Raw genomic sequence first — 144179 nt, 5'->3', positions numbered from 1 at the left:
TGGCATATAAACAGTTCCACCATTGGTGAAAGAAGGTACCCTTGGCCGAGCAACATTTCCAGCATCTATCAGAAGATCCTGGAAACATTTTAGCGATTCTAACAGGGGGGGAGATACCAACGGTAGATCATTTTATAGAAATTTTCCTTAAAGGAGGAGGATAGAGTCAGCTTCATAGTCTTATTCCATAAGTTCTGCCACATATCAAGCTGTATTGTCCTCCCGATATTTCTCCCCCAGGCAATCATTGTGTCTTTTACAATCTCTTCTGCCATAAAGCTGGACAGCAGAAGATTGTATGCATTAGAGATAAATTTCCTTTGACTACCCAAAAGGAGTTTATCGATGGTTTGTAGCTGAAGAGTGATACCATGCTCTTGTTTGTCTCTGGCAGTTCTAGTTTGTATTTGGGCATAGGACCACCAATCTATATTGCATCCTCTAATTTGAAGATCAGCTCTGGATCTAAGTCTCCCACCTTCATCCAACAAGTCACCATAAGTCCAATTTCTCTCTATGCTGTGTACAGTCGGGAGGGTCACCGCTTCTAACGGAGATACCCATTTGGGGATCTGGATATACACTTGTTTTTTAACCACCTCCCAAACCCTTTGCAAATTTCCTCTAATGTAATGAGTGGTAAAATACTTAGAATGCTTATGCTTCTGTGGCCATAAAAAAGAATGCCAACCTCGCTGCAAATCATACCCTTCAAGTATCAAAATACGTTTCCTTGAAAGGGTCACCCAATCTTTTATCCAAACCAAGGAAGAGGCTTGGTAATAAAGCTCCCACATAGGGAGCCCCAAGCCACCTTTGGATTTATGCTCCTGCAACATTTTCCTTTTTATATGAGTTTTTTCCCCTCACCAAATAAATTTACCCAAAATTTGATCTAATTTCCTAAAAAAAAATTTCCCCAATCTTGCAGGAGCCATTTGGAATAAAAAGACCCATTTCGGTAGGATATGAGCTTTTATCGCAGCAATTCTACCCAAGAGCGAAATCTGTATATGCCGCCATCTATCCAGGTCATTCACTGTATCTACTAACAGTTTTGAATAATTAAGCTCTTTGATGGTGGAGCACTTGTTTGTCAACCAAACACCCAAATATTTAAATTTTTTAACACAATTAATCCCCATAATATTTTGGATCTGTTCCCTTTGAATATACGACAATTTTTTGTTAGCATTTTAGTTTTATCCTTATTAATTTTTAATCCCGCTACCTCTCCATAGTTATCCAGTTTTACAAGTAATTTTGGCCCTGTAGTCAGAGGGTCTTCTAATATAAAAACCAAATCGTCAGCGAACGCTTGAAGTTTATATTCCTCCCCTTTTACTTTTAAGCCCTTAATTTCCGAATCCTGTCTAATCGTCTGAAGAAATGGTTCCAGAGTTAAAATAAAAAGCAGCGGTGAAAGAGGGCATCCTTGTCTGGTACCCTTACAAATCTGTATCTCCTCCGTTGAGCAGCAACCTTGCCGACTGTTTAGCATAAATAGCTTGAACTGCCTTTGTAAATTGAGAACCGAAGCCCATCACTTCCAATTGTTGTATTATAAAGTTCCAGTTGACTCTATCAAAAGCCTTTTGAGCGTCCATAAAAATCATTACCATAGATTTGTCTGGATGGGTCTCATAGTATTCTAAGGCATTCAATACTACTCTTAAGTTATCCCTCAGGTGCCTATGGGGTAAAAAACCATTCTGGTCTTGGTGGATAAAACGGGACAGAAACACCTGAAGCCTCTCAGCTAAAATTGTTGCAAAAATCTTATAGTCCACATTCAGGAGCGAGATTGGTCTATAGTTCTGGATCAAAGGTATCAGGTTTCAGGATTAGGGAAATATAGGCCTCTGTCCAGGACCGGGGTATCTTTGATTCTATTAGGACCTCATTGAATAGGTCTTTCATTTGTAAATTAATTGAATAAAAAATCTCTTTATAAAATTCACCAGGGATTCCATCTGGTCCTGGGGTCTTACCACCTGCCTGTTTCTTAACAGCTACTGCAATTTCCCCGCTAGTAATTTCTGCATTTAGAATTTCTTTACAAGAATCAGGGATTGCTTCAATCTGCAAATTCTGGAGATAGCTCCTGACCTTATCTCCCTGGTAAGTTTCCTGGCTATAGAGGGAAGAGTAAAACTCTTGCGCCACCTTTGCTTTTTGTTCTGTCGTACCGACCAAGTTGCCTGTGGAATCTCGAAGCATTTCAATCTTTCTAGATTCTGTTTCTTTTCTTAATCTGTAAGATAACCACCGGCCAGGTTTATTGGCGTACTCAAATTGCATTTGTCTACACTTCCGAATTTTGTTCATCAAATCTTTTTGATCCAAAATAGATAAGTCATATCTAATCAAATCTATTTTTTCTTTAGTCAGATTATTTTTATTTAGCTCTTCCAAAAACTTTGATGTTGACTCTTGATTCTTGATCAGTGTCTCTTGTATAGCTTGGAGCATATCTTGTGTATTCTGTGACGAAGTCACAGGTTTACCAGGAGTAGTCATATCCTCTGACAATCGTCGTAGTGCCGTGGAAGTAGTAGCTGGAGGTGGAACTAAGGAAGTCGTGAGTGCCTTCTTTTTCAAAGTAGTGGTCGTAGTAGCCATTTTGGATATTCCTAAAAAGTCCTTCCAGGCAATCATACAACACCAAATAATTTTAAACAGTCTTACCACCTTCTAGCAAAAATCACTCTCTCTACAGAGTAACTAATTTAGAAGTTATTACTACTCATTAACTCCTATTGAGTATCTAAATCCGAATAAATAATTCTTTGGCTAATTAATTAATTAATTAATTAATCGATTAATTCACAATTAAGTATTCACTCATCAATTAACTTGTAACCTTAATCGCTAAACAATAATAAATAATCAAGCAAGTAATCATTTCATTTGCCTTAAATTAATCTGAAGAATCAAGTATTTAGCAATTCAGGTAGCAATTGGTGGAGCAGTGGGCTAATGCCTCCTTAAGTAACACCAGCTGCCTGCAATTAGTGCAGGTTCGCATCCCACCAGGCTCAAGGTTGACTCAGCCTTCCATCCTTCCGAGGTATGTAAAATGAGGACCCAGATTGTTGGGGGCAATAAGCTGACTTTGTAAAAATGCCACTTGGGGGGAGGGCCGAAAGCCCTAATACGCGGGCATATACATAGAATGAAGGCTATTGCTAAACACATTGATTTGTGCTTAGATTGTATGCCGCCCTGAGTCTTCGGAGAAGGGCGGGATATAAATGGGATTTAAAAAAAATTACAATTAATTCTAGATAATAATATAAACAATAATTGAAAGGGGTATAAAAACCCAAAAAGGAGAAGAGTATAATGAAAAGTAATAAACACAGTAAAAAAGAAAGGTTAAAATAAAAAGAAAGGAGAAAAAAAATTGTAACTATAATATACTAGGCGAAGTCGCTAGATGGCAGCAGACACCAGCTCCTCCAATTCCTCTTACACACAAAGCGAACTCAAGGATGACAGCTCATGCAGTGGCGTCCTATGGGACAGGAAACATTAAAGTCAAATCAAAAAGGAAGAGAGGCACATAAAGTCTGTGGAGAATCACTTTCCCAAACAGCAGTAGTTCCAGATCATCAAAGTCACCAATCTTAAGGTAGGATTGAAATCCGATCGCAAAAAACCCTCTTAGTCCAAAGATGGTATTATTCTTAAACTGCCACACAGTCTCTCTGCCAATTCACTCTGTGTGGGCTTCGGGGATGGAAGGTAGTTATAAACTCCACTACCTTGACGATTTGGCTTGAGTCAGGACACCAAATCTCAGCACAATTTTACCTTTAAGCTGGGATGAATAAGGCTTCCTCACACAGTATAGCAGCAGCCTCGGGAGGCCATAGCAGGCATCCACTCACCACACCGGCACCGGGGAGGTTCTTCAGCGTCTTCATGCAGATTGCACTTTCGGCACGGAGCTGGAAAGCTACCCTCCTTTCCGCCGAGTTTTTTTACTCGGCGGCGGCTTCAAAGAGGCTTCAAAGAAGCCGCCAGGCGCAGCGACTATGTTGAGGTAGCTACTACTCCATTCTCTCTTCTTCTTTCCCTGAGGCAGCCATCTTCGATCTGCATCACATGACGTGGACAGTTGTGGTTCCATACTTGGTTGAGCTTGTTGTGAAACAGTAGGCATTGGAAATTCTGCAAACAGCTGAACACTCTCCCGTTCTGAAGGTACATAAACAAATAGTTGTTAGAATTCTTACTTATTATAGTACAAAGAACATATTGCACTGGGAGATCATTCGCTTTGTGGTGGTTCCTAAGATGAAAGAGACTGTTATTCTAGGCTTGGCTTGGCTTGACAAGTGGCGTCCCAATATTTGGTGGGAAAACAGTGTGTGAACTCTGAGATTAACCACGGGACCTCTCTCACCAACTGACCTCAGTGAGATAAAGGGGGCTGCTGCCATCGAAGCTCAGGGGGACCCTATCGAGACATTAAAGGTTGCCGTGGAATGATTGCCAGGGATCCAACTTATCCCCAGCGAGTATCGTGATTTGGCAGAAGTTTTTAGTGAAAAGGAATGTGACACCCTTCCCCCTCATTGGGCTACCAACTGCACAATTGAAATACTGCCAGGAGCCAAGCTCCCAAAGCCAAAAATGTGCTCTATGATGCCTAGGGAGATGGAGGAACTGCAGGACTATATTGACAAAAATCTGGCAAGAGGTTTCATCCAGACAGCAATATCGTGTGTGGCTGCCCCAGTGTTGTTTAAAGAGAAGAAAGATGGGTCTTTGAGGCTCTGCATGGATTTTAAGGGGTTAAACTCTGTCAGTGTAGAAAATATGTACCCCCTCCCCCTGATGAAAGACACGTTAGCCCACCTGGCCAAAGGCAAAATTTTCAGGAAAGTGGACTTGAGGGAAGCCTATTACCGAGTGTGAATTAGGGAGGGGGATGAATGGGAGACAGCTTTCAATTGCTCCTTAGGGAGTTTCCAATTCAAAGTGATGCCTTTCAGACTCCAAGGGGCTCCTGCTGTGTTTATGCAACTGATAAATCAAGTGCTGCATGATCAGCTATACAACGGGGTTTTGGTTTACCTTGACAATATCCTCATGGAGGAACACATCAAGTTAGTTCGGGAGGTGCTCAGGAAACTGTTGAAAGCTAGTCTCTATGCCAAACTTTCTAAATGTGAGTTTTATCAAATGTACCTCGACTACTTGGACTACCAAATCTCTAGTGAGGGAGTGGAAATGGACCCTGCCAAAGTCAAAGCTGTGCTGGAATGGCAGCTTCCAAGGACCCACAAGCAACTTCAAAGCTTTTGGGGGTTTGCGAATTTCTATTGGCAATTCATCTCCTCCTTTGCGAAAATCGCCATGCTTATTACTGAATTATTAACAACTGGAAAAGGTGCGGGAAAGCTTTCAGTGTGTAAGATTTATGAACTGGAATAGCCATAGCAACGAACCAGCCAATAGGAACTGTTTTTTAACTGAGACACAGGATTTGCTGAGAGAGGCATGTGAGCCAGCCTAGGTCTGTGCGTGGTTTAGTCTCTCTCTCTCTGTTCTGATCTCCATTGTTAGTTGTTGTTGTTGTTTTTCTACCATGTTGCCAAGAACTGCATGGAAACTGTATGTATCATATTTAAATACAGTAGTGGCCAAAATTGTGGAAACCTTTTGGGAAAAGTGTACAGTAGAAACGCCACTGTCATGGTTCCGATAAATGTTTGCAGCATTGACAGCCACCTTTGGTTAAGTTTCCACCAATTTTTCTTCTAATTTCTTTATAACTGTAGCCTTGTTCACTTAATAATACTATTTTACATCGCTTTCTTGGCAACCAGTCAAGTCTTTACACTATTACTTTAATTTGATTATGTTTTACAAGCTCACTAAATGAAAGAAAAAAAAACCCAACCAACTTGAGAGCAATCACATAACACACTGACAAATGTCCTCCTCTCAGCTTCAATACATGACATCAATAACTGAATCCTACTGTGATCTGATTGGCTCATTGCCAAAACAAGATGACACCTGATTGGCTCTCTAAACACTCATGCTCATTGGCTGCAATCAGATGAAGGAAAGCTACCTGATATCAACCTAAGCAAATTGTGCTTCCTTTTTCTGGTTATTTGGCTATAACTTTTCATAGAATACAGTATAGATAATTGAACAAACTTTGTTGCATTACATTCTTGATTAAATTATCTTTCCATTGATATACAATTTTATGGTACTACTCCAAAAAAAGTGGTGTTATTAGCCATCAAACCTCAAAAATACACTTTTCCCTAAAGTTTCCACAATTTTGGCCACTACTGTATTGTGAAGATAAAAAAGTTTTTCTATACTATGCCTCCTGGTCAGTTTTTTGTATGTGTGCTTAATTTGGGGGCTTATTTTGCGCTGGGTGAGCTGTAAACTCTAACAAAAGCCCTGACCTTGTCAGCCTTTACAATGGACTATAGAATGCCAGGCAGCATTTGAGCAGTTAAAGAGACTATTTGCAGCAGAACCAGTTCTTAAACACCCTGACCCTGAGGAACCTTTCATCATCCAAGCCGATGCCAGTGATGCTGCTGTGGGTGTGGTCCTCCTACAGAAAAACCTTAGGGGGGATCAACCCTGCACCTACACTTCACGAAACGTTTCAGAAACAGAGAGGTGATGGACTGCTTGGGAGAAGGAGGCTTTTGCGGTGAGATGGGCTTTACTAACGGCACCATTTCTTGGAAGGGAGCAAAGTGCCTTTTGAAGTATGGACTGATCATAAAAATTTAGAGGCACTGAAAACCCCTCGAAAGTTATCTCCTGAGTTAGGTGGGCACAGTACTTCAACCTTTTAATTTCACTCTGAAATACCTCCCTCAGGGGAAGAACTTTCTGGCAGATGCTCTGTCCCCAATATAAGAGCCATCAAGAGGACGTCATTAATTCCATCATTCCTCTGCCCCAGTCAGCCTCTCAGGTAAACACAAGAGGTTAAATGCACCCATCCTGGGTGCTCAGCTCCCAACTCTCTGGTTGCTTGGTGCCATGGTGCACTGACCCTGCTTCATTCTGGATGCTCTGGAGTGGTAACTGCCCGACTCTGCGCTGCTGCTCTGGGTGTTTACCCAACAAAGCAATGCCAATGCTCGTGAGGTCTTTCACCTTCCCATTGCTCGTTGGGCACTCAGTCTGTCAGCTTCCTGCCACGGTCTCTCATTTCTTGCCCTTTTTTCCTCCTTTTCTCTTCTCCTGTCTTCTTTCTCCCTCTCCTTTTGCTCTTGTCTTCCTTTCTTCCCCTCCTTCTACAGTATACTTATTTGGATATCTTTTTCTCCCTGTGATGTAGCTCTGCCTTCACCATTAGTGCCATCTTGGAGGACCTGACATTGCCAAATGTGAATGCTGCCTCTGTATTTTCTCCACAACAATAATTACCCCCCTTCCCTGCCTTTCCTTCCTCTAAGGTGCTGCTGCACATCAGGAAAAATTAGTGTTAATGAGAAGACAAGGTTGGAAATGGATTCTTGGGATTGGATTCATCTTCTCTCTCTGACCCCCTATCAATGACGTGTCACTCCTGTGCTCCTTGTCTTCCATTAATTAATTAATTACTTTATTGATTAGCCTATGGGCCATATCAAGGTGCAGAGTTCCAAACACACATTATACTAAAATGCAGTAAAAACAACTTAAAATGGAATTGGTTAAAATACAATTTAAAATAAAATAGAAATAAAATACAATTTAAAATGAAATTCGGATAAAATACATTTTTAAAGTGAAATTAGAATCAAATACAGCAATTCAATATGTAGATAGATAAAATGTGATAAAATTATATTTCACTATCACCCCTGCAATCTACCCCAATCAGTCTCACATATGCCAATCTCAGCCGAACCATTTTGCTCAGTTACTGTGCTGTGTCAAATGTAATTTTCAAATTCTGGCCGCACGTAAGTTATTTCGATATGGGGATCCCAATGGGTCATTTGTTTAGTGTATAGGCCAAGGTACCTGTCTCTCACCTTCTTATACAGGCAGCAGTCAAATAGGATGTCAGCCAGGTCCTCAACCTCTGCCACTCCGCAGATGCAGAGGCGACCATTATAGGGTATAGAGTGGAATCTCCCATATCTGACCATTGTGTCAAGCTGTTCAAATCTTGCTCACGTGAATATTTCCCTACGATGTTTTGGCAGTTGTAACTTCAAATAGCTGTCTGCTTGAAAAGTGTGTTTGTATTTGCTCAGCCATTTCATGTTACCCACCTTACTAAGGATAGCTATGTCATTTTGTGCTTCAATATCCTTAATTCTTTGGGCAACTCTTTTTTTAGATCATTCCCCTGTTACACAAGAGACAGGAAGGCCACAGCTTCTTACAAAATTTGTCAATTTAGTGAACCAGGAAGTTTGTGATTGTAATTTAATCTGCTCTAGTAGGCATAACGTGGGGAGTCTATCACTCTCCATTTCATTAATTTTATGCCAGTAATTATATATTCTGATTTTGGATAGAGCATGAATTCCCAGTTTAGCTCTAACTGCTGCAGTTCTTAGATCTACGCCCAAAATACATCTTAGGTGCTAGGACTGCATTTGTTCTAGTGTTGTAATTGAGTACAGTATATACACCAAACGTCTGCTCCATACAAGAGCAGAGGAGTAACCTTAGCTTTATATACTCTGATTAATGGCACAAGGGACCCTGGATAACTATGATTCTTTAATTTAAGCAGTAGATTCAAATGAGCATTTGCTCTGAGTGTGCTCCGTTGATGATGGCAAGCCTAAGATCCAGTCTTGGAAAACATTATGCCTAAGTATACAAAGGTGTTAACCTGTTCCACAGGTCAGCAACCCGTGGCTCCGGAACCGCATGCGGCTCTTTCAGCCTTCTCCTGCAGCTCCCAGTCCTCCTCCGCCACAAAAAAAGTGGGACTAAAAAAGTGCAACCAATCAATTCAAACTTCTCACGGGGATAAAAAACTTGCAAAGTTTGAATTGATTGGTTGAACTTCTTTGGTTTGTGGGACTGCCCACAAACCTCTTTCCTTCTTCGGACTGCATGTGGCGGCAGCGTAGGAAGAGACGGGAGGACTGCTGGAAAGGTGAGTGGGTCGGTCAGATGGGGCGTGTGGGGGTGTGTTTCTGACCAGCATATGGAGTCTTGGGTGCTGCCAGACCCCCTCCTTTTTTCCCCTTTTCTCTCTCTCTCTCTCTCTCTCTGTGTGTGTGTGTGTGTGTGAGAGAGAGAGAGAGAGAGAGGCACTTGCGCTTCTCTCTCTCTCTCTCTCGCTCTCTCTCTGATCTGCTCACCTGGCCAGCTCTTCTCTGACAAGCTGACTCACCACAGACATTTTTATTGGGCAGGCTATCCACCAGTGCTTGTTTCCTGTAGAGAAAAGTGATCCAGAGCAGCTGCCAGGATGATTCCTCATCCTCGGTCCTCTTCTTCTATTGTCTAGCTTTGTGGTAGGGTAGAGGGAAGAAGGCTTGGTAAGTGAAAGGCGCGCAACTCCAGGGAAGCCAAAAGGGCGCATGGGGCCGGGTAGTGCCTGCGTGGTCCTGCTGCTCCTGTGCAGTGATTTTTTTCATGGTGTGACTTACAGAACAAGTGAGCGAGGCAGAGAAGTGACTATCAAGCAAAGAGGAGAAGCTACATATACTTGGCTTCACTCTTCTGCCGCTCAGAAAACAGCACTGAGCCTGAACTTCTGGTGAACATGGGCGCTGTGGCACAGAAAGTGTCCCACAAAGCTGCGGCACCTCCAGGTCCATGGGTTTACCGGCGAGCCACCACCTCCTCCTCGTCTCCTGCCCTTGCTGCATCTCCTGTGGAGATGCATTTGTCTCTCTCTGTCTTTTTCTCTGCCACTCAAAGCCATCCTGCAGCTCGATCCTTGAAGCGGTTTCAATCAGTCTCTTCATTGCCAAGTGTCCCCATGGAAGTCAATGGAGGTCCGCAGCGACTCAAAAGGCCAGGGGACCCACCTGGCTGAGTTTGGACAAAAGATCAGGCAAGGTCCCGTTCCAACCATCACTACTTTGGCCAGGAGAAACCCGCACTCTGATTAGCCAATCCTCCTCCTCAGTGGTCTGTGTTGACGCCAAAGCCAAGGAGGAGGAGGAGGAGGAGGCGGTGGCTCACCAGTAAAACCAATGGACTTGGAGGCGCCACAGCTTTCTGGGACACTTTCCGTGCCACAGCACCACAGTTCGTCAGAAGTTCAGGCTCAGTGCTGTTTTGCGAGCAGCAGAAGAGTGAAGCCCAGTTTATATAGCTTCTCCTCTTTGCTTGATCGTCACTTCTCTGCCTTGCTCACGAGCCACCGCCTCCTCCTCCTCCTCCTCAGCTTTGGTATCAACACAGACCACTGAGCAGGAGGATTGGCTAATAAGAGTGTGGGTCTCTCCTGGCCAAAGTAGGGATGGTTGGAATGGGACCTTGCCTGATCTTTTGTCCAAACTCAGCCAGGTGGGTCCCCTGGCCTTTCGAGTCGCCGTGGACCTCCATTGACTTCCATGGCAATGAAGGGGCTGAATGAAACCACTTCAAGGATAGAGCTGCAGGATGGTTTTGAGTGGCAGAGAGAGAGGTAGAGAGACACAAACGCGTCTCCACAGGAGTTGCAGCAAGGGCAGGAGATGAGGAGGAGTCAGCCTATGTCTGTGCACACACACAAACTTAAATGAAGGCTTCCAAACCTGACACACATACACATGTGGATGTCTGCAACCAGTCATTGCAAAAAATAGGGGGGAAAAGTGGGCATGACTATTTAAAGACCCCCACTTTTCCTTTCCTTCCTCCTCTTTGGCAGTGTTGACTTCTGCTCCTCCAATCCTGGCTGCTCCTTGTGGTCCCTGTCTGCCAGCCACTGCATTCGACTTTTCTTTCATTTGCTTGACAAACTGGGGAGAGAGGCGCTCCCCCGCTTCTTTCCATTCCCACCACGGCGATTTATGAGAGCGGGGAGCAGCTGCCTGCTGGGCAAGCCCTGAAAGCTTTCTTCCTCTCCCCGATCTTGCCTTTTTTGCTTGCCCTCTGATATAGGCGTCTGCTGGGTTTCTTCAACCTCCCCCCCATTTTATTTTAATCCCACCACCGCCTCCCTCTTTTGCAAAGTTGACATTCTGCGGACTCAGACCTCACTTTGCTCCCGGAGTCACTTGGAGAAGCTTGAAGGGTAGGCTGCCTGCTCCCACCTCCCACGGAGCAGAACTGCTGCTTCCTTTCCCTCCAAGCGAAAGAACCCCAGAGAGCTGGAAACCGTCCTTTCTCCCACTTTCTGCTTCTCATCCTCTCTTTTCCAAGCATCCCTTCCAGAAACCAGTCGGTTGAGATTGCAAAATCCTCTCCATCTTCTCCCTTTCCTGCCGCTGGTTCTGGGTCTGTGGATTCCGGCTGGGTTTTCCTGCATCCATCAGCCAAAGAGGAGGAACACAGCATCCCTCCCAGAGTGAGCCAGAAGCCTCAACTCCGGCCTCCTGCAGCAAGCTAAGATAGGCAAGTGGCCGTCTGCTGCCGCCTCAGAAGATTTGCCGCAGCAGCTCCTTCTCCCCGTCAGCCTCCTCCTCCGCTCCCTCGGAACCTTCGCGCCAAAAGGCAGAAAGAAGAAAGTCCCAGAGAGGGAGAGCACGGGGTGGGGGGAAAGCAGTCTTTTCCGAGGGGAGGAGAAGCCAGGACGGTGGAGCCGTCCATACCAGAGATGGATGGGGGCAGGGCCTCTGCATGTCTCGCCTTAGGCTCCACTCTTCAATCAAGCTCCCTGTTCCATGCGCGCATTTTGCAGCTCCCAGTTTTTTCTTTTGTGAGGGAAACGGGTCCAAGTGGCTCTTTCAGTGTTTCAGGTTGCCAACCCCTGACCTGTTCAATTGGTTCACCATCTAATTGCCATCATGTCTCTCATGATGTTTTCCAAACACCATGATTTTTTATTTAGATTTACTGATGGTTAGGGAGTTGTCCTGGCAATAGAAGCTAAACCTTCTTAATGGCCTGTGTAATCCTACTTGTGAATACGATAATAGGATAATATCATTGGCATAGAGCAAGCTGTTACAGGATGTATTTAGGATCATCGGTATATGTACCATGGGATTCTTCATTAACCCTGGCAGGTCATTAATGCATAGATTAAATAATAATGGGGCCAGGATACACCCTTGTCTTACCCCTTTATTTATGTGAATCCTGTTAGGGCCCCATTAACCCCATACGGCACCCTCAAACAGGTACTTGTGTAAAGGGCTTTAATCAAAGCCAGGAGTCTGGGTTCTATTTTAAGGGATGCCAATTTACTCCATACTGTAGTACTTCTCTATTTACCATATCAAATGCTGCTGTAAGGTCTATGAAAGCAGAAAACAGGGGTCTCCTCTTATAGGCATATTTGGCAATTAGATGGTTCAAGACAAAGCAGTTATCAATAGTAGACCTGTTTTGTCTAAAACCTGCTTGTTCTTCTGTGAGGATGTTGTTTTCCTCTACCCAGATTTCTATTCTATTCAAAAGGTACCTAGCATATATTTTTGCTATAATGTCAATCAGGCTGAGGGGCCTGAAGTTACTAGGATCCTTTTTATTCCCTTTTTTATATATGGGGACAACTATTGCCATCTTCCACCCATCTGGTATATGGCAGGTGTTATTTATGTGTGTAAAAAGACCTGCTAATACAGGGTCCCACCAATTGGGAAATTTCTTAAATAATTCTGCTGGTAAAAAATCCTCACCTGGGACTTTATTGCTCTTTAAGCTTTTAATGATGGACTGTATCTCCTTTTCTGAGACTGGTGGACAAGGGGGGGAGTTCTAGGGTTTACTAAATCACTGTTTAAAGATAAGTTTCTTTACCGGTTCAGTGGGAGCAAACAAGCACTGATAATAATTCTTCCAGTCCACAGCAGAGACTGGCATGTCGAATGCAAATCTCCGTTCCTTCAGGATACCTGCTACAGAGTGCCAAAATAATACTGAGTTATGACTTCTGGCAGCCAACTCGAGTTCTGACCAGATTGAAATGGCAAAACCTTTTTTCTTTGAAGTTATAGTTTTTTTATATTCCCTTCTTGTGAGCAGCATCTTAGCTTGTATATGGGCAGTAGGATTCCTCTGGGCAAGCCTCATGGCTACGTTCAATTTCTTTTTCAGTCGCTGGCAATCAGGATCAAACCAGCGAGGTCTACCCACTCGGGCTCTTTTTGTAACAGGTTTAGCTGTTAGGTGTTTTTTCAGTATATTAAAGAGATTGGAGAATGCATTGAAGGCTGACATCTAGTCAGTAGTAGATGACTGGATTGTTCTAGCCCACTTAGTAGCATTCTCTGTTTTAAGGCATTCTAATATTGCCTTAGTATCAACTTTGGCCCAAATTAACCTTTTATTTTGGGTCACCTCTACATTTTGGTGAGCCATCTGTCAGCCATGTTATATGGTCTTAAATCTGAGCGGCCTCGCAATGTCACGCTTACAGGCTGATGGTCGCTATTGTCGCTAAGGTGTACTGTGACCTCCGAAAAGAGGTCAGCCTCATCTCTAGACATGCAAAAGAGATCCAGTACACTACTTGAATTGGCCGAGTGGTATGTATAAAGGTATGTGTAATTCTTATCCTTACCCCCCAAAATTTGGAGGTTACCCTTAAAAATTAAGGAGACTAGGAGCAGGCCAGCAGCATTACTTTTACAGTCTCTCGAGAGCCACTGAGGATGGTTATCAAAGAACTCCCCTGGGATTCCCTTCTTCTGGGCAAGCTCATACTGAGAGGGACCCAGCCTAGTGTTCAGATCTCCTAGTAATACCACTATGGACTGAGGATACAGTACAGATATATCTTCTAGGATAACTTCCAAGCCCATCCAGTATTCTGAATTATAGTGCTGGGATGTGCTTGGAGGAATATACACATTTACCAATATTAACTCAAACTGGTCATATTCAAATTTGACAGCTAGGAACTACGGATACTTATCTTCGTTATATAATTTCTCCCCCTGCCATTGCAACTCTTGCTTTAGAAGAATGCATAGCCCACCAGAGGGTCTCCCTTTGTTATTTGTTTTTTTTTTGGGCTGGGGAGGCCCATCCCTGAAAGCCTGGCAGTTGTACTTGTTCATCCACTTCAGTTAACCAGGTTTCTTGAAAGGCTATTACGTCATATCTAGAGAGGAAGCTCATTAGTCCACTATCAACCATCCCTTTCCAGCGAGCTATGTTCTAGGTCATCAACTGTATGGGGTTCTCGGAGGCAAGGTGGTCTGGCTTGGTTGATTGGCTAGATGGTAAAAATGCCAGATGTCAACTTGACATTGGAGCCAGGTCGATATCATCTATGCTTCCCATATAAACACAGTTGTTGTGAGGTTCGATATTTCTCCTTGTGGGTTGCAGGACTTGTTGTTGCTCCTCTATATCTCGATTGCCAGTGTGCCTCTGCTCTTGCTCCAAGAATGACTTTTTTTTCCAATGGGCAGGTACTCCGGCTTAAGTCTATAAATGTAGATTTATGTCCATTTTTTGGAGGGGGGTAGCTGAGGATTCAGCTTGTGAAAAGATGTTGTGGGAACTTGTAAATCAAATGAGGATGGAAGCTGGATTACATCCTTAGTGTTTGTCAGTTTAGGGGGCACTGTGTGGTGAAGCCCTTTGTCTTTCAGTTGTTTCTCAGAGGCTGGGTCAGTCAGTGCAGTTACCCCAATGTCAGCCTGTGTGACAGTACCTTTTTTACTATTGAGTTAAAGGCAGATTGTTGATTAAATATATTGTCACAAGGGTGTGTGGTTAGTGGAGCCAAATTAAATAGAGGCTTTGCTGTAGATTGAGTTGTTGTCAGTGCCTCTTTTAGGTCAGCCAATCTATGAATGATATTAACTTGCTCAGGTTCCGGCAATGCACTGAATAGGTCAATCAGCATTTCCTCTGGCACATCCTCAGCAGTTCCTGCAGCTGTGGGTAACACAGTTTGTATATTGCTCCTTTGCCTTCTCAGGGTCAGTTCAGTTGCAGCAGCCTCAGGCTTAGTAGTGTGAGAGCTGTTGCAGCCTGGATTTAAAGTGACAGATCTCTCTTGGTGACGCTGTTTCAGGAGTGGGCACACTTTGTCTGAGCAAAAGACCCTTATTGGAAATATTGAAAAGGTGCTCAGAAAGGGCTTCATTCTGAAGAGCATGGAGGGAATTGTGGGCTGCTTGAATGATAGGAGAATTCTCATACATTGCGTTCTTGCTGGCAGCCACTCTGCATGCAGTAGATCTATCAGAGTGAATTCACAGCGAAGCAGCTGGCTCAGAGAAAGCCTAACAGCTTCTCTATTACTCCAATGCCCTCTATTTACTCTCGTCATAAATTTGCAAAGTAACCTGGTTAGTTTGCAGACTGTAGTTATATTGGTCATCTCTTAGGCCTTTGCCTGATTGAGTGTTTTCTCTATGGGTGTTCAAATTTTTGGAAGGAAGACAAGGTCCTTCTCTACTTTCATTTTCTGAATTAGCCATCCCATGTCTATCCATGGTTGTCTTCCCAAGTCCTTCTACAGTATTTGGGTGGCTCCTAACAAACTTTGCAAAAGATTCTTTCAGGCAGTCGACCTTATTTATGACAATTGACAAAAGATCATATATTGAGTTTACAGTTTGAGCTGTAAGCAAACATTGTCTAGAGAGGAAGTCTGTCACATTTTCCCCCTTTAAATTTGTTACATCTCCCTCCTGTGCAAAAAAGGCTGTTGCTGGGTTCCAAGGAGGGGAGCCATTCTCCCAGAGGGAGGAGGACAGCTGTACACGCTGTTTGCTCTCCAGTTCGGTTTGTAAGTCCCATTCCAATGAGTCACATAAATTAAATTTATCTGATAAAGTGCCTGCGAATGAGTTACTTACTGGAACAGACTGTCTGTTTGCAATATAATCTTCCATTTTCTGCTGCTTCAATGGCTTGGATAAACTCTCTGCTGCAGAGTGCTGTCTCTTCCTCCTTTTCCCCTTTCAAGTTTGTTAAAACAGGTTTAAAAATGTTTAAAACTAGGTTTAAAAAGGTTAGAATGGGTTAAAAATGGGTTTAAAAGGTTTAAAAAGGTTAAAATAGATTAAAAAGGGGTAGGTTAAAAATACAATATTAAAAGAGGTTAAAAAGTTAAAATAAAAATAAAGTAAAATAAAATAATCATAAAATACCTGCATTGGCCGAATACAGTATTTCCTTAGAAAGCTTTCACGCCTAAGCAACACTGATGGAAGAAAAATCTGCCCAAAGGTTAACAATATTCTTTTATAACCATGTCTGCTGGGGAGCCATGAAATCTCTGTTAGTTCATTAGAATATACCCTGCAGTGTAAAAGTTGGAAAAGAGAATTCAGTATTACTTGTCTGTTATGCCACCTGCCCCTGTTCAGGGGAAGATCTGCAATCTGGAGTAGTATCCTATGTCTCTGTAGAACCAGCCTCTCCTCCATGTCTTCTCCATCTTGAGGCCCCCGGTCCTTGTAAGCTGTCCATGAATTCAAAGTAGGTTTTGGAGCATGGGCTTTGCTATTTACTTCCTTATCCAATTTAGAGGTATAATTTCCCATTAGAGACTTTAATTATTCAATATTTTTATTTGCTTCCAAGAGTTAATCAAATATAGCAATAACTGTTTGTGCTGTCAAGAGGCAATTCTTGGCAACCAAGTCCAAGTCTCCCTTAAAGTTGCTTTTGATATTATCCTTATTCTCCCCTCTGTCTCCTAATGGAACCTCTATTTCCACAGACAGACAGTCATCCTCCTCCCAATCCAGTAAGGAGCAGGGCTTATTTAAAGTGGTTACAAGGGGTGAAGAGAAAAAAGGAGACTTACTTGCAGTATCCATTATCTGAAATAGGTCCTTTGGTTGTTTGGGTGTTGTTGCTGCCATGTTGTGATTAGGGTTTCCTCCCGACTGTATATTCAATTTATGCCTCCTTTTAGACTTTCTTTTAGAGACCCTTTTTTTGCTTTTACTGTCACCTTTTGTTTTGGCATCCTTGGTGATTTAAAGGATTTTAAAGCATACTTTCACTTCATTGAAAAATGCTTGAAGCTGATAAATTCCAGAACTCATAGTCTAAAACCTAATCCTATCTAATCCTAAATTTAAAATCATAAAAATACAACTCCTAGTAAAAAAAATCTAACTTTCCAAATTAATAGTTAATTGTCGTGGTTCTGATAGATGAGACCCTTCAAAAGAACTTTGAGGCATTGTTTTCCTTAAAGAATCTTTTTATTCAGGATACAAAGTATCGGCACTACATAGTTGAACCCAAAAACTAAATTCCCCTCTCCTGGATACAAAGTAACAAAGTACAATTCCCACCCCCAATAAACAGTCATAAAGGACATTCCCCAATTAGCTTAAAGCACAGGCTTTCTCCCCAGCTCTCCAGCCCGCCAAAACGTTATCAGCTCTGGACCCAGTTTGTTCTTGGGTTTCCATGGCAGCGTTATTATTATGGCTGAGCTTGCATCCCAATCCCCCCACCCTGCACCAACTAATTCTAAGAGTACGAAAAAGGGAATAGAGAAAATGGCTGCATTTTCATCTGTTGTCAAAGCAAGAACATCCGTTGTTAGCAGCATTGACATCCGCCTCCCCCTTACAAAAAAAGGACAAATCCTGTAATGCAAACAAAATCATAAGTTTGGGGTTACCTCTCAGTTTAGTAGAATTTACTAATGAGTCTGTCAGCTTTTACTTTGCTAGATTTAACCCAGGTGGCCTCAGACAACAGATATCCTTTCCATTGCACTAAATACTGTAACTTTCCTTTAAAAAGTCTAGAATCAAGAATACACGTCACTTCATAGTGAGTCTGTCCTGCTACTACGAGAGGTCCAGGTGCCTTCTCAGGGGGAGGTCGTAAGGTGGAATCTCAAAAAGGTTTCAGCAGGCTACAATGGAACACAGGGTGAATTTTCCCTAAGAGTCTGAGAAGCCTTAATTCTACCGTGACCGGGTTAATGATTCTTACAATGAGGAAGGGTCCTAAGTATTTTGGTCCTAACTTCTTACTAGGTAACTTAAGCCATAAATACTTTGTGGACAAATAAACCTTTTCCCCAACTTGGAATGATCTTTGAGGAGCCCTCTTTTTATCTGCTTGCTTTTTATATGTCTCTGAAGCCTTTTTCAAAGCAGTTTTTGTGGTTCTCCAGACCTCTTCCCACCCCTCCACCCACTGGTCAAGCGTTTGGGAAGTGGAGGGTCCCTGTGGATATTCAGGTATTGGGCTGAACCCTTTTCCTGTGGCCACTTTAAAAGGTGTGAAACCGGTTATTGTAAGCCACCTCTGCCAAAGGGAGAAGGTCAGTCCAGTTTGTCTGCTTTCTCCACAGCTCTTCAGCCCGCCAAAATGGTATCAGCTCTAGACCCAGTTTGTCCTTGGGTTCCCATGGCACAGTTATTATGGCTAACTGAGCTCACATTCCAATCCCCCCTCCCTGCACCAACTAATTTTAAGAGCACAAAAAAGGGAATAGAAAAAATGGCTGCATTTTCATCTGTTGTCAAAGCAAGAACATCTGATGTTAGCAGCATTGACATCAGTATTAGATAAAAATTAAATGAAAACAAACTGTTTTACAACCATATAAAAGTAACTAAAATAAAAGGATGAGGACCTCACTAAAAGAGCTGTCACATGGTAACCATCTTCATTATTCCCTTGTATCCCATTGAAACATATTATCCTGGAGAGATGAGAGATGCAGTATAAAGAGAGATGTTCCCCCACTTTGCCCCACTGATTCAACCCTCTACAGTGCCTGTGTTTCTCAAGAGAGGAAAGGAAGGGCATTGTGCTTAGAGAAAACTGAGGCTAGTACATTAATGACGGGCCCCAGATATACAGTCATGCTCGAAATTGTTGGCACCCCAGAAATTTTTCCAGAAAATCAAGTATTTCTTACAGAAAAGTATTGCAGGAACACATGTTTTGCTATTCACAGGTTTATTCCCTTTGTGTGTATTGGAACCCAACAAAAAAGGGAGGAAAAAAAGCAAATTGGACATAATGTCAAACAAAACTCCAAAAATGGGCCGGACAAAATTATTGGCACCCTTTCAAAAATGTGGGTAAATAAAATTGTTTCAAGCATGTGATGCTCCTTTAAACTCACCTTGGGCAAGTAACAGGTGTGGGCAATATAAAAATCACACCTGAAAGCAGATAAAAAGGAGAGAAGTTCACTTAGTCTTTGCATTGTGTGTCTGTGTGTGGCACACTAAGCATGGACAACAGAAAGAGGAGAAGAGAACTGTCTGATGACTTGAGAACCAAAATTGTGGACAAATATCAACAATCTCAAGGTTACAAGTCCATCTCCAGAGATCTAGATTTGCCTTTGTCCACAGTGCGCAACATTATCAAGAAGTTTGCAACCCATGGCACTGTAGCGAATCTCCCTGGTCATGGACAGAAGAGAAAAATTGATGAAAGCTTGCAACGCAGGATAGTCTGGATGGTGGATAAGCAGCCCCAAACAAGTTCCAAAGGAATGCAAGCTGTCCTGCAGGCTCAGGGAGCACCAGTGTCAGCGCAAACTATCCGTCAACATTTAAATGAAATTAAACGCTATGGCAGGAGACCCAGGAGGACCCCACTGCTGACACAGAGACATAAAAAGCAAGATTAGAGTTTGCTAAAATGTACTTGAGTAAGCCAAAATCCTTCTGGGAAAACGTCTTGTGGACAGATGAGACCAAGATAGAGCTTTTCGGTAAAGCACATCATTCTACTGTTTACCGAAAATGAAATGAGGCCTACAAAGAAAAGAACACAGTACCTACAGTGAAATGTGGTGGAGGTTCAATGATGTTTTGGGGTTGTTTTGCTGCCTCTGGCACTGGGTGCCTTGAATGTGTGCAAAGGATCATGAAATCCGAGGATTACCAAAGGATTTTGGGTCGCACTGTAGAGCCCAGTGTCAGAAAGCTGGGTTTGCGTCCGAGATCTTGAGTCTATGACCCCAAACATACGTCAAAAAGCACCCAGAAATGGATGGCAAGAAAGCACTGGAGAGTTCTGAAGTGGCCAGCAATGAGTCCAGATCTGAATCCCATTGAACACCTGTGGAGAGATCTTAAAATTGCTGTTGGGAAAAGGCGCCCTTCCAATAAGAGAGACCTGGAGCAGTTTGCAAAGGAAGAGTGGTCCAAAATTCCGGGTGAGAGGTGTAAGAAGCTTATTGATGGTTATAGGAACCGACTGATTTCAGTTATTTTTTCCAAAGGGTGTGCAACCAAATATTAAGTTAAGGGTGCCAATAATTTTGTCCGGCCCATTTTTGGAGTTTTGTTTGACATTATGTCCAATTTGCTTTTTTTCCTCCCTTTTTTTGTTGTGTTCCAATACATACAAAGGGAATAAACCTGTGTATAGCAAAACATGTGTTCCTGCAATACTTTTCTGTGAGAAATACTTGATTTTCTGGAAAAATTTCTGGGGTGCCAACAATTTCGAGCATGACTGTATACCCCCTTACTATAAGTGGTATTGACAGAGCTGGGGGCCCTGGACAAAATGTCCTTTGTCCCCCTCCTACTCTCACAATATTTCTGGGTGTTTCCTTGATTTTTCTCCTTCACACTTTTTTTAAGCTCCCTCCATACCTTTGTGTCAGAGCATGCACAGTCTTATTGTGCAAGATAACCCAGGAGTAAACACAGTAAACAGTGGTCTATATTAAATGGTGGTTTATCTTACTATATCTACAATATCATACACCAGGAACAATATACATACATGTGCTAATACAGCAGGATCGAACACACCAGAGTTATAGCAGGAAACAGAAGAGAGAGAACACATCAGCGGAACCTTCCCTTTTATACAGAGGCTGTTAAAGAGACACAGACCCTGCTGGCTCTTAAAGAGACACAGAGCCTGCTGAGTCATTCCCATCATTACATCTTACATTACATAATCTGGTTAGCTGTTAAATCATTACCTTGACACTCCTCCCATTTAAAGCTAAACAGCTGTTAACCCAAATGCTGTTACACATTCTTGATGCTTGCCTGCATTTAAAGGCTTAGTCAACATATCGGCTATATTGTTGTCAGTGGAACAATGATGTAACTTTATCAGTTTATCCTTTACAGCCTCCCTAACGTTACAATATTTTATGTCTACATGTTTGCTTCTGCTTCCGATACATTCTCCCACTGCCATCATTATACATGTAACATTTTTTCTCTGTGTAAATCCTTGCACAACTAACCATGCCTTTTGTCTTTCTATTAATCTCATAAGGGTAAACACCTGATGTACATTCATAGACTCCATTTTTCTGTCCATAGCCACCTTCCATTTATCCTGTTCTACTTTAGGCAATGATAACATCTTTTGGTAATTACAGGGTTCATACCTTACACTATAAACTCTAACCCACTTGCTGAGAACCGATCAGGAGGTACACCTTTATTGCTATGTTCAGACCTCGGTATTATCTGTTCCTGTGTTTCTGTTACTTCTCTCTTTACCTCAGGTCTATCCTCTTCTATTCCTACTATTTCTGACCTGCTATTCTGTTCTTCCTTCATTGGGCTTTGTGTAGTCTCTCCTTCCTGAGAACTAGCACTACGTGTTGGCATGAACACCTCAGTGTCAGCATGCACCCTGTCCCAATTTTTTTGTTCTGCAAAACTAGTAGACCTTGAAATCACAACCTTCTTTGTTCCATCTGTGAATCTATATTCTTTGGAATCTGGCTCATATCCAACAAACCTAAGTTTCCTGGCCTTTTCCTGTCCTTTCCTTCTGGTTCTTTTGGGAATATGCACACAGGCATAACTGCCACATGTCCTTAGGTGAGCCAATGAAGGTTTCCTTCCATATAACAGGCAATATGGAGTTTCATTGATAGCAACACTCCATGTCCTGTTTACTAGATAGTTGGCTGTTTTCATGGCTTCCCCCAGTATGTTTTACTCATTCCTGCATCTACCAGCAGTAAGTCTTTCATGGTTTGCAATATGCCATTCTTCTGTTCAGCCACACCATTTTCTGCTGGCGAGTATGGATTCATATGTCTATGCCTTATGCCTAAGTTCCTCAGCCACTTTTGGAAGTTGTCAGACATGAACTCTGTTCCCCTGTCTGTTTGCAGCTGGCATACTTTATGGCCATATCTTCGCTCTACAAAGTTCACCCATTGCCTGAACTGTTGAAGAACTTCTGTTTTGCTCTTTAATAAATAGCAAAACGCATATCTGGTGTAGTCATCTACTAAGACTAGTATGTACCTAGCCCCTCCTAGAGACAGCACCATAGGACCAATTAAATCAACATGTACTAACTGCAAAACTCTGTTTGTCTTGAGCTTTTTTTACTTACAGGATACACTCTGGACTTTGTCTCCTTACAAATAGCGCAATCTAAATATGTTTTGCATTGCTTAATGTGTAGTCCTTTAGCTAGGTCTGGCATCCTTTGCAGTACTCTAAAACTTGCATGACCTAACCTCCTGTGTAATAAATGTACACAATCATTGTGTGTGTGTGTGTGTGTTTGTAAGTGTTTGTGCACAACCAGCCTGCTTCCTTCCTAACACATATAAATTATCCAGCTTAACACCTTGTACACAAATCCTCCCACCTTTCCTGATGGTGTATTGACCCTTTGCAAACATTATTTCATACCCCATATTATCCAAGCTCAAAATACTGAGTAAATTATGGTCTAACTCTGGTACATATAATACATTATCCAATGTTTCTCCAATACCAGTTAAATAAACTTTACCTTCCCCTTTAACAGCAGACTGTTGTCCATTAGCCAAGATAACAAATGTTTGTTTAGCTAGTCTTAGGTTTGAAAACATTTGTGGGTCATTTGCAATACGCTGACTCACCCCACTGTCTAACAGCCAAGTGTTCTTTTCAGTTAATGTTGCTGCCAGAAAAAATGTTGGTTGTGTAGCTCTATGACCTTGTTTTGCTGCTCCTCTGTTTCTCCTCTCAGGGCAGCATCTCTGGAGATGCTCTGTAGAACCACACGTGAAGCAGCATTTCACCATGCAAACATTCTCGGCTACTCTACTGGCATCTTTGGATGTTGCAGATTTAGGCCTGATCTGTGCGTTGTCACCCCCTCTCTGCTGCCTTTCCAGCTGTTTCTGTTCCTCCCCCAGCAACTGGCCAGTCAAACAACTCATGGTTAAGTCCCTCTCTTGCATGGACTCTAAACTGGTCACTAGGGTGTCCCATGAAGTGTCCAATGAACTGAGCACCACATACACCTTGTGTGCCTCAGTAAAAGTCATTCCTCTTTCTTCTAACTCTAGGAATATCTTTCTCACAGACTGCAAATGAGTATACATGCTCTCTCCTGGTTTCAGCTGAGCCTTATATAGCTTTCTTGTCAGCAGTCTCTCTCACGTACAAAGCTTCCCAGCGCTCTTTATCAGACTGGAGAACCCTCACATGTATCAGCTGGCTATCCTCCAAACTCAGGATTATGCTGGCCAATGCTTTCTCAATCTTTCTCTGGTCCCCATCATACAGGGCTGCAGGTGGATCAGCAACTATCATCCACAACTCCTCCCTTCACAGGTACATATCCATTTTCAGACACCAGGAGAGGTAGTTTGTCTCATTCAGATGAGATACTATGGAACCTCCTCCCATTATGCTGACGGAGTCCATGTTGCCTGCTACCACCACAAACCACAAGCCTTAACACCTCTGGCTCTGGGTCAAGCTCTCACTTGCTCAAGATAACCCAGGAGTAAACACAGTAAACAGTGGTCTATATTAAATGGTGGTTTATCTTACACTATCTACAATATCATACACCAGGAACAATATACATACATGTGTTAATACAGCAGGATCCAACACACCAGAGTTACAGCAGGAAACAGAAGAGAGAGAACACATCAGCAGAACCTTCCCTTTTATACAGAGGCTCTTAAAGAGACACAGACCCTGCTGAGTCATTCCCATCATTACATCTTACATTACATAAGCTGGTTAGCTGTTAAATCATTACCTTGACATTGACATGTTCTAAAGCAGTGCAGACAGGATCTCTGTTGAAAGTTTTTTTAAAAAAAGGTTTGTGCAGTGTGGAATACTCCTAGTCTAATGGTGCTGTAAAGTAACTTTATGACAAATCCTTGCATTTATGTCCACCTTTGCAGGTCTGTAAAGCAAAAGAAAGCTGAAGTAAGATCATAAGCAAGTTGCAGTTTTATTTAGTGACCAGTTTGCTTAATGACTCAGTTGCTGCTCACCATTGTGGTCACTAAATGAGGGCTACATGTACTAGGCTTCCCTGCCTGTCTGGATGCAAGCCCCTAATTCTTCTCTACCATACATTTGCAATGGATAAAGCCATTCAATATTTTTCTGGGGTGCTGGTAGCACCCCTTATGTCAGTTCCATTTTGAGTTTTTGTTTTTTTTTACAACAAGAAGAGAGCAAACAGGCTGAAATACATAACCTTCAGTTTATATTTATAGGACTAATGAATCAGTGCTGATGAACCATCTGGTTGCCCCTTGGCTTAGCCTTGCAAATGGAGTCCCCCCAAAAGTTATGATTATGATTATGATGCTATCCATTCAGCTGTGTCTGGATCTTGGTGATTCTATGGCCTAGGTCTCTCCACGTCTTCCAATCTTGCACTACTTTTTTAGTTGTTCTATCCTCTGGCTGGTGTCAGCTTTGATGGTGTCCTGCTACTGTGTTCTTTTGTGGTCTGATTTCCTTTTACCGCTAACTCTTCCAAGCATAATTGCTTTCTCCCAAAAAAGTATTAGCCCACAAATCGGATCTCTAAGAAAAGTAAGCCTGGAACATCCCCATCTGAAATTTGTGTCTCCCAGGTCCTCCTGGAATGACTTTAAATGAAGTGTGCATGTTAAAGCCTCTTAGCTCCTTTATTTGCAAATTAGGAATACTATTGCTGAATTACCTGAGATTGTTCTTTAACTTGTAATAAGATACTGTATGGGGATTTGTAAATTCAGGATTGTTGCTTGATGGCTTAGAGATAATTGTTACAGGCAACAGTGATCTCTTCATCTCGAAGAACTTTTAACTTTGGTTATCTCAACTATGGGTTGGAAAAGAAATCTGCCTGTCTTGAGGGGGTGGTATTTTGGTCTGGTGTTTTTTCTTTAATGAAATCTTCCTGTAATTGGGATTGTAATGTATTGGCCTTATCTGTTTTAATTCACTTGCTTAATGTCTGACTGCTTGCTTAATGTCTGACCTACTATCTGTGTGTTATGTAATGGTTACTGTTACTGAGCCAGACTTGCTGTCTCCGGGCTGATAATTAGGTTTGGGGCGGGAAACTGCTACTTTAAACCTATTGGTCGCTGCCTAGAGGCCAACTGTATAAATAGCTGTGCAGCAGCTATTAGCTTGCTTCTGTTCTGTTCTGAGTTAATAAACTTGTTGCTGTTTCAACACATCGTCTCGCTTAATGCCTTCGAATCAGAGATATAACACTGGTGACGAGGATGGGATGTGCTGCTTCATTGTAAGAGTCTGAAGTCACTAGGGGGTGAGGCCAGCACAGAGCCTGGCAGGAACTTCGTTCCCCCCCTCGGTCTGCCAGCAAGCCATGCTGGAGACCACCATGCCCTAAGGATCCGTCCTAGGGCCTACACAGAAGGCAGCAGCACAAGGCAACATGAGAAACAAGCAACGCAAGCAACTCACCATGGTGAAAGTGGGAAAGCTCGAAGAATTCGACATGACACACCCGGAGAGATGGGCGTCCTACATTTCCCATGTAGAAAACTACCTCCATGAAAGACGGGCTAAAGGCTGCGACCCTCCTCTGCATGTGTGTAGGATGCTGGAAAAGCAGAAGCTTCATTCAAAATCAGGAGTGCAAAATCAGGAGTCCAATTTTATCTGTAAAAGAATCTGATTTCCAAAGAATCAAGAATGGTGAATGGAAATACACTTCATATAAGAATGTAAGAGATTTGCTGGCATGGGATCTGGTGGTGGTGCCACAAATTATTGGAAGATAAACCAATATTGTAGTTTCTGGTTATAATGGCTAAATGTAAATGCATGTTTGGAGGCAGTTTGTTAATTGCAAGAGTAGGAAAGAATTATTGCTTTCATGTGGGTTTTCTAGAGGTATTTGGATGGCTAAAATTGGAAACAAGTTATTGGGCTTGAAGGATTTTAATGTGATCAAGCAGTAGGTTTGCTTGGGTTCAGAAAATACAAGCTATGGTTTTCTTAGTCATGGTGCATCAGCTGGGTTCATAGAATACCTTAAGCCATAAAACATAATGGCTAGGTTCACACAATACATTTTATACCACAGCTGAATAAACCACATTGTTATTTAGTGTGTTCTATGAACTGGACCTTCTTATGTTCTTATACTCCTCTCTTAAGTCTTGCACCTTCCAGAAACAAGAACTGATAGCTGAATATGAATGCTGGCCAAACTGCAATATCTATAATGCATAAATTTGGTGAATAACAAAGAGTGATTAGCTGTCAGATCAGAATAGCTGAGAAGGACAGTCTGCTTCTCCATCTGAGAAAGACAGGATGTCCTTTGAAAAAGCAATGTATGCAGGTGGGATCGATCAGATAATAACCAAGGAGAAATGATTAAGTTCAGGAAAATCTGCAGACCTTTTAGGAAAGGGAGTAGTAAGTTTGAAGAGGTATTATAATGGTTAGGATACTAGCCTATATGCCATCAGTCTTTACTGATCTGGTTTTCTTCAGATGTGTTAGACCAGGGGTGTCAAACTGCTGGCCCGCGGGCTACATGTGTCATGCCGAAACCGCACCCATCCCATTGCCAGCAATGGAGAAAAAGTCACGATACATCACGACATGTCACATGATGTTGTGAGTTTGACACCCCTATGTTAGACTAAAATACCTACCAACCTTAGCCTGGGCAGTGAACTGCATTTGGCTTACTATTGGGTTCTGAGCTATGCTGGAACCAATTATAATAGACACAAAGGAACCCAGGAAAGTTTTGTGAGTATCTTTATTGTACAGAAGCTAAGAAGCTATTATGAAAGAATTCTAGTTACTGCAGTGATTCAGATGTGAGCCCTATTTATGTTGAAATCAGAATTGCAATTCTTGCACCTCTTTCTCACACTTGAACTATATGCAATAGTTTGGGCACTTTCTCTTTTGGGAGAAAAGCTTGGTTTCCATCTGACTCTTCTGATAAAAAGACAGATTTGATATCAGGCTGTTTTTATCGGACTATATGAGATTAACACACCCAAATGGATTTTAATTTTAAGTGAACATATGTAGCATTGGTTTATAAAAGGCAGAACAATTTTACTGTATAGACCAGTATTTTTCAACCTTGGCAACTTTAAGATGTGTGGACTTGAATGCCCAGAATTCCCCAGCCAGCCATGGGGAATTCTGGAGAAGGGTCTGTAGGAGATGGCCAGACTGAGCCCGAGGGAGGGGTCAAGCACATCATCAGTCTGGAGTCCCTTCGTGCCCACAAGAATTTAACAGAATGTAACAGAATAACAAGAGTTGGAAGGGACCTTGGAAGTCTTTAGTCCAATGCCCTTCTCAAACAGGAGAACCTATACCATTCCAGACAAATGGCTGTCCAGTCTCTTCTTAAAAACGTCCAGTGTTGGAGCATCCACAACTTCTGAAGGCAAGCTGTTCCACTGGTCATTTATCCTCACTGTTAGGAAGTTTCTCCTTAATTTCAGGTTGCTTCTCTCCTTGAGTAGTTTCCATCCATTGTTTATTGTGCTGCCTTCAGGTGCTTTGGAGAATAGCTTGACTCCCTCTTGTTTGTGGCAGCCCCTCAAATATTTTTTTTTTGAAAAGTTTTTCAATACATTTTATCTTTAACAAAACAACCCCTCCCAACCCGCCCCCCCTTCCCAACCCAGCCCAACCCTCCCCCCCTCCCCTTCCCCCCTCCCCGACTTCCCAGAGCTAAATACAAGGTATAAAAGTAAAAACAATCATAATCTACCATATGCTAACAACAATGAGTTATTAAGTCTATCGCACTTTAACTCTTATAAAATGACTACAAGTAGTATAAATATCACATCAATACTTATTCAAATGCTAAATGAAACTTTTTAGTCCCATATTTATTCTGGATGTAATCAATCCATTTTTTCCACTCCACAATATATCTCTGTTGCGAATGGTCTTTCAAATACGCCAAAATCTTAGCCATTACCGCCAGGTTGGAAACTTTTAGAGTCCATTCTTCTATAGTCAGCAGTTCTTCCTTCTTCCAATATTGCCCTACTAAAAGTCTTGCTGCCGTAATTAAATTCAACATCAATTTAATGTCCACAACAGTAGTATCAGTAATAATACCCAGTAAGAACAATTGCGGAGAAAACTTTATCCTTCTCTTAAATATCTTCTGCATATTCCACCAGATTTTAATCCAAAAAGCTTTAACCTTTTTACAGGTCCACCATATATGAAAATACGTTGCATCTTCACCACCACACCTCCAACATTTAGGCTGGTAGTTCAGATACATACTTGCTAATTTTTTGGGATCTAAATGCCATCTATAAAACATTTTATAAAAATTCTCTCTTAAATTTTGGGCTTGCGTAAATTTTACATTTCTCACCCAAATCTTTTCCCAAGTATCCATTGTAATAACTTCTTGAAAATTCTGAGCCCACTTTATCATGCAATCTTTAACAAGTTCTGTCTCTGAATCAATTTCTATCAATGCAAGATATATCTGTTTGATATGTGCTTGACCCTGATTTCTAATTTGCTTTACCAAATTTTCATCAGTCATTGAAAAACCAATTTTCTGATCTTCCTTCCACCTGGCCTGTAGTTGCCCATACTGAAACCAGGTTTGAACAATCTTTTCTCCTCGTAAGAGATTATACGGCTTCAAATGCCATATATTCCTTTCCAAACTTAAAATTTCCTTATATGTAGTCACATCATGTTTAAACCCAACATTTATATTTTCTATTGCGTGTTTTGGTATTGCCCATAGAGGTATCTTATAATTTAACTTGTGTCTATACTTTTTCCAAACTCGCAACAGAGCATGTCTTAAAATATGCACCTTAAACACATTATCCACCTTCTTATCATACAATAGATATGCATGCCAGCCAAATAACAAATCATGACCTTCAAGATTTAATAATCTTCCTTGTGTTAAATTAATCCAGTCACTTATCGCTGACAAAGCAGCAGCTTCATAGTATAATTTAAAGTTGGGCATTTTGAGACCACCTCTCTCACGCGTATCCTGCATGATCTTAAATTTGACTCGTGGCCTTTTCCCTGCCCAAACAAATTTATTAATACCCTTTTGCCATTCCTCCAAGTTTGAATCCTTTTTAAGAATAGGTATCATTTGAAATAAAAATAGAAATTTCGGCAAAACATTCATTTTCACTGCTGCAATTCTTCCCAATAAAGACAATTGTAATTTTTTCCAGCTATCCAATTTTTTTGAACTTTTCCCCATAGCTTTTCATAATTATTTTTATATAACTTTGCATTTGAGGGTGACAAATATACCCCCAAATATTTAACCCTTTTGACAATTTCAAATCCAGTTAACCCTTCTAAATCAGCCTTTTGTGATACTGTCATGTTCTTAGACAGCATTTTAGTTTTTTGTATATTAACCTTAAATCCAGAAAGTTTCCCATATTGCATTATTATCTCCATCAATCCTACAACAGACTTTTCTGGCTGGGTCACCGTAACAACCAGATCGTCTGCAAACGCCCTCAATCTGTAATCCTGATCTCTTATTTGGATTCCCTTAATTTTTTCCGAGTCCCGTATTTTAATCAATAATATCTCCAATGTTAAAACAAATAGTAGAGGTGATAACGGACACCCCTGCCTTGTGCCCTTTTCAATATTACATACTTCGGTCAAACTTTTATTTACTATTATACGGGCTGTTTGCTTTTGATATAATGCCCTAATTGGTTGTAGAAATTTATCCCCAAAATTCATTTTATCTAATACTTTCATCAAGAATTGCCAATCCAGTTGATCAAAGGCTTTTTCAGCATCCAAAAAGATCAGCGCAGCAGGGATCTGGTTGTTTCTTTCCAGAAATTCCAACAAATCAACTATATGCCTCACATTATTTTTCATTTGTCTACCACTTATAAACCCAGTTTGGTCACCATGAATTGCCTGTTGCAGTACCCTCATTAATCTGTTAGCTAAAACCTTAGCAAATATCTTGTAGTCCGTATTCAAAAGTGATATTGGTCTATAATTTCTTGCTTGAATGACATCCTGATCTTCCTTCGGAATCAAAGAAATAAAAGCAGTTTTCCAGGACGGAGGCACCCCTCCTCCCATTTGAATTGTCTGAAACAATTCCCTTAATGGCTTTATCATCTCAAACTGTAAATTTTTATAATACACAGCAGTCAATCCATCCGTCCCTGGCGCTTTACCCACTTTCAATTGTTTAATTGCTAAAAAAAATTCTTCCTCAGTTATCAATTGATTCATCTCTTCCTTTTGTTCTTGTGTAAGAACCGGAATACTAGCATTCCTCAAATATACATCAATATCTGCTTCATTGATCTTATCTCTAGCATATAATTTAGAATAAAAGTCAACAAAAGTTTCCTTAATAAGGTTCTGTTGATACACTACCTTACCCTTGTGTTCTATTTTATCTATATTAGAAGCCCTTTGCTTCTTCCTTAACATATAAGCTAACCATCTACCTGGTTTATTGGCATTACAAAAAGTATTATGTCTAGCAAACCGTAGATTAGTTGCCACCTGATCAGCCATCAACTTATCAAACTGTCCCCTTAATAAATTAATAACCTCTTTAATCTTCACATCCGATGGATTCAAAATTAAAGCCTTTTCTTTTTCCCTAATTTCATTCTCTAATTCTTTCCTCCTAAATTCCAAATTACGTCTGTATTTGTTATTCAAATATATTAACACACCTCTCATGTAAGCCTTACTAGCGTCCCAAACCATTTCCATAGAAGTACCCTTATTCATATTAGTTTCAAAAAAAACCTTCATCTGTTTTTTACATTCTTCCACATTTTCCTGATTTCTAAACAGATTCTCATTTAGACGCCAGGAGCGCCTATCTCTGTTATCCTTATCAATCTCTAGCCATACTGGACTATGGTCAGACATAGTTCTTGGACAAATCTTTATCTTCTTAATCCTGGAAAAAAAATCATTAGTAATTAATATAAAGTCAATCCTAGAAAAAGATTGATGTCTATCGGAAAAAAAGTATAATCCTTTTCTTGCAAATTTCTTTCTCTCCAAATATCTCGCAGCTCCAAATCATCCTTCATCTCAAAAAAAGATTTAGGCAATTTAGCATGACTTGGAGTACTTCTAAAAGAACCACTCTTGTCCATTTGTACATCCAAGACACCATTCCAGTCTCCCATAAAAATAAAAGATTTATAATCCAACTGAGTAATCTTGCTGTGTAGTAAACTATAAAAGTCTGCTTGTTGTTGATTAGGAGCATATAATCCAACCAGAAGCGTTTTTTTGCCTTCTATTAACAAATCTATTATAACGTATCTGCCTTGTTTATCTGCTTCAATTAACTCCGCTGTCATAGTATTCTTAATATAAACAACCACTCCATTCTTCTTATTCATTGCAGAAGCAATAAATTGTATACCCAGTCTTGAATTTAATAAGTACTTTTGGTCCGTAACTCTAATATGTGTTTCTTCTAAGCAAATAACATAAGTCTTAAATTGTTTTAAATATTGAAATATTTTCTTTCTCTTCTGTGGTGAATTTAAGCCATTAACATTCCAAGTTAAAAGCTTAGTCGCCATCCTTAGTGACCCGAAGCTTTCGGAGCGCTTCTTCCAGAATCCCCTTTACATTCTTAGGTCGCGCCCCTCCCACAGCTTCGCTATAGGTACGCTTTGGAGGTTCCATAACTTTCTGCTGGTCTTGTTCTTGCTCTCGTCTCATTCGTCTCAAAGCAGCATGCGTCATCCTCTGGTCTCTAGCTTCTTCCGATGATACTGAAATTTGATCCACTCCTGTAGCTTTCTCATCTGTCTGCGTTGTTCCTTCAGCACCTTGAGGCTCTCCCTCGCCATTCTTCTTTGTAGATTCCAAATGTGGTATGGGGGTTGCTTTTAAAACATTACTATAAAAATCACGTGCCTGCATCACTGTAGTAAGACGATGTCTCGTGCCTTCATGCATCACCACCATACCCACTGGTATCTCCCATCTGAACTTGATATCACGTCGCCTGAGCTCTTGTGCTAAAAAAGCAAACTCCTTTCTTCTCCTTAAAATTCTTGGAGGGATCTCTTTTAAAACCAGGACTTCTTGCTCAGCAATTACAAGCTTAGTGTTGTAAGAGGCTTGAATGACTTCATTTCTGATTGCTCTCTTTGTAAAATAAACCACCACATCTCTGGGTAGTTTCCTTTGTCTTGCAATGCACGAATTGACACGAAAATTTTTATCTATGTCTTCCACAATTCCATCTGCTGGCCGCCCCAGCACCCCTTCCAGAGCCTCAGAGACTATTTCCTTCAGATTTTCTTTAGGATTCTCTTTTAAGCCTCTGATCCTAATAGCAAACTCCATCTCGTGATACTGCACCAAGATCAAGTCACTGTCGATTTTATCCACCACATTCTCAGTCTCTGACATTTTTGCATCTAATTTGATATTATTTTGGCTGAGATCTTCCACTCTTTCATCCAAACGCTCGATACATATAGCCATGCCTTGAAATGCAAGCAAAATGTCCGCCCTTATTTCTGTTAACTTCTCATCCAGCTTTTCATCCATCACCTCAGCTAGTTTTTCTGTTAGCTTCTCATCCAGCTTTTCATCTATAATCTCAGCTAATTGCTCCGATTGCTTTTCCAAAGCTTCTTGCATCACATTCTGCAAGTCTTTAACTGTCAGGGCTGGTGTAGGTGCAGGTGCAGGGGGCAATAAAGCTTGCAACGAAGACTGCTGCACCAGGGAAGCCCCTGCGCTTCTAAGAACTTTGGAAGATTTAGCCGCCATTTTCACCCACTATTACCTGCTACGCACTTTCACTTTCAAAGTCTGCAAAGTCCATTGAGCTAAAGATCAAAAGTCCACTTTCACCTTAATCTCCTGTATCGCTCTGCCTGCATCCTCGTTCTCCGAGATTCTTTCCTGCTGGCAGGGATGGTTGCGAACGCCTTGTTCTGCTTCTAAAAGCACGGAGCAGAAACGCCGCGCAGCCCGGAGCAAACCCAGGCTTCGGGGGGGCTCAATCCTTCAGCCGCCAAAACTTTAAGTTCTGGTGGCCCCGGAGAGCTCTACCCCTACCTGGGTACTCGCCCCCTCCTCTTCTCCTGAGGAGGGGGCTTCCGAACCGCTGAAACAGCTGATTGGCGCTGTTTTCGGCAATTCTACAAAGCCGCGGGGCTGACAGCCTGGAAATGGCTGTCTTCGGCGACGCCTTGCCACCCGGAAGTCCGCAGCCCCTCAAATATTGAAAGACTGCCATCATGTCACCTCTAGTCTTTCTTTTCTCTAGAGTAGATATACCCAGTGCCTTCATATGTTTTAGCCTGCAGCCCTCTAATCATCTTTGTTGCTCTTCTCTGCAATCTTTCCAGAGTCTCAACATCTTTTTATATTGTGGTAACCGAAACTGGATGCAGTATTCTAAGTATGGTCTTACTAAGGCTTTATAAAACTATGCTAGTACTTCACATGATATTGATTCTATCCCTCTGTTAATGCAGCCTAGGATTTCATTGGCTTTTTTGGCCACTGTTGCATACTGCTGGCTTTTATTTAAGTGATTGTCTACTAGGATTTCACGATCCCTCTCACAGTTACTGCTTTTGAGCCAGGTTTCACCTAATCTGTACCTGTGCATTTGGTTTTTCTTGCCTAAGTGTAAAACCTTACTTTTCTCTACACTGAATTTCATTTTGTTAGATAGGGACCAGTGCTCAAATCTCTTGAGATACATCTGGATCTTGAGACCATATTCTGGGGTGTTGGATATTCCTGCCAGTTTAGAGTCATCTGCAAATTTGATGAGATCCCCTTCTATTCCATCATCTAAATCATTTATGAAGATGTTGAAGAGTGTACTGGCCCTAAAACAGAACCTTGGGGTAACCTACTGCTTCCTTCCTTCCACGTAGATGTAGTTCCATTGAGGACTACACATTGAGTGAAATTTGTCAGCCAGTTACAAATCCATCTGGTGGTGATTCCGTCTATCCCACATTCTTTTAGCTGAGCAAGTCGTTTTCTGAATACATTCTTCCTGGTCCTTGTGAGGCGCAGCCCATCCCTTGCCAGAAGCCCTTCATGTAGATAATGCAGACCTTGGTCTAGGAATCTGAAGTTCTCTTGCCAGCATCAACTCTTAAGCCAGTGGTTCATTTCTAAAATTCTTTGTTCCCTCATTGGATGTTGACCTATCATTGGAAGTACAGATGGAAATACCACTTGTGCTCCTAACTCCTTAACTTTTTTGCCTAGCTGCTTGCAATTTGTTGATATTGTTTTCAGGTTCATTGTTGTGTCATTTGTACCTACATGAAGGAGAAGAATGGGGTAGTAATTTGTGGGCTTGATTATTTTAGATCTAAGTCCGACCTACCTTGAATTCCATTGACCCTTATCTACTACCAATTTACTTCAACTGTTAGTAGTTCAGATTCTTGTAGAGAGTGTTAACATGCAATAAACCTGTATTCTTTTGAACCGCCTTCTGATTTCCTACGCTTGACAGGGTCTTCATCAAGTGTTCCAGTGACAGGAAGAAAAGTAGCTCATACTGTAATAGAGAAGAGGAGTCTGCTGAGTTCCCCAAAGATAAAAAGGCATGTGGTGGGGATTGGTGACTCACTTCTCAGAGGAACAGAATCAGCAATTTGTAGACTGGACAGCCTATTGAGGGAGTTATGTTCTCTCCTAGGTGCAAAGATCAGAGTTGTTACAGAGAGGCTTATCCAAATAATCAAGCAAACTGATTATTACCCCTTTCTCCTCTTTCATGTGTTCGGGAGACTTCTGGCTCCACTCATCCATATGGCTTTAAAACTGGAGGGGGAAGGAAGCCAATTTTTAGGACCAAACCCAAAGCATAAACCCCAAGACAACAAATCAGACAAAAATAAAGGGAGTGGTGACAAGGAAGGGGCACCTAGGTATAAAACAGGAGATGCAGGAAGCAAATACAGGGTCAGCTATAAAGGGCTCAGTTGCCTGTACATGAATGCTCAAAGTATGGGGAACAAACAGGGATAATCTGAAGTCCTAGTACATGAGGGCAGGTATGGTATTGTAGACCTGGTAGAATGGAACCCACAGTTGGAACATATTACTAGAAGGATATAATTAGTTCAAAAGAAACAGACCCAACAAAATAGGAGGAGGAGTTGCATTGTATGTAAAGAATTACTGCACTTCTACAGAAATACATGCTTGCAAGGATGAAAACATTCTTGAAAGTATTTAGGTGAATATTAGGGGGAAAAGAAATGACATTGCTATAGGTGTGTACTACAGACCACCCAACCAAGCAGAGGTAATAGATGAACTTTTTGCAAATCATCTAAGGTGTGCAGGAAACACAGCATTGTAGTAATGAGGGACTTTAACTACCTAAACATCAACTGGGAAACAAACTCTGCAGCAAATGGGAGATTGAACAGGTTCCTTATGTGCCTAGCTGTCAACTTTGTCATCCAAAAGGTGAAGGAGGATGTCAATGCTGCAAACATTGACATGTTTTTGCACTGACAATATAAGAGACAGTCTTTTGTTTAAACTGCTTCGCTTTGAATCTTGAAAGGAGGGAAATGTAACGGCTATTTTGAGAAGATAAGATTAGTCACGTACAGAATGGGAAGTGAAATTTCATGTGTAAAACTAATTGGATAATGTGATTTATGATGTGTAGATAAGGGCGGGAATTGTGTATGTTACGATGGGTTTGGGGGGAGGAGATTTCAGATTCTGGCATCCCTCCATGAGTGCCAATGTTTTGTTTCATTATTAAGACTTTTTAGATAAACAATGCCTGCATTTTGTTTGAACTGTCTCATTTATCGGAACCATGACATCATGCCAGAATCTAAATTCTTTCAAACAACCTGCCATTGTCTCTGGCTTTGAGAGAAATTGGCAAAGTTTCAGGGGAGAATTTTTATCATGGACAAAGAGAATTGGCTTGGAGACGGAGACTTGGCAGCTGCTAACAGGTCAGAGCAGGATTTAACAAATAGCATGCTGTGGGAAGATGAGTTTTTGTAGGACTCCCCTTTGGGGTCAGAATCTGAGCAGTTAGCAGAGGTCAGCTGGTCGTCAGGCTGGAACCATTCCAGTGCCATGAGACTGTATTGCCGGAGCCCCAAAAAGCAGAATGGTGGAGAGCTGCCAGACCATCTACCACTGAGAATTTGGGTGAGTGGAAAATCCTGTCTGCAGACCAGACTGCCTGCCAGCCCCAGGAGTCCCCTGCGAAGCCCTCCAGACCCATAGAGACAGAGGACCCCAGCCTGGGGCCTCTGCAGCAATGGGAGGTTGGGAAACCCCCACAAGTGAAAGGCCAACAACCTCCGAGCTTGCCCCAGCTAATAGAAGCCTTGCAACAGCTGGGGTGTGTGTTTGTGCAGAAGCCTGGAGATCAGAAGCTGGTGGGAGGACAACAGCAAGGGTGGCAGCAGCAGGACCCATACGGGCAACCCCTGAACATGCAGCAGGACCAATGGGGTCAGCAGCAGTGGGGGCCCTGGCAGCCGTTAAATCAACAACCAGAGTGGGGCCAGCAGCAATTGGAGACACAACAACAGCAGTGGGGACCCTAGCAACCATTTAACCAACAACCAGGGTGTCACGTTTCCAACGTATGGGCTTTTCAAGTGACTCTGAGGCATTGTTTACCTTAAAAGTCCTTTATTAGCCTAATACACCAGCAAATGCTTGCTTGAAGGAAGCTGGAATCTGAAATCTCCTCCCCTTGCACAATATATTAAACACAATTCTCCACCTTTCTAATTCTGTCATTAATCATATTCTCCAATTAATTTAAAGAATCAGTTTCCCTTCTGTTAGAAGAACCGCCAAATCTTATCTTCTTTAGAGAGTCAAGTGGCCTTGAAAGTGCATTCCTACTCTTCCCTCCCTCAACTTTTTAAACTAAAAAAATACACAGGTCTTAAAGCAATACACAAGTTTAACATATGAAATAGCTACTCCTTCATCTCATGTCAAGCAATAACATTCGATGTTAGCAGCGTTGACATCGGGTGGGGCCAGCAGCAATGGGGCCCCCAGAAACCAATGATGAGCCCACCCTTCAAAGCAACCTTTGATGGAGACCCAGAGAACCTGATTTTCTTCCTCAACCAAGTACGCTCTTATTTGAATCGCTGGGGACACCTCTACCCGGACCCAGGTACTATCGTAGATGTGATTGCGTCCAGCCTAGAGGGAGAAGCATCTGAATGGTTAAACAATTTATATAACGAGCAGGCCCCTGAGTTGGAGGACCCCCATCTTTTCCTCCTGGGGCTGAGGGAAAGATTTTAGGGCCCATCCATTGCCCTCAAAGCGGAAGAACAAATCCATAAGATAAAGCAAGCTGGCCGGTCTGTCCTAGAGTATGTGCGGGAGTTTTGAAAGATGGCTGGTCAGATAGAGAGATGGACTGAGCAATCCATAATTCATCTTTTTAGAGAAGGGTTAGACAACCACCTTTCTAAGGCATGTATCTACCAAGCTGTGCCTGACCAGCTGCATGAATGGTACCAGGCAGTGGTGAAATTAGATGTTCAGCTCACCCGCTATAAGAAGTCTCTCCTCCCTGAAGCCGAGCCGAGGTCAGAACAACCCGAATGGCAATCACCCCCACGAAAATCTCCAGCTACTGTGATGGCTGAAAGACCCAGGCCAACTGTAGGCCCAGCATTTAAGTGTTTCCGATATGGACAGCAGGGTCATCGAGCAGCAAAATGCCCAGTCCCCTTTCCCCGACAGCATAACAGACCAGGACCAATAGTGAGAAAGAAACCTGCACAGTGGCTAATGGGAGAGAAATCCAACCGGATTACGCAGGAACCTGTTGCCCAGGTCACATCCCCCACGCAGGAGGATGCCGGAACTCAGGCTGAAACCAACCCCATTCTACCCTCTTTCAACAGCGATGACAAAGGAGACAACGACCTGATGGTGAGCCGACATATCCCACCTTTATCACTACCTGCCAAGCTCATAATCCCTAAGTCGGGTACGCAGGTAGATTTAAAGGTGCTAATTGATTCTGGATGCTCCCGATGTATCATTAGTTTGCCATTTGCCATGAAACTGGGCATAAGAGCAAAACTGCTCCTCAAACCTGTGAGGTTCGAGCAAGCTGATAGCTCCCTGATGGGAGGGACTTTAGTCATGCAATTAAAGGAGCCCCTGCACCTGGAAATAGGTGAGCACTGGGAATTTATTCGCTTCCTGGTTGCTCCAAAAATGACTGAGGCTGTAATTCTAGGATTAGCCTGGTTGGACAAATGGAAACCATTTATCTGGTGGGAGAAAGGAATGAGAACTGTGAGACTACCCATAGGGCCTGATCAACCCATTGATTCAACAGATGTTACAGGGGATTTTAGCCCACCCAATGAGCAAGCGCACCTGGGTACCTCATGGCCACTAGGCGAGCCACTCATCCCCAATGAATACCAGGACCTAGCGGAGGCATTTAGTGAGAAAGAATGCGATATCTTGCATCCTCACTGGCCCAATGATTGTTCCATTGAACTGTTGCCGGGGGCCAAACTTCCACGACCAAGAATGTACGCTATGTCCCCCCTTGAAATGGAGGAGATGCAGCGATATGTGGATACAAACCTAGCGAGGGGATTCATTGAACGGGCCAAGTCTACTGTGGGAGCCCCTGTGTTGTTCAAAGAAAAAAAAGATGGGTCTCTTTGTCTCTGTGTGGACTATAAGGGTCTTAACGCTATGAGTGTGGATAATAAATACCCTCTCCCCCTCCTGAAAGACTTACTAACCCACCTGGCAAAGGAGAGCGTCTTCACCAAGTTAGACCTGAGAGAAGCATATTACTGGGTAAGAAGAAGGGAGGCGGATGAGTGGAAAACAGCCTTCAACTGCCACTTGGGAAGCTTCCAGTTCAAAGTCATGCCATTTGGACTGCAGGGGCCCCCAGCCGTATTTATGCAGTTGATTAATGAGGTCCTACATGAACATTTATACAAAGGGGTTCTGGTGTATCTTGATGACATTCTGATATACAGTATGAATATGACTGATCACATAAGACTGGTCAGAGAAGTGTTAAAGAAACTATTGAATGCCAAACTTTATGTCAAATTGTCGAAATGTGAATTTCACCAAACCTGATTAGATGAACTTGGCTATAGAATTTCTAATGAGGGCATCAAAATGGACCCAGCCAAAGTGAAAACAATAATTGAATGGCAGCCCCCCAAAACTCGCAAACAGCTCCAGAGCTTCCTAGGGTTTGCCAATTTCTACCGGCAATTCATTCCCTCTATTGCCAAGATTGCTCTACTCCTTATAGAACTACTCAAAACGGGTAAAAGAGGGAGAAAACCACAACCTGGCCAACCACTAGCATGGACTATGAGTTGTCAGAAAGCTTTTGAGAATTTAAAAAGACTATTTCCAGCTGAACCGGTCCTAAAGCACCCCTGCCCCGGGGAGCCCTTTCTAATTCAAGCAGATGCCAGCGACGTGGCAGTCAGAGCTGTGTTACTACAAAAGAATAAGATTGGAGTCCTGCAACCTTGTGCCTACACCTCTTAAGAAATTCACGGAAGGCGAGAAGAGATGGACAGTCTGGGAGAAGGAAGCCTTCGCAATTAGGTGGGGGCTATTAAACTGGAGACACTATTTAGAAGGGAGCAAGGTGCCTTTTGAAGTATGGAGAGATCACAAAAATGTAGAGGCACTAAAAACTCCACACAAATTGTCCCCAAAGCAAGTGCGATGGGCATAGTACTTTAACCATTTTAACTTTACTTTAAAGTACATACCGGGAAGAAGAAACCTCCTAGCTGATGCACTATCCCGACTGCCACAATACAAAAGTGAACGTGAAGAGGTCTACAAGGCAATTATCCCCAGTTCACAACCTACAGCACAACTCACACCTCGCAGAACCCCTAATCCTGATGACCCTGGAGTGAAGAAGATAAAACAAGAGCTCCTCACCGATCAATGGTTCAAAGATAATCAAACCTCCCTAACATGCAGGGATGGTTTGGCATACATGGGGGGGGGGAATTGTATCTACCTGAAACCTTCCATCTCAATGCTCTCAGACACAGCCATGATGTGAAACAGGCTGGACACTTCGGATACTTAAAAACTCTACACCTCATCCGCCGGCAATTTTTGTGGCCGGGGCTAAAACAAGATGTTGAAAATTATGTCAAGAGTTGTACTGTATGTGCCACCATGAAACGAATTCCAGGGAAAACCCCTGGGCTACTGAAGTCAGTAGTCAACCCTTCCCAACCATGGGAAGAAATAGCTATGGACTTTATTGTAGACCTACCCAGAAGTAGAGGAAATACTGTCATCTGGACTGTGATAGATCTGTTTTTGAAGCAAGCTCATTTTATTGCCTGTAAAGGACTCCCATCTGCACAACAACTGACTAAATTGTTCCTGGAACATATCTACCGACTGCATGGTGCCCCTAAGCGAATAATTTCAGATAGAGGAGTGCAGTTCACAGCCAAGTTTTGGAGGAATTTCCTTAAATTAATTGGATCATCCCAAGGCTTATCATCTGCTTTTCATCCAGCTACCAATGGGGCTGCAGAATCCGCTAACAAAATGGTGGAGCAAAACCTCAGATGCTATGTTTCCTACCAACAGACAAACTGGACTGACCTCCTCCCTTTTGCCGAGGTGGCCTACAATAATTCTGTTCACAGCAGCACTGGCTACATGCCTTTCAGAGTAGCCACAGGAAAAGAGAATCATCAACCCGGTCACAGTAGAATTGAAACTCCCCAGACTTTTGGGAAAAATTCACCCGGTTTTCCATTGTAGCTTACTGAAACCTTTTCAGGCCTCTACTTTAAGACCTCCCCCTAAGAAGGCACCAGAACCCCTCGTAGTAGTGGGTCAGACCCATTATGAAGTGAAACATATTCTTGACTCTAGAATCTTTAAGGGAAAATTGCAGTGCCTAGTACAATGGAAGGGATACCCATTGTCTGAAGGCATTTGGGTGAAATCTAGTGATGTGAAAGCTGACAGACTTATCAAAAAGTTTTATGAGAAACACCCCAACAAACCAAAAGCCAGCTCCTAACTTGTGTTTTTTTACATTACAGGATCTGATCATTTTGTAAGGGGGGCCGGATGTCAATGCTGCAAACATTTACATGTTTTTGCACTGACAATATAAGAGACAGTCTTTTGTTTAAACTGCTTCGCTTTTAATCTTGAAAGGAGGGAAATTTAATGGCTATTTTGAGAAGATAAGATTAGCCGCGTACAGAATGGGAAGTGAAACTTCATGTGTAAAACTAATTGGATAATGTGATTTATGATGTGTAGATAAGGGCAGGAATTGTGTATGTTACGATGGGTTTGGGGGGAGGAGATTTCAGATTCTGGCATCCCTCCATGAGTGCCAATGTTTTGTTTCATTATTAAGACTTTTTAGATAAACAATGCCTGCATTTTGTTTGAACTGTCTCATTTATCGGAACCATGACAGAGGAAACTAGAGGGTCAGCTCTACTGGGCTTTAATTCTTACTAATAGAGAGGAAATGGTTGAGAGAGTGGAATTTGTAGGAACTTTGGGGGAGAGTGACCATGTCATATTAGTATTCACTATAATGCAGGCACAGGTAACTGAACAAAGTCAGACTAGTGTTTTAGACTTTAAGAGAGCTGACGTCAACAACCTAAGAGAGAATAGGAAGGATTCCATGGATGGAAATCCTAAAGCAGGGGTGTCAAACTGCTGGCTCGTGGGCTGGTTTCATCATACCGAAGCTGCACCCACCCCATTGCCGCCAATGCAAAAACAGTCGTGATATGTCGTGACACGTCATGTGACGTGGCAAGTTTGACACCCGTGTCCTAAAGGGAAAAACAGTTCAAGGTGCATGGGAAATCCTGAAAAATGGGATAATGAAGGCCTAAACAAAAACAATACCACAGAGAAAGAAAAACAAGAGACTCCAGATGAGACTAGCATGGTTGCTCAAAAAGCCCTCTGACAAACTGAGGGACGAAAAGGACAGGTATAAAAAATGGAAAGAGGGGCATATAACAGATCAGAATACCGGCAACTAGCCCAAATCTCCAAAGATGGAATCAGGAAGGTTAAGGCTCAGAATGAACTACGAGTTGCATCAAATAATAATGTGGGATAGATAATACCACCACCAGATGGATTTGCAGTTGGCTGACAAACTGCAGTCAGAATGTGGTCCTCAATGGAACTATATCTACGTGGAGTGAAGCATGCAGTACCATACCTTAAGGTTCTGTCTTGGACCCAGCGCTCTTCAACATCTTCATACAGTAAATGACTTAGATGAGGGGATTGAAGGGGCGCTCATCAAATTTATGGATGACACCAAGCTGGGGGGGGGGGAATTGCTAACACTTTGGAAGATAGACTGAAGATTCAAGATATATCTTGACAGACTTCAGCATTGGGCCCTATCCAACAAGATGCAGTTCAGCAGTGAGAAAAGTAAGGTCCTGCACTTAGGCAGGAAAAACCAAATGTACAGGTACAGGATGGGCAGTACCGGGCTCAACAGAACCCTGTGATAGGGTTCTACAGTTGGTGTCCTGGTGGACCAGTGTTTAAGTATGTGTCAGTAATGTGCTGCATTTATGAAAAAAGCCAACACAGTCCTAGGCTGCATCAACAGAGGGATAGCTTCAAGATTACGAGAAGTAATAGTACTGCACTATACTGTATTAGTGAGGCCACATTTGTAATACTGCATCCAGTTCTGGTCACCATGATACAGAAAAGATGCTGAGGCCCTAGAAAGAGTGCAGAGAAGAGCAACAAAGAAGATAAGGGATATGGAGGGTAAATCATATGATAAGCAACTAAGGGAACTAGGTATGTGTAGCCTCCCTAAGGAAGAGAAGGCTCAGGGGAGACACAATAGCAGTCTTCTAATACTTGAAGGGCTGTCATAGAGAAGAGGGCATCAATGTATTTTCCATACCATGTGAAGGTGGCACAAGAAGCAATGGGTGGAAGCTTATCAAAAGGAGATACAACCTGTTAAAATGAATGTTCTACCAAAGTTTCTCTTTTTGTTTCAGATGATACCTATATTGAAAAAGGATGCCAACCTTGATCAATGGCAGAAGGGTATTAACGAATTTATCTGGGCGGGGAAAAAACCAAGAGTTAAATTCAAGATTTTACAAGATGCCAGGGAAAGAGGGTGACTCAAGGCGCCGAACTTGAAATTGTACTATGATGCGGTTGCCTTGACCTGGGTTAGTGATTGGCTTAATCTAACTAACAAGAGAATACTGCATCTTGAGGGATGGGATTTGGTATATGGATGGCATGCATACTTCCTTTATGATAAGAAGGTAGACAGGGCTTTTAAATCTCATATTCTTAGAAGTGCTTTATTGCGTGTCTGGAAAAAGTATTATTATAAGTTAAATTATAAAATACCAATTTGGGGAATTCCTGGACACGCGATAGAGGGCGTATCTATGGGAGTGAGTATGGATATGGTTTCTTATAAGGAACTACTTAGATTGCAAGGGAATGATTGGCAACTTAAACCAGTAGAGGAGTTAAGACAAGAAAACATAAGTTACTCTTGGTTTCAATATACCCAATTGAAAGCTAGGTGGAAGTCAGATCAAAAGGTTGGCATCACAACTACAGATCAAAATTTAGTAAAGCAAATTAGAGATTCAAATTGTGCACATATAAAGAGGATATATAATGCTTTAATTGAACTGGTTAAAGACTGCATGATAAAATGGGCACAAAATATTCAGGAACCAATTTCGTTGGACACCTGGGAGATAATTTGGGTTAGAAATGTTAAATTTACCCAGGCTCAAAATCTAAGAGAAATTTTTTTTTTATTGAAGAGTTTTAAAATACAGTTTTCCTTTAAAAATCCCCCCTTCCCCCTCCCTCCTCCCCTCTCCCTACCTCCCCCCCTCCCCCCCTCCCCTCCCCCCCGACTTCCCAGAGCTAAATACAAGGTATATATATAAAAAGCAATCATAAACAAACATATGCTAACAATTATAAACTCTAAAATCCATCACTCTCTGGCTTATATAAGATGAAACAAATAATAATAATATTGAGTATGTATAAAAAAAAACTAAGATAACAAAAGAAAAAAACAACGAAAGAAGACTTATTCAAATGCTACGTAAAACTTCTTAACCCTATACTTGTTCTGGATAAAATCAATCCATTTTCTCCATTCCATAATATAGCGTTCTTGCGAATGATCTTTCAAATAAGCCGAAATCTTCGCCATCTCTGCCAAGTCGGAAACCTTTAAAGTCCACTCCTCTATGGTCGGCAGTTCCTCTTTCTTCCAGTATTGGCCTATCAAAAGTCTTGCCGCCGTAATTAAATTCAACATCAACTTGGTGTCCACAACTGTGGCATCTGTAATTATTCCCAACAAAAAAAATTGCGGACAAAACTTTAACCTCTGTTTAAAAATCTTCTGCATATTCCACCAGACTTTTATCCAAAAAGCCTTAACCTTTTTACAAGTCCACCATATGTGAAAATATGTTGCATCTTCATCACCGCACCTCCAACATTTAGGCTGATAATTCGGATACATACTTGCAAGTTTTTTGGGATCTAAATGCCATCTATAAAACATTTTGTAAAAATTCTCTCTTAAATTTTGAGCTTGTGTAAATTTTACGTTCCTCACCCATATCTTTTCCCACGTGTCCATTGTGATGGCTTCCTGGATATTTTGGGCCCATTTTATCATACAATCCTTAACAAGCTCTGTTTCTGAGTCAATCTCTATCAATGCAAGATATATCCGTTTGATATGTGCTGATCCCTGATTCCTAATTTGCTTTATCAAATTTTCATCAGTCATTGTAAATCCATTTTTCTGGTCTTCTTTCCACCTGGCCCGTAACTGAGTATATTGAAACCAATTTTGAACAACCTTCTCTTCTCGCAAGAGGCTATATGATTTCAAACACCAAACATTTCTTTCCAAACTGAGAATCTCCTTGTACGTAGTCAAATCATGTTTGAAGCCAGCATGTATATTTTCTATTGCGTGTTTTGGAATTGCCCACAATGGTATCTTACAACTTAACTTATGTCTGTACTTCTTCCAAACTCTCAGCAATGCCTGTCTTAAAATATGCACCCTAAACACGTTGTCTACCTTCATATCATACAACAAATATGCATGCCAGCCAAACAACAAATCGTGGCCCTCAAGATTTAATAACCTCCCTTGCGTCAAATTAATCCAGTCACTTATTCCTACTAATGCAGCAGCTTCATAATATAATTTAAAATTAGGCAATTTAAGGCCACCTCTCTCACGAGTATCCTGCATAATCTTAAGTTTAACTCGTGGTTTTTTCCCTGCCCACACAAATTTATTGATACCTCGCTGCCATTCCTCCAGATTAGAATCTTTCTTAAGAATCGGTATCATTTGAAATAAAAATAAAAATTTAGGCAGGACATTCATTTTTACTGCTGCAATCCGTCCCAACAAAGACAATTGCAATTTTTTCCAACTCTCCAATTCTTTTTGAATTTTTCCCCATAATTTTTCATAATTATTTTTATATAGCTTTGTATTAGAGGGCGACAAAATCACCCCCAAATATTTAACCCTTTTAACAATCTCAAATCCAGTTAATCCTTCTAAAAGGGCCTTTTGCGATGTTGTCATATTTTTGGCCAAAATTTTTGTTTTTTGTACATTAACCTTAAATCCAGAAACCTTCCCATATTGTGTTATTATCTCCATCAGGTCCACAACAGAGTTCTCTGGCTGGGTCACTGTAACAACCAGATCGTCTGCGAATGCTCTCAATCTGTAGTCCTGATCTCCAATTTGAATCCCCTTATTTTTTTCCGAATTCCGAATTTTAACCAATAATATCTCTAATGTTAACACAAATAACAAGGGCGATAACGGACACCCTTGCCTTGTGCCCTTCTCAATATTACATGCTTCTGTCAAACTATTATTAACTATAATTCGGGCAGTTTGTTTTTGATATAATGCCCTAATCGGTTGTAAAAATTTTTCCCCAAAATCCATTTTATCTAAAACTTTCAACAAAAATTTCCAATTCAATTGATCAAAAGCTTTTTCAGCATCTAAAAAAATTAGCACCGCAGCAATCTGGTTGTTCCTTTCCAAAAACTCTAACACATCAACTATATGCCTCACATTATTTTTCATTTGCCTACCACTAATAAACCCTGTTTGATCCCCATGAATCACCTGTTGCAGAACCCTCATCAGTCTATTAGCCAAAACCTTAGCAAATATCTTGTAATCTGTGTTTAAAAGCGATATCGGTCTATAATTTTTAACTTGAGTAACATCTTGGTCTTCCTTCGGAATCAAAGAGATAAAAGCTGTTCTCCAAGACGGTGGCACCTTTCCCCCCCTCTGGATTGTCTGGAACAGTTCCTTTAACGGTTTTATCATTTCTAATTGTAAATTTTTATAATAGGCCGCAGTCAAGCCATCCGTACCTGGTGCTTTATCCACCTTCAATTCCTTAATTGCTATAAAAATTTCTTCTTCTGTGATCAATTGATTAATCCCTTCTTTTTGTACTTGCGTAAGAACCGGGATGCTAGCATTTTCCAAATATATATCAATGTCCTTTTCATTAATTTTCTCCTTAGCATATAGTTTAGAATAAAAATCCACAAAAGCGTCCTTAATAAGGTCCTGTTGAAACACAACCCTTCCTTTATGCTCAATCTTGTCTATATTAGAAGCCCTTTGTTTTTTCCTCAATCTATAAGCTAACCATCTGTCTGGTTTGTTAGCGTTACAAAAAGTGTTATGCCTGGCAAACCGCAGATTGGTTGCCACTTGGTCAGCCATTAATTTATCAAATTGTCCTCTTAACAATTTAATAGCCTCCTTAGTCTTCACATCCTCTGAATTCAAAATCAAAGCCTTTTCTTTTTCCTTTATTTCATTCTCCAATTCTTTCCTCCTAGCTTCCACAGCACGTTTATGTTTGTTGTTCATATATATCAACACCCCTCTCATGTATGCCTTGCTAGCATCCCACACCATGTCCATAGAAGTACCTTTGTTCATATTAGTTTCAAAAAAATCCTTCATCCGCTGTTTGCATTCTTCCACATTTCTCTGATTTCTAAACAAATTCTCATTTACGCGCCACGAGCGCCTGTCTCTTTTCTCCTTATCAATCTCTAACCACACTGGACTATGATCAGAAATAGTTCTTGCACAAATCTTCACCTTTTTAGTCCTCAAAAAAAAGTCATTAGTCACCAAAATAAAATCAATCCTCGAAAAAGATTTATGTCTATCAGAATAAAAAGTATAATCCTTTTCCTGCAGGTGTCTCTCGCGCCAGATATCTCGCAATTCCAAGTCATCCTTCATTTCAAAAAAAGATTTAGGCAGTCTAGCATGACTTGGAATGCGCTTAAAAGCTCCAGCCTTATCCATCTGTACATCCATAACACCATTCCAGTCCCCCATAAAAATAAAAGATTTATAATCCAACTGGGTAAGCTTTGTATAAAGTAAACTAAAGAAGTCAGCCTGTTGTTGTTGTTGATTAGGAGCATACAGTCCAACTAGAAGCGTCTTTTTGCCTTCTAACAACAAGTCTATCAGTACGTATCTTCCATGCTTATCTGCTTCAATTAAATCCGCTGTTATGGCACTTTTAATATAAACAACCACTCCATTTTTCTTATTCATTGCAGAGGCAACAAAATGCGTACCCAGTCTTGAGTTCAATAAAAACTTTTGGTCCATAGCCCTAATATGCGTTTCTTGCAAACATATAACATCTATCTTAAATTGTTTTAAATATTGAAAAACCTTCTTTCTCTTCTGTGGTGAATTTAGTCCATTAATGTTCCAAGTCAAAAATTTAGTTGCCATGCATATCCTCCCAAAGCTCTTGAAGCACTGCCTTGATAGGACTATCTTCTTTAGGCCGTGCTCCTCCCACCGCTTGGCTATGAGTACGTTGTGAAGATTCTGAAGACTTTTGCTGATCTTGTTCTTTTATTTTCTTTGCTCTTTTTAAAGCAGCACGCGTTACCCTTTGCTCTCTAGGATCATCCAGAGAGGTTGTAGCTTGATCTCCTCCAGCACCATTTTCCTCAGTTACATCCTCTTGATGTTCTCCTTCTCCTTCTCCCGATCCCTTTGCAGCTTCCAGAAGTGTTAATGGAGTTGCTTTTAAAACAGTATTGTAGAAATCACGCGCTTGCTTCACAGTAATCAACCGGTACCTTTTGCCTTCATACATCACCATCAGCCCATCTGGAATCTCCCATCTGAACCTTATATCTCGTTGCTTGAGCTCTTGCACCAGAAATGTAAAATCCTTCCTTCTCCTCAAAATTTTTGGAGGGATCTCTTTTAAAACCAAAACTTCTTGATCAGCAATCACAACTTTAGCATCATAAGCAGCTTGTATAACTTCATCTCTGATTTCTCTTTTTGTGAAGTAAACCACCACATCTCTAGGCAACTTTCTCTGTCTGGCAATCCATGAGTTTACACGGAACACTTTATCCATAGCTGCTCTTATTTCAGATGCTGGCTGATTCAATACCACTTCAAAAGCCTCAGAAACCAGCTGCTTTAAATCTTCCTTAATGTTCTCTTTTAAACCTCTGATTCTAACAGCAAACTGCATCTGGTAATATTGGGCAAGGCTTAACTCCCTTTCCATTTTGTCTCTTAAATTTTCATTCTCCCGTACTTTAACTTCTAATATTTCATTTTTTTGAGTCAAATCATCCAATTTTTCATCTAAATCTTCCACACATTCCGCCACTTTATGCACTGAAGACAAAATGTCTACCTTCATCACGCTGAGCTTCTGTTCCATCCTCTCTTCCATTCTCTCCTCCAGTTTCTCCAATTTCTCCTCCATCTGTGCAAATTTATCAGCCATTGATTGATTAATTGATTCCAAAAGTTTATCCAGAGCATCTCGTAAGTCCTTCGGTGTCAATACATCAGGAGGATACAACGCCTGTAATGATGATTGTTGCACCGGAGAAGATCCACCACTCCGTAGAGTTTTAGGGGGAGGTTTAGTCGCCATCTTTAACTTTTCAATTGTGACGCACTTTCACTAAAAGTTTAAAAAGTCCATCAAGCTAGAGAGTATAATAAAATAATCCTCTTCACCTTTTCCTCTTGTACCGCTCTGCCTGCTCCTTTAATCCATAGTCCTTTCTTCAGGCAGGGGTGGTCGCAGACGCCTGGCTCTGCTCCAAAAAATCCGGAGCAGAGACGCCAGCCAGCTGGGAGCAACCCAGGCTTCGGGGGAGTTCAATCCTTCAGCCGCCCAAGCTCCAAGCTCAGGCGGCCCCGGAGAACTCTACCCCTACCTGGGGCCTCACCCCCTCCTCTTCTCCCGAGGAGGGGGCTTCAAATTCGCCCGAACAGCTGATTGGCGCTGTTTCGGGCGAAAAAACAACAGCTGAGCCGCGGGCAGCCCGGGAAGGCTGTCTCCGTCGCCGCGGAGCCACCGGAAGTCTCTAAGAGAAAATTTTTATAAAATGTTTTATAGATGGCATCTGGATCCCAAGAAATTGTCCAACATGTATCCTAATTTACAGTCTAAATGTTGGAGGTGTGGTAGTTTAGAAGCTACCTATTTTCACATGTGGTGGACTTGTAGAAATATAAAAGCTTTTTGGATTAAAATTTGGTGGAACATTCAAAAGATTTTTAAGAGAAAGATAAAGTTTTCCCCGCAATTGTTTTTATTGGGCATTGTTGTAGATTGTGATGTTAAAGAAACTAACTTGATGTTGAACATGATAACAGCAGCAAGGTTACTGGTGGGACAATATTGGAAGAAGGATAGTTTGCCCACTGTAGAAGAATGGGTGTTTAAAGTTTCGAATCTTGCAGAAATGTCTAAGATTTCTGCTTATCTAAAGGATCATTCACAGGAAAGATATATTTCAGTTTGGAGGAGATGGATAAATTATATTCAAAACAAATATGGGACTAAAAAGTATCATTTAGCTTATGAGTAGATTTTAGTGGGATATTGTTATTGGTATGTTGTTTGTAGTTATGTTAAAAGAGAGTTAAAGCGCATTATGAATTTGGTTAATTGTATATTATGCATAATTTTTATTTAGAATATGATTATTGTAACTATAATCCTGTATTTAGCTCTGGGAAGTGGGGGGGGGAAAGTGGGTGGGTTTGGGGTGGGAGGGATTTGGGGATATATTGTAAAATTTTGTTTTTGTAAAACTCTTTAATAAAAAAAAAGGAGATACAACCTGGAAATAAGGAGGAATTTCCTGACAGTGAGAACAATTAATCAATGGAACAGCTTGTCTCCCAGAGTTGTGGGTGCTCCATCACTGGAGGTTTTCAAGAAAAGATTGGAGGACCATTTGTCTGGGATGGTATAAGGACTCCTGTCTTGGGTAGGGGGTTGTACTAGAAAACAGAATAACAGAGTTGGAAGGGACCTTGGAGGTCTTCTGTTCCAACCCCCTGCTCAAGCAGGAGACTCTATACCATTCTACACAAGTAGCTGTCCAGTGTCTTCTTAAGCCTCCAGTGATGAAGCACCCACAACTTCTGAAGGCGAACCGTTCCACTGATTGAGTGTTCTTACTGTCAGGTTCTAGCTTTCTTCTCTCCTTGATTAGTTTCCATCCATTGCTTCTTGTCTTCCCTTCTGGTACTTTGGAAAATACAGTAGGTTGACCCCCCTCTTCTTTGTGGCAGCCCCTCAAATATTGGAAGATTGCTATCAAGTCACCCCTAGTCCTTCTTTTCACTAGACTAGACATACCCAATTCCGCTAACCGTTCTTCATATGTTTTAGCCTGCAGCCCTCTAATCATCTTTGTTGCTCTTCTCTGCACTCTTTCTAGAGTCTCAACATCTTTTTTTATATTGTGGTGACCCAAACTTGATGCATTATTCTACGTGTGGTCTTACTAAGGCTTTATAAAGCTGTGCTAGTACTTCATGTGTAGATAGAAGTGTAGAGCAGGAAAAGTACAAGACATTTGCTACAGAACTAGCAGCACAGAACATCTTTTCCAAATATGATTGGCTACAAAGCATAAGCTATGTCCCTTCCAGAGTGCCTTGCAAATGAGAAAGGGACCACTGATATAACAAAGACCTGCCAATATTCCCATAGCATAAAAACACATACAACAGTAAGCAGGTGTGGAAGACTTTGTACTCTCCAAATAGCAGACCTTGGAGCTATCACTGGATTAGTGAATGATTGGGTTATGTTGTATGAATTGGAACAGAGAATTGGCTAGTAACCTCATGCTTCTGCCCACTGTTGTTTCAAGGGATCAGGTGAGAGAGCAACTAAATAAGAGGCAGCAAAATGAGGAGGATGAAGCTTTTGACAACAGCCTCCTTCCATGGGGCTTTGTGTAGGTTTCTGAAAATACCAGAATATTATGCTGGTCCTTTTCCTCTTCATTTCTTCTTCAGTCCTAACTATTGGCCTTCACTTTCTGCATGCTATATCCAGGGTCATGCTAATTAGAACAGGCAGAGGGATGAGGGAGAGAATCGAACTTTTAGGAGAAGCTCTGGTTGTCTCTTCCTCCTACTATGTGAAGGGAGCATCACATGAGATGTCTCGATTGTTCTTATTTTTAATGTGTTGGCATGGCATGCTGGCTAAGAGACTGAACTACAGACTCTCAGGGTTTGAATCTCACTTCTGCCATGATCTTCCCAGATGGCTGTCAAGGTTCCAACTGATGAAAACTCAACGAAGTAAGCATAGCTGAGACGATCCAATCTCTAATGCAAAACTTCATTGAGCACATCATTTTGGCACAGATGAAAGGAAAACCAGCTCTGGTTAATTGGCACCTAAATCAGTATATTAAAAGTATAGAGTCCCCCTCCCCCCTAATAGTGCAGGTCACATTATCCAATAAAGTGTCCAACAATTATTATGAGAGAGTGTTTCAGTTCTCAGTAAACAATTATTGGACGTCCTTGGTTCTCATGGCTTGGCAGTCAGATGTCTGAAGCCTGCATTCCATTCTTCCCCCACTCCCCACAACCTCTGTATGCAAGCTAAGAAGCAGTGATAGATGAAAGCAGCATGAGCATTCTTTGCAGCTTGACAATGGCTTTATTAGACTATTACTGAGTCTCAGATTCTCACCTACAGTATGAGGGTTAATAATGCTGATCAGTCTTTCAGAGGTTATTGTAACAATTACAGTGAGAACCTGAAAAAGTAAAATTATGCAAAGATTTTTTTTCTGGAGTTTTGACATTGCATGGAAACAATCCTAATTGAATCAGCTTTTCAAACACGATTGTACATGTATATTGAATTGGTTTCTTCTGAATTGATCCAACAATTCCATGGCCTTTTCTGGATGTAGAGAAAGGCTTTTGAACAAATCAGCTTGCCAAACTGGATCAATTAGATTTAATGACCCAATTCATATATCCAACCTGAACCAATTGGGATATCCATTTCAGTCATTCAGATTGGATCTAACCTAACCCACATATGCCTACTTAGATTGTAAACTAAGCTTACTTTTGGAATTGTCAGAGTATATGGTGGGCACATCCTACAGAATTATTGCCAAGGGAGATTAGTTTGCTCACCAAATGAAGGAAGGCCATTGCCCATCAAAAGCAATCCTGCTATGTGGCCAAAAGGCACTGATGCAAATAAATGGAATACAGTACTAGTGGATCTAGCTATATGCTGTATTGCTTTGTCTTTTAATGAAAATTCTTTAAACAAAGGGATGGCAGTGATGCCTAGTGAAAGCGTAAAATGGTAGCAAAGCTTTCATTGGTCCCTATGAGCACCACTGGCTACCCCTGTCCAGAACAGATGTTAACAATTATTAACAAAACAGACATTGTTAGTCATCAGAGCAGACTAGGATGGATTCCCTATCACACTTAGGAACATCACTCTGCACATTGTCACTTTGTCTTTAAAGAACTATAAGACAGCACAAAGTTCCTTTCTTACAAGGACTTCTTTTTGGAAAACTTAAACTAGATTTAAACTAAACAATAAGTGCAAAGACCAATGCAAGACACTGGAAGTAGATCAACCTTTGCAGAGCACTGCTTTCATAAATATGTGTGCTGTGAAATACGTTAATTACAGAAACCCACAAAACTACAATTATACTCTCAAAAATAAGACTTTGGCACCTCAATCTCAGTGACAACCTTCCAGAATGTGCAAGTATTCTGCCGACATCAAATGTTTAAAAATGCAGGTGGCTATGGAGGATGAAACCCTCTTCCTCCCCACTGTCATCCAGCAAATAATATAAGCACTAAGTGGGGGACATGCTTTGTGCTTCCTTGAATTCACTGCAAAATGGAAGAACCTGCCATCTGCTTTAAACTCTAGCATGCTAATAATCACAACTGTATTTTTTAAAAAAGGAAAGGAGAGGGGAGTTATAATTTACAGTTGCTGGAAAGATATCCATTATCTGCAATGCTTAAATTCATCCGGTAAGCTTTACTGCAATTCATCTTTCCATGACTAAATTTATTTGGGAGAATGAGTACCAAAGAATATATATGCCTCCTTACTAGATTAAACTAAAGTCTATTTTGTCTAACCTTGACAACAAAGAATTATGACCCCAGTCTCCATGAATAAACCCACCACTTCAAAATTTAAGCCTCAGATATAACATTCCAAATCATAATTCATTTTAAAATAAGGTAAATCTGGTGACCCCTTCATGGATTACTGCCTTGTCGTGGTGAAGGGGCTTGCGTAATTCAATGAAGCTATGAGCTATGCTGTGCAGGGCCACCCAAGACATAGCAGAGAGTTCTGACAAAACGTGATCCACTGGAGAAGGAAATGGCAACCCACTCCACTATCTTTGCCTTGAAAACCTTATGGACAGTACCAAAAGGCAAAACGATATGACGCTGGAAGATGAGCCCCTCAGGTCGGAAGACGTCCAATATGCTACTGGGGAAGAGCAGAGGGCTAGTACTAGTAGCGCCAGAAAGAATGAGGCGGCTGGGCCAAAGCCGAAAGGACGCTCAGCTTTGGATGTGTCTGGTGGTGAAAGGAAAGTCCGATGCTGTAAAGATTCTTTCTCCATAGGAACCTGGAATGTAAGATCCATGAATCAAGGCAAGCTGGACGTGGTCAAACAAGAGATGACAAGACTGAACATCGACATCTTAGGTATCAGCGAACTAAAATGGACAGGAATGGGTGAATTTAATTCAGATGACCATCAGGTATACTACTGCGGGCAAGAATCCCTCAGAAGAAATGGAGTAGCCTTCATAGTCAATAAAAGAGTAGGAAAAGCAATACTGGGATACAATCCTCAAAATGACAGAATGATCTCAGTTCGAATCCAAGGCAAACCATTCAATATCACAGTAGTCCAGGTCTATGCCCCAACCACCAGTGCTGAAGAGGATGAAATTGACCCGCTCTATGAAGCCCTACAGCACCTTATAGAACTAACACCAAAAAATGATGTCCTTATCATCATGGGGGATTGGAATGCTAAAGTAGGAAGCCAAAAGATAACCAGAATAACAGGCAAGTTTGGCCTTGGAGTACAAAATGAAGCAGGGCACAGGCTGATAGAATTTTGTCAAGAGAATACGATGGTGATAGCAAACACTCTTTTCCAACAACCCAAGAGACGGCTCTACACATGGACATCACCAGACGGTCAACACAGAAATCAGATTGACTATATGCTCTGCAGCCAAAGATGGAGGAGCTCTATACAGTCAGTAAAAACAAGACCAGGAACTGACTGTGGCTCAGACCATGAGCTTCTTGTTGCAAAGTTTAGGCTTAAACTGAAGAAAGTAGGGAAAAGCACTAAGCCACTCAGGTATGAATTAAATCATATCCCTGTTGAATATACAGTAGAGGTGACAAATAGATTTAAGGAATTAGATCTGATAGACAGAGTGCCTGAAGAACTATGGACAGAGGTTCGCAACATAGTACAACAGGTAGCAACCAAAACCATCCCAAAGAAAAAGAAATGCAAGAAAGCAAAATGGCTGTCTGAGGAAGCTTTGCAAATAGCTGAGGAAAGGAGGGAAGCGAAAGGCAAGGGAGAAAAAGAAAGATACGCCCAATTGAATGCAGAATTCCAGAGAATAGCTAGAAGAGATAAGAATGCCTTCTTAAATGAACAGTGCAAAGAAATAGAAGAAAACAATAGAATAGGGAGGACCAGAGATCTTTTCAAGAAAATTGGAGAGATGAAGGGAACGTTTCATGCAAAAATGGGCATGATAAAGGACCAAAATGGCAGGGACCTAACAGAGGCAGAAGAGATTAAGAAGAGGTGGTAAAATTACACAGAAGAACTATACAAGAATGAGCTTAACGTCCCTGATTATCACAATGAGGTGGTCACTGACCTCGAGCCAGACATCCTAGAATGTGAAGTGAAGTGGGCCTTAGAAAAGCTGAGCAACAACAAAGCTAGTGGAGGTGACAGTATTCCAGCTGAGCTATTCAAAATCTTAAAAGACGATGCAGTAAAAGTGCTACACTCAATTTGCCAGCAAATTTGGAAAACTCAACAGTGGCCAGAGGATTGGAAAAGATCAGTTTACATTCCAATTCCAAAGAAAGGCAGTGCCAAAGAATGTTCAAACTATCGCACCATTGCACTCATTTCTCACGCTAGTAAAGTTATGCTTAAAATCCTACAAGCCAGACTCCAGCAGTATGTGGACCGAGAACTACCAGAAGTACAGGCAGGATTTCGAAGAGGCAGAAGAACTAGAGATCAAATTGCCAACATAAGCTGGATCATGGAGAAAGCTAGGGAGTTCCAGAAAAACATCTACTTCTGCTTCATTGACTATGCTAAAGCCTTTGATTGTGTGGATCACAACAAATTGTGGCAAGTTCTTAAAGAGATGGGAGTACCAAACCATCTTATTTGTCTCTTGAGAAACCTATATGTGGGTCAAGAAGCAACAGTGAGAACTGGACACGGAACCACTTATTGGTTCAAAATTGGGAAAGGAGTCCGGCAAGGCTGTATACTGTCACCCTGCCTGTTTAACTTATATGCAGAGCACATCATGAGAAAGGCAGGGCTAGATGAATCAAAAGTTGGAATTAAGATTGCCGGAAGAAATATCAACAACCTAAGATATGCAGATGATACCACTCTAATGGCAGAAAGTGAAGAAGAACTAAAGAGCCTCTTGTTGCGGGTGAAGAAGGAGAGTGCAAAAGTTGGCTTGAAACCTAACATTAAGAAAACCAAGATCATGGCATCCAGCCCTCTCAATTCCTGGCAAATAGATGGGGAAGAAATGGAGGTAGTGACAGATTTTATTTTCCTGGGCTCCAAGATCAGCACAGATGGGGACTGCAGCCAAGAAATTAAAAGACGCTTGTTCCTGGGGAGGAAAGCAATGGCAAATCTAGACAGCACACTAAAAAGCAGAGACATCACCCTGTCAACAAAAGTGCGTATAGTCAAGGCTATGGTCTTCCCAGTTGCAATGTATGGCTGTGAAAGTTGGACCATAAGAAAGGCTGAGTGTCAAAGAATTGAGGCCTTTGAACTATGGTGCTGGAGAAGACTCCTGCGAGTCCCTTGGACTTCAAGTTGATCAAACTGGTCAGTCCTAGAGGAGATCAACCCTGACTGCTCTTTAGAAGGCCAGATCCTGAAGTTGAAACTCAAATACTTTGGCCACCTAACGAGAAGGAAGGACTCACTGGAGAAGAGCCTAATGCTGGGAAAGGTTGAGGGCAATAGAAGAAGGGGACGACAGAGAACGAGGTGGCTGGATGGAGTCACTGAAGCAGTAGGCGTGAGCTTAAATGGACTCCAGAAGATGGTAGAAGACAGGAAGGCCTGGAGGAACATTGTCCATGGGGTTGTGAAGGGTCGGACATGGCTGCACAACTAACAACAACAACAACAGTGGAATGGAAGGGATATCCGTTGTCTGAGGCCACCTGGGTGAAATCTAGCGATGTAAATAGGTTCTATAAGAAACACCCTAACAAACCAAGAGGCAATCTGTAACCTGTGCTTTTGTTTGCATTACAGGATTTGTCCTTTTTGTAAGGGGGGGCGGATATCAATGCTGCTAACATTGGATGTTCTTGCTTTGACAACAGATGGAAATGCAGCCATTTTACTCTATTGCTTTTAGAGTTAGTTGATGCTGGGAGGGGGAATGTGGATGAGAGTCCAGCTAGTCGTAACAATAATAATTCAGCTGTGGGAGCCCAAGGTCATTGGGCCCAGAGTTGGCAGGCTGGAGAGTTGGGGAGAAAGCCCGTGCTTCAAGATAATTGGGGAATGTGGATCTTCCTGTTTGGCAGTCGTCGGGACAAGTCAGGAAAGTCAGTGCTCGGCTTTCCAGCTTGGGTTTTTTTTCGTCTAGCGACCCTTAAAGGGTTGGAAAGTTGCCCTGGAGGGGCAATGAAGGAGGAGGGATACTTCAGGAGCTCAGATCAGGGGGCACCCGATCAGAGCGGACTGTAGGACCCTCTGGAAAATGAAACGAAGGGAAAGGCTGTTTTATATCTTCGGCCATAGACCTCTCCGGCAGGGAGCAAAGGATTTTAAAAAAACAATGGAATTTCAACTGCGTCTTGAAGCTGGGTGAGCAAGTTGTTTACTTTTCTTCTCTTAGAGGACTATAAATGTTGAGCCCCTGATTGGAAAGAGCAGGAATGTAAAGAACCCCCAGAAGATTTACGAGTGGTGAGTAATTACACGGGGGAAGAGACTCTTTGTTAAAAATACTGGACATTGATAAATAAGCCAAGGAGGACATCTAGTGGTGAAAAAAAAGAATTAAATTTTTGCAATATTCTTTGTTGACTGAAATTTAACCTTGAGAAAACAGCTGCAGGTGATAAGGCTACTTTGTTATGAGACTGGGACTTAAAGTTACTTTTATTGAATTTGACCAAATTTAAACAGACGTTGTTTTGGCTATAAGACTGTAAACTTCAAAATGACTTCATCGAATATTACCAGCCTAATGAAAAAAACTGCTTCTGCACCCTCAGTAGGACAATCCAGTCCTACAACACAGGCATCTATTGAAGCTATGTTGCAAAGGGAAAAGATAAATACAGCTCAAAGTGAAACACAGACTTCTTTAAAATTTCTTCAGGATCTTATGTTAAAGAATCAAGAGACTTTGGAACGGAACCATTTAGAGATGCAAGAGAATCATAGAAGCACACAAGCAACATTGGAGAAGTTAAATGAAGAAATTGTGGATATAAAGGGAAAATTTGAAACTCAAAATCAAATGATAATAAAAAATCAACAGAAGATACACAAGATTGAAGAAAAAACAGATGATAATGACAAAAAGATAGAAATGCTATTATGAGAAAATGAAAAATTAGATAACAAAATTAAGATTTTAGAGATGGCAAATGCGGAACACTATTTGAGGTTCCAAAATATTCCTGAAGATAGAGAGGAAAACATAGAAGAGGTGATTATTGACATCCTGGAGGAGGCTCTGAAAGCGGATCGAGAGGAAATCCAACTCGAATTAGATGGGATATTCCGCTTCAATTCAAGCTATGCAAGAAGAAATAAGTTACCAAGAGAAGTACCTGTACATGTACGGTTTACAAGGAAGTCAACAAGAGACGAAATATTACGGAAAGTAAGAGATGAACCAATGCAATATAAAAATAAAGAAATTGTGGTTTTAAAACAGATACCTAAGAGAGTCAGAGATTCACGAAGATAGTACTAATTTTTGACTACCAAGTTGATGGCTAATGGCATAAAATTTAGATGGCTGATGCCAGAAGGCATTTTAATAAACTGGAACAATACAAGATATAGACTTGATTCAATTTGGAAAGCAGAAGACTTTGAAGAGAAGAATAGGTCAATCTTGGATGAAGGAGCAAAAAGAGGTCAAGGGGAGAGTAAAGAGCAGAAACCAACAGAAGAGAAGACTCAAGGAGCAACTGCACAAATAAATTAACAGAAAGAGGAGAACCCCCAAAAGGGGGAGGATGAAGGACTTGTCAGAGAACAAAGGACTACTAGATCTGTTAGACCGAAATATAAGTAAATGGAAATGGATAAAGAAAGTGGAATTTTCTCAGTAAACATAAATGGACTGAACTCTCCAATTAAAAGAAATAAGATTTTTAGGAAATTACAGAAATTGAATTTGGATATAATTTGTTTTCAAGAAATACATATAAAACTACAGCATTATAAATTATTGGAATATCCAAAAATTGGAAAACTTTATTATGCATCAGCACAACAAAAAAAGAGGAGTAGCTCTACATATATTAAAGAGACAATAAATTCGAAAATGGTATATTCAGATGAAGAAGGAAGGATCTTAATGGTAGAAATCTATCTGCATCAAAAGCAAATATTATTAGTGGCAATTTATGCACCGAATAACAATCAAGAAAAATTTTATAAAAACTTACATAGAAAAATAATAGAAATGGAGTATCAAAATATTTGTTTATTAGGAGATTTCAATGCAATAACAGATGGAAAAATTGATTATAAAAGTAACAAAACAAGGAAAAATGGTAGAGGAAGATTACCTAAGACATTTTTTGATATGGCGGAGGAAATTGGAATCCAAGATATTTGGAGGGAAGTTAATCCACAAAAATTACAATATACTTTTTACTCAAATAGTCAGAAATCTTGGTCAAGAATTGATATGATTTGGATGACTGTTGACTTGAGAATGAATGTGCAGGATATTAAAATAGAAATAGGCACATGGGCAGATCATAATCCTTTGAAAATGACTTGGAAAGGAACACAAAAAAGGCTAAGATGGACTTTAAATTGTTCCATATTAAAGGAAAAAGAATTTATAGAGTTAACAAAAAAAGAAATGGAACTCTTTTTTAAAGAAAATAAGAAAGAAGATACTACAATAGAAAATCTATGGGATACAGCTAAAGCATACTTCAGAGGTATAGCTACATCATATATGGCAAGGAAAAATAAACAGAGAAAACAGCAATATATATTATTAAAAAAAATTGGGTACATACTATCATAATTGGTGGACATGTGATAAGGTAAAGGCTTATTGGAAAAAATATATGCTTGGGTAGAAAAAATATTAGGAGAACATGTAGCATTTAATCCTGATTTTTTTTATTAGGTATAGTACCAGAAAAGACTAACAAACAAAATATATACTTGGTTTTACATATTGTAACTGCAGCAAGAATAAGCTATGCACAATGCTGGAAAAATGAACAAATACCGTCAGAAGAAGAGGTAATAAAGAAGATATTGGAATGCGCAGAGATGGATAGATTGACTATGAGACTAAAAGACAAAGAAGAATCAGAATATTATCAAAGCTGGAATTTATTTTATAAATGGTTAGAAGAGAGAAACAAAGAGTAGGACCTGACTGTATTAGCGTGTTATGAACCCAGTTTGCATGTTGTTTGAAAAACTAATATATGTATGTAGAGATTAAAAAATAACAATAAAAACTTTTTAAAAAAAGATAATTGGGGAATGTGATTTATGACTGTTTATTGGAGGAGGGAATTGTGCTTTGTTACTTTGTACCCAGGGGAGGGGAATTTAGTTTTTGGTTTCAACTACAGGGGAAACTCGAAAAATTAGAATATTGTGCAAAAGTTCATTTATTTCAGTAATGCAACTTAAAAGGGGAAACTAATATATGAGATAGACTCATTACATGCAAAGCAAGATAGTTCAAGCCCTGATTTGTCATAATTGTGACAATTATGGTGTACAGCTCATGAAAACCCCAAATCCACAATCTCAGTAAATTAGAATATTGTGAAAAGGTGCAATATTCTAGGCTCAAAGTGTCCCACTCTAATCAGCTAATTAAGCCATAACACCTGCAAAGGGTTCCTGAGCCTTCAAATGGTCTCTCAGTCTGGTTCAGTAGGAATCACAATCATGGGGAAGACTGCTGACCTGACAGTTGTGCAGAAAACCATCATTGACACCCTCCATAAGGAGGGAAAGCCTCAAAAGGTAATTGCAAAAGAAGTTGGATGTTCCCCAAGTGCTGTATCAAAGCACATTAATAGAAAGTTATGAGGAAGGGAAAAGTGTGGAAGAAAAAGGTGCACAAGCAGCAGGGATGACCGCAGCCTGGAGAGGATTGTCAGGAAAAGGCCATTCAAAAGTGTTGGGGACTTTCACAAGGAGTGGACTGAGGCTGGAGTCAGTGCATCAAGAGCCACCACACACAGACGGATCCTGGACATGGGCTTTAAATGTCGTATTCCTCTTGTCAAGCCGCTCCTGAACAACAAACAACGTCAGAAGAGTCTTTCATGGGCTAAAGAAAAACAGACCTGGTCTGTTGCTCAGTGGTCCAAAGTCCTCTTTTCTGCTGAGAGCAACGTTTGCATCTCATTTGGAAACCAAGGACCCAGAGTCTGGAGGAAGAATGGAGAGGCACACACTGCAAGATGCTTGAAGTCCAGTGTGAAGTTTCCACAGTCTGTGTTGATTTGGGGAGCCATGTCATCTGCTGGTGTTGGTCCACTGTGCTTCATTAAGTCCAGGGTCAACGCAGCCATCTACCAGGAGATTTTGGAGCACTTCATGCTTCCTTCCGCAGACGAGCTTTAAGGGAATGCTGACTTCATTTTCCAACACGACTTGGCACCTGCCCACACTGCCAAAAGCACCAAAACCTGTACACTTCTATGTACACTCCTTGTTTTATTGATTGCATGTAATATTCTAATTTTCTGAGATTGTGGATTTGGGGTTTTCATGAGCTGTACGCCATAATCATCACAATTATGACAAATCACAGCTTGAACTCTCTTGCTTTGCATGTAATGAGTCTATCTCATATATTAGTTTCCCCTTTTAAGTTGCATTACTGAAATAAATGAACTTTTGCACAATATTCTAATTTTTTGAGTTTCACCTGTATGTAGTGCCAATACTTTGTTTCTCGAATAAAAGATTATTTAGGTAAACAATGCCTCAAAGTTCTTTGAAAGAATTTCATCTGTCGGAACCATGACATTCATGTTTCCATCAGTCTTCCTGTTTAGGTTCATATATACTGTAGCATCATTTTTTATGCAAGCTCTTTTTTGCCTATTGTTTTCAGTTTGTGTGTATCGGTTTTCTTTTTTAGGTTCATATTTATTGGGTCATTTTTTTTAGAAGCTGTTTGCTCCCGATTCTGTTTAATTTTGCTGTAGTGTTCTTGTTTAGGTTGGGGTTTGTCACTTTGTTCATTGAGTTTAGAGTGCCTAGAGTTGTCTCTAAAGCCTTTACTTTTTTTCCTAATAATTCATATAATTTACATTTGGTACATACATAGTTTGGGTCATCTCTGGGGATAAGCTCAAACATGTGACATATTTTTCATGTCACTACTGTTAGATGTTTTTGTGCCAGCCATGGCAGTTCCCCAAAAAGGTCATCAGATGGGAGCAAAGAGGCATCTTTGCTCCCACTGGTGCGTCAGGGGTCCCCGGCCCCTGCAGCCCCATTGGAGAGAGTTAATTGGCAAGGGAGGGGCTGAGGACCCCCCTATAAAAACCTCTGCTCAGGGGCTGCTCTTCTCTGCTCTCTTTGTTCTCTCTTCTGCTTGCTTGCTTGCTGATCCATGAGCTCAATCCAGGCATGGATGCCTCCATGCCAGGGAACTCTTTCTCTTTACTCTATCGTTAATAAAGCTTAATCTGATCGCATCCCTGCGTGCTGCTCTTTTTACTTGGAAGCACCTTAACGAACCATCGATCTTGTGAGGCCATCTCACAACTACAATGTCAGTCTCTTTTTCCATGACTTTGGGTAGAAGAAAAAATTGGGTCCCATTTTCCATAGGTGTTTCTCACATGGAAATAATTGCCTACACTGATTGTTACAACAAAATCTTTTAGGTACAGAAAAGAGTTGTGGGAGGAACTTTGCTGCCATAAGCTGATTACCTATGAAGCATCATACTCATCATTGTACCACTCACTGTTTTTATTCCATTTTTAAGTTTCTTTTTTAAACCACATTCCACCTTTTCTTTTCAGAATAGAATAGAACTCTTTATTGGCCAAGTGTGATTGGACACACAAGGAATTTGTCTCCAGTGCATAAGCTCTCAGCGTACATGCAAGCAACAAGTGATAAATCATGATCATAATCATAAAATACTATAATAATAAATCATAAGAAAAAATCAGTGATAGTCATATGATACTAAATAAGCAAACAATATAAATCATAATAGGATACTAAATAAAGGCAATCAACATAAATCATGAAATACAAACAACAAAGTTATAGTCATAAGAAGCTAAGGAAGTAGTTAATAGGAAAGATCAAAAGTCATGATGTCAGTAGCTGGTCCAATGTCATGATGTCAGTAGCTGGTCCAAACTCACAATGTCAGTAGCTGGTCCAATGAAAAAATGTACAAAAGAGATGGTCAGCATCTATCAAAGAAAGGGACTGAGTTACTTGGCTATAAATTCACAGATTTTCTGGAGGAATATTTTTTTTTTAAATTCCATTTATATCCCGCCCTTCTCCGAAGACTCAGGGCGGCTTACAAGCTTAGCAGTAGCCTTCATTCTATGTATATGCCTGCTTATTAGGGCTTTCACACACCCCCCCCAAGCGGCATTATTACAAAGTCAGCTTAATTGCCCCCAACAATCTGGGTCCTCATTTTACCTACCTCAGAAGGATGGAAGGCTGAGTCAACCTTGAGCCTGGTGGGATGCGAACCTGCACTAATTGCAGGCAGCTGGTGTTACTTAAGGAGGCATTAGCCCACTGCTCCACCAAGGCTCTTTAGTTTAATTTAAACTAAACAGCGGGGACAGTGGGTTAATTGATACAGAACATCCCTGTCCCTGGCAATCTAAAAATTATAGCGTTATCTGTGCATGTAACATAGATGTGTGTGTGGACAAGGATATCAACCTTGCTGTCAAGCAAAATCAAGCTTTTAATAGCAAGTGCCACACAAAGTGCACTAACCAAATAGGTGGTAAGACAATAGGGGAACTCAGGCACCACACAGGTTATGTAGAAAGTAAAAACAGGGTCAGTCATAAAGGACTCAAATGTCTATACACCAGTATGAACAGCAAACAGGATGAACTAGAAATTCAGGTTAATGAGGGGAGATATGATGTTGTTGCCATTACGGAAACATGGTGGGATGAAACCCACAAATGGAACCCACAGCTAGAGGGATTTAAATTATTTAAAAGAAACAGACCAAATAAAAGAGGAGGTGGAGTTGCTCTCTATATAAGAAATAACTACATCTCTACAGAAATAGTGTACATCAATGATGAAAATTGACTTGAATGCATTTGGGTCAATATAAAAGGGGGGAAAATGACATTGCCATAGGTGTATAGCATAGGCCACCCAACCAAACAGAGGAAATGGATGAACTTTTTGCTATTCAGCTAACTAAGGTATGTAGGAAGCACATCACAATAGTAATGGGGGACTTTAATTACTCTGACATCAACTGGGAGACAAACTGCACCAGGTGGAAGATCAAACAGATTCCTGACAAACCTAGCAGACAACATTGTATCCCAAAAAGTAGAGAAGGGAACTAGGGGATTAGCCATTTTGGATCTAATTCTCACTAACAGAGATGAAATGATAGAAGGTGTTGAAGCCACAGGAACCTTGGGAGGTAGTGATCATGCAATATTGGAATTCAACATTATGGAAACACAAGCAATAGAACACAGTCAAACAAGAGTCTTGGACTTTAAAAGAGCTAATTTCAATAAACTTAGAGAAGGCATGGGAATGATTCCATGGATGAGAATCCTCAAGGGGAAAACAACTCAAGAAGCTTGGGAAATTTTGAAAAGTGAGATAATAAAAGCTCAGTCTAGCACAATACCAACAAAGAGGAAAAATAACAGCTCTCAAAAGAAACCAGCATGGCTCCATAAAGAACTCTCTGATAAATTGAAAGATAAAAAGGACAAGTATAGAAACTAGAAATAGGGGCACATAACTAAGTCAGAATATCAGCAAATAGCCCGAGCCTGCAAAGATGAAATGAGGAAAGCAAAGGCTCATAATGAACTAAGGCTTGCGACAAAAGTCAAAAATAACAAAAAAAGCTTCTTTCAACATGTAAAAAACAACAAAAAAGTGAAGGAAATGATTGGTCCATTAGTGGGTGAAAGTGGCAAGAAGGTGACAAGCAATATGAAGAAAGCAGAACTATTTAACTCGTTTTTTGCATCTGTCTTTACACAAAGGGAAAAAACAGACCAACCTATCAAAAATAGTGCCATAAAAAACAGAATAGAAACACAAGTTAAAATAGGCAAGAAAATGGTAAGTGAGCACCTGTCCAGCCTACACGAGTTCAAATCACCAGGACCAGATGGATTACACCCCAAGGTTCTCAAGGAACTGGCAGATGTGGTCTCAGAACCACTGAACTATATTTTTCAAAGATCCTGGAGCACTGGGGAACTACCAGAGGACTGGAAAAGGGCTGATGTAGTTCCCATCTTCAAAAAAGGGGAAAAAATAGATCCAGGAAACTACAGACCTAAAAAAAAAAAACAAAAAAAAAAACACTAAAATTCTGGCCAAAAATATGACAGTATCGCAAAAGGCTCTTTTAGAAGGATTAACTGGATTTGAGATTGCTAAAAGGGTCAAATATTTGGGGGTGTTTTTGTCACCCTCTAATACAAAGTTATATAAAAATAATTATGAAAAACTATGGGGAAAAATTCAAAAAGAAATGGAGAGTTGGGAAAAATTGCAATTGTCTTTGTTGGGAAGAATCGCAGCAGTGAAAATGAATGTCCTGCCTAAATTTTTATTCTTATTTCAAATGATACCGGTTCTTAAGAAAGATTCTAATTTGGAAGAATGGCAACGGGGTATCAATAAATTTGTGTGGGCAGGGAAAAGGCCACGAGTTAAACTTAAGATTATGCAGGATACTCGTGAAAGAGGTGGTCTTAAAATGCCCAATCTTAAATTATATTATGAAGCTGCTGCGTTAGCAGGGATAAGTGATTGGATTAATTTGACACAAGAGAGATTATTAAATCTTGAGGGCCACGACTTGTTATTTGGCTGGCATGCATATTTGTTGTATGATAAGAAGGTAGATAATGTGTTTAAAGTGCATATTTTAAGACAGGCATTGTTGAGAGTTTGGAAGAAGTATAGATACAAGTTAGACTGTAAGATGCCATTGTGGGCAATTCCAAAACACGCAATAGAAAACATAAATGTTGGTTTCAAACATGACGTGACCACGTATAAGGAGATTTTAAGCTTGGAAAGAAGTGTATGGTGTTTAAAATCGTATAATCTCTTGCGAGATGAGAAGATTGTTCAAACCTGGTTTCAATATACTCAGTTATGGGCCAGGTGGAAAGAAGATCAGAAAACTGGTTTTGCAATGACTGATGAAAATTTGATAAAGCAAATTAGAAATCAGGGTCCAGCACATATCAAACGGATATATCTTGCATTGATAGAAATTGATTCAGAAACAGAACTGGTTAAAGATTGTATGATAAAATGGGCCCAGAACATCCAAGAAGTTATTACAATGGACACGTGGGAAAAGATCTGGGTGAGGAACGTAAAATTTACACAAGCTCAAAACTTAAGAGAGAACTTTTATAAAATGTTTTATAGATGGCATTTAGATCCTAAAAAGCTTGCAAGTATGTATCCGAGCTATCAGCCAAAATGCTGGAGGTGTGGTGGTGAAGATGCAACATATTTTCACATATGGTGGACTTGTAAAAAGGTCAAGGCTTTTTGGATAAAAATTTGGTGGAATATGCAGAAGATCTTTAAGCAAAAGATAAAGTTTTGTCCGCAATTCTTTTTGTTGGGTATAATTACAGATGCTACTGTTGTGGACACTAAGTTGATGTTAAATTTAATTACAGCAGCAAGACTTTTAATAGGTCAGTATGCCGACTATAGAAGAATGGACTTTAAAGGTTTCTGACCTGGCAGAAATGGCAAAGATCTCGGCTTATTTGAAAGATCATTCGCAAGAACGCTATATTATGGAGTGGAAAAAATGGATTGAATATATCCAGAAGAAATATGGGACTAAAAAGTTTCATTTAGCATTTGAATAAGTCTTCCTTTCTATTTTCTTTTTTTTTCTATATGAAATATTAGTATTGTCTGTAGTTATCTTATATGAGCTAGAGAGTGATAGATTTAAGAATTTATTGTTGGTAGCATATGGATGTTTATGATTGTTCTTTGTTTTTATACCCTGTACTTAGCTCTGGGAAGTCGGGGGGGGGGGGAGGGGGGAAAGGGGGGGGAGGGGTAGGGAGGGATTGGTAGGGAAGGGGGAGGGGGGGATTGTTAAAGATAAAATGTATTTTAAAACTTTTCAATAAAAAAAAGGGGGGAAAAATGGATCCAGGAAATTACAGACCTATCAGCCTGACCTCAATATCTGGGAAGATTCTGGAAAAGATCATCAAACAACGTATCAGCGAACACCTATAGGCAAACAAAGTCATCACTAAAAGTCAACATGGGTTTGTCAAAAACAAATCATGCCAGACAAATCTTATTGCATTCTTTGACCAAGTGACAAAATTAGTGGATCAGAGGAATGCTGTGGATATACTTTACTTGGACTTCAGTAAGGCATTTGATAAAGTAGATCACAACCCACTACTTGATAAGATAGAAAAATGTGGGTTAGACAGCATCACCACCAGATGCCGTACTCAGCATTTGGTCCTCAATGGAACTGCATCTACATGGAGGGAAGTGTGTAGTGGCGTGCCCCAGTGCTCTGTTCTGGGCCCAGTGCTCTTCAACATCTTCATCAACGATTTGGACGAGGAGATGGATGGGGAACTCATCAAATTTGCAGACGACACCAAGTTGGCAGGAATAGCCAAAACCCCAAAAGACAGGCTTAAGATACAGGAGGATCTGGACAGACTTCAGCACTGCGCGCTATCTAAGAAAATGAAATTCAATGGTGAAAAAAGTAAGGTTGTACATTTAAGCAAGAAAAACCAAATGTATAGGTATAGTATAGGGGGTACCTTGCTCAATAGTAGTAAGTGTGAGAGGGATCTCGGAGTCCTAGTGGACAATCACTTCAATATGAGCCAGCAGTGTGCTGCAGCTGCCAAAAAAGCCAACACAGTGCTCGGCTGCATTAACAGAGGGATAAACTCAAGATCACGTGAAGTATTAATACCACTTTACAATGCCTTGGTGAGGCCACACTTGGAATACTGCATCCAGTTTTGGTCACCACGATGTAAAAAAGATGCTGAGACTCTAGAAAGAGTACAGAGAAGAGCAACAAAGATGATTAGGGGACTGGAGGCTAAAACATATAAGGAATGGTTGCTGGAATTGGGTATGTCTAGATTAATGAAAAGAAGGATGAGGGGTGACATGATAGCAGTGTTCCAAAGTCTCAGGGGTTGCCACAAAGAAGAGGGAGTCAAGCTATTTTTCAAAGTGCCTGAAGGCAGGACAAGAAGCAACGGATGGAAACTAATCAAGGAGAGAAGCAACCTAGAACTAAGGAGAAACTTCCTGACAGTCAGAACAATTAACCAGTGGAACAACTTGACTCCAGAAGTGGTGAATGCTCCAACACTGGAAGTTTTTAAGAAGAGACTGGACAGCCATTTGTCCAAAATGGTATAGGTTTTCCTGCCTGAGCAGGGGGTTGGACTAGATGACCTCTAAGGTCCCTTCCAACTCTATTATTATTATTATTATTATTATTATTATTATTATTATTATTATTATTATTATTATTATTATTATTGTTGTTGTTGTTGTTGTTGTTGTTGTTGTTGTTTAACTTTTATTCATTAAACATGAAACTCAGTCAACTGAACACTCAAATTGACTGGCACTAATGGTTGACACAGGTTGCTGCCAGCATCCTAGGTACTCTCCCCGAGTAGCGCAGTTTTTTGTAGCTTTGCTGGAGTTATTGCGGGAAGCTGCAATTCCTTGATGTATTTTGCAAAGTTTTTGGACATAGTTCCCAGTGCCCCGATGACAATGGGTATCACTGTTACACGTTTCATCCATAATCGCACAGTTTTGATGGCCAGGTCGCGGTATTTCGTAATTTTTCCCAGTTCTTTTTCTTAGTCTCTGGCATCTCCTGGTACAGCAATATCAATCAGCTGTATGGTTTGGTTCTCTACAACTATGACATCTGGCGTGTTGTGTTCCAAATGGCAATCTGTCTGTATTCGGAAGTCCCACAAGATCTTCACCCTCTCATTCTCGACAACTTTTTCCACCCTATGTTCCCACGACTTTTCAGACACAGGCAAGTCGTACTTTTTACACAATGCCTAGTGGATTAGTTTAGAAACTCGGTCATGTCTAGCTTTGTAATCAGTTTGCGTGATTTTGCTGCACTCGCATATTAAATGTGAAACAGTTTCAACTTTGTCATTGCAAAGTCGGCAATTTAGATTGTCAGTAGATTTTTGTATCTTCGCTTTCATGGCATTAGTTTGTAGTGCTTGTTCTTGAGCAGCCAGTATGAAGCCTTCCATTTCTTTCTTGATGGTTCCCATCTTAAGCCATGCCCATGTCAAGTTGTTATCACAATTTCCTTCAATGTTTTTCAAATGTTGTCCATGCAAAGCTTTGGTTTTCCATCTATTTAATCTGTCATCCAGCCGTTTTTCCTTATATTCTGCCTTTGTTTCTGTTACTTTTATAATGCTCTCTGTTTTCACAGCCGGCAGCAATTTTCTGTACTTTGATTCACATAGTCATGCAAACTTCATTTTTCTTCTTCTACAGTTTGTTGGATTTGCAGTAGCCCTCTGCCCCCTATTCTTCTTGGCAGGTTCAACCTGTCGATGTCACTTCGTGGATGTAGAGCATGGTGCATGTTCAAAAGTTTATGTATTTTCCGGTCTAGGTGTTCCAATTCAGCCAATGTCCAGTTGATAATTCCAGCTGGGTAGCGTATCACTGGGACTGCCCATGTATTAAAGGCTTTAGTTATATTTCCAGCTTTCAACTTTGATTTTAGTATTTTGCGGATTCTTCTGATGTATTCCTTTTTTGTTGACTCTTTGACTTTTCCATTCAAGATGTTATCTGCTTCCAATATGCCTAGGTATTTGTAACCATCATCCTTTGCTAGTGCTTTCATAATACTTCCGTTTCCCAGTTCTGTTCCTTCTATTTTTCCCACTTTTCCTCATTGCATGGATAATATAGCACATTTTCCAAGTCCAAAGTCCATTCTGATGTTGCTGCTAAACAGTTGAAGTGCATTGAGTATTGATTCAAGTTCAGTGTGGCTTTTCGCATACAGTTTTAAGTCATCCATGTATAGTAGATGGTTTATCTTGCCATGCTGGCTTGAGATGTGGTATCCCAGTTTTGTGTTTCGTAATATTATTATCAATGGAATTAATGCGATGTTGAACAGTAGTGGTGAAAGTGAGTCCCCTAGGAAGATTCCTTGTCTGATGTTGATTTCACCAATGTTCTCCCCATTTGCTGTTAGAACTGTTTTCCATTTTTGCATATTTGCTTTCAAAAATGTACAGATGTTTTTGCTGATTCCACAGTTTTCCAAACACGCATTAATCCAACTGTGGGATAATGAGTCAAATGCTTTCTTGTAATCAATCCACGCCATATTTAAATTTGTTTTTCGTCGTTTTGCATTTTTAAGTACCATTTTGTCAATGAGCAGCTGATCTTTTGTTCCTCTTGATTTTTTATAATTTCCTTTTTGTTCTGCGGTATACAAATTGTTTTCCATCAGATGATTGAATACTGAATTTGCCAGTATTCTTGTAAAAAGTTTGAACATTGTTGGCAGACAAGTAATTGGATGGTAATTGCTTGGTTATGTGCTCTTTTCAGGGTCTTTCATTATCAAGTACAGGTGAAACTTGAAAAATTAGAATATCGTGCAAAAGTTCATTTATTTCAGTAATGCAACTTAAAAGGGGAAACTAATATATGAGATAGACTCATTACATGCAAAGCAAGATAGTTCAAGCCATGATTTGTCATAATTGTGATGATTATGGCGTACAGCTCATGAAAACCCCAAATCCACAATCTCAGAAAATTAGAATATTACATGCAATCAATAAAACAAGGAGTGTACATAGAACAACATCGGACCTCTGAAAAGTATAAGCATGCATATATACTCAGTACTTGGTTTGGGCCCCTTTTGCAGCAATTACTGCCTCAATGCAGCGTGGCATGGAAGCTATCAGCCTGTGGCACTGCTGAGGTGTTATGGAAGACCAGGATGCTTCAATAGCGGCCTTCAGCTCTTCTGCATTGTTCGGTCTCATGTCTCTCATCTTTCTCTTGGCAATGCCCCATAGATTCTCTATGGGGTTCAGGTCAGGCGGGTTTTCTGGCCAATCAAGCACAGTAATCCCACGGTCATGGAACCTGGTTTTGGTGCTTTTGGCAGTGTGGGCAGGTGGCAAGTCCTGCTGGAAAATGAAGTCAGCATCCCCATAAAGCTCGTCTGTGGAAGGAAGCATGAAGTGCTCCAAAATCGCCTGGTAGACGGCTGCGTTGACCCTGGACTTAATGAAGCACAATGGACCAACACCAGCAGATGACATGGCTCCCCAAATCAACACAGACTGTGAAAACTTCACACTGGACTTCAAGCATCTTGCAGTGTGTGCCTCTCCATTCTTCCTCCAGACTCTGGGTCCTTGGTTTCCAAATGAGATGCAAAAGTTGCTCTCATCAGAAAAGAGGACTTTGGACCGCTGAGCAACAGACCAGGTCTGTTTTTCTTTAGCCCAGGTAAGACGCTTCTGACGTTTGTTGTTCAGGAGCGGCTTGACAAGAGGAATACGACATTTGAAGCCCATGTCCAGGATCCGTCTGTGTGTGGTGGCTCTTGATGCACTGACTCCAGCCTCAGTTCACTCCTTGTGAAAGTCCCCAACACTTTTGAATGGCCTTTTCCTGACAATCCTCTCCAGGCTGCAGTCATCCCTGCTGCTTGTGCACCTTTTTCTTCCACACTTTTCCCTTCCACATAACTTTCTATTAATGTGCTTTGATACAGCACTTGGGGAACATCCAACTTCTTTTGCAATTACCTTTTGAGGCTTTCCCTCCTTATGGAGGGTGTCAATGATGGTTTTCTGCACAACTGTCAGGTCAGCAGTCTTCCCCATGATTGTGATTCCTACTGAACCAGACTGAGAGACCATTTAAAGGCTCAGGAACCCTTTGCAGGTGTTATGGCTTAATTAGCTGATTAGAGTGGGACACTTTGAGCCTAGAATATTGCACCTTTTCACAATATTCTAATTTACTGAGATTGTGGATTTGGGGTTTTCATGAGCTGTAAGCCATAATCATCACAATTAGGACAAATCACGGCTTGAACTATCTTGCTTTGCATGTAATGAGTCTATCTCATATATTAGTTTCCCCTTTTAAGTTGCATTACTGAAATAAATGAACTTTTGCACGATATTTTAATTTTTCAAGTTTCACCTGTATCAGGGGTGTCAAACTCAATTTCATTGAGGGCCACCTCAGCATTGCGGTTGCCCTCAGGGTGGGCGTGGCCTACTGGATGGGCGTGGCTAGAGTGCATATGGCCTACTGGATGGGCGTGGCCAGCTCTACATCGTTTGCATCAAGGGTGCCTATGGGGGCCTGGGCAGGAGTGGGACAGATCTGAGGGTCTCTGGCAGAAGGAGGGTGTCTGGGCCAGGGCCAAGGCAGTGGGGGCCATTCCCTCCACTGTTTCCAGGATGGCTTCGAGGGCCGCATGAAACCACTTCGCGGGCCGGATCCGGCCCCCGGGCCTTGTGTTTGACATGTCTGACCTGTATGTTCGACCAGCTGTTAACCATTCTTCACTTGTGGCATTTTGAAGTATTTCATCAAACTGAGTGGCCATGCGGTGATGGAGGCTGGTGACGTGTTTTAACCAGTATCCATGCAGCTCATCCAGGCCAGGTGCACTCCAGTTCTTGACCTTCTTTACTTGTTTTGCAACCATATCAGTGGTTATTACAATTTTCTCCATTTTGTTTTGTGTTGCTTGTTTTTGGATATTTTTGATCCAGGAGGCAGTTTTATTATGTTCCACTGGGAACATAATAAAATATATTATTATTATTATTATTATTATTATTATTATTATTATTATTATTATTATTATTATTATTATTATTATTATTATTATTATTATTATTATTATTATTGAAGAATAATAGGTAATACAGCCCTACTTGGTGGTTTGACATCCTTGGGCAGCAGTCCCCAACCTTTCCAACTTGGTGGCCTGGCCCAACACTGTGGGGCATGTGATTGGGAGGCGAACGCGCACACGCACCCTCCGCTCACACAAATGGAGCTTCCTGAGCGAGTGGAGGGTGCTAGCACTCACATGAATGGAGCTTCACACACAAGTGCGAGAATCCTTCTCTCATGCAAGTGGAGCTTCGTGCACAATCGCAAGCGCCCTCCGCTCACACAATGGAGCCTCATGCATGAGCAGAGGGTGCTTGCACTTGTATGTGAAGCTCCACTTGCGTGAGCAGAGGATGCTTGCACATGAAGCTCCACTCGTGTGACTGGAGCTTTGTGCATGAGTGCTTGCCCATTTCTCCCAAGGCCCGGTTTTGAACTGGCTACAGACCACAATGGGCCACGGCTTGCGCATTGGAGACACCTGTCCTAGGGCATAGACAGTGTTGTGGGAATTAGTTGTTTAGCAGGGTGATAGCATGGGGGAAAAACTTTGTGTCTGCTTGTTTTGGTGTGCAATGCTCCACAGCATCATCTTGAGGGAAGAAGTTGAAACAGTTTATGTCCAGGATGTAAGGGGTCTGTAGATATTTTCACAGCCCTCTTTCTGGCTCCTGCAGTGTACAGGTCCTCAATGAAAGGCAGGCTGGTTTGAATTTTTTTTTTGTAGTCCTAACCATCCGTTGAAGTCTGTGTCTGTCTTGTTTGTTTACTTTGCCAAACCAGACAGTTATAGAGGTACAAATGACAGACTCAATAATTTCTTTGTAGAATTATTGAGTCTGTCATTTGTACATTTATACAGTAACTGTCTGGTTTGGCACAGCAACCAAACAAGACAGACACAGACTTCAATGGATAGTTAGGACTGCATATTTTTTTTATTTACACTTTTTATTGTTGTTGTTATATTATTATATCTTTGATTTTTCCTGCCTAAATGTATAACTTTGCTTTTCTCCACATTAAAACTCATTTTGTTGGATAGGGCCCATTGTTCAAATTTGTCAAGATCTTTTTGGATCCTGAGCTTGTCTTCTGGGGTGTTGGCTACTCCTGCCAGTTTGGTGTCATCTGCAGTTTTGATGAGTTCCCCTTCTATTCCCTCATCTAAGTCATTTATGAAGATATTGAAGAATACTGGGCCTAAGACGGATCCTTGTGGTACCCCACTGCTTACCTCTCTCCATGTGGATATAGTATCATTGAGGACTACTCGTTGAGTATGGTTTGTCAGCCAGCTACAAATCCATCTGGTGCTGATGTTGTCTATTCCACCTTTTTCTACCTTACCAAGCAGTAGATTGTGGTCTACTTTGTCGAATGCCTTACTTAGATTTCAGTGGAATTTTCTCTCACTATGGGTCAGACTAACTCCAGTACTGGTTTCATTTCAGCACCAACTAAAGATCTGGGAATTCATTAAGCATTTTGATTGTAGCAACAGTAGCTCTGTTTATCATTCTTTTTACCTAGGTTGATGTTATTGCATTTATCTTTTGATTTTATCATGTTATTCTTTTTATTGATTGAATCCCATCATGAGATCTATTGATATAGAGTAAGTTATACTTTTAAGAGACAGCTACAATAATGGATATAAATGTAGGTAGAATTATAGAGTTGGAAGGAACAAGGGAGGTTTTTAGTCCAACCCCTTGCTGAATGGAGGAATCGGTGTCAGCAGTGTTGACAGACAGCCATCCTGCTTCTGATTAAACCTTTTTAAGGAAGGTAAGGCTATCATCTCTCAATATGGCCTCTTCCACTGTCAAAGAACTAATAGATTTATAACAGCTCTTCAAACATGTAGCCAAACATCCATGTCCTTGTAGTTTCTACCTAACATACTACCAGCCCAGCCTGAGACCAAACCATGCTTCATATTATATGTCGTAGGAGCCATTTAGATCTTGCAAACAGAAAACAGATATCTTCTAGGCTTCCAGTTTGCCAACGCCGCCGTTATGGACGCTTGGAGGACGGCTCTCATCTTCCACATCCAGTTTCGCATCGCTGGGGGGGGTCCTAAAAGGGCCAAAGAGTCGCCCTGGAGGGGAGACCAGCAAGAAGGGGCTTCTGCAGAAACGTGGGGCAGCCGCAACTCTCCTGTTAGTGCCTGCATTCCCTTCGAACTGGTGGATGAAAGACCGGCCATAGCAATACGGACGGTCACTAGGCTGCAGACAGCCAAAGTCACACTTACTACCAAGCAACATTAAAGCAGTGTGGAAGAGACCGGGTAAGATCAACCTCTCTTATATTCCAATCTTCTTCTTTCCACTTAAATAAGCTGCTAAGTACCTTCCCCCCTGTGGAGAGGGAGGGGGGATTTCAACCCTCCCTTCAGAAACAGTGGCAATTGAACCTCCAGGGGTGATTTAAAAAGAAACGTTGAAAAAACGAATTGGACCTCAACTAGAACTTTATTCCTTTAAAAAAACTTGTGGACTAAAAGCTTTTGACTATTAATTCCTTACTTCTTATCCTTATTTGAAAATTTGCCTCTGTTCTAAAACAGAAGAAACAATTGAAAAGTGATTAACAGGCTGTTCCCTAAAAGAAAAGAAAATAATTTTCTAAGCACCTGGGGGGCACCCTGTGGCTAAACTTGAAATTGCAATCTGACATCCTAAAAAAAAAGAGAGAGAGAGAAAGAGGGACTTGGCTGACATTTTAGAAAACAAGATAAGACTAACCTTGAACACCAGATGTGAGAGTCCACCATGGAAGAAATACAAAAGCCAAATATGGCTTTTTAGGCTTGTGCCTCGGCATGCATATTTTCCAATGAGACATACCGAGACAGGGAGATCATTTTATTACCATTTATTCAGAACATTCTGATAGAGGGGATTCCTCTCATTCAAAGAGGGAACCCCGAGACCCATCTTGCATTCCCTTTTATAGTTAAGACATCAAAGAAAATTACAAGAGATAAGGTGATTGGACAGGACAAAAGTAACTTCCCCTTTTCATAGGAAATCAGTTACATATGAATAGAATAGAGCTGGAAGGGACCTTGGAGGTCTTCCAGTTCAGCCCGCTGCTCAAGCAGGAGGTCCTATACCATCTCAGTCAGATGATTGTCCAGTCTCTTTTTAAAAACTTCCACCAATGGAGTGCCCACGATTTCTGGGGGTAAGCTTTTCCATTGGTTGATTGTCCTCACTGTCAGGAAGTTTCTCCTTAATTCGAGGTTGCTTCTCTCCTTGATCACCTCCCAACCATTGTTTCTTGTCCTTCCCTTTGGTGCTCTGGTGAACAACCTGTCCTCCTCTGCCTTGTGGCAGCCCCTCAGATACTGGAACCCTGCTGTCATGTCTCCCCTATTTCTTCTTTTCTTTAGACTAGCCAAACCCAGGTTTCGCAGCCGTTCTTCATACGTTTTAGTCTCCAGACCTTTGATCATCTTAGTTGATCTTCTCTGAATTTTTTCCAGTCTCTCAACATCTTTTTTGTGATATGGTGACCAAAATTGGCTCCAGTATTCAAGGTGTGGTCTTACTAGGTACTAATACTTCGTGTGATCTTGATTCTATGCCTCTTTTTTGTACAACCCAAGATTGTATTAGCTTTTTTGGTTGCTGCGGCACACTGCTGGCTCATACTTAAGTGATTGTCCACCAGGACTCCAAGGTCCCTCTCACAGTGACTGCCTCCAAGCCAGGTCTCACCCAATCTGTATTTGTTCCTTTGGTTTTTCCTGCCTAAGTGTAGGATTTTGCTTTTCTCCACATTGAAACTCATCTTGTTGTATAGGGCTCATTGTTCAAGTTTGTCAAGATCTTTTTGGATCCTGAGTTTGTCTTCTGGGGTGTTGGCTACTCCTGACAGTTTGGTGTCATCTCCTAATTTGATGAGTTTCCCTTAAGTTCCCTCATCTAAGTCATTTATGAAGATATTGAAGAGTACTGGCCCTAAGACGGATCCTTGTGGTACCCCACTGTTTACCTCTCTCCATGTGGATGTAGTACCATTGAGGACTACTCGTTGAGTACAGTTTGTCAGCCAGTTACAGATCCATCTGGTGGTAATGTTGTCTATTCCACCTTTTTCTAGCTTACCCAAGAGTAGGTTGTGGTCTACTTTGTCAAATGCCTTACTGAAATCTAGGTATACTACATCCACTGTGTTTCATTGGTCTACTAGTTTAGTTACTTTATTGAAGAATGAGATCAGATTGGTTTGGCATTCTGTTTTTAACAAACCCGTGCTGGCTGCTAGCTATGACTTGGTTTGCTTCTAGTTGTTTGCAGATCTGTTCTTTTATTATCTTTTCTAGGATCTTCCCACGTATTGATGTTAAACTGATTGGTCTGTAGTTTCCTGGGTCCTTTTTTTCCCTTTCTTGAAGATGGGGACCACATCAGCCCTTTTCCAATCTTTGGAAACTTCCCCGGTGCTCCAGGATTTGTTAAAGGTGTGGTGTAACGGTTCTGAGATAACATCTGCCAGCTCTTTCAGAACTCTGGGATGTAATCTGTTGGATCCTGGTGATTTATATTTGTCAAGATTGGATAGGTGTTCTCTTACCATTTTCTTGCTTATTTTGATTTTTGTTTTTAGTATGTCTTTTGCAGTGGTTTTTTTTTGGTGTGTTGGGCTATGTTTTGTGTGTGTGTGAAGACTGATGCAAAGTATGAGTTAAGCAGCTCAGCTTTCTCCCTGTTGCCTGTAATTACCTTGCCATCTTCTCTCTTTAGTGGGCCTACAGTTTCCTTGCCTTTTTTCTTGTTAATATGTTGAAATATTTTTTTTTTATTTCCTTGATTTCCGTTGTGAGTCTTTGTTCATACTGAGCCTTTGTTTTCCTGACTTCTTCTTTTCATGTTCTGGCTGTCTGCTGATAGTCGGCCTTGGTTATGCGCCCCTCTTTCTGTTTTTTTTGTGTTTGTCCTTTTTGTCTTTTAGTTTGTTAGTGAGATCTTTGTGCAGCCATGCTAGTTTCTTCCTGGATTTCTTGTTTTTCTTTCTCAATGATATTGTGCTGATATGGGCTTTTGTGATCATGTTTTCCAGGGTTTCCCACGCTTCTTGGGTTGTTTTCCCCTTTAGGATTTTCATCTATGGGATCTTTCCTAGGTTCTCTCACGACGTCCTCAGCGATGAAACACGAACACAATGAAGGTACGGGTGACAAGGTTTATTTCTCCAACACAAACCGCGGAAAAGTCAGCGTTGACGGCATCCTGCCTCAACGCTTCTTTTATCATGCAGCACCACCCTAACCCCACCCTTTCAGAGCAAGCCGGCATCCGCCCACTTCCCCATAAAGACCCCACCCATCACCGTGCACACCCACCACCCATTGCGTGTGCTGCCGCGTCCTGCCGGGCCATCCTCCGGGTAAGTCCCGTCCTTCCCCTTCTCTATGCCCCCCTGGCCCTCCTGTTCCTGCCTTCGTGCTTTCCCCCCTTGGTCCGGCCGAACGCCCGGCCGACAAGAGAGGCAGCGCAGGCATGGCCACTATCCAGTCCGCGCCTGCATGCAGTGAGCTAGTCCTTCCGGCTGCCTCTCTCTCGCTCTCCGCTCGCCCCGGCTCCGGCTGCATCTGAGCACTTGTGGGGCGCTCTGTTGTTCGTGTGGCTGCCGGCTGGCGCTGTGCCCAGGGCCCAGACGCAGGCGCATTCTGCAGCTCCGGGGCCAGTTGCCCAGGTGCCGGGGGTCTGTTCTGCGCAGGAACGCCCGGTAGCTGGCTGGTGGGCGCCCAGCCCCGCCCCTGCCGGTTGGCTGCGGGCGCGCCCATCAGCTGTTCGGCGGTGGGTCCGTTCTGCGCAGGCGCGCCCGTGAGCCGGCTGGTGGGCGCCCGGCTCCGCCCCCACTGGTTGGCTGCGGACATGCCCATCAGCTGTTCAGCGGCGAGCTGCTGCGGCCCCGGAAGACCGGCAGGCTCCGTTGACAGCAGTGAGGAGGAGGTGGGAGGAGCCGCGTCCCTGTGTTGCTGCTGAGGGCGGCAGAGACGGCGAGGATGGCGGTGGAGACAGCGAGGATGGCGAAGCCCGGACGGATGACAAGCCGGCGGGGCTTGACAGTCGGCTCCCCCTACCACAGGCCCACCTGAAAAGGAAGGACAACAAGATGGACGTCTGCAGACCCCGGCCACTGAGTCCCCAGATCCACCCCCCGGCTTGTTTGGATGTGTATGATGGAAGGCCGTGACCAGGTGGGCTGCTCGGAAATGCCCTCTATCCACCCAGGAGGCCTCCGACAGTGGCTATCCCTTCCACAGCACGAAGTACTTCAGCCGTCCCCTCCGTACTCGTGAGTCGAGGACTGCCTGTATTTTGTAATGGTCCCCGTGGACAGGGCCTGGTGCGTTTCCACCTGCAGGTACTTAGTCTACAGGTATACCCACTCCCCGGGCTTGGGGGTCTCATAAGGTTCCCGCTTCCTGTCTGCCTGCTCCTTTGTCCTTGCTTGGGCCTTTGCCATCGCCTCCTTGGAAACCGTCCAAACACCCTCTAGTTGGCGCATCCACTCCCCGGGCCCGGTAGGTGCTGTCGGTCCTTGACTGCACTCAGGGACAGGGACAAGGTCATACCCCGCCACCACCCGATACGGTGTCAAGCCCGTGCTGCTGTGCACGGCGTTGTTGTGGGCGACCTCAGCAAACACAAGGAGGTCTACCCAGTCTGTTTGTTGGTACGACATGTAACTTCTGAGGAGCCTTTCCACCGTGGCGTTGGCCCTCTCAGCGGCTCCATTGGTGCTCGGGTGATAGCCAGAGCTCAGGCCCTGGGTGGATCCGATATGTTGCAGAAACTCCCGCCAGAACCGTGCCGTAAATTGGACCCCACGATCCGAGATTATCCGTTGGGGAACCCCATGTAGCCGATACACATGTGTAAGAAACATCCATGCCAACCGTTTGGCAGACGGTAGTCCTTTACAGGGGATGAAGTGTGCTTGTCTAGAGAAGAGGTTGACGACTGTCCAGTTCACTGTGTGGCCCCTGCTTTCTGGCAACCTGACGATAAAGTCCATGGCAATGTCTTGCCATGGCCGTTCGGGGTCCGATACCGTCTGTAACAGTCCCAATGGCTTCCCAACACGGGGTTTTGCTGTGGCACACACGTGACAGCTCCGGACATGTTGTTCCATGTCTGTCTTCATGCACGGCCACCAAAATTGGCGCCGTGCCAAGTGTAGGGTTTTGAGGAAGCCAAAATGCCCGGCCTGTTTGGCGTCGTGACACCGGTGCAGAATGATGGAGCGAAGAGCACGGCGCACATATAGCCTATCCCCGTGCCAGGCCAAGCCGTCGTGCATGGTTAGAAGGCCGGGGTGCTCCTTCAGCCAGGCATCCGTAGCTAGGGCATCACCCATGGCATGGGACAGATCGTCCCCCCACCCTGTAGAGCCACCTGGCGGGATGAGTTCTTGCACCACTGCTTCCCGTTTGGTGTTGTACTGCGGAAGCCGTGAGAGTGCGTCGGCAAGAAAATTCCGTCCCCCCGGCACGTATTTTAGAACAAAGTTAAACCGCCGGAAAAAGACAGCCCACCTGACGTGTTTAGGCGCCAGCTTTCTTGGCGACTGTAGGACCTCTAGGTTTTTATGGTCCGTCCAGACCTCGAAGGGGTGGGCGGCCCCCTCCAAGAGATGACGCCACGTCTCCAGGGCCGTGCGCACGGCGAACGCCTCCTTTTCCGAAATCGCCCATGCACGCTCTGCGGACGACAGCTTCTTGGATGAGTAGGCACACGGTTGGAGTGCGCCCTCCACGTTTCGTTGCAATAATACAGCCCCCACCGCGACGTCGCTGGCAACTTGGACCACATACGGTAGGTCCGGATTGGGGTGCGCCAATCCTTAGCGAACAAGGCTTTCAGGGACTCGAACGCCTGTTGGCACGTGGTGGTCCACGCCAACTTCAACCCTGGACATGGCTTCTCCCCAGTCTGCCGCGTACGCAACAGGACCGTCAACGGCAGGGCTATCGCTGCAAAGCCCGGGATAAATTGACGATCGAAGTTCGCAAACTCCAGGAAGCTTTGGCGCTGTCGTCGTGTCCGTGGCGCTTGCCACTGCTGCACGGCCTCCACCTTATGAGGGTCCATCTCTATGCCACTCGCCGAAACCCGATACCCCAGGTAATCCAACCTTGTCTTGTGAAACTCACATTTCGTGAGTTTCACGTAAAGACGGGCGGCTAGCAGTTTCCGTAGCACCTGGCGTACAAGGGTAACATGCTCCTCTATGGTCTTAGAATAGATCAGGATGTCGTCAAGGTAAACCAGCACCCCACGGTACAGGTACTTGTGAAACACCTGGTTTATCAGTTGCATAAAGACCGCTGGGGCTCCCTGGAGCCTGAACGGCATGACCCGGAACTTGAAACTGCCCAACGGACAGTTGAATGCTGTCTTCCATTCATCCCCGGCTTTGACCCTCACCCGGTAATACGCCTCTCGTAAATCCAATCTCGTGAAGATGCAACCCGTTGACAGGTGTGTCAGGAGGTCCTTCATGAGGGGCAGTGGATACAAGTGTTCCACGCAGACCGCGTTGACACCACGGAAGTCGACACACAGTCGAAGCGTGCCGTCCTTCTTTTCCCGGAACAGTATCGGCGCCGCTATCTTGGACCGGGCGGGTTGGATGAATCCCCTTGCGAGATTTTTATCGATGTAACACCGCAATTCCTGCATCTTGCGGGGTGTCAGGGCATACATGCACGGCTTTGGCAGCTTGACACCTGGCTCAAGCTCGATGGCGCAGTCCGTTGCTCGGTGGGGAGGCAGGACATCACACTCCCTCTCGTCAAACACCTCTGCCAGGTCGGCGTATGCCTGTGGAAAGTGGGCTCCCACCACCCCTTCTGCCCCTTGGATTTTCTCACTCCTTGGCTGGCCAGAAGGGCCCACATATGTGTGCTGTGGCGGTTGTGGCCCTGTCCCCAACCGCAGATGTCGACACCCCCCCTTCCCACCATATCGTGGGACCCCACTTGTCGAGCCACGTCAGCCCCAGGATTACCGCCTCTGTCATGGATGGAACGACAAGGAACCGTAATGTCTCCCAATGAGTCCCCATCTCCAGACGGATAGGGCTCATCACATGGGTCACCGGGCCCCCCCCAGAAGGGACCCGTCCACCTGCTGAAAACGTAGAGGGGTTGGTAGTCGCCGCACCTCCAGACCCAACCGGGTAACCACCGTCTGGCTGAGCAAGCACCAGGTACTACCTGAGTCAATCAGTGCCGGGTAGGCCTCCTTTCGACCCGTCTGTGGGTTGACAAGCACTATTGGAACCGTGAAGGGTACCACCGGGTCACTCACCATGGGGTCCTCCTCCTGCTCCTCCTGGCTTTCGTAGGGTTCCGGGTCGTTGGCCACGGGTGTCTCCATCCCCGTTGACGGTGTCATCATGAGGGTCGCCATCTGGTGGGCAGCTCTCGATCGCTCCACCGACTTCTGCGCTGTGGCTCCCTTGCCAGGGAGGGGGTGGCTGCGGCCACACGGGGTGCCGGCAAGGAGCAATCGGCCACCCGGTGCCCCGGCTGGTCACACTGGAAGCATCTTATGGTTGGCCTTGTGGGCGGCGCAGGTGGTTTTGTCGCTGGTGCCACGGTCTTCCGGTCCTCCTCTTTTGGCTTATCGGGGATCCTGCGGGGCTTCCCCCTGCACTCACGCAGCCGGACATCGAGTTCAACAGCGACGCGATACCACTCCAGCAGTCGCTCGGGCACACCACGCACCACGCCCGCCCTACGCAGCACCCCGTCTAACCCCGCCTGGAAGTGGTGCACCAGCAGGCGTTCTGGCCAGGAGCGTAGCTTTGCGAGCCACTCGGTGAAACTCGCCGACATATTCCGCCGCAGGCCTGCCTTGTTGTCGCAGCCCCACCACCTCCGCCTCAGCCCTATGGGTACGGGCCACGTCCTCAAACTGCATATGCAGTGCTTCTAGAAACAGTCCAACATCGGCCAGCTCCCTGGCGTTCTCCCCATACAGGTCAGCTGCCCATGCCGTGGCCTCTCCCTGCAGGCTCGCAGTGATGGCCACCACCATGGCCCATTGGGAGGTGTAGGCCGCACCGTACTGGTCTAGATGATGGATGGTGTGGCTCAGGAACATGGCGAGCCGATCAGGGTGACCATCGTACGTCACCGGCAGGGGCGGAGGGCCCCAGAACAATCCTGGGCCCCAGGACCCCCCCTGGGGCCTAGGCCCCCTCGTACCTGGTGTCCTGGTATTGCCCGCTCAATGGCCTGGTGGGAGCCCCGGCCGTCGTTGTCCACCTGGCAGGCTCTGTCTGGTCCAATGCCCCCGGGGGTGGTCGTTCGGCTCGAGCGGACCCTGAAGCCGTCGGCTGTGATGGCAGGCCACAGAACCTCGGGCTTGCCAGACCAAAACCAGACTGGCCCGTCTGGCCAGGCGTCGGCCCCTGCTGCGACCACTGCCGCGTCTCACGGCTCGGACCCAAAGGCGACCAAGGCGTGGGTTTCTGACACCCAAACTCCCCAAAACGGTCCCGCAACATGTCCAGCGTATAGGCTCCTGGAGCCGTGGAGTAACTCCACTCCTCGCCTTCCTCCTCCGTCAGCCGCCGCTCTCTCCAGGCTGCCGCCGAGACCCCTGAGTGGGACTTTCCATGGGCCAAGTCCAGGTGCTCCAGCGCAGGACTGTACCACCACTCCCCGCTCCGAGCCCGAGGCCCTTCCTCCCTGCCTCCACTGCTAACGGCCGTGGTCACAACTCTCCTGGTCTTCGGCCTTACCACCGGTTGAGGCCCCTCTGCCACAACTGGGTCAGGTGGTGCTGCGGCTGTAGCCCCCACAGCCCCTTCCCCGTCGGCTGCCAAAGCAAGCCCCTGTGGTTCCTCTGCCATGCCCAAAGCGTAGGTAACAGCAGAAGGAAATCCAGGTTAACGCTGACTTACTGTCACGACGTCCTCAGCGATGAAACACGAACACAACGAAGGTACGGGTGACAAGGTTTATTTCTCCAACACAAACCGCGGAAAAGTCAGCGTTGACGGCATCCAGCCTCAACGCTTCTTTTATCATGCAGCACCACCCTAACCCCACCCTTTCAGAGCAAGCCGGCATCCGCCCACTTCCCCATAAAGACCCCACCCATCACCGTGCACACCCACCACCCATTGCGTGTGCTGCCGCGTCCTGCCGGGCCATCCTCCGGGTAAGTCCCATCCTTCCCTTTCTCTATGCCCCCCTGGCCCTCCTGTTCCTGCGTCCGTGCTTTCCCCCCTTGGTCCGGCCGAACGCCCGGCCGACGAGAGAGGCAGCGCAGGCATGGCCACTATCCAGTCCGCGCCTGCATGCAGTGAGCTAGTCCTTCCGGCTGCCTCTCTCTCGCTCTTCGCTTGCCCCGGCTCCGGCTGCATCCGAGCACTTGTGGGGCGCTTCGTTGTTTGTGTGGCCGCCGGCTGGCGCTGTGCCCAGGGCCCAGATGCAGGCGCGTTCTGCAGCTCCAGGGCCGGTTGCCCGGGTGCCGGGGGTCCATTCTGCGCAGGCGTGCCTGTGAACCGGCTGGTGGGCGCCCGGCTCTGCCCCCGCCGGTTGGCTGCGGACGCGCCCATCAGCTGTTCGGCGGTGAGCTGCTGCGGCCCCGGAAGGCCGGCAGGCTCCGTTGACGGCAGTGAGGAGGAGGGGGAAGGAGCTGCATCCCCGTGTTGCTGCTGAGGGCGGCAGAGACGGCGAGGACGGCGAAGCCCGGACGGATGACAAGCCGACGGGGCTTGACAGGTTCTCTCTGACTTAAAGTCAGTTCTTTTGAAGTTTAAGAGATTGGTTGGACTGTTTTCAATTGCTAGTGTTTGCATTATATTAAATTCCAGTATGACGTGGTCACTTTCACCCAAGGTTCCGGCAATTTCAATTCCCTCTATCACTTCTTCTCTATTTGTAAGGATTAAGTCCAATATAGCTTTGCGTCTAGTTCCCTCCTCCACCTTTTGGGTGACAAAGTTGTCAGCTAGGTTGGTTAGAAATCTGTTTGATCTCCCACTCACTGCAGAGTTTGTCTCCCAGTTGATATCTGGATAGTTGAAGTCTCCCATTATTACTGTGGTGTGCTTCCTGCATACATTTGTTAACTGGTTGGCAAAGAGTTCATCTGTTTCTTCTGGTTGGTTGGGTGGCCTGTAATATACACCTATGGTAATGTCACTTTTTTTCTCTTTTATATTGACCCATATACATTCTGGAGAAATTTTGTCTTGGGTCATGTGCATTTCTGCAGATGTGTAGTGTTCTCTTACATATAGTGCAACTCCCTCTCCTCTTTTTGTAGACCTGTTTCTTTTGAACAATTTGTATCCATCCATCTGTCCATTCCATTCATGGGTTTTGTCCCACCAGGTTTCTGTTATGCCAACTAACTCATACACTCCGTCATGTACTATTGCTTCTAGTTCGTCCTGTTTGTTCCCCAAGCTTTGAGCGTTTGTGTATAAGCATTTTAAGTTTTTATTCCTGTCCGTGGTTATGTTTCCTGCATCTCCTGATAGTTGTTTGGATTTTTCTTTTTTCTCAACACTGCCTACCTCATTGTTCATTTTGTTTTCTTTGAATTTGTGATTAGTTTTGGGTTCTAGAGATTCTAGAGATTGGTCACCCTCCCCCCACAGTTTTAGTTTAAAGCCCTTCTGATGAGTTGGGCCACTCTTTTTCCAAGTACATTTTTGCCTGTTTTCGTGAGGTGTAGCCCATCCCTTGTCAAGAGTCCCTCATGTAGAAAATGCAGCACCAACCCTTTAGCCAGTGATTTATTTCTGAGATTCTTTTTTCTCTCAGTGGGTGTTGGCCTTTTGTTGGGAGCACTGATGAGAACACTACTTGTGCTCCAAGCTTCTTAACTTTGTTGCCTAGTTGTTTGTAGTCTTTCACTATTGCACTCAGGTTGTTTGTTGTGTCGTTCATTCCAATGTGGAGGAGGAGGAGGGGGTAGTAGTCTGTGGGCCTAATTATTTTGGTTAGGTTCTCAGCCACATGTTTGATTTTTGCTCCAGGGAGACAGCATAACTCCCTGGATTGTATGTCTGGTCTGCAGATGGATGATTCTGTTCCTTTGAGGATAAAATCTCTTATTATCAACACTCTCCTTTTTTGGGGGGGCCTGCAGTCTGGGGTGCTTTTCTGTTTGTCTCAGGTGTGTTTGTTGGTATGGCTTTTTAAAGGGTATTTGAGGTGGCTTTTGGGGGATATTTGAAGTTGTTTCTTTGCTAGGTGTCTGCTTGTCTTCTTTGAAGAGGAGGTTGTGGGTCTGCATGTTTCCTTCTAGGGGGAGAAATCGATTGCTCAGTTTTAATGGGGCTACTTCTGGTTGGGTAGGATTGGGGAGAAGGGGTTTGTTTGTTGCATGCTGTTTCTTGCTTTGAGTGTTGTGTTTCATTCTGTGTGTGAAATACCTCCATTTGTCTTCCTCCAAGGGTTTATCAGTAGGGTCAAATCCTCTGGGAGTTATTTGTTTGCTGTTTGGTTTGTTCTGGGTGGAGCTTTCTTTCATACATTGGGGTTTGGCTAGAATTGCCTTTACGTTCCTGACCTTTTCTAGTAGTAGTTTGCATAATTTGCATTTTATGTGTAGTTTGGGTGTTCTTTGGGCATCAGTGCATACATGGAAGATGTATTGCATATCAGAATAGTTTCAGTCACCTGTTCCATGTCTTTGGTTTTTGGTAGTCCCTCTTTTTGGTTGGTGGTTGTGCTGGTTGTGCTTTGCTGTTAACTTTGTTTCTAGCTTCTCTGTTTTGAGTAATTATGGCTGCTTTGTTGTCCTTTTGTCCTCGTCAGCAGAAGAGAAAGGGGGGAAAAAACCCCGCCATTGTCTGCAGGCCTCCGGGTCCTCCGCTGCTGCCTTGCCACCACTTGCAGGCCTCCTGGTTTGCTGCTGCTGCCTTGCCTCTGGCTGCAGGCCTCCCAGTTGACAGGGAAAAAAAAACTGCCGTCGCCTGCAGGCCTCTGGTCTGCCATTGCAGGCCTCCTGGTTCTCCGCCACTGCCTTGTTGTCATCCGTAGGCCTCCCATTCTCCACTGCTGCCCCACTGCCATCTGTGGGCCTCCCAGTTCTCTGCTGCTGCCTCATCTCTGTCCGCAGGTCTTTGGTTCGCTGCCACTGCCCCTCTGCCACCTGCGGGCTTCCCAGTTTGATGCCGCTGCCTCGCTGCCATCTGCGGGCCTCCCGGTAAAACGCTGCCCCCACCATCCACGTCCACACTGCCCTCAGCTGCCTTACCTGTCCGCTGCTCTGCGTTGCCACCAGCTGCCTCTTTTTCGCTTCCCAGTCTTGCCAGTCCTCTGATTTGTGCTGCTGTCGGCCGCCTCCTCTCCTCCGTTTGAGCTGCTGGTGCATCACGTGGCTCGGTTTGCTATGCCAGTCTCCACTTCGTTGGGCCAGGTTGGGTCGCTGGGTCACAGGGACCTTCAGGTAGGCCTCCGTTGGTCTGGAAGTCCTCCTATGTTGCCTTTGTTGTCCACGTTACATATTTAATTTAATTTAATTTAATTTTATTAGATTTATATACCGCCCTTTCCCGAAGGACTCAGGGCGGTTTACAGGGTATTTAAAATCAGCAATACAAAATACAAACGTTAAAAAACAATTTAAAAAGATTAAATTATCCCTTAAAATAAAAACCCCGGTTAAAAATTCTCAGCCTGGGCCGGAGAGCTCAAAGAGCCAGGTCTTCAGGTCCCGGCGGAATGAACGAAGGTCAGGGGCAGTCCTCAGCTCCACGGGCAGCTGGTTCCAGAGGGCAGGCCCACCCACAAAGAAGGCCCTCCCCCTGGGTGTTATCCGCCAGCAGTCTTTTACCGCTGGCACCCTGAGGAGACCCTCCCTGTGTGAGCACACTGGACGAAGGGAACTTGATGCTGGCAGCAGGTGTTCCCTCAAATATCCCGGACCCAAGCCATTTAGGGCTTTATAGGTCATCACCAGCACCTTGAACCTCACCCGGAGGGCAACCGGAAGCCAATGCAGCTCGCGGAGTAGAGGTGTTACATGGGAGTATCGGGAAGCCCCCATAACAACTCATAATAGCACACATGTTCATTTAAATGTCTGATAAAAGAAGGAGCATAAATTTTAAGATGTTAATAAGGAAAAGGGTTGAGGACTTCCAGTGAAGACTTGGCCAGCAGCTGACATCCCCAGAGAATCCCTTCTCTCTGGACTGTCATTTTTTTTCCAACTTAACTACAGAAGGAACATGCTTCCTTTCTTTTATTTGACCCTCCTGGATAAGGGAGAGTCCCAGAATCATCCCTCAAGATCCTCTGATAACAGCAACAGTCTGCAAAGCAGTTTTAGAAGCTGTGCTTCAAAATAGCTGGTGAGTTGAACCTGGGGGTGGGGTGGGCTGAAATCATGTTGTTGGAGTGGCGTTGAGCAGCCACAGAAGAAGTGGCCCTGCGGTGGCTATGTGGACTCCTGCTGGACAGGGTTGTTGGTGCTGCTGCCGCGACAACAGAGAAAATAACACATCCCCTGAAAATAAGACCTAATGCCTCTTTTGGAGGCAAAAAAAATACAGTATAAGACCGGGTCTTATTTTTGGGGAAACACAGTAGTAAAATCTACTGAATCAAAGACAATCATTAGCCATTATTTTTGGAGAGTCAGGGATATATATATATATATATATATATATATATATATATATATATATATATATATATATATATATATATATATATATATATATATATATATATATATATATATATATATATATATATATATATATTCTGAGGTTTTCGCGGGTGTTCGTATGTGGATCTTTGGTTATTCGGGTTTTTCCCCGCGTAGAACTAAAGGTGTAGGGGCGACGTTTCGACAGAATCCCATCCGTCATCATCAGGCTGGTGGCTTCTGCTTCCTTCTTCTGGGAGATATTGGAAGAGGCGCTCCAAAAGCTTCAGGTCGCAAAAGATGGCGACAAAGCTTTTAACTTGGAATGTTAATGGTCTAAATTCACCACATAAGAGAAAGAAAGTATTTCAATATTTAAAGCAATTTAAAAACGATGTTATTTGCTTACAGGAAACACATATTCGAGCGGCTGATCAAAAGTACTTGGTAAACTTTAGGTTGGGCACACAGTTTATCGCTTCTGCGCCTGATAAGAAAAATGGAGTTGTTATTTATGTCAAGAATACTTTAACAGCGAGTTTAATTGAAGCAGATAAACAAGGAAGATATGTTATAATTGAATTATTAATAGAAGGCAAGAAAACGCTTTTGGTTGGATTATATGCTCCTAATCAATAGCAAGGAGATTTTTACAATTTATTACACAGCAAGATTATTCAGTGGGATTATAAATCTTGTATTTTTATGGGAGATTGGAATGGTGTCTTGGATGTACAAATGGACAAGGGAGGTCTTTTTAAAAGCACGCCAAGTCATGCTAAACTGCCTAAATCTTTTTTCAAGATGAAGGATGACTTGGAATTGAGAGGTGTTTGGAGAGAAAGGAACTTGCAAGAAAAAGACTTTACTTTTTTCTTTGACAGGCATCAATCTTTCTCCAGGATCAACTTTGTATTAATTAGTAATGATTTTTGTTCTAGGATTAAGAAGATTAAGATTTTTCCAAGAACTATATCTGATCATAGTCCAGTATGGTTGGAGATAGAAAAAGATAATGGAGACAGACGGTCTTGGCGTTTAAATGAAAATTTGTTTAGATATCAGGAAAATGTGGAAGAGTGTAAAAAACAGATGAAAGAATTTTTTTTAAATTAATATGCATAAAGGTACTTCTATTGAGATGGTATGGGATGCAAGTAAAGCCTATATGAGAGGTGTATTAATATATTTGAACAATAAATATAGACGTAAATTGGAATTTAAGAGGAAAGAATTAGAAGATGAAATTAAGGAAAAAGAAAAGGCTTTAATTCTGAATCCATCTGATGGGAAGATCAAAGAGGTAATTACCTTACTAAGGGGTCAGTTTGATATGTTAATGGCAGATCAAGTGGCAACTAACCTACGGTATGCTAGACATAACACTTTTTGTAATGCTAATAAACCGGGTAGATGGTTAGCTTACTTGTTAAGGAAGAAGCAAAGAGCTTGCAATATAGATAGAATAGAGCACAAGTGTAAAGTAGTGTATGTTAATGGCAGATCAAGTGGCAACTAACCTACGGTATGCTAGACATAACACTTTTTGTAATGCTAATAAACCGGGTAGATGGTTAGCTTACTTGTTAAGGAAGAAGCAAAGAGCTTGCAATATAGATAGAATAGAACATAAGGGTAAAGTAGTGTATCAGCAGAATCTTATTAAAAAGACTTTTGTTGATTTTTATTCTAAGTTGTATGCTAGAGATAAGATTAGAGATGTAGATATAGATGGATACTTGATGAATGCTAATATTCCTGTTCTTACGCAAGAACAAAAGGAAGGGATGAACCAATTGATAACTGATGAAGAAATTTTTCTAGCAATTAAACAATTAAAAGTGGGTAAAGCACCGGGAACTGACGGTTTGACTGCCGTTTATTATAAAAATTTACAGTTAGAAATGGTGGAACCCTTAAGAGAATTGTTTAAGACAATTCAATTGGGAGGAAGAGTGCCTCCATCGTGGAAAACTGCCTTTATTTCGTTGATCCCGAAGGAAGATAAGGATGCTACCCAAGCCAAAAACTACAGACCAATATCGCTTTTAAATACTGACTATAAGATATTTGCAAAAATTTTAGCCAATAGATTAATGAAGGTAATGCAACAAGTGATTCATAGTGATCAAACTGGATTTATAAGTGGTAGACAAATGAAGAATAATGTGAGACATATTGTAGATCTATTGGAATTTTTGGAAAGAAATAATCAGATTCCCGCAGCGCTGATCTTTTTGGATGCGGAAAAAGCTTTTGATCAATTGGACTGGCAATTTTTGATGAAAGTATTAGAGAAAATGGAATTTGGGGAAAAGTTTTTACAACCTATTAGGGCAATATATCAGAAGCAAACAGCTCATATAATAGTAAATAACAGTTTGACAGAATCATGCAATATTGAAAAGGGTACAAGACAGGGGTGTCCACTGTCACCTTTATTGTTTGTTTTAACATTGGAAATATTACTGATTAAAATACGAGATTCAAATAAAATTAGGGGAGTTCAAATAAGAGATCAGGATTATAGATTGAGGGCGTTTGCGGACGACCTGGTTATTACAGTAACTCAGCCGGATTACTCAGTTGTAGAATTGATGGAGATAATAATGTTATATGGGAAAGTTTCTGGATTTAGGATAAACACACAAAAAAACTAAAATATTGTCTAAGAATATGACTGTACCACAAAAGGCTGCTTTAGAAGAGCTAACGGGATTTGAAATAGTTAAAAAGATTAAATATTTGGGGATATATCTGTCAGCCTCAAATGTGAAATTATATAAAAATAATTATGAAATGTTATGGGGAAAAATACAAAAAGAATTAGATAGTTGGAAAAAATTACAATTGTCTTTATTGGGAAGAATTGCAGCAGTGAAGATGAATGTTTTGCCAAAATTTTTGTTTTTGTTTCAAATGATACCTATACTTAAAAAGGATTTAAATCTGGAGGAATGGCAAAAAGGAATTAATAAATTTGTTTGGGCAGGGAAAAAGCCACGAGTTAAATTTAAGATAATGCAAGATACGCGTGAAAGAGGCGGTCTTAAAATGCCTAATTTTAAATTATATTATGAGGCTGCTGCTTTGTCATCGATAAGTGACTGGTTTAATTTAACACAAGGGAGATTATTAAATCTTGAGGGTCATGATTTGCTATTTGGTTGGCATGCATATTTATTGTATGATAAGAAGGTGGATAAAGTGTTTAAGATACATATTTTAAGGTATGCTTTGTTGCGAGTTTGGAAAAAGTATAGACATAAGTTAAATTATAAGATACCAATTTGGGCAATACCTAAACATGCAATAGAAAATATAAATGTGGGATTCAAACAGGATGAGACTACATATAAGGAAATTTTAAGTCTAGAAAGGAATGTATGGCAATTAAAGCCATATAATATTTTAAAAGAAGAAAAGATTGTACAAACTTGGTTTCAGTATGGGCAATTACAGGCAAGATGGAAAGAGGACCATAAAGCTGGCTTTTCGATGACTGATGAAAATTTGGTAAAACAAATTAGAGATCAAGGTCAAGCACATATTAAAAGGATATATAATGCATTGATAGAAATTGACTCAGAAACGGAACTTGTTAAAGATTGTATGATAAAGTGGGCCCAGAATTTTCAAGAAGTTATAACAATGGACACTTGGGAAAAGATCTGGGTTAGAAACGTAAAATTTACACAGGCCCAAAACTTAAGAGAGAATTTTTATAAAATGCTTTATAGGTGGCACTTAGACCCTAAAAAATTAGCGAGTATGTATCCGAACTGCCAGCCCAAATGTTGGAGGTGTGGTTGTGAGGATGCAACATATTTTCATATATGGTGGACTTGTAAAAAGGTTAAAGCTTTTTGGATTAAAATTTGGTGGAATATGCAAAAGATATTTAAGAAAAGGATAAAGTTTTCCCCGCAATTGTTTTTATTGGGTATTATTACAGATACTACTGTAATAGACACTAAGTTGATGTTGAATCTAATTACGGCGGCAAGACTTTTAGTTGCGCAATACTGGAAGAAGGAGGAATTGCCGACTATAGAAGAGTGGACTTTGAAAGTTTCCAATTTGGTGGAAATGGCAAAGATTTCAGCATATTTGAAAGAGCAATCGCAACAGAGATATATTGTGGAATGGAGAAGATGGATTGAATATATTCAGAATAAATATGGGACTAAAAAGTTTCATTTAGCATTTGAATAAGTAGTGGATTTTTATGATGTATGATTAGTCATTTGTTACTTTATTAATATTATGACTATGGAGAGTTAAAGTCCGATAGAACTTAATATGTTATTTTTGTTGTTAGCATATTTTAGTTTATGTTTGTATTATTATACCCTGTATTCAGCTCTGGGAAGTCGGGGAGGGGGGAGGGGAGGGGAGGGGAGGGTTGGGGAGAGGGGAGGGGGAGGAGGGAGCTTTTTGTATTTAAAAATGTATTGTAAAACTTTTCAATAAAAAAAGTACTGTTTACAATCAGCTTAAAGTAGAGCTTGTGACTTCCATTGTTTGCAGCTAGGGCTAGACAATAACGTTAGCTAGCCTTTTCTTCTGTTGGTTTCTGGAAGGCTTCTCCTGGACTGTTCGGGGAGACTGCAATCTCTCCTAGGTCCCTGGGACTTCCTTCCTTCATGCCACCTCTCTGGGGTGGCTTTCTGGCCCATTTAGGGTCCCCAAACAGAAAGAAATTCAGCCGAAGGGCTCAGCATTCTGAATCCTCCAGCTGCTTCGCTGTAAACATGAACAGGAAGTCTGCTTTTCCTACTCTTTTATTGACTATGAAGGCTACTCCATTTCTTCTGACGGATTCTTGCCCACAGTAGTATACCTGATGGTCATCTGAATTAAATTCACCCATTCCTGTCCATTTTAGTTCACTGATTCCTAAGATGTCGATGTTCAGCCTTGTCATCTCTTGTTTGACCATGTCCAGCTTTCCTTGATTCATGGATCTTACATTCCAGGTTCCTATGGAGAAAAATCTTTACAGCATCGGACTTTCCTTTCACCACCAGACACATCCACAGCTGAGCGTCCTTTCGGCTTTGGCCCAGTCGCTTCATTCTTTCATGCGCTACTACTACTAGCCCTCTGCTCTTCCCCAGTAGCATATTGGATGCCTTCTGACCTGAGGGGCTCATCTTCCAGCATCATATCTTTTTGTATTTTGGTACTGTCCATGGGGTTTTCATGGCAAAGATACTGGAGTGGGTTGCCATTTCCTTCTCCAGTGGATCACGTTTTGTCAGAACTCTCTACTATGACCTGTCCGTCTTGGGTGGCCCTGCACGGCATAGCTCATAGCTTCATTGAATTACGCAAGCCCCTTTGCCACGACAAGTCAGTAATCCATGAAGGGGGAGACCATCTAGGTTTCTTCTTAATTCCTTTCCAGATCATTTTTATTGGATTGTGGTCTGCCCAGTCATTGGTTTCAATTTCTGCCTCTTGAATCATCAGTTTCAAGTCCAACAAAATCCATATCATGTCAATTCTTGACCATGATTTGTGTCTATTTGAGTAAAATGTATATTGTAGTTTCTCTGAGTTTTTCTCTCGCCACCAGGCAGGGCGAAAAACCACAGGGAGTCTTTTTTTTCCTGAAACAAAGTCTCCAAGGATCTTCAAACGAATGTCTGGGCAAACAGCCAAGTTCCAGGCATAGATAACTCCGTTCGGGGGTGGGGGGGTGGGGGGTTGGGGGGGTGGATGTAGTTTTCAGGTTTTGCCAGTAGATGGCATTAACTATCCATTCCCACCCTTTTTACCGGGAGAGAAGAAAATAATAATAATAATAATAATAATAATAATAATAATAATAATAATAATAATAATAATAATAATAATAATAATAATAATAATAATAAGAAGAAGAAGAAGAAGAAGAAGAAGAAGAAGAAGAAGAAGAAGAAGAAGAAGAAGAAGAAGAAGAAGAAGAAGAAGAAGAAGAAGAAGAAGAAGTTGGAAGGTACCTTGGAGGTCATCTAGTCCAACCCCCTGCTCAGGCAGGAAACCTTATACCATTTCAGGCAAATGGCTGCCCAGTCTCTTCTTAAAAACCTCCAGTGTTGGAGCATTCACCACCTCTGGAGGCAGGTTGTTCCACTGGTTAATTGTTCTAACTGTCAGGAAGTTTCTCCTTAGTTCTAGGTTGCTTCTCTCCTTGACTAGTTTCCATCCGTTGCTTCTTGTCCTGCTTTCAGGTGCTTTGGAGAATAGCTTGACTCCCTCTTCTTTGTGGCAGCACCTTACATATTGGAACACTGCTATCATGTCACCCCTCACTCTTCTCTCCGTTAAACTACACATACCCAATTCCAGCAACCGTTCCCTATATGTTTTAGCCTCCAGCCCCCTAATCATCTTTGTTGCTCTTCTCTGTACCCTTTCTAGAGTCGTGACATCTTTTTTACATCGTGGTGACCAAAACTGGATGCAGTATTCCAGGTGTGGCTTTACCAAAGCATTGTAAAGTGGTATTAGTACTTCACTTGATCTTGATTCTATCCCTCTGTTAATGCAGCCTAGCACTGTGTTGGCTTTTTTGGCAGCTGCAGCACACTGCTGGCTCATATTGAAGTGATTGTTTACTAGGACTCCGAGATCCCTCTCACAGTTACTACTATTGAGCAAGGTACCACCTATACTATACCTGTGCATTTGATTTTTCCTGCCTAAGTGTAGAACCTTACTTTTTTCACCATTGAATTTCATTTTGTTAGATAGTGCCCAGTGTTCGAGTTTGTCCAGATCCTTCTGTATCTTAACCCTATCTTCTGGAGTATTGGCTATTCCTGCCAACTTGGTGTCGTCTGCAAATTTGATGAATTCCCCATCTATCCCCTCATCCAAATCGTTAATGAAGATATTGAAGAGCACTGGGCCCAGAACAGAGCCCTGGGGCACCCCACTACACACTTCCTTCCATGTAGATGCAGTTCCATTGAGGACCACACGCTGTATATATATATAACTTTCGATTTTAAAAGGTTTGAAAAATAAAAGTAAAAATAGAAGTAAAAAGAAAGGAAAAAAGAAAGGAAAAATAGAAGTTATAATGGCTTTCAGCAAAATGCCCAGTTCTATAAAAACAAAAGCTTCCCAAACTTTTATACCACAGACAGCCTTGTAATAAGGTGAAGTTTTCACTTAGCCAGAGGCTTAAACCGCCGCTTGTAATTTGGGAGTGGGGGGGATGAAAGGGAAAAATTCCACCCCCCTCCCTGATACTAAGGGCTTTGCTTTCAAGGGCTGGAAAAGTGCTTTCCACTAAGGATCTTGGCTTGTAGGGAGAGTAAAAGGAATTTTCTCACCCAGCTCAGCTGATTGCTCTTTCAATTGCCGTTCTTTTGTCTCTGCCAAACAGCTGCGAATGGCGGAACACAAGATGCAGTCCACCTTTCTTCCTGCTGGTTCCAGGGGCTGTGTTGGGACCAGCGGTCTGGCTGCCCCCTAGCCACAATCCTCAGACATTTGCCCATTGGAGGCCACCTCTGCAGGGTGGCATTCAGTCCATTCAGACCCACCAGCTGGTAGAATTCGGACCCGGGGGAAAAGAGAGACAATTCCCCAAGTCTGTCTTCAGCTGACATCAGCAGAGAACTACCTCAATATTAAATTTTTGAAGACCTTTCATTTACTTCTATCAACTGTAAACAATGGCATTGTAAAAATGATTTACAACCAGTCCTCACACTTACAACCGTTGTAGCATCTCCACGGTCACATGATCAAAATTTGGGTGCTTGGCAACCAGCATGTATTTATGCTAGTTGTTGCATCCCGAGGTCATGTGATTGCCATTTGCAACCTTCTGAACAGGCTTCTGACAAGCAAAGTCAATAGGAGAGGCTGGATTTGCTTAATGACTGCGTACTTCACTTAACAACTGCAAAGATTTGCTTAAAAGCTGTGGAAAAATATTTGTAAAATCAGACATGACAACTGCCTTGCTTAGCAATGAAATACTGGCCCCAATTGTGGTGGTAAGTCAGGGACCTCCTGTAGTCCTTATATTATTGTACTTAATATAATTTTCTTTGAGACAGTGTATGTCAGTGTGTCCATATAAATAATATCAGTTCAAAGTTAAGAATTGGAGACACCTTGCTCAGTGCCTATCAAGATTTAATCTTTGTATGTACAGTGTATGTATGATACATATGATAGACAGGAGCCATTTAATGCTATATTTTCCATCTGTATTCATAAATTAGCAAATGCATGCTTTATAATACCGTGTTTCCCTGAAAATAAGACCCACCCAGAAAATAAGCCCTAGCATGATTTTTAGCGTGCACCTAATATAAGCTCTACCCTCAAAATAAGCCCTAGTTAAGAGCCCGCCCACTCCATCCCACCCTCTGGTTGCTCGCTGCTGTCATCGGTGCACTTACCATTGGGTCTTCCTCCTGTCCATCACTGTCCCCGTAAACCTCTAGGTCCACGTCCGTTGGCCTCTCAGTCTCCGCTTGGTTGTTTCTCCTGGGCGTCGTGTCCAAGGCTTGACAGTTGGCTCGGGATCGGTCCACAAACCGTGGGGAAGTTACACCCCGTGCTGGGGTTGCTCCTGCCACCGCCCGGGGTGCCGGCATTGGACAGTCAGCTACACGGTGCCCCGGCTGGTCACACCAGAAACAGCGGAAAGCGGCCCGGGGCGGTGGTCCTGTGGGTTTCTGCATCGGCGATGCCGGTTTTTGCTCCTCCCCTTGCGGCTTCTGCGGAGCCTGTCGAGGGTCTGCTGGAGGTTTTGCACGCCGCTGGCAGCCCTGTAGGCCGACGTCCAGCTCAACCACGACCCGGAACCATTCCTGGAGTCTGGGAGGGATGCCGCGGACGATACAGGCCCTCTGGAGGTGGTCGTCCAGCCCAGCCCGGAAATGATGGATCAACATCCGCTCCAGCCATGAGCTAAGTTTGCCTGCCACCTCCCTGAACTCCCGAACAAACTCCGTTGCTGGCCGGCCGTTTTGTCGGAGCCCAACTATCTCAGCTTCAGCCCGCTGTACCCGGGTAACGTCTTCAATGCGGGCTCGCAATGCCTCGAGGAACAACCCGACATCCCCCAGCTCTCTAGCACGGTCGCTGTACAGGTTAGCAACCCACGCCGCAGCCTCCCCCTGCAGCACTGTTGTGACCGCCATCACCATTGCCCACTGAGAGGCATACACGGGGCCGTACTTATCCAGATGATGGATCACGTGACCAAGGAAGAGGGCCAGGCGGTCGGGGTGGCCATCGAAAGTCATGGGCAACGGTGGCAGGCCCCACGCTGCTGGTGCTCCCCAGAGCCCTGCCGGAGCACCCGGTCCTTGCGCTATGGGCCCTGGTTGTGTCCAACCCAGCACTCCTGCCGGTGGCCCTGGGCGTAGCGCAGCACCACCGCCCCCCCGTAGCACCCGCCCGTACGGGCCCTTGACCTGGTGCGGCCGCGGGGCCCGGCAACGAAGGTGCATTCCCCTGCGGGGTGCCGGAACCCTGCGGAGCCTGAAAATGGGGGCTAGCCAGGCAGAAACGGGCCTGGCTCTGCTGCACAGGGCCAGCCCTGTCCTGAGACCAACGGCCAGCATCCGGTTCCGGTTCGATGGGGGTCCATGGCCGAGGCTCCCCGAACCTGTCCCTCAGGACGTCCATAGTATAACTCCCTGGAGCCGTGGAGTAGCTCCACTCCTCCCCTTCTTCGTCGGTAACGCGACGCTCCCTCCACTCCAACAACGGCCTCCTCTGCCTGGGTGGTCGCTCCTGCCCAGTTTCCAGTTGTCCCAGTACAGAACTGAGCCACCATTCCCCAGTCTTTGCTTGAGAAGTCGGCCCCTGGGTCCCAATGCCTTCAGCCACTGGGCAAGGGTCCCGGACCTTGGGCCGAACTACCGGTGGGGCCTCTGCCAACTTCCCCATGTCCAGAGGCGCTGTAGCCCCAGCCGGCTCCTCTCCCTCCACAGTAGGCACAGCCCCCTGGGTTCCCTCGGCCATGTCAGTTGCCTTGAAGTCCAGAGCAGAACACAGCAACGAGGAAATGCTGTAAGCAACACTGACTTACTGTCACAGCCGTCGACGCTGAAAGAACGACGACAACGTGGTGCGGGTGACGACGAGGTTTTCTTTACTTCAGAAAAGCCTAGCAGATACAAAGTCAGCGTTGGGAGCTAGCCGTCCCAACGCGTCTTTTATACATTGGGGGTGATTAGCCCCACCCCTCCCCATGCAAACCAGCATCCAGCTGAGTCTGCTCAAAACCTGCCCCCTTCCCAGCTCTCCGCACGTCACCCCGCCCTTTGTGCCTGAGCTCCCACACAGACTCCAGGTGAGTGTATACCCTTAACCCCCCTTTCGTGCTCCCCCACCCCTCCTCCGTGCTCCCCTCCACCATCCAGCGTGTCAGTGTTACAGCCCCCCAACAGCTCCCCACAACGGCCCGCTATCCGGTCTTCGTTCTGAGCCGCCCGATGCCCCCTCTGAGCCGCCTGACGCCCCCGCCGAGGAGCAGGCAGCTGGGTAATCCCAGGATGAGCTGCGGCTGCCGGTCTGACTGCCTATGGGTCCCTTCAGCAGCTCCGTCGACGCAGACATGGCAGAAAGCCCCGGAACAGCTGCTCGTGGTTGCTGGCAGCTGTTTGACTGCTGGATGTGCTGTTCCCGGGTGGCTCCAGCAGGAAGGTTCGGGCGGGCGGTTTGCGCGGCGTTTCCCCTGCCCCCCTCGTGATGTCGAGCCCATGGGGCTTGACAGCTGCCACAACAAGGCAGGAGGCCACGTGGCATGTTAGTGCCGCTGCCATGAGGTGAGGTGGGCAGGTGGCGGGGGGATGTGGAGCTGCCACATGTGCCCTGAACCCATGCACCTCAGGGCCCCTGCAGCAGGCCACTCCCCACTCGGCAACCTCCCCCAGCCCGTTCAATGACCCAGCTGCCTGCCCGCCTCTTCCCTTTCACTTCCCTCCCAAGCCGGACTACAATGCTACAGAGGATGGGCGGGGGAGGCTCGGCCGCTTTACCTGGTCCCCCTGCACTGTTTTGGAGCCAGCGGGGAGTGACAGCGAAAGGCCTCCATCACCACTGCACAATAGCCACGTCCACCACTGGAGGGGCTTTCTTTGGTCCCTGCTTTGCCCCACCCTGCAGATCACCTGTCCAGGGGCAGCCACCTGCTCCTCTGCCTGCTGCTTGGGTTCTGTGTCACTGCCTTATGCTGTCTGCTCCCCATTCTCTGCTTGTATTGTATGGTTTCAATGGCGGCAGTTCTGGAGGCCAGTGTTAGGCTCTCTACATCGTCCCTGGACTGACCACCAGCCCAGGGATGATGCAGAGAGCCTATCATTGGCCTTCAGAGCTGCTGCCATTGAAACCATACAATACAGGCGGTTAACGGGGAGCAGGAAGTGCGAGGTGGCACCGCAGAACCCAAGCAGCAGGTGGAGGAGGAGGACCCTGTAGCTGCCACCACACAGGTGATCTGTGGGGTGGGGAGGGATGAAGCAGAGATGGCAGGGACCAAAGAAAGCCCCTCCAGCAGCAGACGTGGCTGTTGCACAAGGCGGAGGAGGCCTTTTGCCATCCCTCCCCCCTGGGTCCAAAATGGCAGAGGGGGACTGGATAAGGGGACCGAGTCTCCCCCATCCATTCTCCGTAGCATGGCAGTCTGGCTTGGGAGGGGAGTGAAAGGGAAGAGGCGGGTGGGTAGATGGGTCATTGAATGGGTGGGGGGAGGTCGCCGAGCAGGGAGTGGCCTGGCTGTGGGGGCCCTGTGGTGCATGGGTACAGGGCGTGTGGGGAAGCTCCACCCCCCCACCCCCCACCACCTGCCTCACCTAACCTTGTAGCAGCGGCACCAGCCCACCGGATAAGGGCACCCGCCTCCCTCCACCTGCCAGACACCTGCTGAAGCCGTACAGGGCAGGGGAGGCATGCACTTCCCAGTCCTTCAGCTGCCCCCACCTGTATGCATTGCTCTCCTCGCTTGAAGGGCATGTTCCACCAGCACTGCCACCGCCTCCTGAGCATCTGCCCTAGGAAGCCCTGTAAGCTGTTGCGGATGTGGGCAAGCACGGGTGTGGGGTGCATGGGCATCTCCAGCCCCCCACCCCACCCCCCGCAACCTTCCTTGTTTCACCTTGTGGCAGCAGCTACCACTCACCTGCGCTGCGCGGGCTTTGCAGCCTCAGTGCGCCGGCCAAGGGACTGGCGGGTTGCAGCTGCTGCTGGATGCCTTCGGCCCCCGCACGCTCACCACCTCCCAGAAAAATAAGATTCCCTGAAAATAAGCCCTAATGGGTCTTTTGGACCAAAAACAAATATAAGACCCAGTCTTATTTTCAGGGAAACACGGGTAGGAAAATGGAGATCAGTGGGATCAATGATCATTAGCCCAATCAATCACTCTATAAATTGTGTTGACATTCACTGCTAAAAGCCTGTATTATCTTTTTACACAGAAATCTGGCAACTGCAGTTTTGTGAGGATGGTGCTGGCTGTGTGTTAGTCATAAAAATGTTACTCACTATCTAGAATTTTAATTTCCAAAATTCCTTCATCAAATCCTGTGGCAAACAAATAGACTTTAAATCATGTATGTTGCAGTGGAAACACAGAATGAAATGCTTCAGAAATACAGGTAGTCCTCAAGTTATGACAGTTCACTTAGTGACAGTTCAAAGTTATGACACCGCCCCCCAAAAGTACTTATGACACAGTCCCAAAGTTTTGAATGTTGCAGAACCACAGCAGTCGTTTACCCTTACGACTGACCACAAATATGCTGCAAAATTCCACCTGCCTATTCTCCCCCATCCTGTCACCAATCACTCACTTACCTTTCAAAGATCTGAAGAGTCAGGGCCATGTGGCAGCAAAGCAACTGTCTTCTTATACACCCTTCTGTCCTCTTTGAAAAAGGCTTTTGGCACAGAGAGTGGAGACCTGCAGGGGCACGATGTCACGCCCCTGCAGGCCTCCATACTCCATGCCACAAGCCTTGAGGAAAGGGGAGGGAGGCCTGCAGGGGCATGAGATTGAACCCCTGAAGGCTTCCATACTCTTTGCAAAATCTTTTTGTGCAAAGAACAGAAGCCTACAGGGACATGATCTCGTGCCCCATGCAGGCCTCCATTCTCCACGCCAAATGCCTTGAGGAAAGGTGAAGGAGGCCTGCAAGGGTGCAATCTCGTGCCCCCGCAGGCCTCCCTCCACTTTCCTCAAGGCTTTTGGCTTTCCCCAATCTTAGTCCAACTATATTCAGTCACCATTATTATTTAAGTACAGTATGAGTAAATAGGTTTTTTTAATATACAGTACCTGTTTTTCTTATTTATCTTCCAACAAAATCAGCATGGTTTAGACCAGACATGTCAAACTCGTGATGTCACGTGACGTTGCGGGATGTATTGGAGCTTTTTCTCCATTGCTGGCAATGGGGTGGGCACGGTTTCCTGATGATGCATCTGGCCCGCGGGCCGGCAGTTTGACACCCCTGGTTTAGATAAACAGAGTCTTGTTCTAGATCAATACACTAACAAAGGAGAAATTTGATCCAGGCATGAGAGAGAATGAAGTGGTTTTCTCTGAGGTACCACTTAATGATAGCACATTTATTCATTACCAGAAAGAAACCATTTAAATTTCCCAATTGAGAGAATTCATGCTGGAGGAGAAGGGGAAATCCTGGCATTTTTAAAAAACATTGCACATGATACAGCAACTAAATTAAGGTAGATGTTAAACGTATTATGCTTTGTTTCATATAAATATTCATTTCTCTATTTTCTCCCACTCCCAAGTATTTTGATAATAGCTAACTAAAAAAGTATGTGAATTGGAAATAGGAAATTGTAGGCAACAGTGCAACACCTTACCTTCAAATAATTAATTTTTTTCAGATAATTATTCTCTTTCCAAACCACTCCCATTTGCTGTCCATCACCTGATTCAAGTCTTGAGAATTAAAACCTGTAATTTTTGTAGATTTCTACAGTACATCTCTATGTTACATTTTTTTTAAAAAAAACTTTCCCTCCAACTCTTCATGTCAAATTCTATTGCGAAATTTGGGAGTTATTTATTTGTTACAAAGGATCACATGGATGTTCCTTCTAGGGTCTGGATCCTATTGTTCTGTACCAGCCTACTACCGGCCCTGCAGAAAAGGCAGGGACAACCCCTTTTACAAAACGGCAAGAGGCTGGAACTAAGCCTGCCAAATTTATTAACATAAAACAGAGCAAACAGAGCAAAGAGAGCAAACACGAACCATGAAACAGGAGCTATTCAAACGGTTGCCTTCAGCAAACCAGCCCTCCCACACATTCCCCTTTTAAACAGTTCAGGGTGTGGCTTCTCTCTGCCTCCTTCCGAGGTGCCCCATTGCCTTCCTCTGTTTACTCCTGATTGACTGCCTCCTGCGTCGGGTGTCCTTGAACAGGGCCAGCTGTGGGTCATCTTCATCCACGCTGTCAGGCTCACACAGCTGGGTCTGCGTCGTGACCAGATGGGAGGGGCCTGGCTGAGGGCTCTGCAGAGCCTCAATACTATCCTCAGCAAGGTCTCCAACACCCCCCTCCTCCTCCTCTGAATCATCCGACCCAACTGCCGAACCCACAGGCTGACCCTGAATCACAACACCTATTACATACCCAGGTCAAGATCAGTGTAGCAACTGCAAGGACTGGCTAGTCTTAAGCAGAGTGAGGTATTTATTTTTTATTTATGAAATTTGTTTTCCACCCATCTCTCCATGAGGCAACTGCCTTACGCAAGAGATGGTGAAGAAATGTGCTCAGATGCTGTGTGCAATATATCTTTCACCAGACATGGAGATGGATGGATGCATTAGATGGGGCAATGACAATGGATGCCCTGCTTGACATACAGGTGAAACTCGAAAAATTAGAATATCGTGCAAAAGTTCATTTATTTCAGTAATGCAACTTAAAAGGGGAAACTAATATATGAGATAGACTCATTACATGCAAAGCAAGATAGTTCAAGCCGTGATTTGTCATAATTGTGATGATTATGGCTTACAGCTCATGAAAACCCCAAATCCACAATCTCAGAAAATTAGAATATTGTGAAAAGGTGCAATATTCTAGGCTCAAAGTGTCCCACTCTAATCAGCTAATTAAGCCATAACACCCGCAAAGGGTTCCTGAGCCTTTAAATGGTCTCTCAGTCTGGTTCAGTAGGAATCACAATCATGGGGAAGACTACTGACCTGACAGTTGTACAGAAAACCATCATTGACACCCTCCATAAGGAGGGAAAGCCTCAAAAGGTAATTGCAAAAGAAGTTGGATGTTCCCCAAGTGCTGTATCAAAGCACATTAATAGAAAGTTATGTGGAAGGGAAAAGTGTGGAAGAAAAAGGTGCACAAGCAGCAGGGATGACCGCAGCCTGGAGAGGATTGTCAGGAAAAGGCCATTCAAAAGTGTTGGGGACTTTCACAAGGAGTGGACTGAGGCTGGAGTCAGTGCATCAAGAGCCACCACACACAGACGGATCCTGGACATGGGCTTCAAATGTCGTATTCCTCTTGTCAAGCCACTCCTGAACAACAAACAACGTCAGAAGCGTCTTACCTGGGCTAAAGAAAAACAGACCTGGTCTGTTGCTCAGTGGTCCAAAGTCCTCTTTTCTGATGAGAGCAACTTTTGCATCTCATTTGGAAACCGAGGACCCAGAGTGTGGAGGAAGAATGGAGAGGCACAAACTGCAAGATGCTTGAAGTCCAGTGTGAAGTTTCCACAGTCTGTGTTGATTTGGGGAGCCATGTCATCTGGTGGTGTTGGTCCACTGTGCTTCATTACGTCCAGGGTCAACGCAGCCATCTGCCAGGAGATTTTGGAGCACTTCATGCTTCCTTCCGCAGACGAGCTTTATGGGGATGCTGACTTCATTTTCCAGCAGGACTTGGCACCTGCCCACACTGCCAAAAGCACCAAAACCTGGTTTAATGACTGTGGGATTACTGTGCTTGATTGGCTAGCAAACTCTCCTGACCTGAACCCCATAGAGAATCTATGGGGCATTGCCAAGAGAAAGATGAGAGACATGAGACCGAACAATGCAGAAGAGCTGAAGGCTGCTATTGAAGCATCCTGGTCTTCATAACACCTCAGCAGTGCCACAGGCTGATAGCTTCCATGCCACGCTGCATTGAGGCAGTAATTGCTGCAAAAGGGGCCCAAACCAAGTACTGAGTACATATGCATGCTTATACTTTTCAGAGGTCCGATATTGTTCTATGTACACTCCTTGTTTTATTGATTGCATGTAATATTCTAATTTTCTGAGATTGTGGATTTGGGGTTTTCATGAGCTGTACGCCATAATCATCACAATTATGACAAATCACAGCTTGAACTGTCTTGCTTTGCTTGTAATGAGTCTATCTCATATATTAGTTTCCCCTTTTAAGTTGCATTACTGAAATAAATGAACTTTTGCACAATATTCTAATTTTTTGAGTTTTACCTGTATGTGTCAGAGGCATGATTTCTGAGGTGTTTCCCACCTCAAAATAGGGGAGCCACACTGCTGATTTTGCTCAAGGTAGGGCTCCAAGGGCTCCAAAAAGAGGTTCAACTTTAGAATGAAAATAACTGTCTTACTTGGTTCCTTTTTACAATTTGTGGTAGAAATAGCTCAGCTCTGAAAGTCTGGGGTTGGATTGCTTTCACTCTAACATCAAACTACACTGTAATATGACAAATGGATTCTGTGCATCCTAAATTAAGTGTCCTGTTTCTTTATGTCTTAAACTGGTATGAAAGTAGCATCTTTTCATATTCTTATATGTTGTCTGACGTGCAAGGGAGACGGGAATAGAGTGATCTAAGGATATGGTCAAGAAGCTGTTATGTGCTCCTAGCTACTTTCCTTCATGACCAGAGGCAAGCTCGCCTGACCAGTAACTAGCCAAGACACAACAAAGGCCTTTTGTTTCATTTATTGCAATAAGTGGGGAGAGAAGCTATCAAAGCTTGGTTCCCTCCAAAGTTCCAACCCAAAATATTCTCTTCTTTATACAACCCTGTCCTGGCTGCTATATCCCTCCTCATTCCCCGTTGGCTGAGGTACTATGAGGTTAGACTCTTTCCGACCGCCTCCTACCTATTTTCTGCTACATACTAAATCATACATCACATGTACATTAATAATATTAGACATATTCAATTAGTTATTTTGAGCTCTGATATTTTATGGCTCCTTAAAACAATAGGTTCTTTCCTGTTTTTCAATTTAATCTTCCCTGACTAGCCATCTCCTCTTGCAATGTTTTTTTTTGTTTTTTTTTTACACCTTGTGTTCTTCCTTTCCCAATTCTGGAGACCCAGATAATGTTTCACCTACTTGTTTATCTTACATCCTCCTTTTATGCTGTCCTTTCCTGGTTCCCATCCATTGTAGTTTCTTTGGCAGGCTTGTTTCTCCACTCAGTAATTTTACACTGCAGCAAATTCAATTTTAAATTTCTCTTTCAATATTACATTTTGAAGACCATTTACTTATTCCTATCAGAGCTGTATATGGCCAAAAAGTTGTAGAATTAAATATTGTAATAATCTTGAATATAAAAAAGGGATCTTAGTGGTCAGATCAGAATGCACCTCTATACATATTTTGGAAAATGCAGTAGTTCATAGAAATCTACATTTTAAATGTTTATTTTTATTGATTTACATTTGAAGATGCACATTCTTTGCTTACATTTTAAATATCCAAGCCCTGCAATGATTCTTTTTAAAAATCAGTCTTTTCTTTTATTCTCATGACATTTAATTTTATGACATTTACCTCTCCAAATATGGATTCAACCACTACTTTATTAAACTTAATGGTCTAGAGCAGGGGTGTCAAACTGCCGGCCTGCAGGCCACATGCGTCACTAGGAAACCACGCCCACCCCATTGCCGGCAATGGGAAAAAAGCTCCGATACATCGCACGACATCACGTGATGTCGCGAGTTTGACATGTCTGGTCTAAAGCAGCAATTCTGTCACCCCCATCACTCTCATGTTAACTCATAAAGAATAACATTTTGCAGAGTCAGCTACCATGGGGTGGGGGAGGGGGTCATTATTGTGGCTTAATTAATGAACTGAGACTACAGATTTGATCTGGTGCTTGTACTCAGCTTTTGACTTGTTGGAAGGCAGTGATCAGAGCAGCAGGTGGCCGGATAAATATTCAGCTCACTGCTACCTTCCAGAGCACATGCTACTGTATATGCTATCAGATTTTCAACTGCCACAGTCAGAACTGTGTTATTTTCTTAGAACTACCATTTCTTTTGGCGGGTGACCAGAGAATGGAGGAATAGGATGTGTGTGTATGTGTGACCCCTGAGTCTCCTTTTTCTCTCGGTGGAGATAGCGTATGGGTGAGGGGTGGGCTGATCAGCTTGTGGAGAGTGGCAAGGCAGTGGGGCAATCAGTTAAAGAGATGGGGGGTGGGGGGCAAGATGGGTGGGGAATCAAAATGGGAATTGCCGGGACAGCTGCGTTATTTTGGAATGAAGAGGCAGATTTAAATGGATAAGAAGGGTCCCAGGAATACTTGGGGAGGGGGGTTATAGGGTGTGGGGCAAGAGAAGAGGGGAGGCCCATGGTGCTTTTTTCTGGTCCCAGCCCAGCATCAATCACTGGGTAATTTTAAAATCTGTGTGCCATTGGGTTTCTGCTGGGTTTTCCCCCACCTCAGATCTATGGCAGAGCGGAATGGTTGGTGGATGGGCAGGTTGCCTAGTTTGCATATCCTTATATGGCAGGGAACAGGAGGAAAAAAAGGAAGGGGTGAGGAATGGGGATGCGGAAGGAGACTTAGAGGAGAGAAAGAGAAGAGGAAAAGGAAAGAGAAGACTGCCTTTCCCTTCCTCATATTCCCTCCCCCAATTGAGCTGCTGCTAGGAGGATGCACTATGCTTCCATTTCTATTCTTTTGCGGCAGCTCCTGCATGCCGAACCCCTTCCCCTCTCCCCTCCACTCATCGAGGGGCAAAGGCTGATTCATCTCCCCCTTTCCCCTTTTGAACTGCCATGGTAAGAGATAAGGGGAGAGCACGGTAGCGCTGGCGAAGGAGGAAAGGTGAAGGGAGGAGATGGTGAGTGGTTGCCATGGGGATCCAGCGTGGATGGAGGTGGGGGAAACAGTAGGGTACCAGGGATGCAGGAATGGTTGGACCTGGGATGGAGGAGAGGCTACCCCAGGACCAGCCAGGGAGAAATTGGCTGGCTTCTTTTTTCACCACCTTTGGATCATCCAAGCTACCCAACACCAACACACTGCTAGGATTTGGGGTACATTTATTCTGTCTGTCTGTTGATGCTTCCTTCTCCTGTTCTCTCATAGAATTCCTTGAACACCCAGTTGTAGTCTGGTGAAACTCTGCAGCTTTCCTGAACCTTCTACTGTACATTCTGCCTTTTCTCTCTGCTTCACTCTATCCCTCCTCCTCCACAGCAGCTCAGGCTTTCAGCTTTTATGCCATCCTGTTGTCCCTCCCCTAATTAAAGGCCTACTTGATTCTTGGACTAGATTTTCCCTCCAAGTAGCCTTCATGCCCATTTCTCCCAAATCCTGAATGAGGTTCAGCTCTTAAGATTGCACCCATCCATAAAACTTGTTTTGCAACTTCTCCCAGCTATCTGGTTGCTTGGAGAAGATTTGGGAAATAGTGGACAATTTTTTTTGACCCTCTCTGACCTTGGGAAGGAATTTTATCTCTCCCTGTTGCTCAAAGTGAACTACAAAAACTGCAGGGAAGAGGCTGTATTTTGTGAAGGGATATTACTTGGCTTGCTTACTTGGGATGAACTTCATGGTGAAGACAGAATTAAAACCAGCAGATTATATGGCACATAATCAAATTAAATGTTTGAGTATTCATATGCCACAGCTTGTTTCATTAGACAGATAATTGTTTTCTTTTTCTTTTCCTGAACTTTACTATGGAATCCTGTGGTTCTTGCTCTTGTGCTAATGCAGAAATGGAGAATACAACTCCCTCGCAATGTTACTGAATTATACCTGCCAGCATCTCCTATCACCATGGCCAATAATGAGAAATTCTGGAACTACAGCTCAACATCTGGAGGACCACATATTTGCCATCTTGTGTTAGTGACTGGATGGCTGAGCTATCTCTTATAGCTTTTGATTAAGATTAGAATTTTAAAGGGGTCAAAAGACAAAATAGCCATTCTTTTAATGCCTGCCAATCTTCCTAGACCATTATTCCAGAGCATCCTTCTCTCCCATTCCTTTCAGTTTATCCTTGGGACACTTTGCCCTGCTTCTAAACTTTTGATTTCTTATGTGTACTTTTGTCCCTTACCTTCCAACAACTTATGTTCTATATTTATCTTCAAAAGAGTCAGTGCTTTGTTTACAGAACATCCTAGATTCAAGTTAAAAGGATCAGTGGAATAAATAAAAACTAACACTTCTTTCTGCCTAGAGGGAATGCACCTGCCAGCTTAAACAAAGCAGTCTTCCACCATGTAATCTTCCAGATGTGTTGAATTAAAACTTTCACTACCATCAATGTGGGAACAATATTATCCAGGGAAAATCTACTCATTTCTACTCAAGTTTCCATCATTTTATCAACACTAGACCAAATCTGCTCTTTGCCTGTTTGGATTTCTTTACAATGCAGAGCTGAACCTAATGTCAATACCATGGGGGCTTCACATTGAATGCATGTAATTTCAGCCTGATTTTCTGTGGTGTCTACAGCTTTCTCACCTCTGGGATCAACAACTGAAATTCAGTGGCAATTTTGGGCTTTTCAGTGGTTGAGCATAAACAAACAAACCTGAATTACACCTTAAAATAAATATGTTAAGCTTTTAATGTTTGTAAGCCGCCCAGAGTTGCCTCCTGACAAAATGGGCAGCAAATAAATAAAATACTAATAATAATAATAATAATGCAGCCAGGGAGAAAAAAGTTGCCCAGTTATGTTTTAGATCATGCATGATTCCCCCCCATCACATAATTTACTAATTCATTGGTAATAGATGTAAAGTATTATTTCTTATCAATAGTCAGCCAGACTTATGTACTAATTACCATTGACTTGGACTGATGTTATAATTCTTCATATAAGATATGTCACCCCATTGATCGCCAGGGTTGATTCGGCTGATCTGGCTGGCTAGGCGGGTGTCCCCTTCCTCCCTCACTGCTCCATGTGTGTCCCTCCTGAAGCTGCACGCTCGGTGGAAGAGGATGACCATCCCAGATAGAAGGAGTGTACCGATCTTCGGTCAAGGGTATATAAGAGGCAGCCTTTTGCTTTAAACTGTTTTACTTTGAATCACTGAAGTGGGGGGAATGTTAACCCGGTCGTTTTGATAAGATAAGGGATGGTGCGCTACAGAAAGGAAGTGAAACTTGGTATGTTAAACTAATTGGAGAATGTGAATCATGATGTGTAATTAAGGGCAGGAATTGTGTATGATACAATTTGTTCAGGGGAGGAGAATTCAGATTCTGGCATTCTTCCATGAGTGCCAATGCTTCGTTCTCATTATTATAGACTTTTTAGAATAAAGAATCATGGAATGTTCTTTGATCTGTCTCGTTAGTCGGAACCATGACATCATGCCACAATCTATTTTCTTTCAAACAACCTGGGGGTCCTGAGCCCCAGCCGCTGTCTCTAGCCTTGAGAGAAGCTGGCAAAGATTCAGGGAAGAATCTTCATCATGGGAAAAGAGAAACGGCTTGGAGACAGTGACCTGGCAGCTGCTGACACCTCAGATGAGGAAGTAACAGACAGCATGCTGTGGGAAGATGAGTTTGGGCAGGTCTCCCAGTTTTGGGGAGAACCCAAGCAGTTAGGAGAGCTTATCTGGTTGTCAGGCTGGAACCACTCCAGCGAAGACTCCAGACACCTCAAGACTGCCCTGCCAGAGACTTCAAAAGCAGAATGGTGGAGAGCTACCAGACCGTCTGCAGACCAGACAGCCTGCCAGCCCCAGGAGTCCCCTGCCAGGCCTTCCAGACCCACAGAGACAGAGAACCCAAGCCTGGGGCCTCTGCAGCAAGGGGAGGTTGGGGAACCCCCACAAGTGAAAGGCCAAAAACTTCTGAGCTTGCACAGCTATTAGAGGCCTTGCAACAGCTTGGGGTGGTGTAGAAGCCTGGAGATCAGAAGCTGGTGGGAGGATGACCAAGGAGATTGGTTACCTCCCCCAAGTGTACAGCAACCACTGAGGGGCCCGCAAATGAGGGAGACCCAGCAGCCTCCCCTTAGACAACCACAGCAACGGTGGCAGCAGCAGGGCCCGAACGTGCAACCCCTGGGCATACAGCAGGACCAATGGGGGCCCAAGCAACCAATGATGGCCCCACTCTTCAGAGCAACCTTCAATGGGAACACAGAGAAACTGATTTTTTCCTCAGCCAGGTATGCTCTCATTTGAATCTCTGGGCCTGTCTCTACCCGGACCCAGGTACTATGGTCAATGTTATTGCGTCCAGCCTAGAGGGAGAAGGATCTTAATGGTTAAACAATTTATATAATGAGCAAGCCCCTGAATTGGAGGACCCCCACCTCTTTCTGCTAGGGCTGAGAGAAAGATTTGAGGACCCATCCATTGCCCTCAAAGCAGAAGAACAAATCCACAAGATAAAACAAGCTGGCTGGACTGCCCTGGAGTTCGTGCGGCAGTTCCGCAAGATAGCCGGTCAGATAGAGAGATGGCCTGAGCAATCCATAATTAATCTTTTCAGGGCAGGGTTGGACAACCACCTTTCTCAGGCCTGTATATACCGAGATGTACCTGACCAGCTGCAAGAATGGTACCAGGCAGCGGTAAGATTAGGTGTTCATCTTGCTCGCTATAAGAAGCCTCTCCCACCTGAAGCCGAGCCGAGGCCAGAACAACCCGAATGGCAATCACCCCCATGAAAATCTCCAACTACTGTGATGGCTGAAAGATGCAGGCCACCTGCAGGCCAGGCAATAAAGTGTTTCTGGTGCAGACAGCAGGGACATTGAGCAGCGAATTGCCCAGTCCCCTACCCCCAACAGCAGAATAGACCAGGGCTTTTCAACCAGTGGTACAGGAACCACCTGTGGTACATTGGCACCTGGCAGGTGGTACACGACCATCCTAGAAAAGTGGTAGCGGAGGAGGGGAATGAGCTGAACTGGTGGCAGCACCGCACAAGCCTGAGCGAGAGATGACTGGAGCTGCAGGGCTGTCAGGGCTCAGCAGAAGTACCAGCATCAGCACCTGGCTCCAGATGGAGCTCAGCGCTGATCCTGGCACTTCTGCTGAGCCCAGAAGAAGCGCTGATCAGCTGGAATGTTGCAGCATCTCCAGGGTCTTCTGATTTATATTCAGATGCTTGGCAACTGATTCATATTTATGATGGTCACAGTGTCCCAGGGTCATGTGAAGTGACCAAAACCTGCTGCAACCACCCAGCAGAGGGAGGGGGAATAAAAACCAAACACACACCCCCACTGCCAATCCTCATCAGAAATGCTCACAAAAATGAAAACCTCAGGCAGGAGGAAGAGCACCACTGGGTGGGCAGGCAGGTGTCATGCTCAGCTGTGGCTTTGGGGACACTTTTTTCAGTGCCATTGTAACTTCAAACAGTCACTAAGTGAACTGTTGTAAGTTGAGGACTACCTGTACTTCATCACTTTTTTCCTTTTATTTTTTTGGTCATCAAGTTTTTGACACCTTGCTAGGTGACTGGTGGTACTCGGATGTTGCCATATCCTAAAAGTGGTGCAATGGGTGAAAAGGTTGAAAAGCCCTGGAATAGACCAGGACCAGCAGCGAGAAAGAAACCTGCACAGCGGCTAACGGGAGAGAAATCCAACCAGATGATGCAGGAACCTGTTGCCCAGGTCACATCCCCCACATGGGAGGACGCCGGAACTTAGGCTGGATCCACCCCTGTTCTACCCTCTTTCAACAGCAACGACGAAGGAGAGAATGACCTGATGGTGAGCCGACACGTCCCACCTTTCTAACTACCTGCCAAGCTCATAATCCCTAAGTCGGGTACGCAGGTAGATTTAAAGGTGCTAGTTGATTCTAGATGCTCCCGATGCATCATTAGCTTGCCATTTGCCATGAAACTGGGCATATGAGCAAAACTTCTCTCCAAACCTGTGAGGTTCGAGCAAGCCAATGGCTCCCTGATGAGAGAGACTTTAGTCACGCAATTAAGGGAGCCCCTACACCTAGAAATAGGTGAGCACTGGAATTTATTCTCTTCCTGGTGGCCCCTAAACTGACTGGGACTGTGATTTTAGGATTAGCCTGGTTGGACAAATGGAAGCCATTTATCTGGTGGGAGAAAGGAATGAGAACTGTGAGACTACCTATAGGACCCAATCCCCCCATTGATTCAACAGATGTTACAGGGAATTTTAGCCCACCCAATGAGCGAGCGCACATGGCTGCCTCACAGCCACCTGGTGAGCCGCTCATCCCCAGCAAGTACCGGGACCTATCGGAGGCATTTAGTGAGAAAGAATGTGATACCTTGCCTCCTCACTGGCCCAATGACTGTTCCATTGAACTGTTGCTGGGGGCCAAAGTTCCACGACCAAGAATCTACGCTATGTCCCCCCTTGAAATGGAGGAGATGCAGTGATATGTGGACACAAACCTAGCAAGGGGATTCATTGAACGGGCCAACTCTACTGTGGGAGCCCCTGTGCTGTTTATCTTGATGACATCCTGATATACAGTACGAATATGACTGACCATATAAGGCTGCTGAGAGAAGTGTTAAAGAAAATATTGAATGCCAAGCTTTATGTCAAATTGTCAAAATGTGAATTTCACCAAACCCAATTATATTATCTTGGCTATAGAATTTCCAAAGAGGTCATTGAAATGGACCCAGCCAAAGTGAGAACTATAATTGAATGGCAGCCCCCAAAGACTCGCAAACAGCTTCAGAGCTTTTTAGGTTTTGCTAACTTTTATCGCCAATTCATCCCCTCCTTTACTGAGATTGCCCTACCCCTTACAGAACTACTCAAGACAGGCAAAAGAGGAGGGAAGCCGTGACCGGGCCAACCACTTGCTTGGACGATGAACTGTCAAACAGCTTTTGAGAATTTAAAAAGACTATTTGCTGCTGAACCAGTCCTAAAGCATCCATGCCCAGGGGAGCCCTTCCTAATCCAAGCTGATGCCAGTGACGTTGCAGTCGGAGCTGTATTACTGCAAAAGAATAAAAGTGAAGTTCTACAACCCTGCGCCTACACCTCCAAAAAATTCACTGAAAGCGAAAGGAGATGGACAATCTGGGAGAAGGAGGCCTTCGCCATTAGGTGGAGCCTGTTAAACTGGCAACACTATTTAGAGGGGAGCAAGGTGCCATTTGAAGTATGGACAGATCACAAAAACCTAGAGGCACTGAAGACCCCCTGCAAACTGTCCCCAAAACAAGTTCAGTGGGCACAGTACTTTAATCATTTCAACTTCACTCTAAAGTACATACTGGGAGGAAAAAAACCTCTTAGCTGATAAGGTAAAGGTAAAGGTTCCCCCGCACATGCGTGCTAGTCGTTTCCAACTCTAGGGGCCAGTGCTCATCTCCGTTTCAAAGCCGAAGAGCCAGCGCTTGTCCGAGGACATCTCCGTGGTCACTTAAAAACTCTACACCTCATCCGCCGGCAATTTTTGTGGCCGGGGCTAAAACAAGATGTTGAAAATTATGTCAAGAGTTGTACTGTATGTGCCACCATGAAACGAATTTCAGGGAAAACCCCTGGGTTACTGCAGTCAGTGGCAGACCCTTCTCAACCATGGGTAGAAATAGCTATGGACTTTATTGTAGATCTACCCAAAAGTAGAGGAAATAGTGTCATCTGGACTGTGATAGACCTGTTTTCGAAGCAGGCTCATTTTATTGCCTGCAAAAGACTCCTATCTGCACAACGACTGACTAAATTGTTCCTGAAACATATCTACCGACTGCATGGTGTCCCTAAGCGAATAAGTTCGGATAGCAGAGTGCAGTTCACAGTGAAATTTTGGAGGAGTTTCCTTAAATTAATTGGATCATCTCAACGCTTATCATCTGCTTTTCATCCGGCTACCAATGGGGCTGCAGAATCCGCTAACAAAATGGTGGAGCAATATCTCAGATGCTATGTTTCCTACCAACAGACAAACTGGACTGACCTCCTCCCTTTCGCTGAGGTGGCCTACAATAATTCTGTTCACAGCAGCACCGGCTACATGCCTTTCAGAGTAGCCACAGAAAAAGAGTTCAGCCCAATGCCTGACTACCCTCAGGTGCCCTCTGCTTCCCAGATGAAGGGGTGGGAAGAGGTTTGGAGAAACATGAAAATGGCATTAAAAAAGACTTCCAAGACTTAAAAAACAGGCTGATAAAAAGAGGCTCCCCAAAGAACATTCCAAGTTGGGGAAACATTTATCTGTCAACTAAATATTTACGCCTCAAATTACCCAGCAAGAAATTAGGACCGAAATTCTTGGGGCCTTTCCCCATCATAAGGATCATCAACCCCGTCACAGTAGAATTACAACTCCCTAGGCTTTTAGGGAAAGTTCACCCTGTCTTCCATTGCAGCCTGCTGAAACCTTTTCGGGACTCCACCTTAAGACCTCCCCCTAAGAAGGCACCCGGGCCCCTCACAGTAGCGGGTCATAGACACTATGAAGTGAAAGGCATTCTGGACTCTAGAATCTTTAAAGGGAAATTGTAGTACCTAGTACAATGGAAGGGGTACTCATTGTCTGAAGCTACTTGGGTGAAATCTAGCGATGGGAAGGCTGACCGACTCATCAAAAAGCTTCATGAAAAAAACCCCAACAAACCAATAGATAATCCTTGACATATGCTTTTCTTTACATTACAGGATCTATCCTTTTTGTAAGGGGGGGGGCGGATGTCAATGCTGCAAACATTGATTGTTTTTCCTCTGACAATATAAGAGGCAGCCTTTTGCTTTAAACTGTTTTGCTTTGTATCACTGAAGGGGGGGAATGTTAACCCGGTTGTTTTGATAAGATAAGGGATGGTGCACTACAGAAAGGAAGTGAAACTTCATATGTTAAACTAATTGGAAAATGTGATTCATGACGTGTAATTAAGGGAGGGAATTGTGTATGATATGATGTGTTCAGGGGAGGAGAATTCAGATTCTGGCATCCATCCATGAGTGCCGATGGTTCGTTCTCATTTATATAGACTTTTTAGAATAAACAATCATGGAATGTTCTTTGATCTGTCTCATTAGTCAGAACCATGACAGGGAAGCTTGATCATAAAGAATTTTATTACATTTTTTTCACCCTTTCTCTTTTCCAAGGACATTTTCTCTGTTTTATTTTCACAATTATCTGAGAAGATAAATTAAGATGTGGAACAGTGGTTCACTGAATGGGGATTAAGCATTGGGAATACTTGGTCTAGTTTCTGATATATTTGTTCACGCTATCCTATAGATTTACATATTTGTTTAAAAAGCTTCATAGATTAGCCTTTTATGATCAGATCCTCTCAAGGTGGCTTTCAGTATGTTTACCCACGGTATAAATCAAAACAAGTTTTAGAAACATAAAACATAAATAGTGGCAAATATCTGTACCTCGGGTGTAGGATGAGGGTGAAGGTTTGTTCTCCGAGCTTGTTGGTTGGTTTCTGGCACTCCACAAGCAATTCCATCAACAGACACACTGACCTACAACCAGCCTATGAAGTCTACAGAATCCAAATCAACTGCACAGCCAACCAGAGACAGCACCGACACTCAACCACCCCATGCAAGCCCTCCTCCCCCTCACCTTTCAATGACCCTAACCTGATGTAACCTCCTCATAACAAGGCCTATCACAAATCTATCAATGATCACTCACACCTGACCCATCACAAGACTCGAACTTGGCACACCCACACCTGAAGCCTGTTGAGCCCCGTGGGCCCAATACACAAAGGAGGGGGGGAACCTAGCGCTGGACCGCTGCCTTCCTACCAACCTCCTCACCAGCCAGGGCTGCCACCAGGACTGTCTGCAGACCAGATCCCATCAGCCGAGGTCAGGGCTAGTTCTGGGAGGCCGTCAGCTGTTAGGTGCCGGAGCTCGGCAATGCTGCCGCCTCTGAAACAACCTCCTCGCTGGCCGGGGCCACTGCCAGGACAGTCCGCAGACTGGACTCTATCAGCCGAGGTCGGAGCCGGTTCCGGGAGGGTGTCAGTTGTTGGGTGCCAGAGCTCGGCAATACTGTTGTGACGATGGGAAGATCTGACACCAGTGCGGCTGGTTCACAGGGAGTCCAGTGGAGGAGGGTCAACAACGCCACCGAGGCTGGGTGTCTGCTCTGTGTGCAGCGTGCAGCACCAGCAGGGCAAGGGATGACCTGCCATGGCAACTGTGGGGAGGGGAAGCCCTGCAGCAGCTGTGGGGTGGGGAAGCCCCGCGGACCATGGCACAGATCAAAGGAAGGCAGCTCAGAGCCGCAGGAGGCAGTGGCTCAAGGGACGGGCTGCAATGCCTCAGCAAGGGAGGGAGAACCTCCGGCATCACCTGATGTCGCACCTGGATCCTGGTGGCTAGGGGGGTGCCAGAAAAGGATGCTAAAAACCCTACCTGGGGTCCACTCCGAGAAGTAATCCGTTGCATGCCTGTTGTGAGGGAAGGAAGCGAAGACCCGAACTGCCGCTTATGTGAACTTCATGCCAGATGCTGGCTTGCAGACTGGGGGTGGGGCTATGAAGCAGGGAGGCTATGTAAAGAACTGGGAGCAGTTCACTCCCAGTGCTGACTTTTCTCCTGTACGGAATAAACCATCTGTCACTCGTACCTGCCTACTGGTCATTGCTTGCGCACCGAGAAGGACATTGTGACAGTAAGTCAGCACTCACCTTGTTCACCTTTTCCAGTTCCTGTTGTGCTGTTTAGGGAATGGCAGAGGGAACACAAGAGGCTGCCCTGGTGGCAGAGGAGGGAGAGCCAGCCAGAGCCGGAGCACCAACACCTGCTGCAGAGCCAGGGGATGCTACCAGTGAGACCCAAGGTGAGGGACCCATGACCTGCAGCCACGGTGAGTGAATCCCAGGAGGCAGGGATCCCAGTGCCTTCGGGGGAATGGTGGTTTAGCCCTGCACTTGCCCGCCCGGACCCTGGCCGGGTACATACACCAGGTGCCAGGGGACCTCCGATGGAGTGGAGGGAGAGGCGTCTCACAGAGGAGGACAAGGAGGGTTGGAGTTATTCCATGGCACCTGGAAGACAGACTATGGACATCCTCCAGGACCAGTTCGGCGAGGTGGGGTACCAGGATCCCCCCTCATGGCCAAGATTGGAGGCTGGTCATGAGACGGTGCCATGGTCTCGGGCTGAGACACAGCCAGCTCAGTCAGAGCCATCTCGATTCCATCTGGTCAGCCTGAGGTTCCGGATTTCTCCTGCTCTCAGTACTCCTCAGGCGGGAGACCCTGACCTGGGCGTCCCAACAGTTCAGTCACGGCCTGGACGGGAGGGAAGGTTGTTGGCAGATCCGCATGGAGTACCCACCAGGCAGACAGCTAGGTCATCTGGGGCTCTGGACTGGCAGGTGGCAGGCCCTGGTGACCAACGTTGCTCCCCTACAGACAACACCAATACCGCTGACATTTGACGGGAACCCGGACCACCTAGCAATGTTCCTTAGCCACGTCATCAGCCATCTGGACTGGTATGCCCAATTCCATTTGTCCCAGTGGGCGATGGTGGTGGTGGTAACGGCAAGCCTACAGGACGAGGCAGCGGCATGGGTGGTGGACCTCTACAGTGACCACGCAAGGGAGCTGGCTGATGCTGGTTTGTTCCTGGAAGCACTACGGTCCAGATTTGAGGACGTCTCCCACATCCAGCGGGCCGAGGCGGAGGTACTGGCATTGAAACAGCAGGGCCAGCCCGCCATGGAGTACATCTGTGACTTCCGACAAGTGGCTGGCAGACTACGATCGTGGCCGGAACATCTCCTGGTTCATCACTTCCGAGCAGGCCTGGAACGGGATCTGCACCAGACATATGTCTTCAGGGGTGTTCCGAAATGGCTCCAGGAGTGGTTCCAGGTGGTGGTTGAACTGGACACGGGACTGCAGGAGTTCTGGAGGAAGGGGGAGGACCCACCCATGCCCCAGAGGGCAGCGGAAAAGCCAAGGGATGATGGACGGAGGACCCTGGCTCCAGTACCAGGGTCCTCTGGCCCACCTCCTTGGCCACTGTTCCGGTGTTTCCGGTGCAACCAACCAGGGCATCGGGCGGCGGAGTGTCCGGTTCACATGCCATGAGGTATCCCATCGACCCCTGGGAAAGCTGGCTCCACACCCAAGAAGGGTCATGGAACAGTCATGGGAAGTGCATCAACTGGAAGGGGCCGCTCCCTGACGGCCGCCTCTGACGGGGGAAGAAGCAACATTCGCCACCAGATACCAGCTGGTGGCTTATGACAGTGCAGACAACTCAGCTGAGGCTAAGGCTCCTTTTCCTATGTTTTAAATAAGATACCTCCCTAACTGAGGGAGTTTGTTTACATCGGGGCCAGCCACCTGATGCCTTCCACACATCTGGCCTGCAACTCCAGAGTCTTTGCCAATAGTCATGCTGGCTTGAGCTAATGGTTGCCCAAAACCAATCCCTTGAGAAGATATCTAGTCCTGGGCAGGATCTTTACAGAAACTTCCTTTTACAATACAGTTTTTGTCTGCAAATATGCAGTTGTCTGAACCATCTTTTCTTAAGTATTGTGTAGTTCATGATTTTTTTCCTTTTAAGTAGAACTCAATTTTCTGCCCACTCATCCCCTGGAGAAAGCAGAGATTGCAGTCATTACCTTCTCTTGATTTACTCATCAATTTCACATTGCAACCTCATACGTCTGCCCCCAAGAAGTTAGTAAGAAGGAAAATTTGGCTCTTTGTCTTGGTTGATAAAGTGAAAAATAGTTCTGTCCTCCTCTTCTATCTGAGATTATTTTAAATATTTGAAACCTGTCAGGATATCCCCACTTAATCTTATTTTCTCTACATATCCAGTTGTAAGGTTTTACACTTAGCCTCACAATTGTCCCAGCATTACTCAGGAATTTAAAAGAGCCAAAAGAAACTCCTGAGCCGAGGTTTCAGCAAGCAAACAACTTTTATTTTGATCAAAATAGAGTTGGGTGGCCACATCTCTCTTCGTGGCTGGTAGAAAGATAAAGGCAACAACCAGGAAAGATGTCTTCCACCTTTTATACCCCTTCAGAACAAAGAGATCTGGTCTTGGTACTAGGAACCAAGAGGTACAGAAAAATAATTCCTAGATGATGACTCATACACAACAACCCAGGTTCCACCATAACTCCTTTTCCCCCTCCCCTCACCATGCTCTTTTCATGTAAGCAATCACCTGTACCTAAAGCATGAAACATTTGCTTTTATATAACTAATTTCCCAATATAAAGCACCTACAAAGCTGCTTCCACATAAACAAAGATGATCACAAAGTATCACTACTAATATCAATATTACTAACATCAACCTTAAGCATGTCCCTCTGGTTGACATTTGCCCACCAGGTTTCCGGGTGCTTCACCGGCCTCGGGCTCAGGGTAGGGGCGGGGGTGTGGCGGTAGTCGTGAGGGAGACCTTATGTCCGCGGGAGGCCACCGGTGTCCAAATAGCCGGGTGTGAGTCTCTCCTCATGAGATGTGGCCCTAGGGCTCAGTTGGGCTTGCTGCTGGTGTACCTTTTGCCTAGTCACATAGCAGCAGCCCTGCCTGAGCTTCTCGACATCCTCTCAGGGTTGGTGATTGAGTTCCCCAGATTCATAATTTTGGGTGACTTCAATCTGCTATCCCTGGGGGGATCATCTGAGTTAGCTCGGGAGTTCATGGCTTCCATGACGGCCATGGACCTGATGCAAGTAATTCATGGCCCGACTCATGGGGGGGTGTCACACGCTCGATTTGATTTTTCTATCTGGCCGGTGGTTAGATGATCTGGCTGGGGGCTCCCCAATTGTTACGCCCCTGTCATGGACCGATCATCATCTCCTGCGGCTGGTCTTCCGTTTTGCCAATCCCCGTCATGGGGTTGTTGAACCAACTAGATGGTTCCGCCCCAGGCGCCTAATGGACCCTGAGCGGTTCCAGGCGGCACTTGGGTCCCCACCTGCCGCCTTAGTTCACAGCTCGGCCGAAGCCCTAGTGGAAGCCTGGGAAAAGGCAGCCACTGAGGCACTCGACCAAGTTGTACCCATGCGGCCCCTTACCCGGTGCAGATCCCAGTGGGCTCCATGGTTTTCCGCGGAGCTCTGGGAGATGAAGCGTCGGAGACGGGGCCTAGAGAGCTGTTGGAGGTCCAGCCGGTCTGAATCTGACCGATTGCGACTAAGGTCCTTTATTAGGTCTTATCTCGCGGCGATGAGGACAGCGAGGTCAAACTACTTTGCTGCCCTCATCGCGTCCGCAGATAATCGCCCGGCCGCCCTGTTTAGGGTGACTCGCTCCCTCCTGAATCAGGAGGTGAGGGAGGAACCCTTGCAGGGTCGTGCCGAGGAGTTTAGCCAGCATCTGTCGGACAAAATCGCTCGGATCCGGACCGGTTTGGACTCCGACTGGGCAGAGTCTGACGGTGAGAACATGGGTGGTCTTGTCGATGTCAACTGGGAGGAGTTCGATCCTGTGACTCTGGAAGAGGTGGACAGGATTATGGGGAGGCTGAGCTCCACCACGTGTTTATTGGACCCATGCCCCTCCTGGCTGGTTTATTCGGCTCGGGAGGGGACACGAGGCTGGCTCCAGGCAGTGATAACTGCTTCTTTGAATGAGAGTAGTTTTCCCGCCACCTTGAAGGAGGCAGTGGTGAGACCCCTCCTCAAGAAGCCTGCCCTGGACCCAGCTGTTTTAAACAACTTTCGTCTGGTCTCCAACCTTCGCTTTCTTGCGAAGGTTGTTGAGAGCGTGGTGGCGCAGCAGCTCCCTCTGTTCCTGGAGGAAGCTGATTATCTAGACCCGTACCAATCGGGCTTCAGGCCCGGGTACAGCACAGAGACGGCATTGGTCACGCTGGTGAATGATCTCTGGCGGGCTCGGGACAGGGGTTTGCTCCTCTGTCCCAGTCCTATTAGACCTCTCAGCGGATTTTGATACCATCGACCATGGTATCTTACTGCGGCGTCTTCGGGGGTTGGGAGTGGGAGGCACCGTCTTACGGTGGTTCTCCTCCTATCTCCTGGGACGTTCGCAATCGGTGTTGGCAGGAGGGCAGAGGTCGGCCTCGAGGCCTCTCGTTTGTGGAGTTCCTCAGGGGTCGGTCCTCTCGCCTCTCCTGTTCAACATGTATATGAAGCCGCTGGGTGAGATCATTCGTGGTTTTGGGGTTGGGTATCATCAATTATGCTGATGATACCCAGCTTTTTATTTTTACCCCAAACCACCCCAGTGATGCCCTCTATGTGATGTCCCGTTGCCTGGAGGCGGGCCAGGTCTGGATGGGGAGGAACAGGCTTCGGCTCAACCCTGACAAGACTGAGTGGCTGTGTGTGCCGGCGTCTCGGGAAATTCAGAATATTCCATCGTTAATTATGGGGGGTGAGATATTAGCCCCCGTAGTTAGGGCTCGCAACTTGGGTGTCCTCCTAGATTCACAGCTCTCCTTGGAAGATCATATAGGAGCTGTGACTAGGGGGGCCTTTGCCCAGGTTCGCCTGGTGTGCCAGTTGCGGCCCTATCTAGACCGGGATGCCCTGCGCACAGTCACTCATGCACTCGTGACCTCCCGTTTGGACTACTGCAATGCTCTCTACATGGGGCTGCCCTTAAGGACTACTCGGAGGCTCCAGCTGGTGCAGAATGCAGCCGTGCGAGTGGTGGTGGGGGCTTCCCGATACTCCCATGTAACACCTCTACTCCGCGAGCTGCATTGGCTTCCGGTTGCCCTCCGGGTAAGATTCAAGGTGCTGGTTATGACCTATAAAGCCCTAAATGGCATGGGTCCAGGTTACTTACGGGAGCACCTGCTGCCGGCATCAACTTCCCTTCGTCCAGTGCGCTCCCACAGAGAGGGCCTCCTTAGGGTGCCGTCGGTCAAAGAGTGTCGACTGGCGGTCCCCAGGGGGAGGGCGTTCTCTGTGGGCGCGCCAGACCTTTGGAACCGTCTACCGGTTGAGCTCCAGATGGCTCCCGACCTTCGCTCCTTCCGACGGGACCTAAAAACACATTTATTTGAACAAGCCGGCCTGGTCTGATGGGTTTAGGGGTATTTTATAGTTTTGTATTAATTTTATTGAATAGGGCTGTAGTATTTAATATTTTTAATTTTTATACATTGTATTTTATTGCATTGCCCTGTGCACCGCCCTGAGTCCTTCAGGAGAAGGGCGGTATATAAATAAAATAAAATAAAATAAAAAAATAAATAATAAAATCCCTTCACTCCTCCCTTTTTAATATAAAAGCCGAATAGGCTTAGGGACTCTTGAAGAGGGGAATATAGTCAGAAGGTAAAGGTTTCAAAATCATTGCTTTAGCTGATTTATCGTTATAGATAGGAGTGGCAGCAAAAATTGGTCCAGATAGAGTGGATCTAACAATTCTCTAATAAATGGGATAAGACATGATAAACACAACAACCCTCTTAAGGGAAAAACCACAATGAACAATATTTATTTATTTATTTATTTATGGGACTTATATGCCGCCCTATCTCCCGAAGGACTCAGGGCGGCTAACAACAATGAAAACAACAATACAAAAGTTAAGAGAAATTAAATAAACAGCCCCAAAATAAATTAATTAAACAATTAAAAATTAAAACATTTTAAAAACCCGTCGTCAGTCCAGGTCAGCCTGATGAAAAAGGAAAGTTTTGAGGTTGCGGTGAAAGGACTGGAGATCCGGGGCCATCCGGAGCTCAAGGGGGAGTTGGTTCCACAGGGCTGGCGCTCCCACAGAGAAGGCCCTCCCCCTGGGTAACCAATGCAGCTCACGCAGGAGGGGTGTAATATGGGAGTATCGGGATGCTCCCATCACTACCCGCGCGGCCGCATTCTGCACCAGCTGGAGCCTCCGGGTGGTCTTCAAGGGCAGCCCCATGTAGAGAGCATTGCAGTAATCTATCCGGGAGGTAACGAGTGCATGAGTGACCGTACGTAGGGCATCTCGGTCCAGATAGGGGCGCAACTGGCGCACCAGGCGAACCTGGGCAAATGCCCCCCTGGCCACGACTCCAATATGATCTTCAAAACTGAGTCGTGAGTCCAGGAGGACGCCTAAATTGCATGCCCTATCAACGGGAGGTAACACCTCTCCTCCCATAACCAAAGATGGAACCTCTTGGACAAGTCGAGATGCCGGTACGTAAAGCCACTCAGTCTTGGCCGGGTTGAGCTGGAGCCTGTTCTTCCCCATCCAAATCTGTACCGCTTCCCGGCAACGGGACATCATATCGAGGGCATCGCTGGGTTGGTTCGGGGTGGAGATAAAAAGCTGGGTATCATCAGCATATTGATGATACCTCACCCCGAAACCACGGATGATCTCACCCAGCGGCTTCATATAGATGTTGAACAGAAGGGGCGAGAGTACTGACTCCTGAGGCACCCCACAACTAAGGGGCCTAGGGGTTGACCTCTGCCCTCCTGCCAACACCGTCTGCGAACAGCCCGAGAGGTAGGAGGAGAACCACCATAAAACGGTGCCTCCCACTCCCAATCCCTCAAGACGTCGCAGCAAGATACCATGGTCGATGGTATCAAAAGCCGCTGAGAGGTCTAAAAGGACCAGGACAGAGGAATAACCCCTGTCTCGGGCCCGCCAGAGATCATCCACCAGCGCGACCAATGCCGTCTCCGTGCTGTACCCGGGCCTGAAACCCGATTGGTATGGATCCAGATACTCAGTTTCCTCCAGGACCAAAGGGAGCTGCCGTGCCACCACACTCTCAACAACCTTCACAAGAAAGCGAAGGTTGGAGACAGGATGAAAGTTATTTAAAATAGCTGGATCCAAGGCAGGTTTCTTGAGGAGGGGCCTTACCATCGCCTCTTTCAAGGCTGTAGGGAAGCACCCCTCACTCAAGGAAGCATTGATAACTGCCAGGAGCCAGCCTCGTGTAACCTCCCGAGCCACATAAACCAGCCAGGAGGGACACGGGTCCAACAAACACGTGGCGGCACTTAATTTCCCCATGATGCTGTCCACTTCATCCGGAGTCACAGGATCAAACTCTTCCCAAATATTATCGGCCAAACTCATCGTTTCCCCTTCGTCAGATACTGCCCAGTCGGAGTCCAAGCCAGCCCGAATCTGAGCGATTTTATCCACCAGATACTCACTAAACTCCTCGGCCCGTCCCTGCAAGGGGTCCTCTCCCGTCCCCTGATTTAAAAGGGAAGGGGTCACCCTAAACAGGGCGGCCGGGCAGTTATCTGCGGATGCAATGAGGGTGGCGAGGTGAGCACGCTTCGCTACCTCCATTGCCACAAGATAAGATCTAGAAAAGGATCTTAACTGTGTTCGGTCAGACTCGGACCGACTGGACCTCCAAATGCTCTCTAGGCCCCTTCTCCGGCGCTTCATTTCCCACAGGTCCACGGAGAACCAAGGAGCGAGCCGGGATCTGCGCCGGGTCAGAGGCCGCAAAGGCACAACACGGTCGAGAGCCTCCGAAGCAGCCTGTTGCCAGGCGTCAACTAAGGTCTTGACCAGGCTGTGGGAAACGGAGGAAGGAATCAATCCAAGCGCCGTCTGGAACCTATCTGGGTCCATCATGCGCCTGGGGCGGAACCACCTGGTCGGTTCCGCCTCCCAGCAGCGGGGAGTGGCATGACGGAGGCCCAACTGCAGGAGATAATGGTCTGTCCATGAAAGGGGTTGAGATGTTGGAATAACCCCACCCAGACCATTAAGCCACTGCCCAGAGATAAAAATAAGGTCGGGCGTGTTTTCCCCCTAGTGAGTCGGACCCTGAATAATCTGGGTCAGGTCCATGGCTATCATGGAAGCCATGAACTCTCGGGCCACCCCTGACGCACCACCCAGGGAAGGCAGGTTAAAATCTCCCAGAACCATAAGCCTGGGAAACTCAACTGCCAACCCCGAGAGAGCATTGAGTAGCCCAGGCAGGGCCGTTGCCACGCAGCTGGGAGAAAGGTACGTGAGCAACAGACCCAACTGACCCCCAGGACCCCACCTCAGGAGAAGGGACTCACATCCGCCTATCTGAGGGGCAGTGGTCTCCCGTGGACAAAGGGCCTCCTTAATAACAACTGCCACCTCCCGCCCCTACCCTGAGCCCAAGGCTGGTGAAGCACATGGAAACCTGGTGGGCATAACTCAATCAAAGGGACCCCTCCCTCCGGGCCCAACCAGGTTTCAGTAATGCATGCCAGGTCTGCGTCTTCCTCCTCAATCAAATCCCTGATGAGGGGAGCTTTATTCACCACAGACCTGGCATTCAAATAAATCAGCCTGAGCTCAGGTACCTGTCCTCCCCCACCCACGGAAAAGCAGGATGAAGCCAGAGGGTCGGAGCGCACCACCACTTGAAGATAGCGGGGGCAGAATCCCACGTTTTGATATGGCCCTCTGTTCATCCATCTGCCACCATTCCCAATCACCGTGGGGATCACTGCCCCCACCCCATCCCCTCGGGCCCCAAGACCCTCCCCCCACTGCCGCGACCATTTACCAACCTGGATTTAGAAAGATCCAGCAAAATCCCCCCATCTTTCTGCTGGAACTTACATCCCTCCCCCCTCCCTAACCCATTAAAAAGTTTACATAAAAAATCCCTAAGCCTCCTTTTTGTGCCATGCCACCTCTCGCGATCCCAGTATCCGTCATTAAGGAACCGGCGGCACAAACCAGAGGGCCACACCTGGGAGAGGGGGGAATCTCTCAGGGCAAGCAATGTGCCCGCAGAATAAATCATCAATAAGATAAAAAGATAAAATAAGCTAAAAGCAGGAGGAGATGAATCGGCAGGAATCAATACAACGGCAATTGATGATAAAATTACAGAGCTGGACAGTGACTCCCGAGCAAAGTCACCCTCTCACAGTGACAAGAAGATCTTCCGGCATCAGGGAATGCCACTATCCAGCTCCGGGCAGGTCGCAGAGAGGGGAAAGAAAAGTCCAATGACTGGGAGGTAGTAATAGTCCATTTGTCGGTGGAGGCATCCATAGTTCCAGTGATGAATGGATGTAATCAAGTCTTTAGCTTCAGGTTCCAGGTCCGGCCAACAACAGCCGGGCCCCCCTGCCGCCCAACATCGCCAGTCCCCACCAACAACACCTCCAAAGCCACCACAGATGGAAAATGGTAGCAATAAAATTCAAACCAGTCATGCATCCCCATCTCCAGTTAAACTCACGACCAAAGGGCTATAGCAAGCCTCATAATATAAATATCATCCAGGGAAATGGGGTGGTCTCACCACGATCTTCTTCGGGCGGCATCGTCGGCAGCCTCCATCCACCAAAAAGCGGCCCCAAAAGGGCCTTCACAGGGGAGGAAAAGCTCGTGGCCCCTCGGTCGGCATGTCTCCACCCCCGCGGAACTTCCACCGGAGGGGAAAGTCCACCAACCATCGTCAGTTGGGCACTCGGCCGTTCCAGGCCAAGCGCCCCTCCACCCGGATCACCAATGGCCTCGAGAAAATCGTCACGGCCGCCACAGGCCCTGGGCGCCTCGCCGCCCGGATCATCACCCCGAACGGGCCTCAAGAGATGTTCCTGCAGTCATCGTAGGCCCAAAAAGCCTCGCCAGAGCATCCTGACTGCCGTAGATCCCAGGCGCCTTGCCACCCATTCGTCGTTCCGAACGGCCTCGAAAGGAGTCGCCGCGGTTGCCGCAGGCCCCAGGGGCCCCGCCGCTCGGATCATCCCGACCGCTTTAGGCCCCAGGTACCTCGCCGCCCAACTCATCTCCGGCGGCCTCAAAGAAGTTGCAGCCGCCGCAGGTCAGGCCCGGCCCAACCGGACCGCCACACCGCCATCTCCCACAGCCTCAGCAAGTTGTCACGGCCTCGGGAACTCCCGGTGCCCAGCCAAGGCCGTGCGGCAAGCAACAGCCTCCTCAGGACTCAGCAAGCCAAAATTCATCCTCCCGCACTCTCTAGCTCAGCCGCGGGCCGCGGCCATCTTCTCCGGAGGTAAAAAAAATAAAATAAAAATATTCTTTTCCAATTATCAAACATTCCCAAAAACCATCCTCCAACATCCAGTGCTCCTGTCCATGTCTGGACAGGGACATGAGCCAGCTTTCACATTCTGTCAGTGACGTCTTTGACATATTACTTATATGTAATGTCGGACTGGGGTCTAATAATACAGTTTAGGGCCACAATGATGAAATAGAGGACCCATTTGGTTGGACAGTCCTTTTCTTCCCCAGTCAAATTAAAATAAGAAGTGATGTTCTCTCGAGCTTCATATTTAAAAATGAAACAATTCTTTTGAACCAGATCAATTAAAAAAGTGTCTTTGATACTGAGGGAATCTCAATTGTGGTTTCCAGTTCAGGAAGATCAACGTGGACCCATATTTGTATCTGGTTCAATTGATAGCAAGTTCAAATGATACTGAGGAATCCATTGGTCTGGTTATCTTGAAGCACACCGGGTTGCAGGAATCCTCTGATTATGCCAGGTTGGGTAGGATGTGCAAACATATTTGGCATTTAATGAGTAGGCCTGTCTCCACACTTAGTCCATTTAGCTTGAGTATAGTCAATAGCTTTACATGCATAAAAAAAAGATTCTGGCACCTGTCCATAAGTCTGGTGTTATTCTTCCCCAAAAGGTAACGTCTGTATGTTCCTCCATATGTCCAGATTTAAAGTTGTTGGTAAAGCTGCACTGTATTGACAGGAGCATAACAAGTGACCCTTTTGCCCCTTTGTAAGTGGAATATGTAGTCTTGTTATAAACACAACTCCCTTGTCTTCCATAAAGTATTGAGTCCATGGTCCTTCCTTCTACCAAAGAAGGTATGAGGGAAACAACAGTAGCAGAAGAAAAATATTGCAATACATAGTCCAGGTTCCAGGAACATGATTTCCAGGGTAGTCCAATCCATTGGTGTTTTTCTCGTACGTAGATGGAAACAGTTCAACAGGTGAGGCAGGTTGAAATTTCATTTGCAGGCCGTCCAGCTGCGGAGCTTGTCACTGGAGAGGAAATGATGGGACTTTCCATGGACTCACGCCTTGATTCCTTAAATCAGGAGGACTTGGCATGGTTGAGACCACTCAGGACTGGTATTTCTAGGTGACAGTTCTTTTCACCTGAACCCACTCTCCAGGAACAACAATGGCGAGAGACAGGCAGTAGGGCAGCCTGGGCCTGTACTGAGATAGAAAACAAAACCTGCGCCAGATTAAATACTGAGTAATTTTCTATTCTTCCTCATTGACATTCTTGAACCTTCATGTAACAAAAGCCTCGCATATATCATTTGAAAGGGACAAAGACAGCTTTCCAATTGAGGCCTATATTGAAATGGCCTCACCACCAATTTTGTAAAGCTTTTTATTTACTTGTATTTATCACAGATTTGTTTAACTAAAATATAAATACAACCATTTTTTTATCTGTAAGTATTTTTTAATGATTGCATCACAGTTTCTATTGTGGGAAAGAGAAACTGTGAATGAAGAATGGAATGACAAATATCCTACAGATATTTCCACTTTTTCAACACAATTTGAAATTCACATTCTTCATGGCAAAAATCCCAGAAGTTTCTGATAAAGCAAACCAGTCTTTCATTTATTACACATCCTATGAGGTGTTGAGTGTTCATTGCTTAGTATCATCAGCATTTATCCCTTGCAACCCCCTTTTAGTGGCTGCTTCTGTGTTCTAACTATTGCTTTCTTTTTTTTCTTTTTTTTCTTTCTGTCTTTTCAACATCCATCTGTCATCATGCAACATCCACCTCTCACTTTCTTCTACTTCCCATGTTTCTCTCTCTCCATATTTCTATAGTACATTCTTGTTCCTTCAACATTCTAAGGCTTGTGTTAAGGCATACAATTCACATGTTTGAGCTGACCCCATTAGTGGCAGTCACCCTGCTTCCAACAATTTTAATGCATGCAATTCACAAGTCTGTGCAAACCAACTTAAAAGCAACTTTCCTTTTTCTGCCTCCTATTATCCATTCCTTCCCTTCTCTTCTGCCATTCTGGCCTAACTTCTGTCTGTTCTTCATCTTCTATCAACTGTACATTAGCCAACTGTGTCCCTTTACTAGTAATCTTTTCTTTCTTTCTTTTCTCCAAAAGTATTCAAGACTCCATAAGCATACTTGGAGTCAGTGTATATATTCTCCTTCTCCCTTATTAACAACCTCAGAGCCTGCTGTAAGGCATAAAATCCACAGGTTAGTGCTGACCAAGGGAGGGAAATTCTCCCAGATATTACCTTCCATCAATGTGTCCTGCACACAGACACAAAAACATAAAACAACAAAAAAACAAAAAAAAACAACTCCACAAAAAGACAAACCAGCTTAATGAGATATTCTGAGTTACTGAAATAGTTTTATATCAAACTTTAGTATTGCTTTTAATATAAAGTTAGTCATATTCCAATTTAATCAGATTCCAATTAGATGGAAACAAATTTCCATTAAGTAAGTTAAAACTTACAAATCTAAGCAAAACAATTCAGAGTAATTTCTTTTAAAACTCAAAGATTTCAAAAAAAATAATCCAACAATTACTGTCTCCTCTTTCCGGAAAAAAAAATTGCAAGCTGAAACTGCAAGAGTGGGCATTAAATTTCACATCCACCCCCCTTCCTCAGACCAGAATTCTAAGCAGAGAAAAAAAAAACAGTTAAAATGACCAGGCCCCCCCCCCACCTCTTCTGTCTGTCTCTCTCACTCTTAAAGTAATACAGCGGTGGGGGTGGGTGGGAAGAAAGAGACTGGAGGGGGAAAAAAGTAAAAGAAATTTTACAAAAATCTCACCACTAAAAAAATAGTTTGCTCTCCTTCACATGCATTTTTCATAAATTCACTCACACATCATCCATGAAACACTTCTCATACAAACACTTGCTATTGCTTTTCCATTTACAACAATAAAATCAGCAATTTACTGTTCCTTTCACAGCCTGGGATGGAGGTGGGGGTGGATGGGTTTTGAGGGCTAACACACACACATTTACACATCAGCAAATTAACTCATTCACGTCCATTCCAACTGCTTGCATAAACAATTTCACATAAAAAAAATTTCATTTCATACTTTCTCCAGGCAAACCATATATTTCCAAATAAGGCCTTTTTGTTTGGTGTTATCAGAGAGGATTTTGACCCTCTTCCAAGTCTTGGAATAACACAGAACAACACAGACAGACATATATACACAGATACTAGTAAAACAACATTCATTTAGACATATGGCTTGTCATGCAAGAAGTGAGAAAAATCATGAAGTGATTTCAACCAAACATGGTTTTTATAGAGCCCTTTAACCATCTCTCATTTTTCTCACCATTCCAAGTCCAAGCTCAATGTTCCAAATGTCCAAACATATATAAAACAAAACAAAACACACATCAATTTGGATTCTGAGGCCAAAACAGGCCTCCCCTTTTAATTAAAAGGAGGGGAACTATTGTGTAGTGCAGGGGTGTCAAACTCAATTTCATTGAGGGCCGCATCAGCATTGCGGTTACCCTTGAGGGGCCAGGTGGGTGTGGCCAGGGTGAGCATGGCCTACTGGTTGGGCATGGCTGGAGTGGGTGTGGCCTACTGGGTGGGCATGGCCAGCTCTATATCGTTCGTGTCAAGGGTGCCTATGGGGGCTGGGCAGGAGTGGGACAGATCTGAGGGTCTCTGGCAGAAGGAGATGGGACTGGGGCAAGTGCCAAGGCATGGTCCACTGGAGGAGCCTCACTGATCCTCTCAGGCCATGCATGTGTGGGGGGGGCTGGACGGTGGTGCGGAGGTCAAATGCCCAGCCTAGCCCTCAAGCACTCACAGCACTAAGCCCACCCCCACTTCCCCAAGAGGGTGCCCAGCTGCTGTGCTTGCTCTCCTTAGCCAGGTTGCTCATGATGGGTATGAGGGCAACATCAAGAGGGAGGCACACTTCCTCTCCATGTGAGGAGACCTGGCTTTGTATCCAAAGCTTCCTTAGCAATAGGATGGGAGACCACCCAGGTTAGGCCAGGAGGAGGGGGCAAGGGGATGGTGAAAGGGCAGCAGGGAAGGACTAAGGCAGGACTTCCCTCAGACCCTCCCTCTCCTTCCTTCCTTCCTTCCTTCCTTCCTTCCTTCCTTCCTTCCTTCCTTCCTTCCTTCCTTAGAACAGTGATGGGAAAATATTTGAGATGAGGGAGGGAGAAAAACAGGAAAGAAACGCAGCTGGGGAAGTGTCATCCTTCATGAGGAATGAAGAAATGTACCATCGCCTGGAAGTGGCCAGCACATGGCCCTCTCCTCACAGCACCGAGAGGCTGAGCCGGTGGCACAAATCTGAAAAGAAGCACAACGCTGCCCAGCCCCTAGCCTGCCTGAAATAGGCAGGGCCATGTACTGGCCACTTCCAGGCGATGGTGCATTTCTTCATTCCTCACAAAGGGTGATACCTCCCCAGTGTGCACCCAGGGAGCAGGGCCGATGCGGCAGGGGCCGGTCCCTCACTGTTTCCAGATGGCCTTGTGGAGCTAAGACTGAATGTATTTCAGCATAGATGACCACCACAAAATTGTACATTGGCTCCTGGCCGGCCTGGGCTGGAGCCAAGGCAGCGGGGGCCGTTCCCTCACTGTTTCCAGGATGGCTTCACGGGCCACATGAAACCACTTCGCGGGCCGGATCTGGCCCCCAGGCCTTGTGTTTGACATGTCTGGTGTAGTGGGTTCTGGACCGCATGGCAGACAGCAGGCAGAAGAGTACAGCATCAGCTCTTTATTGTGGGTAGTACTGAACTGAACAAAGGGGGTTACCTGTACCCCTTATATACCCTGCCAGGTATGCTCTCGGCCAATCCGTTCATCCGAATCTCCCACCGAAAGCTAACCAGCCAATAAGGTAATGGTACAGCGCCACTTGGTGGTATTTGCCGAGCTGTTGCTTAAACCCCATACATAACACCCCTTCCCCCTTAAAAGAACAAACAATATATCTAATACAAAACATCATGCATAATATTTTCCTGCAGTTACAAAGTAACCCATGACTTGACTCTAGGCCTGTCCCCCGTCAAGATTGAACATAGTCTGTGAGATAAGCAGGTTGCCTGTGAGCTCTGGAAGACCGCCTCAGAGTTTGCCCTTCATCCGGGAAAGCAGAGTCAGAGGTTGAGTCCAGGCTCAGAGTTCCTGGTTGACCCATTCCAGGGTCAGTCCTTGCAGCCATTCTGTCATGATAGTCCAGCGCCTGTTGTTTTAAGGACCGGCTCTCCTCCCATCCTGTTGTTGTCGGTTGTTGGGTTTGATCGATCTGTGACCTTTCAGGAACCCGCTTCCTAATTTGATCTATGTGTCATCTGATCTGATGATCCCCCTCCACCCCTACAATGTAGGACAAGGACCCAGTCCTGTCAACCACCACCCCCGGAATCCATGCATGTCCCGGCCCATAGTTCCGTGCCCAAACCAGGTCATTGGTGAGAAGTTCTCTAGAGGGCTTGGGTTGCTCAGTCTCCGCCGCCACTCTGTCGGGGTGTAACCTGTCCAATTTGGTGATGAGGCGCCGGCCCCAACGAAGTTCCGCTGGGCTCTTCCCCATGACCGTGCAAGGTGTGGTGTGTTGTGCTAACAGGAATTGTGCCAACCTTTGATGCCAGTCACCACTGATGATGCGCCTCAATGCGTCCTTGGTCATTCGTACCATGCGTTCTGCTAATCCGTTGGTCGACGGGTGGAAGGGCGCAGCTGTGACATGCCTAATCAGGTTGGCTCTGGTGAATGCCTGGAATTCAGCAGAGGTGAATTGAGGCCCATTGTCAGAGACCAATACGTCAGGGAGGCCATGTGTGGCAAAGAGCCCCCTGAGCACTTGGATAGTTTTGGCCGTAGTCATGCTATTGACTGGTATCACCTCTAGCCATTTGGAATGGCTGTCTACCACCACTAGGAACAGCTGGCCTTGGAAAGGACCAGCGTAATCAATGTGGACTCCGGACCAGGGTGTGTGTGTAGCCTCCCATTTGTGTACAGGTCCATGGGGCATCTCTGGCAGTCATAGCAACTTTGGCAGTCATAGCAACTATTAACTTGTTCCTCTATGGCCTTATCTAGGCCTGGCCACCACAGGTAGCTCCTAGCTAATGCTTTCATCCTGACTATACCCGGGTGTCCTTCGTGTAGTGATCTTATGACTTTGTTTCTCAGTGTCTCAGGAATAATGACCCTACATCCCCACAAAAGGCAACCTGTCAAGCCCCGCCGGCTTGCCATCCAACCGGGCCTCGCCGTCCTCGCCGTTATTGCCGTCGTCCTCGCCGACTCCGCCCCCCTCAGCAGCAACACGGGCCCGCCAGCCTTCCGGAGCTGCCGCAGCTGACCGCCGAACAGCTGATGGGCGCGTCCATGGCTACCCGGCGGGGGCAGAGCCGGGCGCTCACCAGCCAGCTCACGGGCGCGCCTGCGCAGGACGAGCCCACCGCCGAACAGCTGACGGGTGCGCCCGTGGCCAACTGGTGGAGGCGGGGCCAGGCGCCCTCCAGCCAGCTACTGGGCACGCCTGCGCCGTGCGGACCCACTGCTGAACAGCTGACGTGCGCGCCCGCGGCCAACTGCTGGGGGCAGGGCCGGGCGCCCTCCAGCCAGCTACTGGGTGCGCCTGTGCAGGGCGAGCCCACCGCCGAACAGCTGACGGGCGCGTCCGTGGCCAACTGGCAGGGGCGGGGCCAAGCACCCTCCAGCCAGCTACCGGGCGCGCCTGCACAGTACGGACCCCCGGCACCCGGGCAGAAACAATGATCGTGGGATTACTGTGCTTGATTGGCCAGCAAACTCGCCTGACCTGAACCCCATAGAGAATCTATGGGGCATTGCCAAGAGAAAGATGAGAGACATGAGACCGAACAATGCAGAAGAGCTGAAGGCTGCTATCATCACAGGATGCACCCAAGGTGCTTATTTCTATTATTAATATTATTTAGCAGCAACAGCAGCAATCTCCCTCCCTCTCAGTAGAGTACAAAATGGGAAAAGTGAAACACTGGGATGGCTGGAAAGACAGAATTGTCCACAGTAGACACTTCACTGTAGAATTCCTCTGCCATTTTATTCTGCTTCTTTGCTGTTAGCCTTTCAGCAACTGGCAAAGGCCAATTATATTCCTGGTGCTGTTAGTGTGGCTGCTTATTTAATTGCTGCTTATTTGATATAGAAATCCATTTCTTTTTTAATTGTTACAATTTCTTAAAATATCATTAGCTGCCTTGACGGGCTGCTGCAACAAGAAAGGGAAATGCCTAAGGAAGCACTCCCTAGCACAGTGATGGTGAATCTTTTAGAGACTGAGTGCCCAAACCACAACCCAAAATCCACTTATTTATTGCTCAGTGCCAGGGCCACATCAGCAGTGTGGTGCCCTTGGGGGGGTGAGGGGTGTGGCCCACTGGGAGGGTGTGACTGTGACTGTGTGTCACGGCAGACAGGGTGGGCATGGCTGCTGTGGGCGTGACCACCTGGATGTTGCTCATGGAGGGGGATGCCTGTGGGTGCCGGGCAGGGTTGGGGGAGATCCAGGGAGGTCTCTGGTGGGTGGGGTGGTGGGCAGGAGGCTCATCTTACGGGGTGAGGCAGGGGGCAGGGTGGGGGTGCCATTGCCGCAGGGCAAGGCAAGGCAAGGCAGGGGCTGGGGCAGCTGCTGGCTGACACCATCAGCCCCCGCACAGAGGACAGCAAGTACATGGGAGCCAAGGGTGTCTGTCAGCAGCCACAGCTTGCCAGCCCCTCAACCGGTGCACTCTGGGGCTCCACAGTCTGCTGCCAATAGAGGGCCAGCTCTCCAGCAGCAGGGGGAGTAGGGGAGAGGGGAGGCACGTGATGCAGACCACCGGACACACCTACTCCATCCCATCTGTTTTTGCTTGCGATTGGAGAGCAGGTCGCTGCTGGTCATCTTGGCTCCCTCGCAGATCTTGCCCTTGGCCTGCGCATGGAGCCTGTTCCCCTCATGCACCCAACGCACCTTGGCCCCACCTCGGGCCACCATGGTGGCCTAATGGACCTGCATGGGCTGCTGGCGGCAGCAATGTGCGTGCCCACAGAGAGGGCTCTGAGTGCTGCCTCTGGCACACTTGCCATAGATTCACCACCACTGCCCTAGCAGCATGGCCTTTTTGACAATAGGGCAGTCTGCCTCCCAAAACATTTAGCTTTCTTTCATTGGAGATTTTTAAGAAGGGCTGGATGGCCATGTATCTGTGTTTAGAGACATTTCTGATTATTTTTAACTTTGTTGAACCAAGCCATTGTTTGCTTAACCATAGTTATTTGCATAAATTACAGATGGTTTGGTTCCCATAATATGCCAACTTATAAAACAAATATATAAGCAAAGGCTCAGCTCCCACAACCACAAAGGATTATAATGCCAGAGATGTCCAGTCATTATGCTACATATATTTAATTTTATTTAATTTTAATTGTAAATTACATCAAATCAATGTTTATTCTTACCAACCTTCTACTTTTTAGATTATGGCCCCAGCAATCACTCAAGCCAACAGTCACCTTCTCTGGGATACTAATATGAAAGATGGCAAACTACATCCTTGACTAGATGGATTAATTCATTAGGTAGATACAAAGCTGGTTAAAGAAACATACCAAATAAGTGTTAGTGAATTGCTCTACATCAAGCTGGAAAGAAGTGTCCAATGGCATGTTGCTGGCATCTCAACTGTTCAACATATTTGCAAATGACTTAGATGGGCTTGTGTAGAAAACACAATTATCAAATGATCATTTGCAAATGAAACAAAGATAATGTATATACCTTAGAGGACAGTAACAAGATTCAGAAGGATTTTGAGAAGCTGGAATAGATTGCAACAGACAGATTCAAAGCCCTTCATCTGGATGAGAAAAATCACACATATAAGAATAGGATGAAAGAGCCTATGTGGATAGCACTACATGCAAAAAGATGCTGGATACTTTGGTGGATCACAAGCTGAACATGAGTCAATGGTGTGATGCAGCTGCAAAACAAAATGCAATCCTAGCTGCAGCAACAAAACTATAACATCAAAATCAAGAGAAGAAAGAACAGAAGAGGTTTTCTGTGTTGGTCAGAATGAGCTTACAGTACTATATCCAGTTCTGGATACTGCATTATAGGAAGGACATTTGCAAACCAAAGCATGTTCAAAGAAGAGTAACTGTCAGAAGTGAAATATGGTCTGGAAACTGAGCAGGCTGAAAGAAAAAACCCCGGTTGTGCTACTTGAAAGGAGGAAGTTTTTTCTAGGGTGCCAAAATCACGCTGCTAGGTAGCTACAGAATGGGGGGAATTCTGGTCACAATTTTTATAGCACTCTAAATTGGTCTCTTAATTAGTTTATTTTTGGCATACCTGTTGACCCAGAGAAGGAGTTCATTAAATCAAGCGATGTGAATTTAGTCTCTTCATTTGAACTGTGAGGGTTATAATTACATTTATCTTGTGTTGAGTTTTCTGTGTTTGCTTGTGTGTGTTTACAATTTGAAATAAGTGTTTAATTCATTCTTACCTTTTCTGTGAGTTTAAAGCAGGGGTGTCAAACTCGCAACATCACGTGACGTTCCGTTGGCGGCAATGGTGTGGACACGGTTTTGACATGAAGCATCCGGCCCACGGGCCGGTAGTTTGACACCCCTGGTTTCAAGGATTTTGTTATTATCACTTGTCAGCTTTTCTGGAGGCTCTGGCCAACTTTTGCACATTTGTTTTGTTAATCAGTAACTTATATATACAGAGAGTATTTGTACACTATTTACAGGCATAGTTTATAACCATATCGTTTGTCTATTTGTAACAAACATCTTTAAAGGTAAAGGTAAAGGTTCCCCCGCACATGCGTGCTAGTCGTTTCCGACTCTAGGGGTCAGTGCTCATCTCCGTTTCAAAGCCAAAGAGCCAGCGCTTGTCCGAGGACGTCTCCGTGGTCATGTGGCCGGCATGACTAGACACCAAAGGCGCACAGAACGCTGTTACCTTCCCACCATAGTGGTCCCTATTTTTCTACTTGCATTTTTACGTGCTTTCGAACTGCTAGGTTGGCAGAAGCTGGGACGAGTAACAGGTGCTCACTCTGTTACGCGGCACTCGGGATTCGACCCGCCAAACTGCCGACCTTCTGATCGACAAGCTCAGCGTCCTAACCCACTGAGCCACCGTGTCCCATAAACATCTTTAGGAAGACGGCTTAATTGATTAACATTTGAAAAACAATTTTTACAGCTGTTATACATGCAGGAATACAATAAATAAAACAAGAAATATAACTATTATAATTAAACCCATTAGACCTAAGACTAAAGATTTTAACCTGGTTAGATTTGATAGCCAAGAAAGCATCCATGAGAGGTCAAATGGAGACTTTTCATATCCAATATTCTATTCAATTAGAATAGAGCTGGAAGGGACCTTGGAAGTCTTCTAATCCAACCCCCTGCTCAAGTAGGAGACCCTATACCATTCCAGACAAGTGGCTGTCCAGTCTCTTTTTAAAAGCATCCAGTGATGAAGCACTTACAAACTTCTGAAGGCAAGCTGTTCCACTGGTTAACTGTCCTCACTGTTAGGAAGTTTCTCCTTAATTTCAGGTTGCTTCTCTCCTTGATTAGTTTCCATCCATGGTTTCTTGTCTTGCCTTTTGGTGCTTTGGAAAATAAGTTGACCCCCTCTTCTTTGTGGAAGCCCCTCAAATACTGGAATACTGCTAATCATACAGGTGAAACTCGAAAAATTAGAATATTGTGCAAAAGTTCATTTATTTCAGTAATGCAACTTAAAAGGGGAAACTAATATGTGAGATAGACTCATTACATGCAAAGCAACATAGTTCAAGCCGTGATTTGTCATAATTGTGATGATTATGGCGTACAGCTCATGAAAACCCCAAATCCACAATCTCAGAAAATTAGAATATTACATGCAATCAATAAAACAAGGAGTGTACATAGAACAATATCGGACCTCTGAAAAGTATAAGCATGCATATGTACTCAGTACTTGGTTTGGGCCCCTTTCGCAGAAATTACTGCCTCAATGCGGCGTGGCATGGAAGCTATCAGCCTGTGGCACTGCTGAGGTATTATGGAAGACCAGGATGCTTCAATAGCAGCCTTCAGCTCTTCTGCATTGTTCGGTCTCATGTCTCTCATCTTTCTCTTGGCAATGCCCCATAGATTCTCTATGGGGTTCAGGTCAGGCGAGTTTGCTGGCCAATCAAGCACAGTAATCCCACGATCATTGAACCAGGTTTTGGTGCTTTTGGCAGTGTGGGCAGGTGCCAAGTCCTACTGGAAAATGAAGTCAGCATCCCCATAAAGCTCATCTGCGGAAGGAAGCATGAAGTGCTCCAAAATCCCCTGCTGGACGGCTGCGTTGACCCTGGACTTAATGAAGCACAGTGGACCAACACCAGCAGATGACATGGCTCCCGAAATCAACACAGACTGTGGAAACTTCACACTGGACTTCAAGCATCTTGCAGTGTGTGCCTCTCCATTCTTCCTCCAGACTCTGGGTCCTTGGTTTCCAAATGAGATGCAAAAGTTGCTCTCATCAGAAAAGAGGACTTTGGACCACTGAGGAACAGACCAGGTCTGTTTTTCTTTAGCCCAGGTAAGACGCTTCTGACGTTGTTTGTTGTTCAGGAGCGGCTTGACAAGAGGAATACGACATTTGAAGCCCATGTCCAGGATACGTCTGTGTGTGGTGGCTCTTGATGCACTGACTCCAGCCTCAGTCCACTCCTTGTGAAAGTCCCCAACACTTTTGAATGGCCTTTTCCTGACAATCCTCTCCAGGTTGCGGTCATCCCTGCTGCTTGTGCACCTTTTTCTTCCACACTTTTGCCTTCCACATAACATTCTATTAATGTTCTTTGATACAGCACTTGGGGAACATCCAACTTCTTTTGCAATTACCTTTTGAGGCTTTCCATCCTTATGGAGGGTGTCAATGATGGTTTTCTGCACAACTGTCAGGTCAGCAGTCTTCCCCATGATTGTGATTCCTACTGAACCAGACTGAGAGACCATTTAAAGGCTCAGGAACCCTTTGCAGGTGTCATGGCTTAATTAGATGATTAGAGTGGGACACTTTGAGCCTAGAATATTGCACCTTTCCATAATAGTCTAATTTTCTGAGTTTGTGGATTTGGGGTTTTCATGAGCTGTACGCCATAATCATCACAATTATGACAAATCACGGCTTGAACTATCTTGCTTTGCATGTAATGAGTCTATCTCATATATTAGTTTTCCCTTTTAAGTTGCATTACTGAAATAAATGAACTTTTGCACGATATTCTAATTTTTCGAGTTTCACCTGTACTTCCTCTGCCTCTTCGAAATCCTGCCTGTACTTCTGGTAGTTCTCGATCCACATACTGCTGGAGTCTAGGTTGTAGGATTTTAAGCATAACTTTACTAGCATATGAAATGAGTGCAATGGTGCGATACTTTGAACATTCTTTGGCACTGCCTTTCTTTGGAATTGGAATGTAAACTGATCTTTTCCAATCCTGTGGCCACTGTTAAGTTTTCCAAATTTGCTGGCAAATTGAGTGTAGCCCTTTTATTGCATTGTCTTTTAAGATTTTGAATAGCTCAGCTGGAATACTGTCACCTCCACTAACTTTGTTGTTGCTAAGCTTTCCTAAGGCCCACTTCACTTCACATTCTAGGATGTCTGGTTCGAGATCAGTGACCACCTCATCGTGGTTATCAAGGACGTTAAGCTCGTTCTTGTATAGTTCTTCTGTGTAATTTTGACACCTCTTCTTAATCTCTTCTGCCTCTGTTAGGTCTCTGCCATTTTGGTCAAAGATGGAGAAGCTCTATACAGTCAGTAAAAACAAGACCAGGAGCTGACTGTGGCTCAGACCATGAGCTTCTTGTTGCAAAGTTTAGGCTTAAATTAAAGAAAGTAGGGAAAAGCGCTAGGCCAGTCAGGTATGAATTAAATCATATCCCTGTTGAATATACAGTTGAGGTGACAAATAGATTTAAGGAATTGGATCTGATAGACAGAGTGTCTGAAGAACTATGGACAGAGGTTCGCAACATTGTACAACAGGTAGCAACCAAAACCATCCCAAAGAAAAAGAAATGCAAGAAAGCAAAATGGCTGTCTGAGGAAGCTTTGCAAATAGCTGAGGAAAGGAGGGAAGCGAAAGGCAAGGGAGAAAAAGAAAGATATGCCCAATTAAATGCAGAATTCCAAAGAATAGCTAGAAGAGATAAGAATGCCTTCTTAAATGAACAATGCAAAGAAATAGAAGAAAACAATAGAATAGGGAGGACCAGAGATCTTTTCAAGAAAATTGGAGAGATGAAAGGAACGTTTCATGCAAAAATGGGCATGATAAAGGACCAAAATGGCAGGGACCTAACAGAGGCAGAAGAGATTAAGAAGAGGTGGCAAAATTACACAGAAGAACTATACAAGAATGAGCTTAACGTCCCTGATAATCACAATGAGGTGGTCACTGACCTCGAGCCAGACATCCTAGAATGTGAAGTGAAAAGGCCTTAGAAAAGCTGAGCAACAACAAAGCTAGTGGAGGTGACAGTATTCCAGCTGAGCTATTCAAAATCTTAAAAGACGATGCAGTAAAAGTGCTACACTCAATTTGCCAGCAAATTTGGAAAACTCAACAGTGGCCAGAGGATTGGAAAAGATCAGTTTACATTCCAATTCCAAAGAAAGGCAGTGCCAAAGAATGTTCAAACTATCACACCATTGCACTCATTTCTCATGCTAGTAAAGTTATGCTTAAAATCCTACAAGCTAGACTCCAGCAGTATGTGGATCGAGAACTACCAGAAGTACAGGCAGGATTTCGAAGAAGCAGAGGAACTAGAGATCAAATTGCCAACATACGCTGGATCATGGAGAAAGCTAGAGCGTTCCAGAAAAACATCTACTTCTGCTTCATTGACTATGCTAAAGCCTTTGGTTGTGTGGATCATAACAAACTGTGGCAAGTTCTTAAAGACATGGGTGTACCAGACCATCTTATTTGTCTTTTGAGAAACCTATATGTGGGCCAAGAAGCAACAGTGAGAACTGGACACAGAACCACTGATTGGTTCAAATTGGGAAAGGAGTCCGGCAAGGCTGTATACTGTCGCCTTGCCTATTTAACTTATATGCAGAGCACATCATGAGAAAGGCAGGGCTAGATGAATCAAAAGTTGGAATTAAGATTGCCGGAAGAAATATCAACAACCTAAGATATGGAGATGATACCACTCTAATGGCAGAAAGTGAAGAAGAACTAAAGAGCCTCTTGTTGCGAGTGAAGAAGGAGAGTGTGAAACGTGGGTTGAAACTTAACATTAAGAAAACCAAGATCATGGCATCCAGCCCTCTCAATTCCTGGCAAATAGATGGGGAAGAAATGGAGGTAGTGACAGATTTTATTTTCTTGGCTCCAAGATCACTGCAGATGGGGACTGTAGGCAAGAAATTAAAAGACGCTTGCTCCTTGGGAGGAAAGCCATGGCAAATCTAGATAGCACACTAAAAAGCAGAGACATCACCCTTTCAACAAAAGTGCGTATAGTCAAGGCTATGGTCTTCCCAGTTGCAATGTATGGCAGTGAAAGCTGGACCATAAAGAAGGCTGAGCGCCAAAGAATTGAGGCCTTTGAACTCTGGTGCTGGAGAAGACTCCTGCAAGTCGCTTGTACTGCAAGGTGATCAAACTGATCAGTCCTAGAGGAGATCAACCCTGACTGCTCTTTAGAAGGCCAGATCCTGAAGCTAAAACTCAAATACTTTGGCCACCTAATGAGAAGGAAAGACTCACTGGAGAAGAGCCTAATGCTGGGAAAGATTGAGGGCAATAGAAGAAAGGGACGACAGAGAATGAGGTGACTGGATGGAGTCACTGAAGCAGTGGGCGTGAGCTTAAATGGACTCCAGAAGATGGTAGAGGACAGGAAGGCCTGGAGGAACGTTGTCCATAGGGACGCAATGGGTCGGATACGACTTCGCAGCTAACAACAACAACAACAACTGTATATTCAAAAGGGATATGATTTAATTCATACCTGGGTGGCCTAGTGCTTTTCCCTACTTTCTTCAGTTTAAGCCTAAATTTTGCAACGAGAAGCTCATGGTCTGAGCCACAGTCAGCTCCTGGTCTTGTTTTTACTGACTGTGTAGAGCTTCTCCATCTTTGGCTGCAGAGCACATAGTCAACCTGATTTCTGTGTTGACCGTCTGGTGATGTCCATGTGTAGAGCCGTCTCTTGGGTTGTTGAAAAAGAGTGTTTGCTATGACCATCGTATTCTCTTGGCAAAATTCTATCAGCCTGTGCCCTGCTTCATTTAGTACTCCAAGGCCAAACTTGCATGTTATTCCGGTTATTTTTTGGCTTCCTACTTTAGCATTTAGCTTGCCTTGATTCATGGATCTTACATTCCAGGTTCGTATGGAGAAAAAATCTTTACAGCATCGGACTTTCCTTTCACCACCAGATACATCCACAGCTTAGCGTCCTTTCGGCTTTGACCCAGTCGCTTCATTCTTTCTGGCGCTACTAGTACTAGCCCTCTGCTCTTCCCCAGTAGCATATTGGACGCCTTCCGACCTGAGGGGCTCATCTTCCAGCATCATATCTTTTTTCCTTTTGGTACTGTCCATCGGGTTTTCATGGTAAAGATACTGGGGTGGGTTGCCATTTCCTTCTCCAGTGGATCACATTTTGTCAGAACTCTCTGCTATGACCTGTCCGTCTTGGGTGGCTCTGCATGGCATAGCTCATAGCTTCATTGAATTATGCAAGCCCCTTCGCCACAACAAGGCAGTAATCCATGAAGGGG

Source organism: Vipera berus (assembly GCF_964194415.1).
Source record: "Vipera berus genome assembly, chromosome: W".
NCBI classification, from domain to species: domain Eukaryota; kingdom Metazoa; phylum Chordata; class Lepidosauria; order Squamata; family Viperidae; genus Vipera; species Vipera berus.
Note: the sequence above shows the minus strand (reverse complement) of the source record.